At 39.0% G+C, this 122,683-nt stretch overlaps 7 protein-coding genes and 1 pseudogene across 12 annotated transcripts in view; 5 read left to right on the forward strand and 3 right to left on the reverse strand.

Moving 5' to 3' along the window:
• The first annotated feature begins 25,692 nt into the window (after positions 1 to 25,692).
• On the forward strand, positions 25,693 to 37,760 carry spopla (speckle type BTB/POZ protein like a). 3 transcript variants are annotated; one of them, XM_023424898.2, is made up of 12 exons: positions 25,693 to 25,866; positions 27,053 to 27,135; positions 29,685 to 29,805; positions 30,441 to 30,562; positions 30,970 to 31,121; positions 31,213 to 31,340; positions 32,666 to 32,843; positions 33,416 to 33,471; positions 33,644 to 33,766; positions 35,452 to 35,594; positions 35,697 to 35,750; positions 36,259 to 37,760. In XM_023424898.2, the coding sequence occupies exons 3-12, from the start codon at positions 29,728 to 29,730 to the stop codon at positions 36,401 to 36,403; spliced, it is 1,179 nt and encodes a 392-aa protein (XP_023280666.1). In that variant the 5' UTR covers positions 25,693 to 25,866; positions 27,053 to 27,135; positions 29,685 to 29,727; the 3' UTR covers positions 36,404 to 37,760. The 3 variants fall into 3 exon arrangements, with proteins under 3 accessions (XP_023280666.1, XP_023280663.1, XP_023280664.1); XM_023424895.2 differs by having other exon boundaries at positions 29,688 to 29,805; XM_023424896.2 differs by lacking the exon at positions 25,693 to 25,866 and adding an exon at positions 26,192 to 26,689 and having other exon boundaries at positions 29,688 to 29,805.
• A 1,569-nt stretch (positions 37,761 to 39,329) lies between these two features.
• Positions 39,330 to 60,371, reverse strand: nxph2a (neurexophilin 2a). The gene is made up of 3 exons (XM_023424843.2): positions 59,800 to 60,371; positions 59,508 to 59,657; positions 39,330 to 42,248 (listed from the first exon to the last, which is right to left on the reverse strand). Exons 2-3 carry the CDS (start codon positions 59,550 to 59,552, stop codon positions 41,505 to 41,507), a joined length of 789 nt encoding a protein of 262 aa, XP_023280611.1. The 5' UTR covers positions 59,553 to 59,657; positions 59,800 to 60,371; the 3' UTR covers positions 39,330 to 41,504.
• Positions 60,372 to 66,860: 6,489 nt separating this feature from the next.
• On the forward strand, positions 66,861 to 71,425 carry LOC111668760 (UDP-glucuronosyltransferase-like). The gene is made up of 5 exons (XM_023424884.2): positions 66,861 to 67,845; positions 69,205 to 69,336; positions 69,587 to 69,674; positions 69,975 to 70,194; positions 70,893 to 71,425. The coding sequence occupies exons 1-5, from the start codon at positions 66,985 to 66,987 to the stop codon at positions 71,173 to 71,175; spliced, it is 1,584 nt and encodes a 527-aa protein (XP_023280652.1). The 5' UTR covers positions 66,861 to 66,984; the 3' UTR covers positions 71,176 to 71,425.
• Positions 71,426 to 73,886: 2,461 nt separating this feature from the next.
• On the forward strand, positions 73,887 to 76,210 carry LOC111668761 (granzyme B-like). The gene is made up of 5 exons (XM_023424886.2): positions 73,887 to 74,044; positions 74,172 to 74,319; positions 74,648 to 74,783; positions 75,120 to 75,380; positions 75,563 to 76,210. The coding sequence occupies exons 1-5, from the start codon at positions 73,993 to 73,995 to the stop codon at positions 75,713 to 75,715; spliced, it is 750 nt and encodes a 249-aa protein (XP_023280654.1). The 5' UTR covers positions 73,887 to 73,992; the 3' UTR covers positions 75,716 to 76,210.
• rabl3 (RAB, member of RAS oncogene family-like 3) lies at positions 75,468 to 80,050 on the reverse strand. 2 transcript variants are annotated; one of them, XM_023424887.2, is made up of 8 exons: positions 79,966 to 80,050; positions 78,664 to 78,755; positions 78,220 to 78,349; positions 78,013 to 78,127; positions 77,719 to 77,869; positions 76,764 to 76,835; positions 76,207 to 76,245; positions 75,468 to 76,023 (listed from the first exon to the last, which is right to left on the reverse strand). In XM_023424887.2, exons 1-8 carry the CDS (start codon positions 80,009 to 80,011, stop codon positions 75,967 to 75,969), a joined length of 702 nt encoding a protein of 233 aa, XP_023280655.1. In that variant the 5' UTR covers positions 80,012 to 80,050; the 3' UTR covers positions 75,468 to 75,966. The 2 variants fall into 2 exon arrangements, with proteins under 2 accessions (XP_023280655.1, XP_087035066.1); XM_087178940.1 differs by lacking the exon at positions 76,764 to 76,835.
• Positions 80,051 to 80,228: 178 nt separating this feature from the next.
• gtf2e1 (general transcription factor IIE, polypeptide 1, alpha) lies at positions 80,229 to 93,434 on the forward strand. 2 transcript variants are annotated; one of them, XM_023424841.2, is made up of 6 exons: positions 80,229 to 80,414; positions 81,054 to 81,349; positions 81,845 to 82,002; positions 89,678 to 89,873; positions 90,167 to 90,402; positions 91,814 to 93,434. In XM_023424841.2, the coding sequence occupies exons 2-6, from the start codon at positions 81,060 to 81,062 to the stop codon at positions 92,266 to 92,268; spliced, it is 1,335 nt and encodes a 444-aa protein (XP_023280609.1). In that variant the 5' UTR covers positions 80,229 to 80,414; positions 81,054 to 81,059; the 3' UTR covers positions 92,269 to 93,434. The 2 variants fall into 2 exon arrangements, with proteins under 2 accessions (XP_023280609.1, XP_023280610.1); XM_023424842.2 differs by having other exon boundaries at positions 81,057 to 81,349.
• An 11,936-nt stretch (positions 93,435 to 105,370) lies between these two features.
• LOC147818034 (uncharacterized) lies at positions 105,371 to 107,477 on the reverse strand (annotated as a pseudogene).
• Positions 107,478 to 120,768: 13,291 nt separating this feature from the next.
• stxbp5l (syntaxin binding protein 5L) overlaps positions 120,769 to 122,683 on the forward strand; it is a 135,705-nt gene continuing 133,790 nt past the window's right edge. For both annotated transcript variants that reach the window (XM_087178941.1, XM_023424892.2), the window contains exon 1: positions 120,769 to 121,793. In XM_087178941.1, coding sequence (XP_087035067.1) covers positions 121,626 to 121,793 — 168 coding nt within the window. In that variant the 5' untranslated portion in view covers positions 120,769 to 121,625. The remainder of the gene's footprint in view (positions 121,794 to 122,683) is intronic.

Here is a 122,683-nt window from a genome sequence, read left to right on the forward strand (position 1 = left end):
TGTACAATTTTTTATAGAATTCTGAACCATTCGAAATCATTAACCTGGAGCTTGACTCAACAATTAAGTTCCTGCAATAAACAGGCGGATGATTTGCAGCAACCAAGTTATGAACATATGTCTGATGTTATTATGAGAAGATGATGGAGTTTGGATTTTGGAGTTAGGTTGCGTTCCCCTGCACTCTACACCTGCTCCATTTGTTGCAGCCGTGATCAGATATTTGTGTGTACAGCATTTTTTTTTTCACCTCTCAGTTCTCACAAGGTTCGATTCCACTCGCAAATCAATACAGGCATTGATGGGCGTCAGATAAAACCATTATGGCAACCAGCTGTAATTTTTCAGCAGAATTGATTTCATTTTAAATGATCCATGTACATCCAGCGAAGCACACCACCACTGTGAGTGTGTTTTACCTTGACTTCATGCGAGAGAGACATTATTCATCACCAGCAGAATGTCCCTTCTTCACACCCCAATAAAAAGCAGAGTAATGAAGCTTCTGTGGGCGCTGTCACCCCAACACTGCTTTATAAAGGATGACACAATTATATTTTACCAGCTCACCAAAAATGCTGACAAGCCTTGGTTCAATAAAATGCAATCTGTAGCGAGAGAAGCATGCTGGTTTCTTTGCTCAGGAGTCATAGCTCATGAACTACAAGGTGCCGTTGCCTTGGGAAGCTCCTCCAAGAACGTTTTCTCCTGACAATTAAGCCAGAAAAAAAAGTGGGTGTGTTGATATTAGGAATGAAGAGTGATATATCAGTATTTGTCATGCTCTCTCGTATCCTGTGCAACATATTTTCTCTTGCTGGGAAATAGCTTCACAGGTCTGTTAGCAGGCAAATGTGATCTCCACATTTTCCCCTCTCAGAAATGCATAAACAGGAATGACATTTGCCTCTGAGCAAACAGAGGCTAATGCTGCATTACCGTCAATCAGTCAACTTGGTAAATGTTTGTCTAAAGTATGATGGATGATGTGTCGACAACATTAAAAGGCAACCGCTTCCTAAACCTGAAATCTTGCATATTCAGAGACAGCCGGCGTGATGCTCCAGACAGCCGACCGCCGACGCCCTGCTGCTTGACGCTTACCAGCGGCAGGATGTGGCTGCTTCTTAGCGGACGGCATGTTTTTTCCTTGGAGAGAGACACATCTGGCCTTGGATAATCTCTCCTTAGTCTTCTGCTGTGTAATACATGCAAAGCTCTGCTCCATGTAATTCCCCAACTGCTCTTTTTTTTTTCCCTTGACAAGGGTAAAAAAGACCAGTAGTAAGAAGTATATTGCATGTTTTTTTAACCCACTCTCACTGTTGCCAGGGTTAGGTTTACACTATATGAATGTTAAAAAGAATATGAGTTATAAAAGTACATGTAAGGCATAATAACAGGTTTCTCTTTGTGCAGATACTTTCTTATTCCATTCCTGATTCTTAAAACCAAATAAAAAATAAATTTTAAAATGTGCATCGGTGAGCAAAATACAGTAATCACTGGAAAAGTAATGCAGCAGCAGGCAGCTGGGAATGTGGTGGTATTGTATAGTTATTCATTAGCATTCCTGCTAGCATGCAAGTAATACATAAAAACGTCATAATTATGGTTTGTGAAAGGAAATCAGGACAAAATTGAGATTGAACGTCATGCAATGTTAATGGTAATGAAATGAGCGGTGCGTGGCCAGATGCCTCGAGCCTTAGCACTATAATATGTACTAGCAGTGTCTCACTTGTTTATTTATTAACAGAGGAATTGTCTGCTTCACTTGCTATCACTGAGGCTTGACAGCTACAGAGTCCAGGTGATGCATGAGCCAATATGTGGACTGGAGAGAGCTCAACGTCGCACATCAATATGAAAATCAGTTTCTGGTAGAAATAGCCCAGGGCAGTACATCCAGCCTCAAAAAGTGACTAATCTTAGGGTCATAAACCCTGCACAAGAAGCCCAGGGTCTTTTTTAGAGAGACAGAACTCAGAAATGCCATCATTTTCCATCCCACAAGCCAAGGACCTCGCTCCTTGCATTAGCAGATTTCTTTTAATAGTGTGTGAAATAGCAGGGTTGCCAGAACTAAGCAAGAGCAAATAAAAGAGAGAGTGAAGGGGATTGTGAAAGGTGACCTTAGTCTCTGGAGCGACAGATTAAAAACTTCAAATGCTCTGCCAGAGGCTGTCCTAAAGAAACAAAAAGACCACGGCACGATGTTACAGTAGATGGAGGTGGCTGCCAAATATCATCTTCTTACAGAGAGGGATTATGAATTTCACAAGGCAATGGTGGTCCCATTGGTGAGAATATTAGTTCACATATTGTGTTCCAGATCTGCATATATTTCTGTTTATTTTTTCTTCTCCTGACTTTCAGAACTTGGTAGCAGTGGTCGGGTTCTGAAACAAACCACACTGTTCGGACTATTTTCAAATGTCCAATTTTTATATAAAATCTTTTTCATAGTACGCTGAATGTGAATCACACAAAGAACCAACTAAACTTAAGTTTTTTCAAGTTTTAATGCTAGCCAGCACAACTGTGTCTATATGACTATGACTCATTCTGTTAAACAAAACAGCAACTCACAAAATGCTTATTGTTGCAGAATTTTTTTTTAATATCTATTTTTAATTTAATAGGCACATGTAACTCCCACAAAATGAGACATTTTAACAGGATTCATGTCCTGTGGTTTGGACAATTGTAAAGATAAAATAACAACATTGCAAATGTTTGGGGGAAGGTAATGTTCAAATTGTTTTCAAGCAGGAGTTGTTGCATGCTGGTAGTATAGCAACAGCTTTCATTTGAAAGAATGGACATTGCACTTTATAGGTGACCAGGCAGCACTTCTCCAGTGGCTTGATAATAACTCCGCTCTCTTAATTACAGACTCGGCTTCCCAGAGAAATAAAAAAGAAAAGCAAGAAAATGATTTTACTCATGAGGAAAGTGAAACAATGGCTCTCCAAATCCTTGAATGGATTTCTATCTCAAAGCTCATGGTGGAGATGGTTTGAACTGTAGCATCGCCGGGTGCTTTAATTACTGTTCAATGACTTTACTCTGAGTCCTTGGCCTAGTTTAGATTCCTTATCAAAAAAACAGCCATGCACTGAGAAAAGATTACTTTTTAAACTTTGGGAAGAGGGGAGGGCAGACAGAAAACAAGCTAATGCTGTTGCACAAATACATGGAAGGGGACACAGCCCAGAGCCATTTGGAAAGCAATAGCCCTTTCCAAGATGTGGCATCGGGCTGGCATCCACACAGCTCTTAAATTCCTTTTCTCGAGCCAGATGGCTATGGAATTACACATTTTTTAATCTAAAGCATGAACCTCGCTAGGCTGGGGGAAATCTTCTTGGGATAGCCATTTTGGATTTATTTGCAGAGGAGACCGTCTCTTGCCCTGGGGGCCACATTTGATGGTAAATATGAAGTTTGACACTGAATGTCCTGAGTCCACTTGGTTCTACTCTGAGAGATAAGTCAAACCCACAAACTTTCCCAGCATGCTCTAAATGGAGCCAAGCAAACACCTTGCCTTGCTGCTTAGTTTGAAATACATTTAACAGCCTAAATATCAATATATGAATATGAGCAGGTCCTGAAGACTCATGTTTAATCGATACAGAAACAAGGGGAGGTTTTGTGAAGACTATTTCTTGGCATATCGTCTTGTCCTGAGCAAAGACAAGCTGGCACAAAACCCCCCGCAAAAATGGCAAACTGTTGCTCTTACATTACACTTTTTGTACAAATTAAACATATAATATAATAATGACATTATTCAGTGAACTTTAGAGGTGCTGGTAGGCAGATGTTGTTACTGTTAGACAGAAGCAGGTTTGCTAAGCTAAGCTAACTGGCTGCTGCTGTAGCCTAACTGTATATTAATGGATAAATAGGAGAGTGGTATCTATCATCATATCTAACTCTGGTGGAAAGCAAATAATTGTATTTCCCAAAATGCTGCACCTTTCTCTTAAGCTTGGAAACATATTTTATAATCCCTGTTCATTTTGTTAACTTGCAGATTTTATCACCACACATTACATATTCCATTGTTAATAAAAATCACTTTTCTATGAAAGTTATTTGGAGCTGATACGTGTTGAGTGGAGTCTTGTTTTCCCTCTCAAAGCTTTGAAGCACCTGTTCAGAATGAGTGTGAAACTGCTCTGACTGTTGTGGACTGGTAAAAACACTGGCATAGTGTTGATTGCTATTCTCTCAGTTACACAGACAATCTACATCCCTCAATATATATATGCTGAATCAATACTAGATTCAGCTGACATTTTGCAGTGGGCTTACAGTGTGTTCATGCACACAAACCCCTGACCTACAGTAGCTGACACATTTAGTTGAGGGGCTAGTCTTTTTTACTTGAGGAGACATTTCTAATTTTGTAAACAAAAGAAAAGTCTGAGAGGTGCTTGGCGGTCTTTCCACTCCGTGAATGCAACATAAAGCAATGCACTTAAAGGTTAATTAGAAAAATTATCTGTTGAGCCGAAAACAAATGGTACCACGGAGTCCCCCTGCTGGCAGACGAGTTAATCTATGGCAGGTCTCCTCACTGGTCCACCTGCGATCCGTCTCCGTCAGTCTGCTGACAGTCCCTGCGGCCTGCTGAGAGGATATGCTCCATCGCACTGCTGTGACTAGCCTGCTAATGAATACAGAGGAGCCCAGGACGTTCAGACGCCCACAAAATGGCTGGGAAGACTCCTCTGGCTGCTCAGATCATTCTCTGGCCGGATGTCGGCTCAAATGAAGCGGAACATGGCTACTAGACTGAGAGTGGAGAGAGGAATGCCGGTCTGTGCAGACAGTGATTGCTCTGATGTTTGAGATTTATTCAGTGAACCCCAGTAGATCCCTAAGGGTGAGAGAATAGGTTGCAGTTTATGGGAGATCTGATAGACGGGGTTTAATCTGTATGAAGACTATTCCATAAGAGGGGAATATAGAGAACGGGTAAAGAAACAACTTTCAATGGATGGTACCGTGCTCATGGCTGACTTTAATATCAGTCCGAATGAACACATTTTTATGCTACATTAAAAGTTTATATTAGGGTTTAGAAAAGATATTAAGATAGATAGAAAGACATTTACAGGAGTGCCTGATTTCACAAAGTAATGCAGGTTGCATTTTAAGCTTGTCTCAGACAATTGAATCAGCCCTGTTGGGTGCCGGCAGTGAAGCTTGCATGCAGAAACATACGCTTATGATAATGAAAAAGAACTGTCTTGTCACACGGCTCCATGGAAGACATGGATTTCTCAAGAGGACTTTGCCATGTGTTTAGTCAAGTCACAGCAAAAATGTTGCGAGATGAATATATCAATCATCAGTGAGTTAATGTGTACAAATTACAATGATCCTGTTAGATGACTTCCACCTGACTGGAAAGCGTGCGTGTTTTGGTCAGGGTGCTATGTCACTGTCTAATTTACTGTCCCCACTGACATTCACAGCGAGCCATTAGAGACCCTGCTGCATTCCTCTTTTCATTAGAAAAATAACGCCAGCATTTAAATATGACCTGACCTACTGTACCAGCAACTCAGGAAGAGCAGGGAGAGGGAAGGAAGTGCAGTTAATTGTCAAATACTTCACAGCCTCCCTCCTCTATTTTAAAGAGGCACTTCAGAAGTTCATTTCCCCCATTCTGATCTTATTTCACAATATTACAGAAGAATGAACCTGTGAAACAAGCGCAAACCAAAACTGAATAGCAGTGAGATGAAGCCTGGCCAAACGGTCTGGGAAAGTGAGAATAGACCAGAGAGACTTGTTCAGTGATTTAAGAAAGCATATTATTTACTCAGTACAAAAAAATACAGTGCAAGCTTGTCTCAACTAAACTTCACACAGCTACACTTGAAGTACACCTCCCTTAAATAGGCCTCTCGCTCTACTGAACAATCAGCTTACATCAGCTTAAAGCTCAGTCACTCACCTAAAACAGACAAATGACAGTGTGACTTACGTACCAGTAAACATTAATACAAGCAAGCCTTCAACAGCCCTCACTATTTTGCAAAGAAAACTATCATAGTTACAGTTGGTGTTTGCAATGCTACAGATTCATGGATGGATGATGGACAAAGGAAAACAGATGGCAGGCATGGTTAGAAATACAAAAAAAGTGTGAATTGGTGCAAATGGTGTGGTCCCACTTTGCCAGAAGTGTCGCACTGTTTCCTCTCAGTGTTGCTGTTGCACAGTTTACTTTAGTATGAAATGGCTTTAGATGGAATAACTTAAAATTCATGTTAGCTAACGTGACCTCACGGGAGGTGCATTTAAATAGCATGCCACTTTTACAGACATTTCGTGGCATGTCTACTACATATTTGAAGCTTTTCGTATATGATTTAATGCTGTAAGGTCCCACATGTCATTTAAGACCAATTTGGTTAGGGTTAGAGTTAGGGTTAAGGGAGGGGGATGGGCAGGGTTAGGGGTTAGTCAATACAGAAATGACACTATATGTCAAATGAAATGTCAAAAGCAAAATATATGTTATGATAATACCTGAAATTACTTAGGGGAAATTAACATGTTTTTTCATTTTTGCCATTTTCTGAGAGAAGGCTGGATATATAGGATGTAGCCATATTCAATGACAATGCAAATGCAATAATATATATCATAACCACACAATATAGTCTTCTGAAGGTCATTTTGAGTCCTGACACTGAAGAATTATGTACTTTAAGTAGCCATCACGGCCAGCATCCCACTGTCTACATTCACCCTCAACATCAAATGTTAGCTGGGCACATCCTGTTCAGCACTAAGACTAATACCTGTTCTGACAAAATCAAGGTTGATTTCCTCATCTAAACTGCTGTAGTTAGTCAGGATTGTTCACTCGCTCTCATTACCAGTTCAAGTGAGATCTGATTTCCTGGGGATGAGGCCATATGTTGGCACGGACGGTCAGTGAAGTGACTGACAGCCGACCACAGGGAGCCTGTACCTCCAGGCACTACAAGTACACTGATGCCTGTCACAGCAGAGGCACACACACCTTCACAAATACACACGATCATGGCAAGTCAACATGCAGTCATCTGCCTCCGATATGATAGATGTGACATAGATTTGCTTGATCACATACATGCTTTGTGAAACCCTTCGCTTTACTTGATGTATTCTGATCCGCTCTCAGGAATGTATATACTGTCTGTTTCCTATAATTCATCATCCGGGGTTTAAATGCTTTGTTTTTTACTGAATACTGAGCACTGAATACCATTGCCATGCCATTAATTGTTACACATGAGTATATGGTATATAATATAGACTTAGATACACAAAATAATGGCCCAAAATATATGATAATAAAAGTCTACAGTAAGGTTTCTTAATGCTGCACTTAAGCTTTATTCAATCAGTGTGGGTTTAGAAATACATTTCTACAGATTTAACAAACTAGAAACTCTGGACACTACACACCCAATAAATGTATGTATGTAATTGTGTTCGTCAGTAACAATACACACAGATAAAGGCATTTATGGGACATTGTGCAAACACTTTTCTTACATCCAGAGAAAATATAAATACTTGAATAAAAAGGAGTTAAACTCTGAGGTATTAATCCCATCTATAGTGGCTCCTACTAAAATGGGTCAGATTAGGTTGAATGCCAGTTAGCAGCATTTGTCAGCTAGCAGTAAACAGCACTTTTATATGTGAGTTTTTAAAGCAATGTATGACATCTGAAAGAAATCCAAAGAGACCAAATCATTTGTGCTCACACTGCTTCAACATCAGTCAAAGCACTGCACATTTATTTAAAGTGTAAAGGGAAAATCAACAAATGCCAAACACAGACAAACTGCACTGGGAGAAGTCAACAGCAGGTAAAGGGATGTGACACATTTCTACGGTTTTGAGTGAGATATAAATGCAACCTACTACTTTGTAGCAGTGTTTACAAAGGTGATGTACTAACTGGCCATCTTTTCATACTCGTTATGATAACATTAAACTCACCAAAGTCTATGCTGAGATGTGGCAACAACAGCTGCATATCAAAAGCATCAGGGCAATAAACACAAGGCACATAAACATATTGTAAACAGAGCAACTGTTTAGCCAGATTATTTAAATGACTTATGTGAAAGTGAGTGAATCCATGACAGTAATAATAGCTCATTAAACAGGATAACTGTGTTTGGACACTCAAATATAATCTAGTCAAAGCTGAACTGGGACGTGGGTCTGTAAATTTTACCATCCTCCTTTTGTTTTCTCCTCCAATATTCAAAGCTCCATATCAGACGTCTTCTCTTTACAAACAAGGATCAGACTTTTTTCCCTCTAAACTATGCATGTTACAGGTCAACAGATCCAGTAAAGCTGATTATTTACATTGGGCCTGGTATGTTGCAGTGCACTGAGAGGATGATACAGCCCAGTGTCATAAATCGCAGATTTCCCCTAAGGGGCTTTACAGCATACGACACCTTTTATCCTTAGAGCCTCAAGGAGTATGATCTGGGACGTCAAGTTACCGTACAACAAACCATGTCACTAACCAAATATCACATTGAGCTTTTCCCAGTAGCCTGGGTTTTTGGGGCTCATTCAACCATGCACCTACAATCACTGTCTTATGATTAGTAATATTATCGTCTGTTTTATCAGAGATATTACCCCAAAATCTTTGATACTGCAACCTGTAGTTAAAAAGTAGTGTAAATACAGCTCCTAAAATAATGCTGAGATAATATCTACACTTACTGTACAAACTCATGCCATTTTCCCAAATCACAACTTCATGAACACACCAGTTTAATACAGTTTCCAAAGCTGTTTTTCTCTCTCTCTATCTCCTCAGTCAGACGCTTTCTAGCTCCACGCTACAGTAGCATTTGCCACACAAAACTTTTTAACAGTGCATGCGGTAAGTACATGTGTTATATCAGCAGGGTTGGAATCGCAAACTGTCCCCGGAAGACCATCATAATTGTTCTATGAGTGACGACAACCACTTCATTTAGTTCTGCATTGACTATGATAGGGCTCATTCACTGTGATCCTCAAACGACATTATATTATGAGGAAGACGGCCATGTCTTGGGTGTGACAGCACGGGGGTGTAAAATCATGTCCCCTTTCATCAAAAGAGTTATGATCAGTCAAGTTGGGCTCATAACAAATAGCAGGCTTTGCGCTTTTATCAGCAACGCCGTGACCCTCAACGCTGTGACCTCATCATTAATATGGGAAGGCCGGATGATAGATCAAAGCATGGTTCAGTGGAGCATCCCTGGGCCAGAGCTGGCCTTGAATCGTTCATCACACCATCCCTATGGGGACTTTACGAGGGTCTGGGGAGAAAGGACGCTCTCGAGGCTGTCACATTTGTTTTACCGCTTTTGATAATGGCTCCCTTTTAAAAGATGATACACATAGGAATTTCTCATTAACACATATATGTGATTTTAGCTGTGATGACATCCTGTAATGTTAATAAAGGCGGACTGTCACAGAGTGGCTTCAAAAATGTGCTTCATGCTTTTGTTGGTACAGTTTGGTTCAGGCTTGAGACTGTTGTACTGTACAAAAGCAGACTAGGAAGTCGTATCAGAAATAGTGTAAAGAGCTCATAATTGGCTAATGCAGCTAACTGCTGCGTGATACCACTGTTTTGGAGGTTGTTGTTTGTTTATTTCATTAATACATCTAACACAGCTCAGCAGCTTGCCCTGTGAGTGTGTGCATAATTAAATCTTTTTCATTGGCAGAACTGTTTGTTGTTATGGATATATCAAAAATAATTACACGAAAAGCCAAAGAAACAGAGGGGGAGTGCCACCTATGAGTTGCCACCTGTGAGTTGGCAATTTGAAAGCAAACACATCATATTTGAGTGAATGCATCCAGTGCATCTGAATTGCCACACCTAAACTCACATCATGTGATAATGCCACTAAGAGCTTGGAAAATCCGGCTCTTTTTAACAGAGGGAAACCAGCAAAGGGGAAACAGTTGTGCAGGCAGGTGTCAGGTCACAAGGGTGGTTAGGTTAGGAGCTGAAGCAGGACAGTCGCCAGTCTGACCCTCTGCGTCAATCTGCATGCTCATGTGGTGCCCCATCAAGTCCAATCCAAAACCAGTTAGGGACAGGGACTGGACTATTAAACTGTTTAATACCAATAATATAATCACGTAATATAACTCTACTTCCAGAGTGAGCCAGGCATCTCTGACAGATGTTTCCTGCTAATGGGGGAGGGAGCAAGTGCTGGGTGGTTTGTGGAACAATTTGAGTTTCAGTCGTAGTTGAGTAAGACTGACCTGATTTCATACTCAGCATAGTTTTAGTTTGAGTTGGTAGAGAACTGTGAGTCATGACTGCATATAATCATTTTAAATGAAATATCTAAAGCTGACATGAACAATGAGTCATTCATGCTACCTACACCTTTTTGTGGAACCAGGAGCTGAATATCATTCTACTGTATCAGTTCAAAATTATTTCTAAAGTTGGATCAGTTCCCTCAGTTTCTCTGATATTGAAAAGGTTATGCTTAGCCAAAGGGGCAACTTGATTTAACAATTATTGAAGAGATTTTGTGTTAGATATTTAATTTGAAAACTATATTACAAAACTGAAGAAAAACATTTTCTCTGTTTTAATATAAAGTATTTTAACCTGGAGCTGGGAGACATTCTGGATCGATAAAATAAATCTTATGATATGATACATTATATTGCCAGGGATGACTTTGTGGCATATGGTAGTTTAGATGTTGTCTTGTCTTTGTCTTGGCTGCATTATTGTTATGTGACAACATTTCTGATTATATTCAGCTATATTCAACGAAAATGAATGCATTTATCTGTTTGACTTCAACAATACTCACACTGTGAGTGTTGTTACTAGCCCTCTCTGCATTTATAGGTGATCAGCAGCAGGGTCAGCTGCAGCTACAACAGCTTCCCTAACAGCCCTTTGCATTTAGATGAGACCATTTGAAGCAGCTTTTTCACTCGTTATCACTATGAAGTCCTTAACTGACCTTTGTTACTGCATCTTCTTCTATGTGTTATTGTTTGCTTGGTGGTTTCCTTGTAACCACTTCTAACCTTTTCTACATTAAAGAAAGATTACATTACATAGTCTGAAAACGTATTCATCACTAAAATGTTCATTTATAACAAGAGCAGTACTAATATATGTGTGCAACTTAGTGCTGTAAAATATTACAGTTCATATATATATATATATATATATATATATATATATATATATATCGATAACGTGCACACCCATGGTACTGTAACAATATCCTTATGAGTATATGGAGTCTGGTAACCTCATCAGCTGTAACTATCTAATCTATAACTAAAGAAAGGTTGAAGAATGTTGCGACATTACTAAACAGAAATCAAGACAGGGCAAGAAACAAGCAGACAGACAATCAAAAAGGTTTTAAATAATACTTCTGTACCTGAAATACATCAAAATACTTTTTACCTAATAGTGCAAATATATAATATGTTAGTACTTGTGTGCATCAGTCATGTCCTTTTAATTAACATTATATATAAAACCTTAGGTATACACAAATGAGCATAAGAGACTCAGAGAGTCAGTTTTGTACAGCCCAGTGTCACATATTAGCCTTAAGGGGCTTTTATGTGTCAACTATATTATACTTGAATATTACAGAGTATGTATAATGTGCTTTAGGAAGATATCTGCACATCCAGTCGCTGAGGTTAAGCTTCTTTGTTTTTGATTTTCTGTTTCTACAGTGTTTTAATCTGTCATGGACAAAGGCTTCATCTGTCTCTGACATAAGATGTTACTGTATCAGAAAGGGAAATTATTTAGGGCATTAAAAAAACATCATGTGAAAATAATGTTGGGGATATGCTGACAGATGTCAACTAAGCTGCAAGTTTAGAACATTAAAACAAATGTGAAATTTGTGGGGAGTAACAACACATTGCAAAGGATTTATCACATTGTGTTTTTGTTTGCCGAGCTGTTGTCACATCGTCTGTTCAGCCTTAGTAACTGCAGATTCCACTCAACACACAGTCAAGTGATTTAAATAAATACAACAACTTGATGAATTTCCTCTATATGGTTTAATACAGCTTTGATAAGCTCACACAGGTTTATTCTCATTTCTGATTCTGTATCTTTCTTCCAACCTTTCACTGAATCTGTGTAATCACTGCACTGACTGAAATATTCAAATCCAAGATGCATGACTTCAGCCTGAAATATTGTACTTGATGTATTCAGAAAGATCAATGTTTACCCATCTGTCATACTTTATTCTAAAATATACTCAGTGCACAAGATGCAGCTTTAGCTATTGTGAGTCATGCTTTCTCTGGGTTAAACTTTACTCACTGCTGATCGGGAGTCATTGTTAGATTTAGATCTTGTGCTTTAACAACAGCAAAATATCATTAGTACAGAACGGGGTCTCAGATATGACAGTTTGGCTGCAGTTTTGCAAAAAATAAAATAAAATGCCTTGTGGAGTTTACATGACTCAAATACTTTTTTCTTAAACTACTTTTGAAATCTATTATAAAAGTCACCCAACATTTCTCCTCATTGGCCTACACGACTTTATGTTTTGTTAAAGTCCAGCCAGCCGTATCCCTCAGGCTGCTTTTCACCTACGATAAGAGGGACAGTTTCTTTCAGCACAGACAGACATAGCTCAACTCCTACAGGTAGCAGCTGACATGACTATTAGTCTTTCTTCTGGTACTTGCAGGTGTCAGACTCGCCGGTGCTCACTTGTCAGAGCTGCTCTGTGTGCTGTCTGAGGTGATTCATCTTCTTGCCAGCATCATTAACTTCCTTGTGAAAGGACTGGCAGAAGGAGACTCACAGCACAGCTCCAAAGAGTTTATGTGCCTTGTCAGGAGCTACTTTCCCTCCTCTATAATCAGATTGAAACTTCTCTTTCTTCCATGTACTTTTTCTGCTTTTAATTGTTGTTCTCAGGCTTCTCTATCTTCGGATGGAAGACCGTGTCCTGAAAACCCTTCTCTGCGAGCTAGAAATGCAAAATTTACTTAATTGTTTAAAATGTTTCATGAGTGAATTAATCTCATCCGGACACCATTCAATAATAGAATGAGTATTGCAATTATGATAACAGAGTTAAGAAACCAACTAAAAATACAAAGATTAAATGCAGTCATATTATTAATGCAGACACATTTATCATCAGTAAAAACTAACAAAACAAACGGACAATGGCGTAAACACCCAAGGCACTATTCTATTTTGTAATTTCCCCATTAAACTAATGGGTTTCTGTGTTTTACCATTAATTGGTTCATTTCTGCTGCAGATGTTTATTTCTGCAATGGCATATATTGACTGATTGTTTGCTTTGTTTAGGCTCCTAAATGAAACCACTTAATTAGTGATTGAAACGTAAAGACCTGTCAAATTAACCCTTTTTCCAGTACATTACATTTCTGCATTAAAGCAAAATGATTTCTTACGCTGGCACAAGATGCTGGTATATAGGTCACACTTGAAACAAATGATAAGTCTGGGCTTGATGAAGCTCTCAAAGATGTCATCATGTTCTACTGTGCACAAGAGCAATGGCCTGCAGTGACGATGATATATACAAAGCATATCTCCTGCTTTATTAAATGTAGCACAACACTCAGGAGTTTATGAGAAGCACTGAACCCGAATCCACTTTATATTCTTGTATTAAGGCTGCAAATGGTCAGACGTTTTGTTGGGGTTTTTTTTATTTATTGTTTTTAAGAGATTTTCAGCCTCTTGAAACCTTTATTAAACTTTTTTTTTTGAATTAACAGCAAATGAGATGTGTTAGATCTCTGAGATTGTTTTCTTGTGGGAGAAAATAAAAGGAAGCTCACCTCCTGACCTCTTCCTCCAAAACGCACCTCTTTTTCAGGTGCTTGATAACAAGTTATTATCCAATATGGCAGCCTTTTCAGAGCCAGAGAAAAGTGGCAGAGGGTCTGTACCAGGGTGTTATTAAGCTGGAGTATGGACGCTTAAGGATCACTATAGACTGTCCTTCAACCTCAGAGTGTTTTATTATGAAACCATACGGCTTCAGATTCAGTTTGGGTCTTGTCTTCTTAGGTTATTTTGCAGAGGAAAGCTTTCACTTCCTAAGCTTGTTGTCTGAAAGGAGATATAGATCTGAATCCTATAAATGTTCTACTGTCAGATATATTCATTTCATTTTACCGCTTATTGCCTATGGCTTTACTTGTATCATTAGAATTTAATAATACTAGAAAGTACAGGCGTTCTTTTGATCTGATGCAATTGCAGACTGCTTGTTGCAGAACGAAACACACTCGGTCTTAATGGAGCTGTCACCAATAATAGCTTTAAGTTCATTCTATGCAGTACAATACAGGTGCGGCGTGGTATTATGTGTCAAGAGCAGAGGATGATGGTGAAATTGTTGTTCCCTGGGCACTGAAGATGATTCTCGCTCCTTGTTCAATAATGCAGCTCATAGAGAATACACGCCCATTTGTTTAGAATCGTTGTTTGCTCTATATATGTTGCAGACAATTGAGCCAACAAACCTCCTCCTTGAATTTACAGTGTTCGTTAATAGGGTTATAGGAGGGGAGTGAGAGAGGGAGAGTGCTAATGGGGAAAACAGCGAATACAGGGGGAGTTTCATCTCTTGTGTCTCCACTTGATTAGTTTAACAGCTCCTTTGATCTTTTGCTGTGATTGAAGTGTTTAAGTGGAACATGGGGGGCAATGGCAGAGCCAGAGAGCAGGCGCCGAGTAATGTGCCACCAAATGCCTATGAGGCACAACATCTTAATGTCAGGGGGAAATTAAAACACTTTTCCATTACCGGGGTCCTTGAATCTTAATTCATTTGTCCACACACAATACAAAGTAGGTGACAAGGTCAGTAAATACTCTTTGAATAAGATGTGAATGTTGACCTTTGAGAGAAGGTAGAATTGAGAATAATTTCAAAATATGTGAGAAGGAGAGTTCACATTTTTCATTTTGGGAAGTGAATAAAGTGTTTGCACTGAGGGGGCAGTTTCCATTGATTAAAGCCACACCCGGCAACTTTTCACATCCACAGCTACAAATGGCAGAGAGGGGTAACTTAAAATTTTTAACCTCAGATTCCAGAAATCCTGGTGACAGCACAGTCTGGGTGCTTTGTTATTCTTTAAAGGAAATCAGTTAAACAGTGGATACTGTTAGTGAGTCACATTTTCTCACCCCTTTAACTAAAGCGATATCTAATTGTGACCCACAGCAGCTGTATATGTCAATGTCTTATCGTCTGGTCGTCCAAATAGTAATTTTCTTCCTTTCATTTGTTTGATTGAATACGTTTTGAATGCTTCTCAAAATTCTTAGTCATTTTTGAGTCAGTTGGTCGTTGATTTCATACAGAGAGAAACAAAAGCAGGTTTCTCATTTGAAGCCAGCAACCGTCGATGTTTGGCAGTTGAAATGACAGCTGTTTGCTGCGGTTTAAGAACTGCAGCTTACTAGCACCATGAGTTTAATGTAAATATAATCCCCATCCATACTAACATGCCTGCCTAAGATTTCTCTTGTGATCCTTTGAACAGTCCCCGACCTCCAAGTTGGAAACTGCGGGGTTAGGATAAATCCATAGTTTGACAATAGAATTTCAGTTTTATAAACAGTTCTATGAAGTTTATTTAACTGGCTGGTGAGTCTCTCGCTGCAGTATTTTTAGACAAAAATCTTGCAAAGGTTACTTTTAAGCCAGTCAAGTATCAGAGGAAATTTTGTCATTTGTCACGCCATTATCTATTTGTCTGCTAACCAACCATCATCAACACCATCAACTCTTGAAAACCTGACACTGTCTGGAGCTGTAAGAGTCATAAGCTTGAGGTATCTTCGAGACACACTTCACAACACAAACAATTTGGTACCTGTAATGTTATGTCAATACCACCGGACACAAGACAGATGTTGTTATTACTTTGTCATTTCAACATTTTGCACCAGTTGGAGAACCTCAGAGATCCTGTTGCCCTGCACCAGAATGTCAACTAATGACCGGACAGTCGGAAAAGAGCAGCAGATTTGTTACCACTGACAGAAAGCAGTGATGGATACAAGAACTGGTGAACATCCACAAAACAACAGCCTGCAGACAGTCTTAAAGGTCTAGTGACACCGTAGCTGCACAAGGTGTTACTGCAGATATAAATAGATGCCTAATACAAGAAAGTAATAATAATCAGAGTGAAGCGCTGCTATGAAATCGTAAATGAGTTCAAACATCATCATTGATAAATCAAACCTAATATACATACAAAGAGCTTTTCATTGTTTTCTAAAATAATGCCATTCCTCACTACTGTTGCCACTGTTTGTACTTGACATTAAATACAAACACTGCCTGTTAAAAAATGTTTCTAAAATTTGAATGATTACTGATTATTTCTGTGATTGTCCAGTTCTACAACAAACTGGGATTTTCAGCTGGAAGGTAATGATCCTTCACATGATTTGCAGCGATTGTGAAATCGCCTGAATGTCTTCAAAGTTTAGTAACTTACTGCTGCTTTGACATTGCGTCAGTCTGTGGTGTTCAACTTTAATTACCAATGAATAAATATATTATAATGTGATGCAATCTTCCAACTGTTCTTAGACTTTTTCTGACCTTGCCTTTTTTATCTACATACATACAGCAATGGGAAAACCTAACCCTTAATAGCCACTCACCACTAACACTGTATTCCCTGAATGGTCTTAGTAAGTATTTTCTTGTAAACTTTTGAAAACTATGCAGTGTAAAAAGGGGACTAAGTGGTTTGCAATGCATCATCCAATGCATTAGATAGAGAACGACTCTCAGTTGTATTTTAATGGAAAGTCCTGATACATGTAGCAAATGTCTCCAAATATAAGTCAATAAAATTGATAACTGATTCGACATTCGCCTGATAAGAGCTTGTAGGATAAAAATGATAATTAAGTGAGAGCCTTGCTCATACCTTGGGGCTACAAATGCACGATACCACATTGTGCATATTAGTTCACACGGATGGTCCCAACCGTAGCCACCCTACATGTCACCTTGAAAAGAAAAACACAATACATTGTTAAATTTTGTATGTCACCTTGACCCTATACAGTATGAAGCATGAAGACTTTGGTGAATTTCTTCAATAGCGCGTGCTGCGCTGTCTGTTGTTGAGCTTGTTGTCTGCGTTAGCACAGGCTTAAATCAGTAGAGATTATCCACAGATTCTTGTTAGAAGTCCAATCACTCCAATTACATTTGCTCCAAAGTGACTTTTCCCAGTCATCCGGCCAGGGATTTCTTTAGCCATCAATTAGAAATGTCGCTTCTAATCTGAGCCTGCTTCCCAGACACTGGTCATTTCCCATTAGAGTCATTTTCCCCAGGATCCCGTGGAGCGATAGACATCTCCGCCGCTCAATAGAGGAGACGTGGAGGAGACCATAATTAAAGAGGTGGCATTTACTCTCAGTCAGGCGCTCTCAGAGATCTGAATCTGCAATTACCTTCCAGAAAATAGCATTGTCAGGACAGGACCCACGTTAATAATGGCCCCCATCTCTGGGGCAGGGTACAGAATGCAATCATTTCCACTGAAGCCGCACTTTGATTGTTTATCGCTTTACCCAGGGTTATCAGCCACTCTACTGTAGCGAATGTACACAGAAGGAAATAATCCTGCGGGCCACTAGCTGGGCCATTCAAGTATTTTGCTGAGCGGTGACTGCACTCATAAAGGGTAACTTTAACACCATGCTCATGAAGGTTGTAATATCATGGCTAGGATTCACCAACCAGCCATCACTAAGTCTCACTATCTATATACTTGTATTGCTCTCTCATTCTCTCACTCCCTATCTCTCACACACACTTTCTATCTCATACTGCAAGTGAACAGACTCCCCTAAGCCGCTACCAGCCCGTGCCTGATGCCTGACTTTCCAGATACTTTATCAAGTGCATAAGGACCATTTGCACAGAAGGCAATTAAAAGCTTTAGTGGTTCCTGCAGGCAGAGGGGTAGTTTGGGGGCCCCAGTCGACACATGAGCCAGCACCTTATTGGAGAGGGCTGGCTTTGTGCAGCAAAATGGCTTCAGTAATTTATACCAAATAGACTGCAGGTAGGGTATGAGAGCCAAGAGGAACGCATCTGCATTAATCAATATGAAATTATCCTGGACATAATTTGTGGAGGGCAGCCATGCACCTGCCTAGAAATGTGATTGGGGGAAGCCTGCACATAAACAAGTGACTAAACACTGCTGAAAATCTGGAGGCCAGAACAAGAAAAGAGATCCAAAATCAGATCCAATTGGCTGTCAAATCCCAAAGAAACAGAGCACCAAGAGAGGAGAAATGATGAATGTACAACCGTGTTGAAGGTACTGATTTATGAAACACACTGGGTGCTTCCGACACTCAGTCATTATGCTTTATTTGAGCAAAACAAATTAAATGTATAATTCTCAGTTCAGTTAATGCGAGTTTTAGACGTGCATCCAGAAACAAATGCAAATGCATTGGGGACTGATTCTCAAGGTTTGTAAGAAAATAAATCTATTAGCATGGTAAATTCTGGTGCCAGAGATAAGCGCGTCCTTAAAATGACCATATGCAAAGATAGCGATAGTGAGGATGTCCGGCGGATTATCGCTTTTGCATATCTTCTAATCAATCCACTTGTGGAGTTCACGTGTAAAGGCCAAGATCACAGTGTCATGATTTCGAATCAGTCCAGCGTTCATTCGCCTCAGACGACAGTTTTTTCTTTGTCCTCAACATACTTCTTCCTTTTACTGATACGCTCCTCCACCGCAGGCTCCCAATGTCATTAGTGTCAGTAAATAGAGGAGAAGCCGAGGGCATTCTGGACATGGTCTGCCCCTTCTTTGGCAGCTGGTGACCTTCCTGGTCTATGCGCTCCATGACTCTCTCCAGCCTCTTTTTTCAGGTTTCAGACAGCCCAGCTCTCTTTATCACTCCCCAGGATCAGCAATTGCTCACCGACAGTCTCTCAGTAATGCATCCATACTGGGTATCTCTTCAGCGCACAACTGTGTGCTTTGCAAATGCAATATACAAGGAGTGAATACAAGAGAGAGGGGTGGAGAGAGTTCAGAGGATTTCAAGTACCATCCCACACAGGAATATTTTAAGCTATAAAATGTAACTTAAGACAAGATTTAAATAGCATTTCACCATCATTGTACATATATTGGGAGAGTAACAGGAAAATACAAAGAGAGAGAGAGAGAGAGAGAGCGAGAGAGAGGTTACATGTGTCCTAGACTGCTGGGCTTCCAATCCATGATGTTCCTGATGGCAAGATCTGTATGTAATGTTACACCTGTCAGACTGATCATCAAAGTCAGGAAAGAGAATCTCCTACTAACTCTAACTATCCTATTTTTAAAAATGAAATTCTGTCAAAATTCAATTCTAACAGCGAGCCAGCATTTCTTAATCACGATAATGCAGAGTATAACCTTGAGACTACAATACAGGAGCCACATTTACACACTTTAAAACAACAGGTTGTGTTAAATTTTACTATGTAAGTTCTTGGTGACTCACAAGCGGTTTGCCAATTATGCAGAGTGAAATACTGAAAAACACAGAGCCCTTCCTGTGATACTTGGTTCATAAGCATAGTAGCACAGGCTTAATTGGTTGAATTCCTCTCTCGGCAGACAAGGAACTGTACCCCCAGGCATAGATAAAAGACTTCTAAACTCTCTTTTGTGGAGCGAGGAGATGAAAGGGCAGAGAAGACAGGAGCCTGTGAGGAAGAAGCCGGTCCCAGCAGCCAGTTAGCGTGCAGGTGTAGCAGACCAGAAGAACGACAGGTTATCGTGAGCTCCCTGCTTGAGGAATGAGACGCCTCGTCATCAAGTCATGATGTCTTATTCCTCCCTCAACTCTCGCACCCAATCACCCTCACTCCTGACATGACAGACGGCATGTTGTTTACAAATATGAGACGCTGACTGTATAACAGTGCCTGCTCAGATTTAACAGCCTCATTTTGCCACTGTTAATATTTAACAAAAAAACCCCCCAAAAAAACAAAACAAAAAAAAACAGACAGATTTTCTTGCTTTCATGCTTTGCCTCTAAAAATGATTGATTATAATCTAAATGCCAATTTCTAAATGAATACATCTAAAATATTTCAAATAGGAACATAATAGCACCAGTTCAAGCTTCCAAACCTATATTTTTTTTACAATTTATGCACAGATGAAACATACCATCTATGGATGACAGCGAATGATAACATTTAATTACATAGTACTTCATATTCACATCTGAAATGAGAGACAGAATTAAACTCATAGCATTTTATGCTCAACCATCCAAATTTAATAGAGTGATCTCATTCAGACATGGCAACCAAGGATGCTCCAAAAGCGAAAATGTCCTTGACTGGTCCACTCTGTCTGCTGCCTCCACCCAAGTGAGGATTAGACTGGACTGAAGGTAAAAACAACCAAAACAAGCAAGAGGCGAAGACTGCTGCAGTGTCAAGTGTCTGTTATGTAGTCTGTCCACTTATTTACTGCAAATGATTTGCAAGCAAATTTTTTTTTCATTCATCTTTTACATTTTGTTGTCTTATAATTGGGGGACAGAGAGGGATACAATTTACCCTTCATCTGAGTCGAATCTGAGTCTATAATTTGGCACTTTGACTTTGTCATTATTGTAAATGAAAACTGACAAAACATGTGTCATTGTGTGAATACTGTCTGCACTGCACCGTAGAAGCATAAGAATAATATGAGAGATACTGATAACGCTGAACTAATCAGTTTTTCAAATATATGTTTACCTAACAGGGTTGTGGCTCAACAGATATTGATTATATTATTATATTAAGTATATTTAGAGGATTCAATGGTTTGAGGGTTTGAATATTAAATATAAAGATTTAACGTAAAGATTTGGATGTTACATTTTCATTTAATATGAAGATTTATTATTGTCATTTAGATTTAGCATTTAGAGTACATCATATCATCTGTTGCAAGAAAAAAAAAACTATTATAAAGTTACTGCATTTCACTGTAAATCTTGCACAAAAGTTATTTACAAACAGTCAAACTACTTTTCCAGTGTTTTTGGAGGTAAAATGTGGCAAAACTGTTAATTTCCATCCGTGTTATCACTGCCCCATAAAGAGAGTGACTAACCAGATGTAGTTGTAGTCTGCCATTTGAGCAACATTCACAAACAAACATGCACAACTGGTTCAATACAAGATCGGACTGTCAAATATACAAAGAATCATGGACAAATGATCACATTAGGTTTGTTCTCTTTAATCAAGTGAAATATGAAAAGAATGTGGTTGAAATGTGTTCATCTTAAAACTAATAACTGTGATTCAATTTCTCAAGAATGTCATAGTTCATTTGATAATCAAACCAGAAAAAAAATGTGCGTTTTGGATAAATTAGTGTCTCATTTCCATACCAAGCGGCACTATTAATAACATGGAGCCAGTGTGCAATTTCTCTCACTGCTCCATGGGAAATGAGCTATGAAGAATAGCAATAATTGTCAATGGACATCTTGGCAACAGAGCATCTGCTTCATGCTGTATAATCAGCCCTGTCAAAATCCTGAAAAGGCTCAAAGATTGTTGGGAAGGAAAACAAGGAAACCACTTAATGAAGAAGAACGAAAATGGAAACAAGTGTAATTTAATCTTGTTTGGAGTTTCATTACACTCACACCCTCTTGCAGTTTACTCACAGTTAATTTTCTGCCAACTCTGGTGTTAAACTCTGGTGTTGTAACTCTGGCTCATCACACAAATGTAGTTCTGAATTGACATATTTTTAAATAGGTGTTGTTTTTTTGGCCATGTCAGACTCACTCACAGGGTATAATTAAGGGGCAGACAGAAAGTAACATTACAATGTAATTATACATGCTAAAAACAGTTTTTGGGGTCTATTACTTGTTTTATTTTACAAAGTATAATACATGAGACTGTAGGAAATCGTGTTATAGGTATAACTGTCTGCTGAACAGCTCAGTTATCTGAATCTGACCAGCTCCCTGAAGGAAGCAAAATTTCTTGTCATTTTAGGGAGTCAAGCACATAAGGGGGAAAACGTTTTTTAAAACTCTTTTCAGTGATTATATCTAAGTATAGGACTCCTGGCTCAGTGCCCAGGCTCAATGGAGCTGCACATTTTAAATATCTGTCCTTAGAGTGGTATTGTGTTCAAAATTCAAACACAGACATTCATAGATGACTGAATACATTTTTTTTATACCTCCTGTCAGACACTGGAATTGGACGTTTATTTAGAAACCTTAACTTTTTGTGTCTGAATTTTTGGATTATCAATGCTTTTCAAAAAGGTGAAGATATGAATATCCAGTGCATAACTATAGTCCTCTGTGTGACACTGCACTGCACATTTAACACAATTGATACTGTAATTGAAGAGCTGTATGTGCAGTTGATGAGGGAAAAATGGATTCCACTGGATCAAGCTCATTATGTATTATAAGGTTATTCAGAAATCTGTCCGTGGATTATGAGCACTTCAACTCTAGACTAGCAGCCCATCTGTGAAATTCATAGTCCACAGAAATTCTGCTGGACTTGAGCTGCCACTGCAACTGTACTTTGTTGTACATAACCTCAGTTTGAAGATAATAGTAGAGAGTGGGCTTCCATGAAGCAACATGATGTTTGACTTTTTTCTTGCCAGCTGAACCTTACAACAACTTCCCCCAGCTGCTTATGTTTCGCACAAACTGATAAAGATGAATATGTCACGTGTTTCAGTTTCATTAACACAGGCCAGAATGTACATGAGAGGTGTGCATATTTCAAAACAAGTGTGAACTACATCAAATTCTGATACAGGAGGTAAAGGACACCTTGGATGTTACAGAGACTAAATTTATGTTCTTAGGAGAGGGAGATACTAATTTTCCACTTTGCATATTTTTCATGAAATATTCCATACATTTTCTGACAATCACTGTGATTAGTTTGGGAAGGAGATTCAAGGTGATTCGGTAGACAAAGTTAATGACAGCCTACAGAATTATTGGCATTTCATTAAAATGGGATTAGATTCATCATGCTACTCGGCCGTATTCAAATAAAAAAATCCACAGCTAAAACATTCAGAGCTTATTTTGATGTTTGGTGGTGTGTTCATTCTTATTTTCATAGATAACACATAGATAATAATAATAATAGTAATCCCAGTAATCACATTACTACTAGTAACTCACATTTTGCTGTCAGTCCCTAAGAGTCTAACATCAAAAAATGCAATTTTGTACCAAAATTCAACCATTATCCAGTGAAATAATCACAGAAGAAACCAAAAGGATACATTTCATTTTCTGAAAGGTGCACTGAGTACATATGTGTAGAAGTAGACAAGGCAAGTAAACACATACTACTAAAACTTAAATGCCAGCACTTCACAAAATACTAATTTACTATCTCAGAAGAAAAGAAGAAGAAAAGATATATTCATCTTTCACAATAGGAAGCTATTGTTAATAAAGATTCTTTTTCAGGCATGCTGATAAGCTGATCAACTAATGGCTATTTTCCATCTTCTCAACATTTGGATATTACCATGTATTTTATTCCTTAGATTTAATCAAATTAGATGAAACTGGAATCTCTGGGCTCTATCATCTCCTTTGTTCAGTATGATGACTTGATTTCCAAGTCACTGAGAAAAAAAAGAGTGTGACCGATGTCAGACTCCATTTTTCTCTCGACATGACCATGTTCTGATAAGGTCACTGGGGCTCATCTTGTCACTGTATTTTTTTTTATTCTTCCTGCTCATAAGTTCTGTTTCTATCAGTCTTCATCACTGCGGGCATTGAATACCTGCCAGGAATAATATTGGTGGTAGCTTGAGATCTTCTTAATTAGAACAGTATTGTACATTGGAGGTGGAGGACTGTCACAGCCATTGTTTAAGGAGATATTCATGCAGAAGGCTATTCATACTTGAGGAACATATCAGATAGGACAAAGACACAGAACAGGTATTCACTGCCAATCATTCTGAAGCCAAACATGCACTAAGAATAGAAACACGACAATCAAACTGAAGTGAACCTGAAAAAAGCTTTGAATTTGTATTAAAAGGTGTCCATATGTACACATTGTGCTGCATGCACACTAATTCAGTGCTAGAAAATTAAATACAAAATAAATACAATTAGATGATCATTCCCGAGCCATCCCTTTCTTGAATTGCATGACTGTGTTGTCTGTGGACACATTCAGCAAAGCCTGTCTCCCTGCCCTTAAATTAAACTGATTTAAATTCCTGATAAGTATGCCTTTATCTCTTCAACTGTGATCTTATCATCCATCCCTTCTACTTCAAGATGGGTCACTGTATCATCACTATGGTATTAAAGACATTTGATGTGGGCCCCAGTATCAAAATGTGACATTTTGCTGCTGTGTTTACAGTATATTTTACCAAACCAAAACTGGCTTACTTAGGTGTTTTGGTGTTTGTCATCACTCTGAAGTGCAAAAATCCAAACGACTGTACCATACTTTGTCCATGAATGTGGACTGATTGGTTCTGAGGAGCCATTTATCGCTCATAGTACAGAACAATGTCCATCCATCTGAAAGGGAATTAGTTATCACCGGCCTACAGGGAGTCTTTATGGCGTATTGTTTCAGAGAATGACTTACCCCGAGCTGCTTTGTGTTTGCTAGACGAGAAACATCAGAGGCAGACAGAATAGACAGTGGCTGAGAATGAGCTGCATTTGGGGGTTTTATCTTTCAAGACTCCTTTCTTTACTTATTTTTTCTATGTCTGTAGACTATGAAGATGGGCAATTATAGGCATATAATAGGCAGATGATGAGCACACCTACTCTCAACATATGAATTGTTTGCATTCCATTCCATATGAGGACCCTCAAGTGCAATGTGAATGAATAGGCCTACATTTATAGTTTGTGTTTTGTTTTGTTTTTGTAAAAATTCAGCCTTATCATCTATTTATTTACACAGAGGAGTGAAAAAGAAGGACATCCACATACACTACATCTGACTGAGTGATGGAAAATACCAAAATATAGCAGTCTATCATTTCATATATTCTTTTTAGAAGTGTAGAGGTAAGCAGGTAACTGCACTCAAATATCAAAATAAAAGCATTTAATCCAGAGACTGGTCCCTTTCAAATTTACTGATTTTAAGGTTTATGTGGAACTAGGTCAAAATACTGCATGTATTTTTTGCTTCTTTAAAATAGCAATGTACCAGTATTTTTTAAATACAAAGTTTGGCTGAATAGAAACAAGTGCTATTGATTTAATGCACCCAATTACCTTCCATTATTATTATTATTATTATTGTTGTTATTATTATTATTGTTATTATTATTATTATTATTATTATTATTATTATTATTATTATTATTATTATTATTATTATTATTATTGTTGTTATTATTATTATTACTACAGTGGTAGTAGCAGTAATAATAGAAGTAGTTGTCTGGATCTGCTGAAAAAATGAGATGGACCAGGATGTTATCCAAATTGCGCGCATGCGCCACAGATATATTTTCTAGCCTGTTAAGATACCAGCCAGCTAGACAGATGTAAGCTAGCACAGATATAAATTAGACAAAGAAGCCTTGTGAAGAGACTGAGTGAAAAAGAGTTTAAAGTAACCGAGGGTGAAAGGAGCGAGTGTGACACAAAGCTATATGCGTTATCCGATATATACGGAAGTATGAAATTGAAAGGTACGCCGTCACCATGTCTTTTTAAACTTTTTGTGAGGATCAGTGCAGAGATTAGCTTTGGCTAGCTGCTATTTAGCCGCCGTTGTTTTCCCACCAGCAGACTGTACCAAAACGTGAGGGTTAACGTTAGCTTGGTTAGTTAGCATCCTGCCACAGGAATCAGTGAAGGCCCTTTGTTTTACACTGTGTAATGCGGGGTCTATACGGGACATTAACAGTTTAAGTTGAGGTGTCGTTAGCTACTTTATGTTGCAACAGAGGACTAACTAACGTAAGTCCGGCTGGTTGTATGTGGACGGATGTATTGTTAACAAGCTAGCTGATCAGTGTTAGCAACATTTGCGGTCCAAGGCTAAAGTGAAGTTAACATTAATCTTGCTAATGAGAACATTCATGTTAGCTTGGGTTAGCTAAATACGTATTGCACACATAATTGACAGATTCAAGAAATCTAATTGTTCTCCTTTTGGATTATTGACGCCATTCTTGGCTAACCATCATAAGCGTTTAAAAGAGGAGATATTGTGAAGCGATATTGATGGTTTGGGAATTAGTGTTGACACTTTAGCTGATGTTACGCTAACATTGAGCTGTTGCTTTCTGCTGATTTCGATTTTTTGTATTAAGCGTAGTCACATCTGCTTACATCTCGTATTGCATACAATGTTAGGCTGGAGTAAGCTGTGTAGCTCAATTAGGATACGACCATTTAACTTTCAACTAATGCAAACTAGCTAGATGCCTTTCCGGATAGCATCACTTCTGTTGTAGTTAAGGCGAGGTGGCACGACCCAGCTAACGTGTTAGCCAAACAAAGTTGCCGGTGAGTCTTGAGTTAGCTAATTTAACTGACTGGTTTATGGGCCGAGCAATCAGTTATAGGCATGTCTTTACGTTAAAGCATAAAAAAATGATTTAATATTGAACATGGCCAAGTATGCAAAGCCTACACTGCCTGTGTGAGCTAACGATCTGGTCTCTGATCACCTTATTTTTTTTAATAACGTGGCATTCTTGAATGGTTTGAAAGCTCTCTAGTGGTGTCACTTGGATGATTGATATCCCTTGGTAGATGTGACAGTTCTGGTTTATTGTGAGAAGTGAGACTTTAATGCCAGATGCTTCAGTAACGTAATAGCACTTCATCTTGATTTTCAAGGTCTAATCTTGGTTTCTTTATCTCTAGAGTGGTACATGGAGATGGGGCCATGAAGGATCCAGTGATAACTTAGAAAAACTCCTTCATTGTACATTTCAACCAATCAAGAGGTGATGAGAACGTTTTAATTTCATTGCTTATGTTACATGATCCATGCATGCATTTCACATATAACCATTATATCTGAAGGCTGCAGCAGTGTACTGTACAAACAGTTGTTGAATTTAAGGCCTGTTAGCCCAATATTTCTCTACTGCATCAATAATACTTCATGTGACTTCAAAGTCTTTAATCATGGATGGGGGGTTTTAAGTGTAAAACATATTAGCAGAAACACCAGATATCATTTTGTAGTCCCTGCTTGCTTGGTCATAAGTGCACATTGTCTCACATTCTAAATATGTTTAGCCTTGAATATAACATTAAAAAAACAAATGATAAATGAAAGAAAATTTCAATGTAAGCAAAGGAAAAAGCTAGACGTGTGGCATAGAGAATATATACACAGAAACAACCAGTCATGTTAGATGTGTGTGTGTGTGCGTGCGTGCGTGTGCACAGTTCAGTTTTACTCAGAGAAGCAGGCATTCTGTGATGTATATTGTAAATCACATTGTCAGACACTCACAGGAAAGTGAACTTCTGGGGAGAGAGCTGGTAGAAGAACAGTAGTTTCAGCAGTGTCATCCTTTCTCTTGGCTTTGATGTCTTCATGTCATCTTGCCATTGAGACATCTCTGTTGTTTGTAATTCTTGCATCAAGCAGTGTATTTGTGTACAATATGTTAAAGTTTGTGTACAGTATGTTTTTAAAGGAAGGATACTGTTGTGTTATTTGTAGGTTTTCACCTCTGTTCTCATTTGCCAGTTTTCAAAAAATATTCAACATTCTGGACCAAGTTTATATCTTTTAAGAGTAACAGGAAATACCCTTACTCTGAGATGGCTTGATCAGAGGGATGATAGGGTTATAGAGGCTTTGACTTGAAGTTCACTTTGTAGGAAAGGTGAAATGAAATGTGCAGACATTCCCCATAGTTTCAGGTGAGGAGGGAATGTAAAACACTTTCAAATGCTTTACCGAACATGTGCATTTCATATTTGGGCATGAAAGATAGCTGTTGTATGACTAAAAAACATGCTATGTTTGCTTTATCAGCATTATCTGGACGGTCTTGCTGGCCAGTTGTTAGTTAACAATGCTGTTTAGTAACTTCCCACTTCTCCTCACCACTGAGTCAAGAGCATGACATGAGAAGTTATTTTTCCACTGCATGTTTCCAGTTAAATTATCCAGAGGTAAATTGTTCAGATAACAATCCATATGTGTCATTCTTCTTTTGTTTATTTACAAAATGAATCAGAGACTAATACTCAATTCTCATTGAGGCTATACTCGAGTTATGCGAAAATCTATGCACATGATTACACAAGTGGCAACTAAAGGCAAAGTGTAACAGAATGTCTCCCCGGTGTCACAGTTAATTTGTGATTAGCAGACTGCCCCATCTGGCATGATGAGTTTAAGCTGCACAGAGCATACATACATTTAGCTGCATCGCTGTAATTGACAACAGTCCGAATTTGTACTATGTTTATTTTCATTCTTTTATGCCACCATCATTATGGTCCCTTAATGTCACTTAATTTGAAGTTGTTTTGTCTGTTGTATATGTATAATGTATCTGCAATATTATGTTGTATATTATGTTATATATTTCTCCCTCATGGAAAATGGATCATTACTAGTCGGCCAGAATTATGGCAAAAAGCTTTACAGTACAATAAATGAAGGAGATGATTTTATATTGTGCTGTAGTCAAGTATTTGTTCTGTGTTAAGTTCCAGGAATTTTTTTAAATAATTGTTGAAACTGTTAATTTAGTATTTTTCCTCAGTTGTAAATAACACATCAGTTTTTGCTTCACCTTTCAATAGTTTCAAGTGTAATAGAATATTGATTGATTTGAAATTGATTTGCAAGATATATCTGCAACTCCCCTAGTATGAAGGGGGGGGGGGGTGATGAAATTAATGACATTTTTTTTTACCTTCAAGGACATTAACATTGGATGCAGTTCTCCACTGTTGGTTTTCTTGTTGGCTTTTTTTTTATTTATTTTTTTTATGCCAACTGCCCAAACATGCTTTGTATGCAGTATGTCAGCATTGTCATTTGATTGGATGTCTTTTTTTTGCTCATTTCCTTGTTTCACATTTATTTACCTCTGATGATGTGGGGGAATAGCTGTGAGGATGTGCATTTATGTGGCCACAGACAGGGACTGCAGATTTACTGAAGCTGTGTCAGTAATGCATTTTACACTTCAGTAGGTACTGATTTTAGCACAGACCACACAATTTTCTGTGTACTATGGATACATTTGCATCACTTATCACTACACTTGTGCACTGAACTGCACTGAATTCACATTGTTTCTTTGCAGTGAGAGTGCATACTCCTTTTCGTGCATCATATTCAGAATACAAGCTGATTCCATTTCCTGCCATTTTGCCATCTTGAGAATTTATTTGCTAGGTTTATTCTGTCCAGGCACATTAAATCATTGGTTAAAAAAGTAAATTTATTTAATAACTGACATGTATGCTCTTAATTTTGTGCAAAAATAATGATATTTACTTACTGTCTTGGAACAAGTAGTGCTTTAAGGACGTGAGTGAGTGGTACTCCGAAGCCGGTGATGTCACGGGTTCCCACCCCTCCTCCTCCTGGGGAGATGTCAAGTGGACCTGTGGCAGAGAGCTGGTGTTACACACAGGTATGGGCATAATGGAACTAATTGTGTCATGTTATGTACACAGAAGTGACAGATCAGGTTTGAGATGCCGATTAGATTTTGGTGTAGCTTGGTGAATAGTTTCAAACCACGTCACAGTTTAGGGAAAACCCAGAGCACTGGTATTTCCTTGCCAACTCATAGTCCTACCTTTATTTCTCCCTCTTTTGTTAGAATGCCTTTTCACAGCAGACCGTTTGACATGAACAGGTGCTACTGATAATATTAACTGGCTCTTTTCTATCCAACTGTCCCAGCAAGTCATGACATTGTGACAGTGAGCCAGTATGAATGACACAAGGACCCTGAAACGGCTAAATGGAATTCAGCCATTAGTTTTATTATTTGCACCTAGGCTCTTCCTACTGTGACATAAGTAGGGGCTTAAGTTTCAGACCCAAAATCAGACCTGCTTTAACAGTAAAAATTCCAACTGAATCTTTTTTCATAATTTTGAGAGGTAAACTGTCCATCCTGTCTTAATACATTTTCAGACCAGACTTTGTAAACTGTGTCGTCACAAAGTAAAATGTTATCACTGTATTTGAAAATGAAAACAACAAAAAAAATAGATCTTTGTTTTGATGGTTCTGAATGTTTCTTCTTCTGGTTCCAAGGTCAAAGTTGTGAAGTTTTCCTACATGTGGACCATAAACAACTTTAGTTTTTGCAGAGAAGAAATGGGTGAGGTGTTGAAGAGCTCAACATTCTCCTCTGGTCCTAATGACAAAATGAAATGGTTAGTACTCAGATTAAACTTCTCTCTGACATTCATTTATTTGCAGGGCTTCTGTTTCTGTGAAAATCATTGATAACTTGTGAATGAATGTAGGCCTTCAGAGTTTTGGAATTTCACATCCATACTTGAATGCATTTTTGAATTTATCTCTAATGAGCATTTTGTTACATCCAGTTTCTTTTCTTGAACTTTCCCTAACACAAATATCAATGTATTCTGAGAAGTATGAATATTTTTGTTTTAGTATGAGAGCACAAAAGTGATAATTACAGTTTTTCAAAACAAGAGAAAATCATCTCTGAAGCCTCGTCAGAGTGTTGTTTTGACAAAAGTGATAAAAGCACTTATGACTGTCTTCTCTAGTTTGGAAGATTACTAATGTGCAGTGGCATGTGTTTACTTCCCAGGTGTCTGCGAGTCAATCCAAAAGGACTTGATGATGAAAGCAAAGACTATCTGTCATTGTATTTACTACTTGTTAGTTGTCCAAAAAGTGAAGTCCGGGCAAAGTTCAAGTTTTCTTTGTTGAATGCTAAAAGAGAAGAGACAAAAGCGATGGGTGAGTACAAGCAAACAGAAACATATAGCACCACTACTGTTTATTTTCAAAGGCAATAACAGCACTTTGCATTATTTTCTTGTTTTTACAGAAAGCCAAAGAGCATATAGATTTGTCCAAGGTAAAGATTGGGGCTTCAAAAAATTTATAAGGAGAGATTTCCTCCTCGATGAAGCCAATGGACTCTTACCAGATGACAAGCTCACCCTGTTCTGTGAGGTAATTATTATACTGTTGCTTTCCTGTTTACACAGAGCCACACTTCACTCAACCTTACCTGCGATGAAGGTGGAACTTTACAAAAGTGCCTTACTGACATTCTAATGGGGGAAGATTATGTTTTTTCTCTTTTTTGCCCATTGAATCAGTCGCTCATTTTGGAAGGTCGTTGATTTGGGCTGGCACACATTGCTCCCTCATCAGTCCACAGAAAACAGCAATCTCTCAATTCTGTCTCCTTTCTTCTTTTTTTTTTTTTTTTGGGGGGACACTTTCCATCCTGTAAATATGCCTGTTTCATGTTCAGTGAAATAGAAAGGATTTGGAGTTTGGAGATCAATCATTAGTAAACTGACTACAGTATCGAGGATACGTTTTTAGCTAAAAAAAAAAAAAAAAAGAAGTCATTGTGTATAATTTATGGGATGAAATGTGATTTACATCATTTACATAACAGACATAAAGATGCTGTATCGTCGGACACAGCTTGTAGCATTATTTGTTGTCTTTGCTGACTGGCTGAGTAAACATGAGTCTGGAATGGCAAACATCATAATGCCAAATGTGTCTGTTCAGCTTCTGTTAGCCTCATTTTCCTTTGTGTACCAGTGTCATGTTGCTGAGCTGCTGTTGAATGCGGCATACAAATCATTGAGTCTTTGCCATCAAGAGCAGATCATTGTGGTATTGAAGCTTTTATACTCCTAGTATTACCTTAAGTGAATCAAGGCTAAAGTCTCTTAATTCTTGTCATTGCGCATTTACCCCTGAGTATAAGCTGTAGTGCCATTTAACTACAAACACAGTGATGGCATTTGCTTTAAATTACATTTAAATCTGAGGAAGTGAAATGCTTCCTCTTTTCCCATCATTTACAATGACACTTGTTCTGGAAATAATTGAATTCAGTGTGTCAAGAAGAATAAGCGTCTCCTAAATTGCTCTCTCAAGGGACAAGTTAAATTAAGTTTCAATGAATTTTGATGTAAATTCAATTGGCCAAATACTGCCAGGACTGGACAGTGTGCAAAAGAGCAGTTCCAGAAAGATTCAGCAATTTCAGGGAAACTGACACTGAAAAATAAATGACATCTGAATTAAAGACAAATGCCTTTTCTCATCAATTAGGTGTTTCAGCAAAGTGAATTAATTTTGATCTCAACTGGTTGTGTTTTTGCAAACGAGTACCTCCCACTGTAGATTCCTTGAAAATACACTTTAAAAATAGATTTTTCTCTGATGCTGTAACTGAATTTGTTAGTATGCCTAGCCTTGATTAGTCTCCTTCAGTGTGTGATTCTCCCTGTGATGTTTCTCATGTACAGGTAAGTGTTGTCCAGGACTCTGTTAACATTTCGGGCCAGTCCAACATGAACATGCTGAAGGTACCTGAGTGCCAGCTGTCCGATGACCTGGGGAACCTATGGGAGTGTTCCCGCTTCACAGACTGCAGCCTCTATGTGGGAGGGCAGGAGTTCAAAGCCCACAAATCCATCCTTGCAGGTAAGACCGTCCTTGGCCACCAACACTTTAGCAAGCAGCAAGCAGGAGAAAAAAAAACAAACTGGCTCCAACAAGACATGTCTATGCTTCTTCTTAATGCCCTCTCGTAGAGAGCCATAAGCACCTTGAAAAGGCTACAGAGGGTCTGTGTTCAGGCTTGATTTGTGACAGCCTAGTTCTGCAGTGGGCACTAATCCACCCCACTACCCCTGCTTGGCCCTGCTTGACCCAGATGATTGTAGGATCCAGGAGATTGAGAGGCTGGCTCTCCTCTGCAGCTTGTTTCCATTTGACATGGTGGCAACTGCAGCGGTCAGGGAAATGCTGACAAAGTGGCAGCTGTACAGATTTTGCAGCATTTTAGAGCTGTAATAGTTCACTTGTAATATTTCATGTTTTGTGCACTTTTTTCTGTCAGACAGCTGTTATATACTGTTCTATTGTGGCTCCTTTCATTGTCACATGACACAATGTTGGTAGGTCTTGATAAACATTATTGATTTGGTTTGCTAACATGCTTAATATGATGTTGACTGGTTATATTTATCAGTGTCCAATTATTTCTTTGACAGCGAGGTCACCAGTCTTTAATGCTATGTTTGAACATGAAATGGAAGAAAGTAAAAAGGTAAGAATAACTGGTCATTTTATATAGTTTTTGTCACAGGTTATGTTGTATTATTCTCATTAGTTCATTAATGACCACAATGGTACAATGCCACACAAATCTTTCGTTGTGTTTTTAATGATGATCGTCCGAACTCAGTGGTAGTCAAGTAACCTTTTGTCTTTTTTTGCAGAACCGTGTTGACATCAGTGACGTGGACCCAGATGTTTTTAAGGAAATGATGGGCTTCATCTATACAGGAAAGGCCCCAAACCTGGAGAAGATGGCAGACAATTTGCTGGCAGCTGCAGATAAAGTAAGTACCCAAGAAGTTCATACTTTTGTAAACATCTACCTCCCACGTATCTTTAGAAACAGTTTCCATTATTTCTGGCTTTGTTAGGCCAAAAATCTTACCTGACAAATCCTGTGTTTAGTTAGACTTGAGATGGTTTGTATACTCCAACATCGTGTTATGGAGTTTCTGTCCGACCATTTCTGTAACTATTCGAAAACCAACAGTCTGATATTTGGCGTACACTTTCACCCCGCGGTGAGAAAAGTACAAGGATTGTGCACTTCTGTCTAGCTCTCCTTTTTCATTTGTGGCACTTTTTATGTGGGCAATCAAGTGTAACACTATCAATGTCTTCTAGGAGAGACTGTTTGAAAATGTGCGCTGTTATTCCATATTTAAACAATAAATATTTCCCCCCGGTTTATGACAGATGGTTTTTCTCTCTACCTTTTGAGTGTGGCTGCTCAGATCAGGTATAAACGCTTTTGATCTCAGCTGTGGTCAGACAGCATGTCACTGTGTTTAAAGTATTTGGTAACAAACTATTGAAACCAATGTTTCTTTGTGTTGGCTGATAATATCAGGGTACAACACTTGGACCCATCGGCTCTTATCAAAATAATTGATATGATAGTTTGAATTTTTTGCACTTTCAGTTATGTATCACCTTTTTTTATTTTATGGCAGTTTCAGACTTGTGTATCATCATGAAGTATTATGCCAAGTCAGTATTAACATCAGGCCACTTAATCACTGAAACCGTCAAGCTGAGATATGATATAGTCAGGGAGGGTCATGTTGCTTGCTGTCTCTCTGTTAGCCTACAGCTAATGTGACATCATTTCATAACTGATAAACTATAGAGAAATATATGTCTATTTCATTCCCCATTTTTAGAAGGAATTTGTGCAGGACATAAAATAATATGAAACACCTGTATCATATAATTCAGTACATATACTGCTGTATGTTTTTGATGCTTATAATCAACTTCTGTGGGGACTGTGAGATAAGAGCTAATTCTTGTTAACAGATTGAGGATGTAGTTAGTTTCTCTTCTATGCAGGTGTGTGGAATATTGGAAATATATTGTTTATTGGTATGGAAACATATTTTATGACTTAAGAAAATCTTCACTTAACTTATCATGTTGTTCTAAAATAACTTTGACATAAGACAGTTCAGTGCAACACATGAGCAAAACTTGATAAATTCCAAGAGGACGTGGATATGAAATGTTGCTGTTCAGATCGTTTTTTTAAAATGTGATATCATATTGCCAGTGGATGTGCAGCTCATGTTAGGCTGCATTTATAATTGGTACATTTTAATAGTTGATAAAGAAATATTTCCCCTCTTTAATGGTAAGTGTGCTATGAACATCGTGCTGATCATGGATTTGATGAATGTGTTTTATCTGAGTAGTGAACCAGAATATTGAGCAACAACTTTAATTCCCCCTTAACAATCACCCCAATCATTGTTAAATTGATAAATGCGCAGCATGTGGTGAAATTGTGTGATTCAGTTTTTTTATAATTGCAGTACATGTTATATGAGTAGCTTTTATTTGTTCTCATAGTAGTTGAAACAAAACCTCAAACCATGAGCATCCTCATTGAATCCAGGATGTAACTGCTGCTTTCTTTGTGTCTGTGTATGTGCGTGCGCGCGCGTGTGTGTGTGTCCCGCCGCCACCCCAGTACGCTTTGGAACGTTTAAAGGTCATGTGTGAAGAGGCCTTGTGCAACAGCCTTTCAGTGGAGAATGTGGCCGACACCCTCATCCTAGCAGACTTGCACAGTGCCGAGCAGCTCAAAGCACAAGCCATAGATTTTATCAACAGGCAAGTATTGCAAAAAAAAAAAAAAAAACTCCAGTGATAAATTCCTGCTGCCATTTCTGTTTACCAGCCCTGAATGCTTACCTTTTTATCTCCTTGCCATAGGTGCAGTGTCCTGAGACAGCTGGGCTGTAAAGATGGAAAGAACTGGAATAGCAAGTATGTAATTAGCTGATATATGTGACACAAGATTAATAACACACTCTTATCTCTTCCCCCAACCAGATGCATTAGAATTCATTGTTTTAGCCCAGGCAGACAGAGTGCTATTTGCCTTTTCAGTTTGAAGCTCCATATCTTTGTATCCATGTTATTAATAGACTCATACCTGCATAAACCCTTGAAATGGAATATTTGCAGAATTTTAAAAAGAAGGGAGGTGGTCACTACGGGAAGTTTTTCTTTCAGATGATGTAGTATGTTATTAAAGGACACTTTGAAATGTTGAACTTAAATCTGTCTCTGTTGTATTCAACATGTGAAGACGTTATAATCGTGCATTAATTTCAACCTATGCACATACATAAAGCACTAATGACCCTTTTCAAGTTTCACTGTGAAAGTCCTCTTTATTTGTTTTGTCATTACAATCTCATTTATGCTTATTGATTTTTAATGTGCACAATCTTATGTCTGAGTGTTAACTTCATTTTGCCTGTGCTTACAGTCATGCTACAGATATAATGGAGACTGCAGGCTGGAAGTCAATGATCCAGTCCCATCCTCACTTGGTAGCCGAGGCCTTTCGCGCCCTGGCTTCAGCACAGTGCCCACCCTTTGGTCTTCCCAGGAAGCGTCTAAAACAGTCGTGACTGCCCGACTGTGCCCCAGGACTTTACTGGAGGTGTGAAGCATGGGTTTACAAAGGAAGGACTAGTGAGGGTACCACTCTTATTTCCACCAAAACTGAACACACTTGAATAAAGAAGAGTGGAGCTTTCTGGCCAGGAATGTGGGGAGGCTGGCACGTGGACGACTGACATCAATGCATTGGGAAAAAATCTGTTCAGTCGATGTTGCTTGCTTGCTTTGCTTCCCCAGCTGAATTCTGTTCAACCCGGGTAGCAAGTCAAGCTGTCTGCTACTGTTTTTTTCCCGTAATTTTAAAAATGGCCTTAATATATCTGCCATTGCTCTGGAGCTGCTCTAGAGTACTTTGTCTATTTTACTCTGTGCCTGCCTTGTCACAAAGACCAGGCCTCCTCCAGGTTGCACTAGTTCCCATGAATAGTCATTTTGATATGGAGTTCTATAGGAACGTAACAAAGGTTTAACTAAATGGGAAATATTATATATATTTGTAATGTTTAGCCCGTTTTGTGACTAGACATTAAAAAGCATGAACACTTTCAGTGCAAGGTCAGTTCTTTACACTTTTTAAAAGATGTGTATGCCCCATATTGATGGCACCATTTCTATGTAAATGACAGTTGAACCATCTTCAGAAGACTAGTGTACAAGAAAGTCTGTTCTATTGCGTATTTGTGGGGAAAAATAATCTGCCATTATGAAGACCCAGTGTCAAACCTAATGATTCATGTAAGACAGAAAAGTGTCTGTACCTTGGCCCTAATATATTAGAACATTGGAAGTATATGGAAGTATTTACTCAGTCTCCCATTTGAATGACAGATCATACGTCTGTGAACTGTTATAGATTAAATTTTAAGAATTTTTTTCCTTTAGTATCACCAACTTGCAAATATATATTCTCAATATATTGTGGTTAACTAAAAGTGGAGAGACTAATGCATGGTCATGTTATTGTCAAAGAAAGTGTCCAAGTACCAATTTTGTTTTTAACAATTTATTTTCTGCAATTATCTGACATATTTGTGCAGAATTAAATGAATTGAGTATGTGCAAAAATTTCCTCTAACATGCTTGGATATTTGTAGGATGCTGAGCATCACTTCTACTGGCAATGTTATTCTGTGTTTGAATGGGGGGGTTGTCATGTTTATTCAGTCCGTCTCGTATGTAGTGTGGTGTGACAGACACTTCAGAGGATTTTGTAAATTAAAAGAGTAGCATCATTTTTACATGATATTACTCATCATTCAGCGTCATGTTGAGATGTTGAAACTACTTTTGGTTGGAAGCAAAAAAGATGAAGTTGTTGTCTGCAAGAATGCCTGCATTAACCCATTAAAACATTTTCCAGCAGTATGAAGTGCCCCAGGTTTGTTTATTTTTAACTGGAGATTGTTGAAGTCAATGCGATAAGAGATTTCAGTGAAAGGATGATTATTATCCGCACCGTCTCTTTTTAATGACCATATTAATGGATGTGGTCATCAGGCAGAGGTGATTTGTTTTCTTCTTCTACTGGTTTTCCTTTTAAATATAAGAAAACATCACCGGTGATAATCAAAAGAAAATGTGCTTCAACTGCATTAGCATAGTAACATGTTTAATGTTGAACCTTTTAGGACACATGAAAGACATTTTTTCCTCACGTTTTATGTGTGAATGTTCGGCGCAGGCTCTAATTTAAGTGAACGCGAGGCAGCTCTCTCCTGCTGGAACAGAGACGTCTTCATCAGCAGCTTGCTGATCCTCCTCCACCCCTCTCAGCACAGATCCTAGGAAAATACCTGATACCATCTCTGCTTTAGGACGCCTCTCCAACCTTCTATCTTCCTCCTCCTTCGCTTTCTGCAACCAACCGTAACACTTGAAAGTGAAGATGCCTGCAGTGGCACTCTCAAAATTGAAAATTTGTTCTTTAATTTGGATCGTTAAACAAGCGCTGAACAATGACACTGGGTCAGAAGTTTAGATGCTTGAATATGAATATGGGCTTGTTAATATGAAAACGTCTGTTTTATGAGGCTATAAAGGGGGGCTGCAGCAGGGAACAGTGTCCTGACTTACATAGAGAAGTAATGGGTTTAGACAAACTCTTACTCTATGGTGCTCACTGCATCCCTGGAGGAATTCTGAGGTAAACTCTCAAAGAGGTTTTTAACTACAACATTTTCCTCACCCTTATTCTAATAATTGCATAGTTCCCTTTGTTTCCCAGGATACATTTTGACAAACCCAGTGCGGGGTCAGAAGCTTGTCATCTATAGTTCATGAGGAATACACATCAGCTGTGGCTGGAGAGAGCGTTTGGCATTTGTGGACTGAGAGGTTTTGGAGTCGGTTAAAAAAAAAAAAGAAGAGATTTTTACATCTCTAATGAATTTTCCTTTTGTAATTGTTGTCAGTCCGGAGTGTTTAAGCAACAAAACCTGACTTTTACCACTGATGATGAAGTAAATTGTAGCTCAGCATTTGTAAATTACTGATGTTAATTGTCAACAACTAGCAAATTGAACTTGTTTATTATTTGTATAATAATTGATATTACCGCTGAAAACCAGGAAAAATGAAATGTATGTTAACATTCCTCTTAGTTTTTCAAGGATGTGGATGTGTGCAGCAGGAAAGCCTGGTGTGACTTGATGCCTAAGGAGTGGGTGCCTCACCCTGATCAGATAAGAGTAATGGAAGCGAATGAAAAGACCCCTGTCCCTGATGGCCACAGCAAAATGGATGTGCTCCCTGAGGTGTACCTCTGGTATCATCCACGCCTGTGGACACAGATTTATTGCCCATTAAAAAGCTACACTGAAATGTACCTCTTAAAATGGTGTGTTTATCCTGTTGAGAAGTCGTTGTAGGAATGAAATGAGACAAGCGTGAGCACCGACAGACTGGAGCTGACTCAGTGTGACAATATGCTGTGAGCCAAGTTCAAATAAGGTTTAATGCCATAAAAACCTAAATTGATCTTTACAATTTCATTTTAACAAAAGTAACCCCCTATGAAATCAAATATTCCAAAATGAACATTTGTACTTACACTATACACACAGCAGTGCTCTTATTCGTATTTTACAGGGGAAACCATTTAAACAAGATTAAGCTAGCAAGAAATCAAAATACAATCTGCAAGGATTACAAAAATGGAAATCAAAGCAATCTATAACTAGAAGCAATAAATATGACATCTATCTACATGATATCTCTGAACAAACACCAAAAATAAGGACCAGTATATTCATTAATATATTTCTCTGGAAAAAAATTAGAATAAATTGACATCATTTACTCTGAAGCCATAATTAAACACGTTTAGTTTTAGAGTTACACGATAATACACAGCATTTTCACAAAGGAGTAGAACTAAAACATCAACATAGATCAACTCGGATTTCGGTATTTCCTTATCATACACCTCTCCACATGTGTGACGTGACGGGATCATTTACAGCAGATGGTGAAAGACATGAGATACAGCATACAAAGGAACTGACAGAAATAACTGCCATGTGATTAGTCAATAGCACATGCCCTAGCCTAAAACCCCTGGATATGTGCTAACAACGCAGCTTATGGCATTTAATGTGCTGATGGTTTTCAACAACACCTTTTTAGAAATGTTTTTGTGATTGCTAAGTCAAAACACATTACACCATTTATTATGAGACTGGATGTTATCCACTTTTACACAAGTTATTCGTTTTAAGCCTGCTGTACAACTGGGAAATGTCTGACATTTTCAAACTTAGTAGTCCCACTTCTCATTAAAATTCCAGATGGATTCTGTACTTTTACCTTTTTTTTTTTTTTTTTTACTTTTGCTTTTGGTTCCTCCACTCTTGGTCTTAGGTAAATGAAATTTCCCAGGCTAATTAAAGCCTATTAAAGACAGGTAATGTCAGGGCTTGTGGCAGGACCATGACAAAGTGCTGATAATTGTCTGCCAGACTCACTAAATCCACCTGTCCTGCAATTATCGCTCCCACCCCCCCACCTCTCCTGACACATTAATCCACTGCGGGCGTCACGCGGCAGGCTGATGCCTCAAAGTGCATCCTGCAAACACAGATGTTGGATTTCAGGCTGGTTTAGCATACACATGCCTTATGATGATTGTAGCAGAAAACCAACACATTTTAAGGAGCAAACAAGGCAGCAGCCAGGTTATACATGGACGGGTACCTACATATTTATGTGTAATAATTTACGATCATGCTATCAGGCTGCTTTTGGATTTGATTTGTTGGATCAATTTATTACGTCTTGGGCACTTACAATTGGGTTCAATGAATCAATTCACGTTATTTCAGTCCCTACAAGAGACAGATAACAGATAAAAGATAGGTTGTAAGGCCATATTAATTATTCAGAGCTACTTGAAAAAATACCCATTAATCACACTAATCTGAAATAATAGAGGCTGTCTTGCCTGTGTTCTGTTAACAGGTACAAATGGATGTTAGCTCCACTTTGAAGACAATGAACAGACCATTTTGACTAATCAGTCAAAATGTAGTGACGTTTCAAATGGGGAATATCAAATTTATGCCCTGTTGAATAACAATTCAAATGTTTTGGTATAGTAATTATTAAAATGATTCAAAGTCTTGTCATATTTCTTCCCATAACTGACTGTTTAAATGAGGTGAAGAAATTGTTTGATAATGCTAGCATCAATGCAGCACTGGCAGAGAAGCCAGCTATACACCTCCAACTGAGAGGCTGCTTGCCTACGGTCTAGCCTCGAAGAAAACATCTGGATGACGTACTAATTATTCCTGTGGTTTACAGAGAACATGTGCTGCTGTGATGGGAAGGAGTCACTCAGGGTTGGAAGCTAGCTCTGAATCCCAAGTCAACCCCTAAAACCAAGTCCCTGGACACCTAACTATCTGAAGTGTTAGAGTTGTGTGTTTGTGCAGTACATACAAAAGTTTTGTAATAATGCGCCAAATCCCTGCGGTTTGTGTCCCATTTTAAGTTGCACCTCATGCAACATATCTCAGGTATTTAGGTATTTGGGGACAAGGAGCTTAGAAGTTGACATTTACATTATTGGAAGATAAAACAAAAAGTTGATGCATACTAATAACTGCTAGGTCATCCTGTGGAGGAGTATGGTGTGTCACTATGGTAGTTGTAGTCGGGGCATACCTTCTGCACCAGTTTATAGTCTACACTGTAAAAGGCTATATAGATGCATATGACTTTGAAGGGTTTCGAGCACAGCCAGGACACGTGGCTCTGCGTCTGCTCCTGATAGCACACCTTGGACGGGTCGAAGCCGCACAGGGCAGTCTTCTTGTTGCGGTCCGTCTTCTCATACTCAATGCGACAGTTGAATGATTTGGTGTCTTTGGTCTCCAGCGTGGACTGCTGGGCGATCTCAAACTCCACCACCTTGGAGGGCGGCACCAGGCTGACAGACACGTTCCCCAGACCCGTGGAGTTGTGGCGGAAGTAAACGCTAAAAGTGCCATTCCCGTGGTCCACAATCTTCCCTGTGATCAGCAGGTTGAGTTTGACAGTCTTGATGTTGGAGTGGAAATCCCCCCACCCGAACATCTTTTTGAACTTGCCAGTCTTCACGATGGGCCTGCGTTTAGTTCTGGCCTGTGCACCCTGAACATCTGTCTGGTTAGATAACCAGTCCCAAAAGTCCTCCATGTTCTGTAAATATGTTATTTCCCTCATGTTGCTCTTGAACCCAGGGGAGCCCCTGGCAAACAAACGCAGGGGGTTGAGGATCCGTGGACTGGCCCCCGTGGGAGAAATCCTCTGTTCATTACTGTCTCCCCACTCAATGAGCTCTGTGGCCCCTCCGTGCACCTTCCTGCATGTGACCTTCAGAGAAAACAGAGCACAGGTAGACAGAAAAAGAACATTAAGTCAGACAAAACATGTTGTGGTCTTTGCACTTACAAAGATTGGAAGTTTGTTTGGACTTTTCACAAATCCACAGATACACAGACTGCGTATCTGCGTACAGGCTGTAATACATTTGATGTTTCCAGTTTGTTCAGAAATAGTCTGAAAGGCTCAGTGTCGTTTACGGAGAGTGATACCTTTCACAGACAATACATCTGGCACAAAATACCATTAAATGCAGCAAATCACAGCACTGTTCACGCTGGCTGACTGACAATTTATTTGTGGTGATTACACTGTGAAGATTCCACAGCAACAGTTCAGCACTAAAGAGGGTGAGGTAAAAAAAACACCGTGAACATAGAACACCAGTTGTCAAACAACTAAAAAGATTAAAGATTTACTTTCGAAAATTTAAAGCTTTACAAAAAGTTCTTCAAACAGATGCTGGACTTCAAACAGATTGCTGAGGGAGTGCTCAGTCTTTGAAAATGTGACATTTTATTGAAAATACATGGAGTTCAGGACAGCCACTTGATTCCCTGGCACAATAAAATTTATTAAAGGAATCAAGTGCCTTCCTGAACTTGCTCTACCTTAGAAAAAGTAGTTGAAATAAAATTCTCTACCGACAAGCAAAGATTGCCAACTTTCATTATATGCACTGTCTCTCAGTGAGACCCATGTCCGCTAAATCCTGGACGCAGGAAGATATGACATTGAGTGATTATTCACTTAATTCAGTAATTGCAAAAACAGCATTCAGCTGTTCAATAAAATAGCTACTTGTGAATAAATAGCTATTACTGATATGATAAAGAACAAAAATACAATGTTTGACAAATACGTATATCTACAGATCATTAAAAATAATGTAACATTGGTTCCTCCCCGAACCAAAAAAATGTAAGAATTGTTATGTTGTCACTGGAGTCAAAGCAATATTTCAACCTTAGGAGAAATATGCATATCACTTTCTTGATGAGGGTTAGAAGGGAAGATCAATAGCACTCATGTCTATGTTAATGTAGCTGAAGCCAGCAGACACTTAGCTTAGCATAAAGGCTGGAGAGAGCAGGATTTGCAGGGCTTAGTCTAAAGTTAAAAAATTTCCTTGCAGCATTAAGCTCACAAATGTACATGTTATCTTTGGACAGAGCCGGGCCAGCACTCCCATTGTTTCAAGTCTTTATGCTATGCTAAGCTAACAGCCAGCTGGCTTCTGGCAACAAAGCATATTTCCCAAAACGCCAAACTACTCCTGTCAACTCAAATCTTAATATTCCTTTTTACAATCTTCACAACTTTTCACACACATTCAAAACATTTTCAACGTTCAACATTTAGATGGCAGTTGGACCACGGCACCTACACAATGAGCTTCACTTGTCCGTTTTGCCGGCTCTTTAATAATCGACACAACTTTAACAACTTTCCATTTAAACCAGACGACTTGCCACCATGCTGTCTATACAGATGACCTTTTGTTTTAAACGTTGGTGGACAACATCCTTCGATTCGTAATATTAAAGATGCTTTTGTGCGTGTGAGGTGGCTGAGGATGCCTGTGCAGTACAGTGTGAATGGCATTGACAGGTCATGTATTTCACAGCAACCAGGATGAAAGAGAAAGAAGGTGTAGTAGGTGAAACACAGAGTAACTTTAGTTAAAACAATCATTGCATTCATGACCCTAAACTGTTTGTAGTTGTAGTTCTGGTGGTTATCTGCACCGAATGGCATCAAATGTAATTGTGTAAACATACATACAGATGTAGTTAAATTGCATAAACTGAAACTACTTCTTAAAACTAGTAACCACAGATAAGTTGAGAAAACAAGACATTTGTACTGAAGTGTAAAGGAAGCTTTTCGGATGCACTGATGAACTCCCACAGAGCTCATATTTGCATAAAGTTTCTAATATTTTAAGTCAACTTGTCAGATTACATGACAATGAAAATCCCCTGAACTAAACATGTGAGCTGGTCTCAGATCAGTAATGCTATTCTTATAAAGTGTATGTGCATATGAACTTTAGCTTATAATGGTTCCCAACAATAAAATCGGCTTCTACAGTAGTGTGCTAAAGTATGTGCTAAGTGCTAATCCAGAGGCAGCAATGAACTATGATCCCTGCTTGTGCCTCAAAGCCTTTTAGCTTCAGGAGCGATTCCTGGTCCACTTCAGATAAAGCTTTAATAATTCACGGAAATAAGCTTAGCTAGTTTTATTAGTAATTAGTAGTGCCGGCTTTCCCCAGGCCCGGTTGTAGGGATCACTGAGAGAAGCAGATGTTGAAAGCACCGAGCAGAGGCTGTTTGAATTCTCACTGAGCTGCTGTGCACTACTTCCAGACTAATTATAATTTTGCTGTAAGCCTAACTGAGGCCCATGTGTACAAAGCTAACAAACCAGGTCTGTCTGCCACAGTTTGTTTTGTTATATTCCCACTTATAAACCTCAGAGCTTTTTTTTACTACGCCACTCATGTCCGAGAGAGTAGTAACACCTAAATATAGTAAGCAGAATTTAATGGCTATCTGCATATGTAATGTGGAATCAATGCGTCTCCCACGGACAGTGAGCCTGGCTGATCTATTAGCCCTCACAATGCTTAAACAAGACAGTCGCTCCCTGTAAACATGGATGAATGAGGCAACGCAGTAATAATGTCCCTCTGTGTAGCTCATCACATCCACAGTCATTTAATCAACCAGTTCCAGTGTCAGTATTCCCCACCGATACTGCCACTTAGTAATACCTTGTGTGAGCTCAGCTGTTAATTTGATTAGACTATAACAACATCACAATAACAGGCAATGCTGAACATAAAATCTGCGGCACTATGGGCTCCCAACAGGAACATTTCTATACTGCTGTGAACAAGGGAGACATGGCACTCGTCTTCCCTCCAGCCCGAGCTGTTATATCCGTTTCACATTGGGTGTCATGCTGCGCAGCTTCAGAGGTGAAACTGAATTTTGTCTTTCAGTGTAAATCTCAGGTGAGCTTTGTATAGGGTGATTATAATGGAAATGAGAAAGGAGTTTAAGTATGATGAGCAACTGGGGAAATTGCTGTGACAACAAGGGGATCAGCAGAGGGATATCTAATACTTAAATGCCCTGAGAGAGATGAAGCACTGGGAACTTGAAAGCTTGCGCTGACACGCAGGCTTTGGTTTCTTTCTTTCTCGCTGTCTCCCTGCACAAATGTAGCACCTACACACACGAACACACTTCCTTCATTTAGGCGGAAGTGGTGTCTCTTAAAAACAGACTAAAGGAATCCGAGTTTTTTTATATAACAAGACGCTTTGGGAAAAAAAAAGGAGGCAAGGTCTGATGAAGGAGAATCTACAAAAGCTTAATTAAGATTTCTTAATCGGTGCTGCTGTGCTAGAGGCATTTCAGGGCGACTTGAAACAAGACATTATTATGATAATAACTGCAGACTTATGGAGCTGAAAACACCAGACCTCATTTCAGCAGCAAAAGGGAAAGTGCTGCGGATATGTCTGTGTGGTTTCGCTTCTTCCTTTTCCTGTAAGTCCTAAACAAAAACACAGAGATGTGCATGAACCTTACACCCCCCAGCACAGATGTTACAGTTATATTCCCCTGCTGTCAGTGGTAGAACTGCCTTATTAAAGAGTGTGCTTAGTGATACAGCAGTAAGCATAAACATGGGTGAATTATAATTGCTGTTAGTAATTTTAATGGCACCTCTACCAGTATGAACAAAAATTATGACACAGGATTTAATTTTTTCTGCTGTAGCTGCTTATAGCTGATACTTCCTGCTAATATTCAGTACTGTTAAATGTCGTGTCTAAAATACATACAGTATTTCCTCCTTGACTCAGCTCATAGATCTCTCCCATTGACTATACCATACATCTTGCACTCAATAATCATCATCAGTTTGCAATCTATAACTGTAATTTATACCTCTGTAACCTCAGGAGCAAAGGCCATGCATCGCATTGTTAGATTTGTGAACACTTCTGCATTTTTTTCCTCTATTAGGGGGATTGTTGAGGCAAATGTATAATTAATGAAGTAGTTATGATTTTAGACCTGAGGTTACCTGATTCTAAAAGATACTTTCTGAAAGCAAATATAGTGGACTATTGGTCAGATGAGGAATTCTAAACTAAAGTTCAATCTATTGTTATTTTTACTTGTTATACTTATTTTGTTTAAGGGAAGCTGACCCACCTAACGCATTCAATTTAATTTGAAATATTAACCTCCTAGGACCTGGCGTCCACATATGTGGACCTCACATTTTGGGTTCTCTAGACCACAATACTAACTTTTTCTCAACAAGGGCCTGGTGACCACATATGAGGATATTATACTGCCACTCAGTAATCGAAATTTAAAACTAATGTCCTCATATGTGGACATCATTTTTCTCAGGTCCCAATCAGAATAAAGATCAAAGAGAAATTAAAAATGCACGCCATGCAAGAGTTCGGGTCCTAGGAGGTTAAATTAATTTGGAAAAAAAGTAAAAAAAAAAAAAAAGAAAAGAGAAGAGAAGAGAAAAACCTTGATTAATAAATAACAGTGTGCAATAACACTGGTTGTTATGTAGTGTTTTGGTCCAGCATTGGAATTGTCAATATTATCAGGCCACATTTACTGATCTATACCGTCTGAGCGCGGGGCCGATGTTATCTGCCAGTTTCAGCTTATCACAGATTTAACAGTATGAGAATATGTCATCTGATCGTCGGTCACAAAAACTTTCAGTAAGAAAAAGCCAAAACTATGTCTGAAGTCATTTAGAAACAGTGTCAGCGTTACATTGTTTGTCCTCCAGAGAGCACAGGAAAGTTTATTTGAATTTTTGAACTGTAAAATAACCACATTTAAAGGCTCCATATCTGAAATTCTTGTTTTTCTTATTCATTCAAGTAAAAAAAATTATATTGGCCACTCTATCATTGTCAAATATTTGTATCAATATTAGTCTACAAAAATAGTGTCTACACTGTATACCATGAATACAGTATACAAAATATAATACAAACTAGTTGTTTAGGCGTCGTGGGTAAATTATCGATTTTGTTGATTTCTGAGGTAAGAAAGACTTAAATACAACCCCTGAAGCAAAAAGACGTTCAGAAAGGAGCCTGCAAATGTTAATGCATGGCTACTTTTTATTTTATGAACTATAAAATTAAAGTGTATGTGTGGCATGTGCAAACATTTGGGCATTCTTCTACCTTTAAAACACTCAGAACTTCCTTAACTCGTTAGGCCTTCATTGACTCAGTAGGACTTGTAAGGCAGGTCATGAATTGTCATTAGGAATCTTCAGCTGATGATAAATTCATTGACTTTTCAAACTTTGTGGTAACTTAACGACCAATGGGCTCCTCTAAGAAACCGAGTGACGATCTGAAAATGAAGCCAACTGATGCTACAAAGCGTGAGAGGATATAAAAAGATATCAAAGTGCTTCGAGCTTGAAATTTTCCACTGTGCGAAATGTCATTAAGAAATTTTAGGGTACTGTGGAGATCAAGACAAAATCTGGAAGACCAAGAAAACTTTAAGATAAAACTGCACATCAGCTGGGCAGAGTGGCAAAGAAAAACCTTCATATGACTGCGAGGGAGCTACAGGAAGGTTCAGCTGACAGGGCTGATGGTGCACCGTTTCTCTGTGCAGCGCTGATGCACAAACAGAGGGAATCCTGACCTACTACCTCATCACAAACATCAACATCTGAAGTCTGCAAAGCAACATCTGGATATACCAGAGTCTTGGGAAACAAGAATTAAGTTAAATATCTGTTTGTAGAAAAACAAGATGAAAAGAAGACCTTGCCAACTTGAGGTGGAAATATTCTGCTGTGGGGTTGCGTGGCACAGGAAACATTGCACGGAAAGGAAGTGAAACAACAGGACAATGATCCAAAGCAAACCTCAAAATCCACCATCAACTACTTTAAGAAACATAAGCCGAGGCTTTTTCAACGGCCCTCTCAGTCCCTCGACCTGAACGTTGTTGAAAATCTGTTGGTGGATCTTAAACCATGCTGTGAGAGCAAAGAAGCCTAAAAATATCTCAGAACTTTAAGTGATGTGCAGGAAGAGCAGGTAAAAATCCCTAAATCAAGAACAGAGAGATTGTCAGTTGTTACAAAAAGCATTCACAAGCTGTGATATCTGCAAGAGGCCATTACCAAGTACTAAGTAGGGTGCCAAGACTTTTGCAGATGCCATCATTTTTTATTTCTAAAGTTCGTTTAATAACAGGGAACAGTGCATTGACATTTGAAGATGTCTATTTGTAATATCTTGCTGTGGGAGTTGTATTAACTTCTTTTAACTTCAAAAATCAACAAAATGTGGACTTTACCCAGGGAAGTCCACACTTTTGCACACAGCCGTGTATGTCAAAGCTGGGAAAACTTCAGGGTTTGGAAAGTTCGTCTTCCACAAGATCCGTTCAAGAACACTCACTAGTCTATCTGCCACTGACAAGCAGTTCCTTCTTATATCATCGCACTTGAGTCAGAGTTGGGTAAAATACCTTTACATCTCCGGCCTTTTATCTTATTTCACTTACAATTATCCCTCTAGATCTTTTTGTCACATTCTTATACATGTGCCAAAAGTGCATTCACAGCTGATTAAAACTCTCCGTCTGTGGACCTTGGTTGTGCGATTAACTGCAAAATATTGTTACTGCAGAAGGGCTTCCTTTACTTTTTTAAGTGTTTTCACAAGCTACCTTGAAGGAAACCTCTTAATGTTGGATGAAATTTGACTGAAGGTTTTACAGTGAGGTATTAAATTGTATTGGCTGCATGTTTCTCCTTTAAAACACTACTCTCTTGTTTCATGAGCATGTTTGTATTTCTTGTGTTTCTACAGTATGTGTTTGTGTGAAACTGATCATATTTACTTTTTAAAATTTTCAACATTTTTACTGTCGTCTCTGCACAAATGCATTGTGATCGTTTATCATTTCTAAATGCTCCATCTTTGCGACACATGTACTATATATTTGATTGAATGGCGTGTAAATCAATACTTAACCAGAGGTTATAGTGGAACTTAAATACTGACAGTGGCCTGAGCAGCAGCGAGCCACACACTGAGTCAGGATGAATCAGCCTCAACATTCATCTGTAATGAGCATTATGGAGCTGGCTGTCTGCTTGTCCCGTGGGTAGACATATCTTTTAGAGGCCTGACATAAAGGTAATTGCCACAGTGACCAGAACTAGCCTCTAGAAAGTTATTAAGAAGCCAGTGACATCTGGCTTCTGGATCATCTGAAGAGATGCCGTTAAAATGCATTTGCAGCGAGCAGCCGGCGACATTGTGCTCAGCCATGATGGGTTCTGGGCCGCAGGCAGGGCTACAGTACTGTTTTGATGGCGACGATGGAATCTGATTTGGTTTCTCTAAAACGATCGGAGTTGACTTGTGGGGGCCCCCCCACCTACGATCTGTTTCTTTCTCTCTCTTTTCTGGTTCTGTGCGAGAGCCTCTGCATCATCTTCATTACCAACTTCCTTGTATGTGTGAGCTAAAATAATTTGTTTTTCAGCTTTCCATACTTGGTTTTTTTCCAGCACATAAGGTTGGGATATGCGTCTGGGGAAAATTGGTTTCAGGCATCTTTCTCACAATAAACAAAATGGGCAATTAACCTGCTCATCAGTGCAAGCAGAGCAGTTCCAATGATGCACTCCACTGTTCTTCATGGATTTATCTGTGCAAATTGACCTCACTTTGGTGGTGCAATTCATTTCTCTGCTAATTTTCTGTGTCTGAAGCTTCATTAACTTGATGCGCTTCTACGTAGTAAAAATCTGGACTTCCCACGGAAATGACACCGGCTTCACCACCGCCTTCCCCGGCACCATTGCAACACAACACCTGCTATATTAGAGCTGCTCAGCCGGTGCTGCTAGCATTAGGCCGCAGATTGTTGCAGAGCTGGATTGACTGCAGCTTCTTGCTTTCAAGCATCTAACATGACAAGCCGCTCCACTCACATTAAAACCATTCTCACCCTGCAATCCCCTGCCCCGCGTCCTTCCCCAGCCATCCACCTGATGTTACAGGGCATATCATTTGTAATGATTCACACCCAGAGCCGGTTCCAGGAGAGAAGGCCCTGGAGGCGCATAGGCAGCACAGAGCGAGAGTCTACACGCTGCTGAAGAATAGATTGGTGCTCTGATCGCTGGAACAGCTTCACGCTCCAGAGCCATCACTTTTAATCAGAGGCTGTCCAGGGAAACACATGGCAGGCACTTCAGCACTGTGGTGGATCGCAACAGCAAATCCACACAAGGGGCACCACCAATCACAGAAGGCTATGGTTAGGGTGTGTGTGTGCATATAGCATATCTACTCCCCTCCAGTATAATCCTTTAGGCCATTACCCCCTGACCTCTGTGAGAATGAGACAGGCTACAGCGTCTAATATCTTAACACTCCTGCTCAAGATCCCATATTGAATTTGTGGCTTAATTCATCATCTACATACTTGAGAATATTTCTGGTGGACATTGAGAGCAGATCATTGGAGCCTACAATGAGTGTAATGTATTTCTTTTCTTACTTACTACATGTTTTAATGCAACCTCCAAAGGCCTAAAAGCTCCTGTCACCACCTCCCTAAATTTACACCAGACCAGACTCTGACTGCCTGAGTGTTGATGGAGACAGGAGAGGAGATGACATGCTTAAGAAAACAGGATGCTGATGATTTCATTAGTATAATCCCAGGAGCATCAACAGTTCTCTATATCCACACTACATTGCTGCATCAACTTTGGTGTTTGAGCACACACTGAATAATAATAGTGCAAATTTGGTCTCTTGCTTCACATTAAATATGCACTGGAAACTGCAAAATTATTTAATGGTAAGACAAAAGCACAATGCACGTGACTGTGAAAATTATGAAACGATGTTCTGTGGTTGCTTTTCTCATGTTGTTCAATGATGAGAACCAGATTTTCCTACAGCAACACAACAGTACAGGGATCCCGCCACTTAGGAAACGTAACGTGAACCTTCACGCTCCCTGAGCTGTGTAATGTTTGTTACTATCTAATGCAAGCATAAAAATTAAACAGGCATATGGAAATATGTTGTGTAAATTAAAAGCAGATCCTTCAGCTTTACTTTAAGTCCAGCTATTTAGTGTTTTACAAACAACAAATGCTTCATAACACAGTACAACGTAAGGACATTTTTAAATGTAAGAAATTATTGATTTCTTTCGGCAATATTACCTGGTGATGAGTTGTACATCGAGTGACATCAAGTATTCATCTTACAGTTGTGTCCTTCAGACGCTGTATCTCTACCACTTGTAGTGCTGTTGATCTGATGCTGTCCCTGACCTCTGACCTCTCACATGGAGAAATATAGAGAGACTCACTGTCCACTCAAGCCTAGATTCTTCTGACTCAACAAATCAAATTTGCTCCTATTGAGCTCTTAAAGTTCTAATAGTATCTTAATGTGTATTAGACGAGGATGAACCTGTTTTTGCACACATGTTGTGGCAAAATATTATCTGACTGCTCATGATGTCACTCGAGGCTGCTCGCATGTCATGATTAGCATAAATTATAACACAGAACATAACCCTCCTGTGGCTAGCATAAATCATATGATGTGAGTCATTAGTCATGTTTATACTGTCAGTGTTTTTCTGTTCTTGCTCAGTCACACAAGCTCCTGTTTTCTTCTGCTCCCAACAACTGACACTGACTGACACGACAGCTCACCTGACCTTTTTTGCACTTTGACGGACTTTTCTTTTTGTCCGTGTTTGTATGGGTTTCATATGAAGCATTTGGTAACATTAGAGCATTTCCCTACAGGAAGCAATACACTAAACCACCAACCAATTGTGCACAATTGGCTCTCCTGTAGTGTGGAAGCTGCCAACACCGTGCTTCAGTGTTTCCTAATTATAACACAGTTAGCTCTGACCTTGCTGACACACTTTGTTTGGATTCTTATGAGTGGCAGAATCTCATGTTAGAGCATTCAAGAGCATTCAAACAATCACATCGATGTAGTGGCCTGGGCAGCAACTAGTTTAAAGTCACCTGCAAGGCTTCATGTAATCTGTATTATTTATGTTTTATTCTGTTGATCAGGAATAAATGACAGTGGTGAACAGAAATCTGTTGGACTCCAAATTTCCATCAGTGCAAAGCAGGTGACAGAAATGCAATCTTTCAAGGAAACCACTCCATCTCTCATTAAACCAACTACAACTGACATAGAACTGTGCTGGAAGCTGATGCAGCAAACCAGTGTCATTATCACACAACACGGCACGGCTGTTTTTGTGTTATTGCTTCAGTATTGAAGCCAGATTGCCCCACTTCACTGTCAGGCAGCGGGAAGTGAAAGGTGATTGTAGTATTTCTTTAAACAGTAATTGCTACAAGCTCTTGAGTGTGTTTTGTCATGTTTATCTCCAAAAATGAATAAAAACATCAACTTGTTTTCCCTTTATTGTGGTAAAAGGATTTTTGAAGGCGGAAATCCAAATAAGAGTTTTTATCGGAGCTGCCAATAGTCACGCTGCTGAACTGCAGCATCTTTAAATTAAATTCTAAATGGGACCACTCATATGTTCCCAAGGTGTTTCCCCTATAGTTCACGTATCAGGATAAAATAAGCCTCTAAAACAGCATCTAGCCCATGGGACTCTACTGTCAGCTTATTACTGAACAGTAATGAAGTTACATGGGCGTATTCAAATCCTTTAATTAAGCAAAAGTAAAATACTACACATTAAAAAACACTTCTTGGTGAGTTTATGCCTCACAACTGCCCCTGTACATTTTCTTTACTAAAATTTATTATTAGCTCACTATTACAGGCTGATGGACATGTAAGCAGCATTTTAGGGAGCTGATTAACTGTTAGCTATGTGTTCTGTTGGGTAGTTTGATCTATAGCCATGCATCTAATTTTTATAATTCCAATTATTATTATAATTTTATATTTTTTATATAGGTATATGTAAATGTAAGTACATTCCACAGCTGTTTGCAGCTGTTTAATGTAAGGAAGGCCACAATATCTCTTTAACTGCTGCAGAAATTCTAGGATGCAATAGACCTGTAAATCAAGAATTTATTTAGACACATCAGTAACGCTGAGAAAAAAATAAATTACATAAATCACAAGATGAAGAAAGAATTTTTGTGATTATTTCCCGTTTATCCAAATCCTCTCCTTGCATGAAAATCTACCAAAATCTGAATTGTATTGCTGCGTTAACGTTGTCGCAATTTAAAAGAATGTGTCTCTTGACAGTTTGTGAATTAACAGCAGGAGATGACTGATATTTTATTTTACACCCACACTGCCGGCATGGCCATGGAGGTGAAAGTGGGAAGTTAGTGAACGTGGCTCGGTGTGGGAAATTTAAATGCAGCGATGATGTCAGGTGTTCAAAAAGTGTTAACAAAGATCCCACCAGGAGAGAGGAAGCAGAGCGGGTGGAGGCTCTGGGACGAGAGCCTCCAGGTAATCTGGATACTTGTGTTATCTCAGCACCTGCCACATGTGACAGCAGCAAAGCCCTGAACACTTCACTTTTAGGCAGGCGTTACCTTTCAACGCATCATCAGTTTCATAATCCCCTTACATGGTCAAAGCGCCATCTCTTGTGCTGGCTCCTGACACCTGCAGCGCACCTCCGAATGTCTGATAGCAGGGATTCAGGAGGATAATACCACAAAGCGCGTTGGACTCAGTGTAATTATCATTCTCTTGACTAATTTCTAACACCTTCTACTTTGTACAACAATGGCATATGTGCGTGTAAAACTCCACAGATAATACTTGAAGAGGAACGGCATGTTATTCTTAAATTAATACTTTATGGTTCTGGTTTTAGTTTTTTTCTTTCATTCCAGGACGACATAATTTAAATGTTTCTCTCACTGAGATTTTCTTTTTCCTGTATTGACAACCTATTGTCAATTTTTATGTTTTCGCCTCCTCAAATCCATGCTGAAAACGTTACGGGTTTTTTATTCAAAAATGTTTTTGCTTGATTTGCTCAAACATACGTCCACTGAATTTGACAGAGCAAATGTTTCTGTTCTGAAAGCAGATTGCGCCGCGGCTGATTTCACAGAAACAGCTCCCTTTGAAGAAGAAACAAGAGTTGGAAAGACGTTGCTTCCTTTTTCTCTGAGTAGCTCTGAAGACAGGTACTTCACAAGAAATATACAAAGACAGAGCGGAGCTGACAGTGCTTTGTTAGGGCTGAAAATGACAAGCTGAAAAGAGAGGCCTCAAAGCCCGGAGGCAGAGGAGGAAATGCAAAACTGAGAATAATCAGAAAGGAGATTTATTGTACTTATTCTAAAGCTGTCACACCTTGCCTTTTACAGGAAAGCAAGGCTGTTTTAATTAAAGAGGTCAATCATTCTCCTGCTCTCTGACATGTAGTGTGATTGCCTTCTCCAAGAACCAACCAGGTGGTAATTAAGAACTTTATATGTCAGAGTGTTTGGGAAATATGAAAGTGTTCAAAGGCAGAAACTTTGCTGCTGTGCCTGCTGGAGTGGTGGTTTTGTGTGATTACGGAGCTTATTATGAGTTTGGTAGTTCAAACATAAATGGAGAGCTCACGGCTGTGACAGCAACAAGACAACTATTGCAATATTTGATTGAATAAAAGAAAACGTGACACCACAATTCCTCAGGCGATATTCTATCATCCACGCACAATTTAGACAAAATACCTGCCAGTTTATGAGCTGATGTCCACATTATGTTTTGTTGCAGCGCAGCAGTAAAGAGCAATGCAGACAGTAAAGGAGCTGCTAAACATCGAGGTTGTGCATCAGAGAGTGCTGGATGTTTCTGACCCTGCAGAGCGGTAATGACAATGCTATAAGGTAGCCGAGCCTCTAGATCTAACAGCGCCTCGGGCTGCACATCGCCCATAAAAATTCATAGCAGTGGACCAAGATCAGGAGACTCAACATCATATTAAACATAATGTTCCCTGCACCGCAGCCACCAGAGTGGGTGCGACGTCTTCTGAGAGAGCTGCTCAGCTCTCCACTCCATTCTCAACAGTTCACATCACAAGAGAAGCTTGGGGAAAGTAATCATGCTGTTCATAACTGCTCGACTTAAATCATTAATGCTCCATCCAGCCGACGGATTAGGGTTATTGTCGATGCAAAGGGCAATTGTGTCACACCTATCAATCATTAGGAGCTTCTTTCTCTTCATTTCAGGACCTTTACCATGGATTTATTGCCAGTATGTACACAATTATGATCGATGATAAGAAAAGGAACAGGTTCCAGGGCTCAATACAGTCAACACCACCTGTAGTAGCTGCAAGTTACAATTGAGGGATTTAACCCGAAGAAACAACAACCTTTCCTTCAGAGGTCTGAGACAACACACAGGCGGAGGACTTCAAATGCCACAGACAGTATTGTTTATGAGGGATTATCTAGTCAAGCCTTCTGGCTCGAAAGATTGTGACCCCAATACGAGCCCAGATACACATCAGCACCATGTAAGCTCCAAAATGATTCCTGGAAGGCAGCACATGCATACAAGGCCCCTTCACTCTGTCAATCCATGTTTAATCACTTCCACAGAAATTTCCACTGGTCTGCCTGACATTTTCTCTCATATTTTTCTCCCTCCCTGCCCAATTTCTCTGGTGGGTTTTTGAAGACTTAAGTTCCACTCTTTTTCTCCCCCCTCTCTTTCTTACAAGGCAAATCCTGGGCGAGGTTGATGTGAAGACCAGGCAGAGCAGGGATGTGAAGAATATAAACACAATTTTTTTTTATTGTCCAGAGGAAAAGGGAGGGTGCAGGGGGTTGGGCGGTGGGGTCTGTAAAAGAGACGAGGACCTTATCACAGCCCAGCAGCTCTGTAATTCGCCGCCATGATAAAGTGGCAGCGCGGAAAACCTTACAAGGCTGGCACAATCCAAAGACGGATTAGGTTTTTCTGACATAAGCTTCCTGAAAAACTAATCAATCAGCCCATGCAGTATTATCAGAAGCGTGAGATTAAAGCGCTGCTCCTAATCCCCCCACTGTACATTTTATTACACTTCCCAGTGTTAGTTGCCTTTAAATACACAATAAATAAATAATAAAACCAAACCTAATTGAGCATGGGGAAGGGGAAAAGGGTTAAAGAGCCCTTAGAGAGGGAATTTATGTAGAATTTGTGTTTTGTTATTAAGACAGGGATAAAACTGTTGTCCTTGCCAGAGCCCTTTTTGACTTTGAATAGAGCCTCACTGTCTCACTCCAGCACTGCAGCAGACAAAACGCAAGCGGGAAAAAAAAAAATCCTCTGCCGGAACTTTACAACAATTTTAGCAGCTAAAAATGAAGCAATTCAAATTCACATTCAAACTCTCTTGTTCTAAGTATTTTCACTGATGGATGTCGAGATAAATTATGAAGTAACTAGATTTTAATAAATAAATAAATAACTTTTGAAATTAATGCCACATCCTTTGAGGAATGACTTGTAATCCCTTAAATCAGCGCACATCAAAGTTGCAGAGATGAAATGCAAGCATGTAGCGGATCCCGAGGACGAGACACGTTCAGCTTACTCGTAGCCAGCTAAGCTTTGTCTCTTTAATGCGTCACACCCTTCTGTCAGGATGCTTGCTCCTTCCTTTTCACAGTCCGACCCTGGACGGCGTTTACAGTAACAGGGAAGGTAGCTATACTTTTAATACCGAGCCCGTTGGCATGGGCCACGTAGACGTTTTGTCGTGACATAATATTACCAAAGAGCTCTTACCCCGACTATAGGATACAAAGGTGTAATAGACTTTGTCAGCGTCTTCTCACACTTAATCCCAACCAGCGTTTGAAAAACCCACTTTCACTGCATGCAATCTGTGGAACTGAGGCAGGGCAGGACAGGCAGAGAGCAGGGCTCTCAAGTCATCTACATTGTTCTGCTGTCATTGCACAGAGGATAACTGCAGCAGATGTCATGAGGAAGAATGGATTCTCCCAGGATGGCTTTGACCCTCTTATTTGTCCCTGGGGTATGGCACAGATGTTGGGGCCAGGGTTACATTTTCACCATTTGATTCATGCTCCGGGTGTCTTCTGTATGAGTGTGGATAAAGACGCAAGAGGGAGAAATGTGTTTGTGTTTTGGTTTCTTATTTTGGACAGTTGCTCCAGACACTGAAGCTCTGATTAAAACAAGAAATCAAAGCTATCCAGCTGGTTCAGCGGTCTGAGGTGGATCCTGTGATGCCAAATGATTCCCCCGGTTGAAATCTGGCCTTGAAACTTTGTCCCACGTCATCCTCAAGCATCCTTCCAGTGCCTCTTAAACTATCCTATGAAACAGACATACTAAGAAAAAACAAAGATTGTTTGAGCTCAAGGAGTTTTGGTGCGTATATTTCATGCTTTCACTGAGCGTCAGCCTGGTATTTAAGCATTCTTTACCCCAGGAAAGGTGGAGGAATATTGATAAGGGCCAATATGTCCCCAGTCAGACAGTGGTGGGTCTACTGGGAGGGAAGCCACTGAGGCATATGAAGAGAGCCTCTCCAGGGAGGCAGCCTGTCCCTCTCTCTCTCTCTCTCTCTCTCTCTCTCTCTCTCTCTCTGGAGGCAGAGCTCCCAATAGGCACAAGGCTGATTACAACAGCAGCCAGAGCAGACAGCAGTTTGCCGCTTCATCTGCACAGTTCAAGGCTATCTTTAAAGAAACCCTCTTTGAGGACAGCACAGATGTGAAGAACCTCCTCAGTCACATGGCATTTTCTCTTCAGGTCTGATCACGGCATGAGCCCGTAAAGCAAGGATGATCGTGATCAAACCCCCACTGGTTTCAACTAGAGGACAACATGAGCAGCTGCTGGAAAAAAAAAAAAAAAAAACGAAAACTTTATATTTCCCTAAACCTCATGATCTTTCTTTGGCCAGCTTATTCCCGCAATAAAAACAGAATTAGACTGCAGGAAGATTATGCCCAAAAGCTTACGACAATCAGTCTCTGGTCAATCCTAAATAATTTCTCATGTATTCACACGGACTTATGATTTCATCACATTGTATAAGTTATAAAGGAGGAAGCGCGCAGGCCTTGAAAACCTGTGAGTGCTGCAATTTTCACCTATTATTCTCAGTTGTCATTTTCATTTTATTTCATTTATATATTTAATTTTTTATACTCTGGCCTCAATTTTGGTATGGTACCAACACCTCACAGGTGCCAGGGTTCAACACAGAGGTTAATCTGGTTCACGAATGGAAGCAAAATAAATTACAATGATCCTTAACTACATATATGCCTGTGTTACAGCTGAATAGAGAAGGGCGTATATTGCTGGTTTTGTTGCGCCATAAGTGACGGGCGCAAGACACCAAGTCCAGCCTGTAAAAGATTTAAAAAAAAACACTACTGTGGAAATAAACTATAAACCTTTCAAGCTGCCACATCAGTAAATCCTGCTTTTTATCCAGTATAGTAAATTGATTGATTTAACCACATTAACTCAAGTTCTCAATTAAGATATACTGCAGAAATGTCAATTATAAATTATAATAATGCTCATTAACTAGGAATGTAACGTAAATGTGATTTACATTGTACAAAAACACATATTTCTTTTCTATATCTGAATGAGAAAGCTGAACATCCTGAGAAAAGAAACAAAACAGCCAAATAGGAATAATAAGAAAAATCCAGATGCTATTAAGGAAATTAACTGCATACTGTATAAAAGAATATATATATTGTGGCTGTTGACAAAGCTAGAACCTACTCTGAAAAATGAAATGAAAAATGTTGTGTTTGTTTCTACATTATTTGAAAAAGGCTCCAGAAATTATACACATCAGCCTAATTGTGGAGGTGCTGAGGAAAGCTGTGTTTTAGAAAGAATTCAGGTCCATTAAGATAAACAGTATTGCACTGAATACTCTGCAAGTTCAGATCATTTAAAAGCAATATGCTTACCCTGCTGTGAAACAGAGACAAGAGTACTAACAAATTTGCTGCTGATGACTGCGTCAACTAAAATTACATGCCAGGAATGTTTTTTTTTTTTTATTATTGTCCTTTGTTATGATGTGGTGATTGATAAAATCTGCTGTTGCATGAAAGCCTCCTGAACGCCTTTAGGCACACTTGTCCATGTTTTATCAGCTACCATTCAGTCATCTCAAGCCTCACCTGGTGCAGGAGGAAAAGAAACAGGAGCGTTTGCAGAGCACTCATCTTCAATGACTTCTCGACTTATTCAAGATGAGCGGCGCTTACACCCTCTCTGGAAGATTTGGGGAGAGGCAGACGCACATGTCGCTGAAACATCGCTGTGATCACCTGCGAGAAAGATTCACGATGTTAAATCACATTCAAAAAAAAAAAAACTAAAAAAAAAAAACCCGTGGTTAAATTTTGGAAGGGCTGCAAAGACGGGAGATTTAAATCTTATCGTATGAAAAATTGATGAACTTTTTCTTACCGTTTCGCAAAGGCAATACCTCACTTAGTTGAGTAAGGAGACTGGAATGAGCATTGTTCAATCCACTTTCGGCAAAGAGTCCTAAAATCCTCTCAAAACGCCTCCGCCTCTCAGGATGCTGAGTGAATTCTCCCTGAGCAGCTGGGACTCTTGGCTCAGTTGAAACAACACTCCTCTAAGTTGCGAATCAAAACCAAACCGAGATAAACTGTGGGCTTTATTTCCCCTTACTCACTCCGGAGTAAATGTTTTTAATAAGATGTCGACGCACGCGGCAAAGTGCAGCCAAGTGAGCCTGTATCCTGGTGACAGGACTGCAGCCGGTCAGACAGCTGTCCGCTCGCTGTGCGCTCTCTTCAGCTCTACTTCAGTGCGCAAAATCCTCCGCTGTGCGTCTGAAGACTCCAAGGTCGGCGCGCATCCGTGCAGAGAGTCAGACCTGAAGATCTACCTCTGAAGTCTTACTCTCTCCATCTTGAAGACAAGTAAGAGCCTCGATGTCACTGTTATCAGGTTTTGTTCAGCAACACGTCCACATGTTTAACCCTTTAAAGGTTTCGACGTGTAGCCTACAACTAGTTTTCACTGTGTTTTTTTTTTTTCGCAAGGCGATGAATAGATGAGCGAGCCTCCAAGTCCAGTCACATGAAGGGAAATGTAACCACGGCTGCTCTGCACCTTGTGACATGTTCTTAAAAGTCTGTACAATATATAAAAAAAACTTTGAAGCAACACTTTTTAATATTTGAATTTATGCATTAGTGACTTCCAGCTTGCAAACACGGTCACGTTGGCAGGGCTGTTTGAAACACGCAAGTAAAAACACAGTGGTGAGTAGTATTTATTCATCTGAGAACCGGCTGACACAGCAGTCTTGACCACACAGTGCAGACGGCTAAAAGGTCAAACGCTGACTATGGCTGTACAAAGGCAACAGGACTTTCTACTGTGGACAAGACATGTTGTTGATGGATCCACGTGACTTTGGCACCACCATGTGGTTACAGTCAAAAGTGTCACAATACAGAGAAGACAGGGCAGATACAGTTGGTGTAGCAGAGATACAAAATTTCAGTGATGAAACGTTCAAATATGTATCTATATAAACAACAATCTGATTTTATATTTAAATGCATTTAAATATCCATTCAAATCTATGATCAAATAGACAATAAGATGACAAATGATATGCTCATGAGATGAGTCTGTAATAGTTAAAAAGAGATACAGACCAAACTTCTTTTAAACCAAATTTTGGAATTGGCCTATCGGTATCAGCATGTCAAGTTTCAGTCTACTATAAGTTATTTCAGACAAATGGGGCGTGCGATATGAAGGCTGTCTTCCCAAGATTGGTATTTACTGCAGGAACATATCCTAAAGTCAGCCAGTCCTGAGAGGATGTATTAAAAGTAGAATGTCTTGGGGGAAAGGGGGTGTTCATTTTTGGAGTAGCCCTTTGTAAATTAATAGATAATAGTGTTGATCTCACCTGATAGAGAAGAAGGGCCAGCCCACTTTCTGGTAAAGACACAGTGATGGGTGCCATGTAGATCGTTACTGATAAATCGTAAAGCTGGGGTGATGGACTGCATCCAGATGTTTGAGGTTGGAAATGGGAACATGTCTATAAATAACATCTCCATAATCCAATACAGAGAGAAAGGTCGCCTCCACAACCCTTCTCCCGCTCCACGGTGGGAGACAGGACATGTTCCTAAACAGAAAGCCAAGTGGCATCCTTAATTTGTTACTCGAGTTGTCTATGTGAGTTTTAATTATTTGCCAATCCAGATGTTTAAAGCTTCAGTTTATAGGCTATCCTGCAGTTTAAACAGATGTATTTACATCATGCTGCGAATGTCTGTAAAGAGTAATCAGTGTGAACTTTCTCTTTAAGTTTGACAGAAGTATGTCAATGATGCATCACAGGCCAAGTATAAATGTGAAACAATGAAACACAAAAGAAGAGCTCAGGACAAAGTGTGGCTGAGTTAACCTCTGAGCCAGGATCAGTTTCTTTCTTTTCTCTGCCACAAGCAACACTTTACTGTTTAGCATTAACACACTACAATGTAGCTGTAAGTGTTTATCAATGTATTTGTTAACTCCTCCTATGGGGAAAAGTAACTGGATGCCAGTTTATAAAATGATAATGAATGACAATATAGTAAAAGACGACATATTTATGCACTGCTATTAATGCTTAATAGGAGGACTTAAAGTAAAGTGTTATGATTGTGGTTTATTGCAGTCTCGGCCATCTTGTCCCATATGTGGGAGTCTTTTCGATGCCAAATCAATTGAAAGTTGTTCTCTGATTCAAACCCAATCGATCAGAGATCAGCTTCTTCAGTGTCTGTCCTGTCTCATGTGCTGGGAGTTGCCATGGATTTTATTTCATTAACTGCACACACTTAATGTGGTTTATTTGAGTCACAGGCCCACTTAGTAATTTTCTGTGACCATTTAAATCTGAAGTACATTTACACACGATACATAATCAAAAAGTTACGTTATGCGTTGCTTCATTAAGTGACCCTCTCATATGACAGTGTGTGCTTTGATTGATTGTTGATGGTAGAACTACAAATACACAGAGGCAAAGTGTTTTTGTGGAATGACTCTTAACTGTACCCATCAGAGAGCCGCCCACGTTTAATCTGACATGTTTGAGGTGAAGCCGGAGGAGACAGAAAAGGGAGAATGTGCACACTGCTTGCTACGTGCACACATCAGACTCCTCAACTTATTCTTCTTCCTAGCACAAATGTAGAAAACACACCATCTGTAAACAGCAAACACTATCCCACAGTCTTTTATTTCACAGGAACATATATTTGCACAGCAGGGCTTACAACTGACAGCATGTAGAGCAACACCCACAGTCCTGAACTCTATACACTGATATGAGGCTGCCAGCGACCTTACAAACATATGAGCTGGATCTCAATCAGCAGGAGTTAAACACTGCTGTAAGGACTGATGTGATCCAATTACATGATAACATTGTAAAAACTGATTAATACACACACTGGTTGTTTGCTGTCTAATCAACCCAGATGAAAAAAGAGGTTTGTTTCTATAGTTCCTCTCACCTAATAATCAACAATACTGTAAAACAGAAGTAACTGAACTTGCTGCTTGAAATTTGAGATAAACAAGGAAAGGATTTGAGATATACATCTGTTTATGTTACAGTATTACAGTGGCTTGTTGGAGAAACAACACCCCCCTTTCTCTTTCCTTGTCACAACCCTGTTTTTGATTGAATGGCTCAGTTTTTAGTGCTCGAACATTTTAGTGATTTAGACACAGTCCTGCACAGGAAATGATAATGAATGATACAGAAAACCAACAGAGAACAATTGCTGATACCTGCTGGGGGGAGTTTTTATGGCTTTGGCACCACCGTCTGGTTGAACAGTACAACCACTTGATAGTTTTGCAGCAAAATCAAAACTACATTAGTTTTTCATTAAAATACTGTTTGTTTGTTTTTTTCATCAAAGCAGTTAAGAAGTCAGATGTTCCAACTGTTTAAACATTTTAATTAAAAATTGACTGTGAATGAAAATACTTTGGTAATAAAATTGTCAAAATATGAACACAATCCACACAAACGGTGCGAGTGAATAGACAAAATCCCTAAAAGCAGTTTGAGCTGCAGGATTTATCTGGAATTAATTATGGGCTTTTTTTTTTCAGCTGTGCAGGGCAGATATAACTGCGAGGCATCAACTTGTCTGTAAACTGACAAACAACACGCAGCGTTGTCCAAAATGGCACATTTCATCAGGTTGTCAGCATGTTGTCTGGCTGGATTCTCAGCTTCTACAAGCATGTTAGCATTTCATTCGTATTGAGATTTGTTTCATTTTTATGACAGCCTGTCTGGGAGCTACACATGATGACACCGTATGTTGTTTGAAGCTGAGAATGTTTATTACATGAGCACTCTGCCTTGTGATGATGGCATGAAGAAAAGTATCAGTCTTCACACAAGTGAAAATATATAAAAAAGTAAATAAATACATATATATATATATATATATATATATATATATATATAGACTGAGTTTATACAGGAAGCATTTCAGCCACATTTTAAACTCGTGTCTCAGAGAAGAGATACATGATGCAAGTTTAATCAAACCAGCTGTCTACACAGTTTCCACATCCAAGTGCAAACCAAACCCATACAATGTAATGATATGATTGTGTTTTGGGTTGTGAGTAATTTCAAGCTACTTTGAAGTGCTCTGAAGCACTGTGACTGAATATCTTCACATAGCTGCTGAGGTTGAGGTGTTGCTTTCTCTTTGTGGCCAACGTAGACAAGGTCATAGGCTTTAAAGAGTGATTCTCACCTACACACACAGACACCGAGGCAGGAAACAGAACTCCTCCTACACCCTGCTGCTCTAAGTGTTAGCAGAACAAATTGGTAAACACCTCACCTCACACAGGTGGCTGAGAAGTTGTCAAACGGCATTTTTCTGCATGAAAACATTTCTGTGTTAGGAAGCCCCTGTGTGTGGGTGCTGCTGCGATATTGAAAGTAGTGTTTTTCATGTTGTATTCAAATAAAGATCCACATATCAACCCCAAGCACAGCCCCTTTTCTCCTCAATGTCAGAACTGTTGAAACAGCTCCCTGCTCTGCGGGGTTCCTTTGTGGAGACACAACTGAGCCAAAGTGAGGGAACACAGGAAAACCTGATATCTATATCAATTTTTACCATAATGCATGAATTTTGCTCAGACCCACAAGTATCAATCTTCAGGTGGTGCTATCACAAAAGTCAGGAGGATTCATCCTCTGGGGACCACGAAAGTCAAAGTAATGGCAATCCATCCATTAGTTATTGAAAATTTTCAGTCTAGACCGAAGTAGTAGAGCGGCCAACAGACTGGTTGACAAATGACAGACTGACAGTCCCATCCGTAGAATATAGCACTCTGGGGGCAAAACATTTCATTTCATTTGAGCCTTCAGCTTCAGTTTTCAGCTTTGCAACGACTGCTACAATTGTTTGCATTGCAGCCTTTAGGTGTGTGCAAGGCTTCATTTGTCTCCAAGCATTATTTCATTTGTTTGCCAATCCTTCAGCTCCTTTCAAATATGTACCTTGCTTTGTTGGTAGATATTTCCCAGTACAGTCTGACCAGGTAGGCAGACCAGAACACTGAACATGACTTCAATCTGAGGAGAAAAGACACAAGGTCAAATAGACAGAGAGCAAACACACCACTTGTTTTGCTGTCTCAGACGAAGAATGAATCTGTCATTTAATTATCATTTAAAAACCACAATCAGCCAATTTTAAGTGATAGAGAAAATTCATGAGCCTAAAAACCTTTTTTTTTTGTTTGTTATTGCCCCATCTATTGTGGGGTGAAAAAATAAATCTTCCCATCCTTTTGCTGCTTAATTGCAACAATAATAATAATATTTGCAAGCATGGAACTTATTGAATCCATTCAGTAAATAAAACAATAAAGTAACAGATGTTAATAAATGAAAACACAATTTATTGCACTAAGCCTATAGGTGGCAGTAGATATTGTAGTTGCCTTAGGGGAAATATGTCTGTTTTCATGCATGGACAGGAATTTCAGAGTTTTGTGAGCAATAAATTCAAAGAAAAACAAAATTTCCATCTACCTACATATTTGGGTAGAGGCCTATAGACTTAGTGTGTTGCATTACTGGTTGTTTGGGGGATTTCACAGTATTCACCAAGGTTAATTTTTTTCCCATCTCAAATTAATTTACAGCAGTGCCACTTCACCCAAATAACCATAAAGTAAGTGAATGAATAACTAAATCAAACAATATTAACTCCCTAAGGGGATAAAAGGGATTAGTTTGTGGTTTGTTTATTAGAAAAACAACACTTCTTTCTAGCAACAGTGCTATCGTTAATCTAGGCATTCCACATCCACAGAACACAATGTGTACAATGTCTCTGGAACTACTTTCTGCAATATAGTCCTTATGAAAAACCACACCAATCACACCCTCCTAACACTCTATTTATTTGTTTTTTTTTCTTCTTCGCAAGAAAAGGTTTGTCATTCAACTAAATTTGTAAAAACGTGTGCTGACCTGAATGGATTCTAGAGATAGTTTTTGACATGATGTAGAAATGAAAACAAGGCAGCACTTTCCAGGATAAGAGAATTTGGTGATGTTGTTTGTGTTATTGCTCTACCAAGCTAAACTTGCTTTTGTCCTGATGGCTTTCTATTCTTCTTGTTCTTTACTCATTTGAATGGACAATTATTTACTCAATCTAACTACCAGTGCAACAGCTATTCTGAACAGGGGTTTACTAAGGTAAACCAAGTCGTAACAGAGGGTGAAATTCCACACATTACAAAGTAGGTTTGATGTTATCATCCCCCTCCAAGGAGGAGGGTGTCGGTTTCCTATTACAACTGGCTTCACACGCAACCGGTCTCTTTACAGTGGTTGTAGGTATACGTTTGCGTGTGAGTACAAGGGAGGGGGGTTAAAAAGAGGGCGCATGCAACAGCCCTTTGCACGCATGTGTCCTTTTTCCAGGCGTAAGAGGGAAGGACAAGCCAAGATAAACAGAGAAGACTTTGCACAAATCAGTAGGCAGTACAAGCTGCAAACATGCATGGCCACCATGACTTGCAGATCTTACCGACCGAGTTCATTGCTGAAGATAATAGATAAGAATACAAACAGAAATTAATGCGAGTAAAATTGCCTTTCATACAAAAATAAGTATGATGAATTAATTTTTACTGTTGGTATCACACAAGACACTAAACCCCTCTGGTTTCATTTTTCAATGTTGGATAAACATAATGTATTCATGAAATGTGAGAACTGTACTATGTGAATGTACATGTTTGAAGTGTAAATGATTACACTCAGACACGACAGGGAAGACTAGCGTGAGAAAGACAAAGAGAATGATTAACTGGAGACGAACTTTGAATGCTAGACTTTCACCACAAAATCCACTGGGAATCTCTGCTCTCTCCGACTTCCCTGGTTATATAATCGCCCGCCTGCAAATGCAGCCTGAACTTCCTGCAGAACTTAAACACACACACACACACACGCGCGCACACATTAAGGCACCTCTTAAAAACAGGCAGCATTAGCTCTGACAACAAGTCAGCTTTCACAACAGAGTGTAGGCAATGAGCAGCGGGGTGTGGTTTCCTGCACTGGGGCTGGTGGCCTGGATGTGCTGCCTCAGTCTGGGGCCCGTTCAGGGGGGGAAGGTGCTGGTTATGCCTGTGGATGGGAGCCACTGGCTTAGCATGAAGATACTGGTTAAGGAGCTCACCCGCAGGGGCCATGAGGTCTTGGTCCTGGTGCCTGAAACCAGCCTGTTAATCCAAGGCTCAGAGAGCTACAAGACTGAGATCTACCAAGTGTCATACACCAAATCTGAACTGGATGGAACTTTCAACCAGCTGAAGGATGGAGTGTTCCTCAAGCCACCAGGAATTTCAGATTTGTTTGTCAATGTGGAACGTTTGGTTAACTTTACTTCATTGCAGGTGAAAGGTTGCGAGAGTTTGCTTAACAACCAGCCTCTTATGAGACAACTGAGGGAAGGGGGCTTCGAACTTGTGCTAACAGACCCCTTCCTTCCCTGCGGCTCCATCCTGGCTCGTGACTTCTCCATTCCAGCTGTTTATTTCCTGCGGGGACTTCCATGTCAGCTGGATGTGAAGGCTAACCAGTGCCCCTCTCCTCCTTCCTATGTTCCTGTGTTCTTCTCTGATAATACAGACACTATGACTTTCCTACAGAGAGTAAAAAACATGGGCATGTCTTTTGTTGAGTCTTACTTATGCAAAGTAATCTATGGTCACTTTGACGATCTGGTCAGCAGGTACTTTGAAGACAGCATGACCTACAAGGATCTTCTTAGTCATGGTGCTATCTGGCTTCTCAGATATGATTTTACTTTTGAATGGCCCAGACCCGTCATGCCAAACGTGGTTTTTATTGGAGGTATCAACTGTGCAAAGAAAGCTCCTCTGCCAGCGGTGAGTAAGTAAAGAATATATACCAGAGTAAATAAGCATGCCTAACATCTGGATTCACTTATGGCCAATCACATATACATGCTTTGTGTTGAGTTGAGCTGAAGCAACCCCCTTAATCTTTGATGTAATGAAAATCACACTGAAAACCAATTAATAGTCATGTTATGAAGAATAATCCTCCAATTCAGCAGCTCTAGAAAGCATTACAGTCCCTATTGGCTCATTGTTTTTGCTTGCACAGCGTGCAAAGTCTGACCTCATCATCCCTGTTTTCAGCTGCAACAGGTAACTATTTTCAGCAAAAAAAAATTCTCCCACATTCAAAATTGGCTACTAATTAATGACAATAGCGGAGCATCTATCAGCTAAAGAGGTAGATATGTTTCACTGAAGTTGACTGAGACCAAAAACACAGCTAAAAGGAAAATCAGACTTGGATTCACCCAGTAGCCATTACTGATAATGAGTGCTAATGTTGCTGCATGTCTGCCTGGTGAATAGAAAAGTTTGCTAATATGTTGGACAAAGGTGACGATATGTCCATTAAATGTGTCATGTAGCTTGTTTTCAATTTCATCTGACCCCATGTGGCCAAAAATAAATAAATAAATAAATAAAAGAATGAATTGATAAAGGTTTAAATCTTAAATGGTGTTCAATATCATTGTCCGTGGCTTAAAAAATACTTGAGTTGCTATGTTTTTCTTGTATCTTATATCTGCCTGCAGTATGTTTTGAACCAGTCAGCATCTGTTCTGATCACATTAGATTTATATGGTCTTTATTTTGGGAACCTGCAAAATATTGCAGTAATTATTTTGTATGAAAGTAAGTTTCAAACGGAATATGGAGATACAAATGTTTCAAAAAAAATCTTAAGAACAAAACACTGGTGCTTAGATTATTATAAAGATTGCTAATCAAGGTTTACCAATCATTGGCTCATAACATTTGTTAAAGAATGCGTTTGTCTGCTCTTCCGGGAGGTTCAGTGTGTGAAATCTGAGCCAGGGAAAGCTGGTGTCTGGACTATGGCCAGTGTAATCTAAGGAAATAAGAAGGAGAGAAGGGCCCTACTTAGTTGGTATCTAACTACTCTACAAATGCAAAATATTTGTTGATATAAGCACAAATAAAATTCTAATCAAATGAATTCCATTCTGTAAATTTGAAAATAATATAGGACAGCAGATCAGAAAAGTTATATAATGGCAACACCTTACAGTAAAAAAGCTTTTGCACATTGGTCTTTGGCCAATAGATGTTATTTTAGACACACCCATACACTCTACAAACTTCTTTTTTTTTTCTTGCAAATTTCTTGAGGTCATTTTTGTGTCTTCTCTAAAATCCCTACAGGACCTGGCGGAGTTTGTGGATGGCTCAGGAGACGACGGATTTATTGTCTTTACCCTGGGCTCAATGGTGTCCAACATGCCTGAGGAGAAGGCTAAACACTTCTTTGATGCTTTTCGTCAAATTCCTCAAAGGGTAACTATTCATTCCCTTCAGATAAAACATTAGTATAATCTAAATTTCTAACTAAGCATGGCAAACAGTTACACATGAGATTACAAAGAAATTCACACTCAGCATATATGCTTAAACCCTAATCAGTTGGAACCATAGGACTTTGCCCTCTGCATTGCCTTGTTTTGAACAATGCCGTTTTATTATATCATTATAACAAATTGTTTACACAACACACATTAAAAACAAAGAGGTATTTTCTATGTTTCAGGTTGTCTGGAGGTACACTGGAGTCACACCTGAGCATGTACCTAAGAACGTCAGGCTTATGAAGTGGCTACCTCAGAACGATCTGCTAGGTGTGTTTAGTTTTATCCAGATTTGTGGTGCTGCTATCATGTCATGAATTATACTATTGAAATTTAAAAAAAAATGGTTTGAGTTATTTCAAAACTGTTAAATTGCCAAACAGTAAATGTAATGAATGAAATCATTTCCAGAGGTGACTTTTCTTCAAATGCTAACCCACTGTTATGGGTGCTACTCTATGCTTTTATGTCAATTTCAAGATAACGTTCAATAATTTTGACAGTGATTGTATTGTATTACAACTGTTGCATTTTTCTTGAACTCTAATCTAACTTTTCCTCCCCTTTCAGCCCATCCCAAGGCTAAAGTTTTCATCACTCATGGAGGTACCCATGGTATCTATGAGGGTATCTGTAATGCTGTACCCATGTTGATGTTTCCACTGTTTGGGGACCAGGGAGACAATGTACATCGCATGGTGGTCCGTGGTGTCGCAGAGAAACTCAGTATATATGATGTGACGACTGAAAAAATATTGGCTGCACTGAATAATATCATCCATGATAAGAGGTAAGACAACTAGATGTTCATTAAAGAGAACAGTCCCCCAGTTGATTATGGAAATCATAAAATTCACCATTAAAGAAAAAGTTACTATTAAGGCAGGTAAAATGAAAAATCACTAATAAGTGACAAAAACTGGAAAAATAAATATAATGATGTTTGTTATTATTTGTTAAAGAATGTCTGTCTACATATTTATTAACCCAACAGGCTGTTTTTCATGTCCAAACCGACCTGAGTCTGACACACTTTGTGTAAGCTGAAGCCCTGAGTTTGTGTTACCCTGTCACGCTTTTGTTGTTACCATGGTCTTGGTCGTGTCTCAATTTGCCTGTTTACCCTAATAACACATGTGTCAGCGCCTTTTAAATGAATGTCAAAAGCCCCACCCAAACCCAAACATCATTTCTAAATTTTTGTCCGAAACCAACCCAACCCCAGTCCCGGTGGGTCCGGTCCGGCTAGGATTCAGAGTGCAGCTTAGAACTTCATTATTCTTATTAGTTCATGGAGTTTGGTGACCTCCCAGCACAGCTCCACCCAGCATCAACCTGAGCAGAGGTAAAGCATAAATATGTGAAAAGACCTGTGAGGGTGTGAGCTTAAAAACCTAGTTATAAAAACCTTAAAAATAATAATAATATATTAATAAGTGATCAAACCAGTGATCATACTATTGACTTTTTACCTCTACTCCTCCCCAGTTACAAAGAGAAAATAGTGGAGCTGTCTCATATTCACCTGGACCGTCCCATTGAGCCTCTGGATCTGGCTGTTTTCTGGACCGAGTTCACCATGAGACACAAAGGAGCTACACACCTGAGAGTGGCTGCACATGAGTTGAACTGGATTCAGTACCACAGCCTGGATGTCATCTGCTTTTTTGTTATAATTCTCCTAACTGTTCTGTGGGTGACACTGAAATGCTGCTTGTTCTGCACCCGCAAGTGTTGCAGAAAGGGAACTGCGAAGAGAAAATCAGATTAATGTTTCTAATGCATTAAGGTTTATAAATTCTGTGATGAAGTGAATAGTGGAGGTTGAAACACTGCAGTGAGATTTCACACTGATGTAATGTATGTGTGTGTGTAATGTGTGTATATATGTGTGTTTGTAAAATCTCAGCCAAAGTGCCATCACTACATTGTCTTATACATTCACAGCATGATGCTGTCAATGATTGACTGAAGCCATCATTTGGAAAACAAACTTCCAACCAAATAAACTGTTTTAATTACTTGGTCATGGACTTGGAATATTATAGGTAATTGCTATATTTCTTATGGACAACACATGGTCTGATACATTATTCTTTTCCTGTAACAAAGCACTTCAGCCAATGCAATAGACCCTTTCACAGCCATATTAGAGCTCCACAGCTCATGGCACAATATCCTAAGAACAGCTAATAGCATTTTTGAACTTAAATCATTAATGTTGGTGTCTCACTTGTTGCAAAGACACTATGCATATCTGCTTTTAACTTGCACCTTACCATTTAAATACAAATAGCTTAACTTTAACTTCATTTAAATGCTCAACTATGTAACAACTAGCTAACACAGGTTGCTATGAGTTGGCTGTCAGCCCTAGCTGTGTAGATCATCAAACAGTTTGATATCTTGCCCTTGAATAATGGTTATTGAAGACACTCTTCACTTTTTTCAACCTCCTATAATGAAATAAAAAAAATGTATTGTAGCTTCCGTTCTACCTTCTACCCTAAGTTCCGCCTTAGTGAGGGAGGAGGAAATTATGTCATCTTGGCTCTTACTTGGTTTGTATTCCCTTCAGTAAAACTTAACCTGCACTCCAGGTTGCTAGAAAACTATAAAAATCTCACTGTTAAATGCACCGTCAGACTGCATGAAGACACATGAAAAAATGTGTCCGTAAGTTTTTCATCGTACATCAGAAATGATTATTGCTGAATGGGTGAAAATAGTGTGCAACCCAAAGTGAAATGCACTAGTCTCACTTTGAATAGTGCTCTCCTCTTACTAACTAGTGAATTCATGCCCAGCAGTGTCTGTTAATCTGTGTTATGCACATGCAATAGCAGCTGCAGCTTTTGCTGTGTTGGTTAACCTCTCCGCCTGCTTTGCAGAGGTTGGGGTCATGCTGGTAGTAACCTCATAGTTGTAGTAGTTTAATGCAAACACTTTCGGTTCTTAAGGAGGCTATTTGTGTGCAAGGTGTTAGCCTGTAAGATTTGGCACGATATAAATAAATTTGAATTGAACTTCTGTGTAGAATTTGCATTGTACATACTGCACAGGTGGCCACTGAAAAGACAGTAGTGATTTTAAAAGTTGCTGTAAATATAAGCTGGATTTCTCACCTGTTTCATTATACATTTAAATATCCTAAATCTTTCCTTTTTACCATTTGACTGAGCTACATTTATGCATTCAGTTACAAGCCTGCAGGGACAATGTAGCACCAATATGGAACTTCTTACTAACCTTGCTAGTATGCTTTCTAAGTAATGACTACTACTGGTAAAATTGGTCAAAAGTGAGTTTATATAATTCACGTCAGTTGTATTAACTTCTTCTTTTGACTCAGTGACTTTCCATCATGCCACTTGTACCTGGTAACAGAGATCTCAACACAGACCACTGCAAGGTTTAACCGTCCTCATAAACAATGATAAGATGCACATATGAGGACTAGATGAATCAACTTCTTGAGTGGATCTTATGCACACTAAAATGATTCCATCTTGTGGACAGTAGAAATAATAGACTATACTGTATGAGGCTTCTCAGCTTGCTAATAAAACCATTTCTGCTGTTTTTTGTTCTTATGTTTGATAACTTGAAAGTTGGGATAGTTTATCAAAAAAACATTGTGTGTGGCCTAGTATTTTGAGGCATGTAGTATCCCCAGTAGAATTTTGTTTTCACTAAATGCTTACTTATTAGTTGTGGAAGGTTTAAAAAAAACATTAAATTTGAAGAATAAATATTAATGGCTTAAATGGACTTTTAATCTACCCCCAGTCTCTGAGGAAAACTTAGTCCTACAAACACCTCCAGCAGACGAGTCTTTAGCTTATCAGAGTGGGTATAGTGCTTAAAAATAATCAGTGTGTTTTCAGTCTGGATTTACAGCCTGGATTTAAAAACTATACTTGACCACTAAATTAAAATGCTAAGATGCAAGTCTGTCTTTTGAAAAACAATCAAATTTTTTGTCAGGCAAAAATCGGGACGGATAGAAATTAGAACATTATTTGTGTGTGTAGTTCAGTGCTCAACAGTTGAATTCCTTTGTTCTCATTGCGGTTAATGTGGCCCTGACACAGTTTCCATTTGACAATTTATCTTTTTTTTTTTTCTTTTTTTTTTTACCTTATTTACCTTAACTCCCTTGCTTTAGAGTAAATGTATTCAACAGAGAATAAAATTGATCAATCATGAGAGTAAAAACTATGGACTTTTTTATGTAGTAGAAAACAGTCAGGACTTGAACCTCTAATCACAAATCTGACTTTTTGGTTTTTTTTGTTTTGTTTTTTTCTATTAATACGATCATTCCCAACATAACAGCACAATGAGACATATAGTGTATAAAACAGTTCATGATTATTATGATGATTATTATTATTCATGCAAATGGCACATTGACAGTTTTATCTGGTTTTGTGATGGGGTCTCACATATTTGCTGCAGAGAGCAAGATAATTTTGACACCTGCCCACACAGTTTCCGTTGTGGGAGCTGGAGGGTTGACTACAAAAAGTAGAAGGGGGATGCACAGCCCACCAGACTCTTCATCTTTTACCTCTGTACAACGACCATGATGCGCCTAGTCTGGATTATATTTGTCTTTCAGCTGTTCTCCATAAATGGTAAAATTTCCTTTCATTTCCTTTCAAAATTATAACTGGAAGAAATGACTATAAATAATTTTAAAATAATAGTAGTTTTTATTTTTTTGACAAGTGTGTATTAATTTACCTTCTCTCCTCATGTAAGGGGCCACTGAGAGTGGCATAGTAGGTGGTAAGGTTTCAAAGCCTCATTCCAGACCCTACATGGCATCACTCCAGATTCAGGGACAACACACCTGTGGTGGGATACTTATTCGGGAGGACTTTGTTCTAACTGTGGCACACTGCAAGAGGTGAGTTCATTTTATATCAGTTCAAAATCATAGAACTAATTAATTATTTACAGCTCATGTGTTATTCAAATAACAAATTATTTGTCATTTACAAAGGATTTGTTGATAATTACCTCTAATAGCGTTTAATCATTTGAAAAAAGATTAATGTTGAATCAATAATATATCAAGATATGACATATACTGTATGTAAATGTGTATAAGGCTGAATGGTATTTGCTTTCTCTATGGTAATTTGTATTTCAAGCATAGTTATACTAGACTTTTTCATCAATGTTTTTAAAGTATAACTAAATATTTTTATATTATTTATTCCTTGGTTTTTCAGTCCTCTACCGATGACAGTGGTGTTAGGGGCACATAACATAAGCAAGACAGAAAAAAGTCAGCAATGGATCCAAGTGGCTGATTACTATCCACATCCACAATATGATGAACATGATTATGACATTATGCTACTTAAGGTAAAGTAAAAATGTATAAAAGTCCATATCAAACCTGAGCTTATAACTGAAATCAGTATTTTGTACAATGTAGTTGATGCTATTATTTCAGTTTCATTTCATTGTGTGGAGCTGAAGATGCAATGTGTGATCTCACACATTTGCACTGAAGCAGGTGAAGATGTGGGGGATGAATTGTTTTACATAAAAACTAAATGTTGCTTTAAGATGGCATAAGACACACACACTGTCATGTCTGACAGATGGGTAAACTGATTCATGAAATACACTGGAAAATAACAAATGAGGTAAATATAATTGCTTTGATATCCAGTTCTACTCTGTTCTCTTTCACAGTTAAAAAACAATGCCACACTGAACAAGTATGTGAAGGCCATCGGATTACCTAAGAAAAATGGGAAAATCCCCGCCAATGTTAAATGTGTCGTTGCTGGCTGGGGCAGAATAGGAGCCAAGAAGCCTCCCTCAGACGTACTGAAAGAAGCCACTGAGAAGATTCAATTCAGCCATGAGTGCAAAAATATATGGCAAAAATACTTCAACACTGAACACATGATATGCACCAAGTTCGACAAAAAGAAGGGAGGAATTTGCCAGGTAATAAAACAGTATTTGAAGCAGACCAGCAAATAAGCAACCAACCATTAAATACAACAAAATACACCAATAATGCTGCTCACAATATACGATTTCACAAACTCTCTTCTTTTATTCATTAAAAACAAATGCAATCTTTCCACAGACAAATAAATCAAGTTTTTCTGTTGCCTTTTTCTTAGGGTGATTCCGGCGGACCACTTATCTGCAACAGCAAGCCTCAGGGTCTAACAGCTCTTACTCTGCAAGATGATTGTAATAATCCCAAGTATCCCCATATCTTCACTAAATTACATTTCTTTCTTCCCTGGATTAAGAAAATCATGCAAGCATAGTGGAATGTTACATGAGCCAATAAGCTTCATTTCTTACATTTTCTTACAAAAGTCTTGTGCAAGTTTTGTCAACTATATCAACATTTGCTTAAAACTAAAAATTCTATCTTTTACGGCATAGGTTTGAGTCTTCATAGAATACCGGTGGACAGAGGGGGGACAGATAGTGAGTGTGATGGTTGTGGTGTGAAAGCCCAGGCACATTAAGACCAAACCCCAGACCACGGCTGTAGCTCGTGGCTCGTGGCTCGTCAGTCATAGTGCAAACTTTTGAAGTTGAACCGTTTTCTGTCTGTGAAACCCGTCATCTGCAAAGAGAAAGGGAAAGAAATGTGCTGTTTTACAGGAATTGCTTCCCTTAGAATCACACTTTATTCCTCATCACTCACAAATGAATTCTGATTTTTGCTTGTAAATTAGATAATTGTGACATTCTGGTTTGTTGATCTTATTTTCATAACAGAAATAAAGCCTGGAAATGTGATACTCACCTGACTTGGATCTCTTGTGAAATATCTCTTCTCTATTACCTGTTAAGAGATTGTTTAAGATGTGAGTCTAACTTGATACAAAACTACATTAGCACATTGTTTGAAAAAGATTCCCACTTGATTTTACAAATTAGGTACAATCGTACACAGCAGTCCAGGAAATTAACGAGAACCCTTAAATGGTTATTAAGATGTCACTATGCTAAACTTTAAAATTAGGCCTACATAGTTGTTAAGTTTGGAATGTTGTACATTGCAATATTCACACTGACATTCAATTCACCAACAAAAAATATTGTTCACACACTTCCCTAAATATAACACTATAATTTGAACAATGCATTAACATCAAATTATTGTGAATTAAATAATTACTGCAATTGTCAGTTGCTATTCATAGATCAAGTGAAGCCAAATTACTTTCATGTACATGGTAAAAATCTGATGGTTTATGCTCCCCTCCCTTAATCCACACCTGTACATACAGTATTTATTGTAAAGACAATCTCTACAGAAACAGAAAATAACTGCATGTCACATTACTTTGGGCTTCTCACCTTGTCAAAGAATCTGCTAAGCTTCACTGCATTTGATGTACCTGCAGCAAGGTATCTCGGGTTAGTGCAGTCCTGAGAAAACAAAACAGCACATCAACCTCTTTTCTTTCTCAGGTGACACCTTACAGCTTTATGTGTAGAATGTGTAAATGATCAAAGCTTCTCTCAAATTGTTCTGAAGGCATGTTTTTGTTGCAGAAACATTTCTCAACATTTGTGACGAAAATGTGGCATACATTGCTGTCTCCGATGGTGTCTTCTTTAAAAATACCACTAGGTGTCACCAGTGTAAAGGATTTTCAGATTATACAAGGGGCTACAGTGTTACTATAGGTGTCTTTGATTTTCTATTTTTGTGACCAATTATAACACAGAGATTTGATTCACTGTCAGGTGACAAGCCCAAGAAGAAACTTTTTTTGCTGCACAGATGAGCTGCCACATTGTGTCACAAGCACATTAACACAAAAATAACCACCATTCTCATAACTTCATCTGTCTTCTATCCTTGACGCTTGTATGAATAGGAAAACTTTAAAAAGTACAGCAGATAAGGCTTCTTCCAGCGTATTTATAAGACATATTGATATACTGTTTTTACGACAATGCCATGTTGGGTCTTGAATTTCAGAGAAGTAATTGCTGAGTCAATAAAAACTATTTGATTATGCATCTGACACTGCAATCATTCAAACAATGACTTCACCAGTTGACCAGCAGGACGTCCACTGTGGGGAGAAGGAAAAAGAGCTTTGTGCTCTCTTTTGTGAACCAGATGCCAAATACCACTCAAGCATTGCAACTATATTTCTAATGGTCTTGTTACATTTCTGTAACAGAGACCATTGAATGCCAGAAATCTGTTTTAACACACAGATGAAGCCAGCATTACTACAGATTCCAAGATTGAAAGGGCCTTAGGTGAGAGTTTGAAGGAATGAAAAAGTTAACCTACAAGATTGATCTCCTCTGCATTGAAGTCTTCAGACAGGAAGGCTGTTCGGGTGAGGACTTCATTTCGTTTGTTCTCTGGGATCTGGTCGAACTTGGTACCAATTAGCAGCAAAGGCACCGGGTTCTCAGCAAACTGCTCTCTATCATAGTCACTGCAGGGAGAAAAAAACATGACTGAACTCCCCATTAACCAATATTTTGAGTCATTTATCAGCAAATTCATTTCTAGGAACTGTGTTAGTGTGTATAATTTTTCCATCCTTAGAAACAATACCAAAAACCAACATCTACTTACCCGTTTGAGACAATGACTCCTGTTGGAGAGGAATCCTTGTTCAAAGCTTCTAGTGACCAGCGGTAAAGATTCTGAGAGGATTTCTTGTTTGTCAAATCATGTACCAATATAATTCCTAAAATAATACAGAAAATGACAGAACATACCTGAATAACATGCCTTATGATTTCACATTTGTTTAAATAATGATATGAAATGACTATTTACCATTAACTGAATTGTAGAAGACCGCTCTGGTGCTTTTGACACTGCTGGCACTGCCCACAGATCCTCCTACATCCCAGAGTTCAATGTAGTAGGTTTTCTCCTCTGGGGTTCCCTCCTTATAGTCTTGAACCTGTAGTTGAATGACTATTTCAATCCTTCAGTCATTTTAACCTCTAAAAGATCTGCAACATGTAAGTGCTCTACTCATTTTTATCTAATATAAATGTGTTGAATCATATGACATTAAGTATATATTGTCAAGTCAGTGTAATAAGTGTCTGATATTACTATGTTTATTACTTAAACTAAGTATGGCTCCAACATTTTCAAACTTGAAACAAAATTGTTATTTAAAAGATTGTTGTATAAAGCATATTTAGTTTATCTGAAGCTAATTTAATCGCAATTAAATTTTGTAAATTAGGAGGTGTGCAGCCTGCTTACCCTTACATCCACAGAGCAACCAACAGTCCATGATGGATTACCTAAAACCTGATTTTGACATAAAAGATGGACCAAGGAAGATTTGCCCACCCCTGGAAAAAAAACAAGAAATATGGGTAGACGATTGACAATTCTTGTGGGATTAATATATACTCACACAAGGACTCATAGGTAACAAGGGCACACATTATATCTACGTCACAAGTATAGACATACACTGTGCAATACACTGATATAAATAATTATAATCTTTTGTGTCTTTATTGAACACACCTATTAAACATTAGATTAAATAACTGATCGAACCTCCTTTGGCAACAATAACCCTAAACAAGCTCTTCCAGTAGCTGCTGATCAGACCTGCACAATATTCAGGGGGAATTTTGGACCATTCTTCCAACAAAACTGTATTCATGAGAACGGCTCTGCTGCATGTTTCCCCCAATATATATATATATACATATATATATATATATATATCTAAACTGAAAACACTCTGTAACCCTTACAGCTTTAAGCAAATCAAAGGTCAATCTTGATCAACTCCAATCTGTATTAATTGATTGGACTCCAGGTTTGATATCTCTTGACCACACTTTTGTCCATGTCATTTGCTGAGGAGTCACATACTTTTTCCAAACTACATTGTGAATATTTGAATGATAAGGACAAGAACAATTAGTTAATAGTTAAAATAACACTCATTATTGATTTTTGTTCATTATTGTAACTTAGATGAAGATCTGACCATATTTGAAGATAAATTTATACATAAATGAAGACAATTCCAAAGGGTTCCTTACTTTCTCTTGCCACTGTATAAAATGATAATAAGCCTTCATTGAAATAAACATGCCAGTGTAACTTATGCTTGGTTTCCATCAAAACACATACATTGCAGAACATCCGTAAATATCTTAAATTAGCTGTTCAGTGTCAGTCTTTAATTCGGCTGACATGTTTCTAGAAAATTTCAAATTTAGGTGTTCATTCGTCTTATACTAAGGCGTCTTCTTAAGGGAAGAAGCAAAACTTAAGTCAGCAGTGACCGGTGTTAAACTATAACAGGTGCAATGATTGCACCTATAACTTATCAGTAGACATGACAGTTATGTTGCGTAAGGTATGCAGGTTTACAAGAGTCACTGAAACAGACTACTGATAACAGTTTAGGTTCCTCAATTAAAGATTAAAGGGGTTGAAACCCGGGCAAAATTCATCCATACCAAAGAAATGTTTTAATAAAATTAGCAAATATCTTTATATAAAGAGTATGAACTACGAAAATGTCACTTAACTTACCGGAATCCCCTAAAACTAATACTTTTACTCTGTCAAGAGAAGCCATTTTTGGTGACAGCAGCGTCCCGGAAGAAAACAATGTAAATCCCGCCTTCAACGTCTAATCTGATTGGTTTCAAAAAAATTATTCGTTCTGACAAACAGCAAAGCCATTGGTTTAAATGTATATCAGTCAACATTATTTTGTTTCAGTTGGCTATTGAGTAAAAATTTACAGCTCAACCAATTGGAATTCAAGAAAACCTTTCTCTGATTTTTTTGCTTTTCCTTCCGGGACTTTCTCCTAAAAAGCAGAAAGCATGCTAGTTATGATAGCAACTTAAAGATTGAGATTTGCAAATGTGCGCGTTTTAGCTGAATTTGTTTGAGACCCAGTCAGCGTGTACTCTGAAATGACTTAAGGAAAAGGTGGCTGTACGCTAGCTTATTGGGGGAACTTAAAGAATCCGGTAAGATAGGCGTTAAATGGCTAACGGTTTTTTGCAAACTAACTCAATGTTGGCTGCAAGTTTAGTCAGCGTCAGGTAACATCGACAGGCTGATGTAAGGATAATGTCAGACAGTGGCTTACCGCTAACTCAACTAACGTTAAACCGTTGCTACAGTGTCCGCAACTGTAATTACAACCAGCTTGCCGCTAGTCACTGTTTGTCTTTGTCTGAGTTAGCTAACGTTAAGCTACCGTTAAGTTACGTTAAATTGCCAGTATCTAGCAGTCAGTTTAACTGTCAGTGTAATCTGCTGGTATTGGCCACCACTCCGTATATGTTAGCACAAAGCAGCTGGACATTAATTTAAAAGTTGTCCGCCACTTCAGAGGTAGTATTGCATTTAAGTAAACTAATGATAAAGAGGAAGGAACGTCATTCGAAAAAAATGATCTTCTCTTCTTTCACATTTGCCTCAGTGTGTTAATGCTGCTCAAAATATGTTTAATTTCCATCTGAATTTTAATTGTCCCTCCCAAGCTTTTAGTGAATAAGGTTGTTTACCTATTGATTTCTGCTTACCAAAGTCTTAGTCAATCATCCTCAGCATTGTTATCCTAACGTTCCAGCCTGTTTAAGAGGTTTCATTTCTCTCCTCAGCAGAAGATGATAGAACCAGAGCTACTGACCGAAGTCCCTGCAGCACTGAAGCGGCTAGCCAAGCAGGTTGTAAGGGGTTTCTATGGAGTGGAGCATGCCTTGGCCCTGGATGTGCTGATCCGTAATCCATGTGTCCGTGAGGAGGACATGCTGGAGCTGCTCAAATTTGACCGTAAACAGCTGCGCTCAGTACTCAACACCTTGAAGGCAGACAAGTTTGTCAAGTGCCGCATGAGGGTGGAGACAGCCCCTGATGGCAAGACAACACGACACAACTACTACTTCATCAACTACAGGTTTTGTAGTTCATTTCTCATTTTTGCATTTAGTAATGAGCACAGTGTCCTAAATACTTCTTGCTCACAGGTGGTTTTATTGTAGCTGAAGCCCAGGGAATAAGAAGAGGGTAACATCAGGTATCCACCTTCCAGGCATTTGCATAATCAATCTGCACATCATGTTCACAATGTTTCGATGACCTAAACCCACAACATATCAGAAGGCTTAGTGTAGTAAATCTGGGTGGCATTGAATCTCCCCTATGAGGAAAATTAATAGCTATAGTCATCTGCCAAGAAATGTTTAAGTTTCTCAACCAATGCACCCCAAATTCATAAGTAATAGATGAAATGCACTCTTGATTAAGAAAAGTGTTTGATTTTAAATATCATAGTCCTTCATTTTAATTTTGTTTTTCTCTTCATTATTAAACACAGACACATCAAAGACAGTTTATCCTCCCATGTCCATATGCTGCCGTCAGCAACACTTTTGTCAATCTAATTTTATAGGGTACTGGTCAATGTGGTCAAGTATAAATTGGATCACATGCGACGACGCATTGAGACAGATGAGCGAGACTCGACCAACCGTGCTTCCTTCCGGTGCCCTTGCTGCTTCTCCACCTTCACTGACCTAGAAGCCAACCAGCTGTTTGACCCTATGACAGGTAAACTTTAAGAAAAATACAAACTATTTACAGTTCTATAGCACATCCACGGTGATGGTTGTCAGAATGCTTGAATGTGAGAAAGTATTCTGGCAGTTTTGAGGATATTTTGGTTTACTATTTACAGTATGGTATTATGATTAGATGTGCCTTCTGCCTTTTGTAAGGTATAACCATAGATTGTAAATAAAGATGGACATAGTCTCCGTGACGTCACCCATAGGTTCCTGAAGAGCCGTTTGGAAGCTCAGAGTGGGTCGTTCCGTCGTCACCGTCTTGCCATTACCTGATTCCGCCAAATGCCCGGCTAATACAAAAATGGGCGAAGAGGAGGGGCATTTGTTGAGCCAGTATTTCGGTGCATGCCCGCTTGTGGCAGGCATACGCTCACCCGGCTGTCACTCAAATTGGCACGCCTTCAATTCTCCATAACTTTAAGTCTTAATAAAATGTAAACAGGTGAGTTCTATAAAAATTCACCCTCTGCACAGTTGTCATGAAGGAAGAAATTAACTAAAGAGACCAAAACTGTTTTTTGTACCAGGCTGTAAACATGTTTCTTACATTTTTTTAAATTTCTGCTGTAAAGTTAGGAATTTTAACATGGAAGTCTACGGGAATTGACTTGCTTTTGGAACCATTTGAAGAATTGCAGTTTTTGGTACTTCTGGCTTAATTTTTCAGCCTCGTAGGTTGCCTCTTGGGTGTCACACTGGTGTCAAATTTGTGTTGAAATGCAGTGTGCAAAGAATTTTCTGTTTTGGCGTTTTTTTTTCAAGATGCTCTATATAACAAGGCCCCTAAATTAAGTATGACCAGTTGTGCAGTTGTCTGTTGTAGGATGTAAAATCCTGAGTCTAATTGCCAGTGAGTTGGAGATGAGTCAGTAGCCACTTAAAAGTGGTCCCAATACCTGTTAATTATTACAACATATGATACCTGGGTGTGGTAAAATTCAAAGTAGAAGGTGCTCAAAATACTTTCTATATTTATTGTGATGAAGCCTTATGAAGTTGTGGCTTCTTACAACCAGCCACAATAAACTCTGCCTCCATGGAAACTGTATGTAAAACTGAAGTCTCATTAAATTTGAAACAAGAAGTAGGAGGGAGTCCATTATTTGCCTCAAACTTTTTCACAAAAATAAATAAAATGTATTTTTAAAAAAGGAAAAAGTGAGAAAACATAAAAGAAAAAATGAAAACGAGAACACAGATAAATGGCTTTCCAAAAACTGAAAATCTACATGAACAGTGTTTGGAGTTACTTCCTATCACAGCAAAAGGCCTGAAGTAACTTGCATCTACTCATACCATACAAACTTTCTGTAGACTTGATTGCCCTTCACAAATACTACTGAGTTTTTAAGCAAGTTATTTTTTAGGTTATTAAAAGTGTTTATTCTATATGAGTAATTTTGGTAATGTGCAGCAGGTCAGATCTGCAGTGCATATATAGACACAGATGTATGTCCTCTACATTAAGGCGCCAGTCTTTCCCAAGGCAGAAATGTTACTAGGATCTCTTTCTGTGCCCTGAGATTGTTTTACAATAACATAGAAAATATAAACTGTTAGCAGTCCATGCCCTTTATGGTGTATGGGGCAGTACACCTCTAGATGGCAGTCAGTGCTCAGTTTAACTTCTGTGAAAATATGCACTCAAATAGATTCATTAATAACAGGTTCATTCAATGCATCAAGTTCATAATAGGAATTAAATTGCAGCGCTTATTAAAAAAAGATGGTTGTGCCTCCAGCCCTTCATTAAAATGTAATAATTTCAAAAGCAGACGACCTACATACATTTTGTGGTTTCTCCGGTCGATTTTATATGAACAAATTTTCTAAAGTTGCCTTGTCTCTTACTTGCATTTTCTTTTATTTCAGCTTTTAAACAAAAGTCTAAATTATTTGTGTGTCTACATTGTTTAGTTTTGTTTTAATCTGCGATTGTGTGATGGCCATTACTTGGTGATGCCAGTTTAATCACAGTTCTCCAGCCTGCTTTATGAACGTTGTTTGTAGAAATGAAAAACATCTCTGTTTGCCATGAGCTGAGAAAAGATGCAAATTGAAACCCTAATTGGGGCTAATGATGTGTAAGTGGTCCAGTGTAAACTAGCAGGCATACATGTTCTGCAAATTAACATTCTGTCATGTCAAAGTTGAGTTTAGTTTAGTGTTGGGTGTAAGGTATAAGTATAGTGTAAGGAAAATTCACTTGAAATGTCTGTTAATCCAGCTCCATGACGTGACCTGTGTAGATTAGGATCCCTCATTAGCATTACACATTCATGTACTGTGTGTGTGGTGTTTTCATTTACTATAATTTACTATGATTTAAAACTAACAAATGAAGATTACTAATTAACCTTCTGGTATAGGTTTTCAACACATGTGCTTACAAAACAATACCCTACCATGAATACATAAATATATTTATTTTTTTATTTACATTTTAAATCATCAAAACATAAATACTTTAAATTGTACATATTTTGAAATGCCATACAACAAGTAATAAGAAGTGACATTCTATCTTTAACTCCTTATTATGCATGTTTGATTAGTCTAGACTGATTTTGTTTTGAGACGGTCAACAACTCCAGAGGCCTGTACTATGAAGCAAGTTCAACGTACCCCGGATAACTTTTAGTTATTTGGCTTGACTGAACCTAACATTGATTTTCCTGAGATTATCAGCAGGTTATCAACTGGCTCAGTTAACCCTGGGTTTACCTATCCGGTTACAAGCACGTTCATGTGAAAGAGGCAAAGTTGTTAATTATAAGCAACATCGCCTGAACCATGAATGAAGTACTTTAATATGATACGATTTTGTCCCTGTCAGGATCCTGTAGGAATGATGACTCCGTTTTTCCAATGATTTGATTGGTCAGTAGTTTGGCTGTTGACAGGTTTGGATCTGATCCTCTGAGTTAACATGCGCTGGAGCAGGTTAGGAGTTCAGCGTAAGTTACCATGGTTATTTACCCTGGTAACAAGTGAACCACCGTTGTAGGAATGAAAACCCAGAGTTAAACCTGAAGTTACCTCTATAGCCTCAAATCCTGCTTTGTAGTAAAGGCCTGGCATTAGAACTGTAATTGAATTTGATGTGAGTGGGCATTGTTGGCAGACTCTTTCCTCTACCTGATGCTAAAATTGCTCAATGTAAGTTTGACACATCTAACCACAATTTACACGTTTCTCCTGAATAATGTCTATGATTTGAAAATTTACTCTTAAATAATAATTTGGTGATGCAGTTCTGCCACTACCTTGAACGAAGAAATTGTTTGTAATTGAATGGAGCAGTTTATAAGAGATATGTGGTTTCCTAAATGGCTTTCACACTACAGTACAAGAAAAAATGTTTACTCTCCATTGGGTAAATTAGGCTTCCTTATCACAGCAGAAATGAACAAACAGCCTTTGGTCCTCTTTCAGCCTGCCAAGAAATATTTTAATCAAGCTGCATGGTTCTGTTTGTGCCTTAGTTAAAAATAATAATGATACGTAAAAATATGATGGCATTGGATTGGCCAGAGTGAGATCTGAGACGTGCAGTGATGCTGACAGGTTGGCTGACCGTATCAACAGATAAAAAGGTTCATCTGCTATTACCCATCATCTCAACCTACAGTACTGAAACAGTCTTTGTTCCTCTCACCCGCCACATCTCTGCATTTATACACTTTTTTCTCTCTGTCTGTCCTTGTCACACTCCGATTCTCACCCTGTCTCAATATGGGCTGGCAGCTGTCCAAAACCTTGCTTCTAAATGGGCATCACATCGCTCACTTATCACTAGGAGTTATCCATTATGTTGTGTTAGTGCTTGTGTTTGACAGGTGAGTAACAGAAGCAACCAGAAAGTCTTAATCATCTTAGGCAGAGCGTGGGTGAGGATATGAAGAATTTAAAAGGAGGATGAAGCTAAATATAACTATGTCAGAATGGTAGACTTAGACTCCCACTTGCATTTATAAAATCATTAGTTGATTGACAAAACCAAGGAATGACCACCTCACTTGAGTCACCAGAGTTTTCACAATTGCTGCTAAAATCTGCAAGGCTACTGTTTAATCAAATAAAACTTTAGTAGGAAGATGCATGTGGTAATCATGTCATAGAAAAGCTCACCAAGATTAATTTTCAAGGCCTGAGAAATACAAGTTGCAAATGGTAACCTACACTCAGACAGCACTAAATGCATTTAGCAAAGTGTGAAGAAAGTGTAACCCTCCTAACAGCTTTCCTCTTATTTGAAATAACAGATTTCCTGATTGTGCCAAATTCCTTGTAAAGACTGCTAGCAGACCAAATAATGTATCAGATATTTAAAACAAAGACATAAACATACAACAAATGTTTACCGATACTGATTATTGTATGTGAGAGGATCTAAGACTATGGCTTATCATTGTATTTATTTTTCTGCAAGTCATACACCCAGGATTTGTAGGTATGGTGGTGCTTTTCATCTCAGTGAAGTACATCACCGAGATATGTTGTATGTAGTTTTCTAACAATGCATGAAAATGTGCATTTGAGTGGAATGATAATGCTCCAGAAGAATGTTGTGCTTGTGATGATGATGATTGCTTATGTTTGAAACGAGAGAGAGAGCCCGTCTTCTAAACTGTTCATTCATAAACTGCATTCATTCTTGAGTCCGTCAGAATGAGGCACCAGGCTTAGAACGTCTGCCAGTCCTAAGGTTGATCACTAATCAACCTGTACTGTTGCTAGGATACACTGATAGGCTGTGCTACACAAATGTTTAAAAGAAGATCTTAATGTTCATGATTTAAATTTAAATCTCTGTTTTCACTGGGTGACTAACTGTTGGAAACAGTTGGTTTGATTTGGATGGGAGTCTGAAAATTGAGGTTGTGCTTTACTACCATCTTAATGAATACAAATCCCATATTAACTTTAGATTGGAATTCTTGTAATTTATTTACTTTAAGTGTTTTGCAGTTGGGCCTACCACACATTTGTCTAACCATCGGAATTATTTTTTTCTTCATCATCATTTGAAATTGAAATAACTGTTTTCTTATTTCTCAACTCCAGCTCAGCCTGTCGGGCAAAGAAACATGTTTATGGAAACCTTTTTATAATGCACTGAAATCAATATTTGTGGTAACCTATTATACTGCAGCCAGTGTGTTACAGCCTTAATGACTTTTTCAGTCAATGTAATAAGTTGAAGTGTAAGTAAGAAAGAAAAAATCAAACTAGAGCAAGTTTTAAGCTGTAGATGACAGCTACACATTGCCTACAAACCTTATATACTGTAAAGTAGAAGAATAGAATGGACTTCCCAGATCGTCTGACAACATGCTTAAGTCTTACTGGTTATTTTGGAATAAAAATATAAGAATGTGGGTGTATCTACTTAGTCATGGATGAGTCGTAAAGACTTGTAATCCAAAATGCTGCATGTAACTACTTCAGGAAATAAAATGCACAATAATTCCACTTTGAAGAAATACATTTGAGAGCCGGTATAAGTTTCATGCTGTGAAGAATCCACATTCCCAGCTTCCTGGTACTGTTTTGCAATAATCAGCATCTTGCTGGTGATACATTAACAATCATCTTGCCAATTCCTTTGCACTTGTCTCGTTTCCACATATCTCCACTAGTATCAAATGTTGCTGTGAAGGCAGTAAGCTCGCACCCTGACAGAGGCTGACAAAATGAGTACCTGGAGCTCACACAGTGGTGGTCTGATGGACTAGTTGCTTCTGCAGGGCCAACAACACTCAGTGTGGCCTCACTGGGATGGGAAATGACATTACTGGTCTTCCAGCTCAGTCTGACCCACAAAGGAGAGCTGAACACCCTGCAGATCTGAATTTTCACAATGTGCCACGTGAATGTTGTAAGACATGCATGTTTGTACTCATTCCACCTGACATGTTGTCCACCTGGCTTTTTGTGGAAAAAGAACTGTTTTTTTTAGTTTAGCATAAAATAGTACTTTCTTTTACCAATTCTTCTTTGATGAGTTGGTGCTGTCTAAGGTTTGTTTTAGACTTGTAGGAATATAATTATTAGCATGTTGTAAGGTGGAACCCAACTTCATTGTGGTTTAGAGCACCAGTGGAAACATTGGGCCTGTCTCATTACCCAACAGGAGACTAGTTGCTGTATTTATAAATGCAGAAAGTATCCTAATATGGCACAGGTGTAGTGTTTTATTCTATCGTTCTGTGACTGTCTTTCCTCTTATCAGCACGGTACTGTGGTACCATGGACTGTTTTCCTTCTTTTTCTGTCTCACAGACACACACACACTTTGTTTTTTTCTCTCTCTCTCTGTCACACACATGGACACAAGGCAGACATGGGGTCTGTGCTAATGCTGGAACAGCTCCCATTACTGAAAACTGAAATCAGCCAAAGAAGCAGATGGCCAAACATGCCCTCCTCTTACTCGTAGGAAGCATGGTGTGCATGTGTGTTTGTGTGCATCTCGTGCAGACAAGGTCTCAAAGCACTCGCAAATATAATATAATGCTATGTTTATAAATTTATCCTCAAAAGATCATCACAATGGAATAAACTATAAATTCCGGTTACCTTTGAGAAGATGGCCTGCTGTGTCATTCCCACAACAACTAGTCTTGCCCTAGGGTCCGTATATCTCCTTAGTTATTATTAAGTTGTGGTCCACACATACAGTAGCCTAACCAATCACTCATTTAGTTTTGTGGCAAAATGAAATCAAAAGTTAACGGAGTACTATTCCAGCATAAACAGTTCTTCAAAATTCTTATTGACAAAACACTTTACTTCAAATATAGTTAGTTTCAACAAAGTTGATCCACATTCTTGTTATAGACTAATAGTGGACCTGCAGACCACTTTTGAGTGCAAACAGTATGTTTTGTGTCAGAAGTGTTGGGTGGGAGTCGAAATAACATGACCAGGTGGTATTGTTTATATATGTTGAGAGATTTGACATCTTTACAATTTTACAATTTTAAGGTGTTCCTGCATTTATTTAGTTACAAGAAAACGTCTCAGATGGATTATGAATGGAGTGTGGAACTGAGTACACGAACCACCCAAAAAGGCACAGCAGTTAGAATAGTGGTTTATAATGGCACACATTTTTACCTCCATAATGGCCAGCAGTTTCACACTGCATGCAATACTTATCTCAAAATGAATTTGGGCCCATACACAGTGAAATAGCATTCATGACTGTCAGTTAAGACCTTCAATAAACCAAGCATGCATATTTGACGAGACACGCCGCAGTCCTAGCTACTCATTTATGTAAGTGGTTTTTGAAAAGTTGGTTTATAACCTGGATTTAAAGGCAAAGACTCCATTGTGCTCAGTATAGCAGTATAGCTAATGGATGGAGGTTGTAGCTAATCAGGCTGGATTAAATGATTCTGGTTAAGATGTTTAGATGCCTTTTATTTTAATTTCTGTTTGTTGGTTTTTTTGTTTTGCCCACTGCCAACCTAGTTAATTTTTACTCATGTTTGTAGCCATGAATTATTGTAAATATATTTGTTACACACAAATTTTGCCCGTGGATACCCAACCTGGTGCAGGACTCTGTTGTGGGTAGATGGTATCTGGTGGCTTACCCGAACAACCCTTCTCACTCATTTTAAACAAAGTTCTTTCTTCACCCACAGGTACATTTCGCTGCACCTTCTGCCAGACGGAGGTAGAAGAGGACGAGTCTGTCTGTCCTGATGCCAGGACGCTGGTGGCACGCTTCAATGAGCAGATCGAACCCATCTATGCGCTGCTACGTGAAACCGAAGATGTCAACTTGTCCCATGACCTGCTTGAACCCGAGCCTGCTGAGATCCCTGCTCTCAAACAGAGGTCAGTTCTGGATAGGTCTCAGAAATGCTCTGATTTATTCCCCTCAGTCAGCATCACATGGATCCTCCTGAGTCACGTGCTGAACCACTTTCACTGATACATGGGAGTTCACCTCTGGTAACAGCAATACTTGCTGCAGTGATACTGGCTCAACTTTATAACTGCGTCACAATGGAATTCTATTCTATTCATCCACAGTAGCAGCTTTAACATTACATTCTCACAATTATTAATGTTTAATTTTACTGTTTAAGATCATTGTGTAAAGGATAGTTGCTCAATGTTTCCTCTAGCCGTGAACGTGCTGCAGCATCTGCAAACTCTGCAATCGGCCCACACCGTGAAGCCTGGTCTAATAAAGGCTCATCCTACGCTGACCTGTACACCCAGAATGTGGTTATCAGCATGGAGGAGCAGGAGGACCAACAGAAGCAGGCCAATGAGGGCAAGGCACCTAAGGAGAGGCCCGTCTGGTTGACCCAGAGCACTGTGCAGGGTGCTTACAGCGAGCCTGACATCCTCAAGAACCGTAAGTTCTCCTTGCACTACTCTCAGTTACTTTGCCACTATGTGTAGAATTTTTTTACTTTTCACATTATTCTGATGAAATACATTTTGTATCATATGCCATCATTTTGTGAATTGGAGAAAATCAGCTTCCAGAATTCATTTTGACTCTATATATACATATATTATATACACATCTCACAAAAATTAAAATGTCCTTCTTTCATAAATAATTATTTGTCCTTAAAGAAACTCTGGATTAATGCTGAACTCAAAGCATTACACCCACTTTGGTGTAATTATGTAATTTGATGCAAATTCTCTGCCACAATCTCAAGATCTCCTACTCCGTACATTAGAAGACATTAAATTCAACATTAAATTCCCTCCCACTCTTGGCTGCTGTTTTCACTGTCATTTAACGTAGATGTTATTGCCTGTACATGGCATGGCTTGCTGTACATGCAGGGTTTTTCAGTAAATAGTGAGATGATGGTAGGGATGGACCGTGACAAGTCCAATCCAGTCCCACACCTGTGGCTGCTCTTCTCTGACCTTTCATTTCAATCTCTGCTCTCTTTGTAGTTGAAAATGGCTATTACAGGTCAACCCAGGTTATCTCCTACTGTCAGAGTGGTCTTTCACCAAGCTATCTTATGCTGACATTGTTTCTGCACCCAAGGGCATGCAGCAATCAGGCCTGGCCAGACTCCCATTGAACCATAATTGCTTAATTGAAATAATCAGACTTGATTAGTGCACGGCTGAGCAAGGATTGCTCATTAATAATTCTTGTGGAAATTGCATGAATTATGCCTTCCAAATGGCTTGTGTTAGAGGTGTGTCTCTGTGCATCTGTCTGTAATGGTGCTGTTGCCCTTTGAAGCCTGGAAACAGACATGACATCCGAGGATGATGTGTTTTAAATAAAACTACTTGCAATAAGTAAGGATGTCCCAGTCAAGATTTTTGTCCTTCGGCGCTGTGAATCTGCTCACATGGAGTCTGATCTGATACTTCTATTTACCAAAATATTGATTAAATGTGTCTCTCGCACTGAAATAATAGCTGTAGAATACTAAATTTGGCACACTTAATTTTTCACAAGCTGAAATTTTTATTAAGCTGATCATCTTAAATTATGGATATTGATTGATTAAATTATTCGGAGGATGTGACTCCTGAAATGACATGACACAATCAGCTAGAGGGATGTATCCCTCTGTTAGAGTTGTTGGAACTACTGAAACATGCAGAGTAGAAGTTCTGCCCTCTCAAATGATCTTTGGAGTACAGGCCAGCTACAGAGTGATGGTTGATGAAGTTGTCAGACCACATCAAAATGTTCCAAATGTTCAAAAGCAAAAGAAGCAGAGGAAGTTATGAGATTGAGACTGAACTGAATATGTTTGTATTAATTCTTGTTTCCTCAGGTGGAGACATTTTACCTGAAGTCCAGGATGGAGCAGCTGGTCAAGGAGTTGGTCAGGCTGATGAAAATGAGGAGGTGATGCGCGCTCTGCTCATCCATGAGAAGAGGGGTGCGGCAGGAGCAGGCGGAGGCGGAGCAAGTGCTGCTGCCAGGGGACTCGCCTCGGCCACAGCTAATGCCAGCGACTCAGAGAGCGACACTAGCGAATCGGATGACGACTTTCCCTTAGGTCCTCCCCCTGCTGCGGCTGCTCAGCATCGGGCTGACGAGGAAGAGGAAGAGGACGATGATGAGTTTGAGGAGGTGGGGGATGAGCCAGTGGTGATGGTGGGAGGTCGGCCATTCTCATACCGAGAGGTGAGCCAGAGGCCAGAGCTGGTGGAGCAGATGTCTGCACAGGAAAAAGAGGCCTACATTGAAATGGGACAAAACCTATTCCAGGACATGTACTTCTGAATACACACATACACTTACATCTATACACTATTTCCTGAATATATACTTCTGCTGTTTCACACTGTCAGTGGTGTTATCAGAGGAAGTGTTTAAGGACACAACGTATCAAGAGGAAACAAGATGCTGCTCAACTAGTATTGACAGTCAGCTTCGTGCCCCTGCATTGTAAGGACAAAGAACATGCTTTGACAGTGTTGCCTAAGTGATCACACTTGAAGTATTCTGTCTGAAGTATTTTTGAAACCAAAAGGGAGCTGGTTAGCTGCAGTTGGTGCACAAAGTGTCAATTAGTTTTTTTGTTGGTCTGTTTTTTAAAAAAATTTTTTTATACAATTTCAGCTGTAAGTTTAACAGGATGTCTATGCCAGTCACATTTCTTGCAGTGTTTTTCGGTTTGGTTGTCCATCTGGAAGCGACTCAAACATATTTTTTATGCTTTACGTTTTCCATTTTCACGTGTATCGGGCTGCGAGGACTGCCGAAAGAAGTCTGAGTGCAAAGCAGAACTGTGGCTGAAGCAGCTACTGCTGACATGCTGCTTTCATTACACTGCTGGTGTAGACAAGGTGATGGCCGTATATTTTGTTTTTCTGAAGCATGTCAACAGACTGGATTTAAAAGCTCGTCTCAGGCAAATGTTGAATATAAGAGACAAAGGATATGGGTAAATTGTTGTGGTTAACAGTGAAACGGTTATTATTTAGAGCAATCTGTAATGAAAAACACTGCAGCACAGGGATATGGATCAAATTGTAATGAATGTGTTAACATAGAGTGAAGTCAGATTATAATTGGAGGAAGAATTAAAACCTTGTGGGCAGACATTTAGACTCAGAATATAAGTGTGAGAATATCTCTTGTCAGACAGTGAACTGATTCTAGTGAGAGTGCAACATTATGTCCCAACACGGTTTACTGGTGAACCTCATACTCCACACTATGCTTATGTGTCTGGGTATGACTTCGTCCTACAACCTGTTTCCATGTTAAGACCTGTTGTGTTTGCTAAAAAGGCAGATTTGTGACCATTTGAAATGATCATTAATATTCAGAAGATATGAAACTATGATGGAACAAGGTGTGGATAAAATTTTGAATTCAGCTTCTGATGATGTTTTTTTTTTTTAATTTGTATTCACTTTGTACAAATAAACCTTTTTCTTTTAGTTTTCTCTTTATCTTCCACAAAATATCTGTTTGCTTGTATTCTCTACACAGTGTAATGACTCCTGCTAATGTGTGTCAGGAGGCCAGTGGTCCATCCACATTTCTCCCTCTAATGCACAAGTTAAACTAATGTGATGCTGTCATTACAGTCTGGCACCAAATCCACTTCTGCTCAGTGCTGTAAAGAACTTTCAAACTATTTTTGCACTATTTCTTATAAGTAAAAATGTACATATCTCATAAAATACATTTTAAATAAATGTGAAGTATGTGCATAAATGCATCTATATAAATGGGACCTACTGCTATCACTTACAAATCTTTATTACCTACATGATTTGATTTACAATTCAAGACTGATTAGTAGGTTAAACTGTTAAAAGTGAGAACATTCAGTATTCATTCAGTTTCATTCAGTACTAATGGATTGGTGGATGGCAAATGGAGTCAAATTTAAAATTGAAGCCTAGCTAATTCACTATAGATTTAAACTAAGTCTTACATTCTAAGATCTACAACAACTTTAACTATTTAGATGAAACTGATGTCAGTTTCTTAAAGGTTTTGTAAATTAGATTTTAAATAATAAGATACCAGCAAACAACTATTTTCTTGTAAAGATATAGTGGAGTAATGGTGTACTGAGCAGAGAATGAAGTCACACCCTGTTTTTATTTGTTATAATCTCAGCTTCTCTGTTCTTTGTGTTGGTATCTGGTCTGGCAACTCATGCGTGTTAGTATATGTACATATGCACATGAGTCCCTCCTGTTAAACAGTTGGCCCTATGCACACATAGGGCGTTCAGGTAGAGTGACCCTCCAGAATTTCCCCCATTGATGAAATCACATTTTCATCTAAAAACGCCTCCGACAAAGAAAGATAAAACCACAGCACAGGCAGACTGGATATGGGGACTATGGGCTCAAATCCTGGTTGGCCAGCAGTCCGTCAACACATCCACAGGGTTTTTACTGACTGCGTCTGCAATTTTTGCTCATCCCAGCAGATAAGTACAAGGCTGAATTCCTTTTCCAGTCCAAGTGTGGAGCCAGGCCAGGGATTTCGTCATTTTAGGGGCGAGGCCTTTTGGCCCTCAGAGACACAAATTTTTAGGGCACAAAGGCCATTGACTAATTTCATGTCTAAATAAATAACTTGACTTTCTAATAACAAAAAAAATTAAATAACACAAATGACATAGTAATCATAAATTATTCACTTTTTAACCTCCTAAGACCCGAACTCTTGCATGGCGTGCATTTTTAATTTCTCTTTGCTATTTAGGCTGATTGGGACCTGAGAAAAATGATGTCCACATATGAGGACATTAGTTTTAAATTTCCATTACTGAGTGGCAGTATAATATCCTCATATGTGGTCACCAGGCCCTTGATGAGAAAAAGTTAGTATTGTGGTCTAGAGAACCCAAAATGTGAGGTCCACATATGTGGACGCCAGGTCCTAGGAGGTTAATATATATTTTCTGATGCAATCAGTTATCATATATAAAAGATGCATCATGTTATCATGTGTCAATTTACCAGATAATATAAATAGCCTATATAAATATATTTAATTTCAGAGAAACGTATCACTTTGACTCAGGTTCTACTGTTCAGATCACTTATAATATTGCAGCATTACAGCACTCAGACCTAACAGTGGAAAGTAAAGGTGCAAATTACAATGATTTATCATCTCTGTATAAGACCCGCAGTAACTTTGATGAGTTTGAGATAGAATACTGTTACAGGAGTAGAGCTGGTTCCTTCAGGCATAGTTCAGTATGTAGGTTGAGTGCGTAGAGGGCGAGAGTTAACTAGTTAGTTAGAAGTTAGCTGTACAAATTGTGCGCACAACCAAACCACGGTGCAAGCACTGCTTCAGTGACGCTTTCAAGGCAACCCCGAGATTTCGACAGCGTGGGCACAAACGCCATGGTGGTCGTAGGGCGAACAATTTTTTTCGAAGCAAGATGGCCGTGCAATTCCTACCCTGGTCTGGCTTAAGATCGAGAGACCTACAAGCAGGCTAAAGGGCTCCAGCTGGACTTGGAACTGGCTTCTCTTCTCTTCATTGTGTAAGTAACTTGATGTCTACATAATGTTCCATGTCTGTTTTCATTATTGACTTAAAACAGTAGCATGATAATGTCTAGCTAATTTGCAGTTACCCATACTGTGAGTGTGTTCGGCAAACGTTGCTAAGTTAGCATGGGTTAATAGTCGTAACTCGATTGTTTGTTTTTTGTTTAGCTGGATTGTTTTTTGTTGGCTCTATTGTACAAAGGCTAACATTATTCAGTTGCGCTTTTTGTGTATTTAGTGTCATTTCCGCTTGGCTTCCTAACACCTTGCTGCCTGAGCACATGTAGGGGGAGGGGTGGGGGCTGATCAGAGACGACGATTTGCCGATTTATTTTGGTCTGAGATGCTGATGGACTCGTGCGATATCTAGTGGCAGTGAGGATCACTTACAGAACCTTTTAAAATATATTTTCGAAAGGTGACAAACGTAATATTTTAAAAACTCATTGCAGTAATTGCTCACTTTACCATACCTAAATATTACCCATTATTAGAAATGCATATCCACTTTTAATAGTCTGTCTTGTCATTGTCTTTGTAGTCCGGCATTATCAGGATAGTACAAAAACTTAAAATTAAATAGAAATACAAGAGGACCTTGTATTATTCTTTGACAAAGAATAACATGTTGGCTATTTCACGTCATTCCACCCCAAGGTCATATGGTCCGAATGAGACCTTTCCTGTCTTGCCAGGTCACATCCAGGTGACAATTATTTAATGAGGCATTCCCTGCCAGGCAAACTCACTCCCAATACTCCTCTGGATGTGTTCCAGTAGGATGTAGGGGGTTTTGTAATGTGGTTTTGTAAATAATGACTGCTTTGATGTAACCACGGTAACCTACAGCACTGGGTCACCTACTCATAATAGGGGCAATTTCACCTCAAAGCAGAAGTCTGAATACTGATATGGGTCTGGCATTTACAGAAAACAGGCCTTTTCAAATAAAATGTTAAATGTTAAATCTGCCAGGGTGCCTGCTGTATTGACAGGTGAAAATTCCCATCTCTGTATCTTTTGGAGCAATATTTACTGGTGTGAAAAAATAATTGTTTTTTTTTGCACTACAATTCTCCAGGGTATGATTTTATCAAATTATTGTTTTACCTCCATATGGGGAAAATGTCTTTTATGCTTGTTGTAAACAGCCCCTGTCAATTTTTAAAAATGTCGTGAAACATCACATGAGGAAAATGTAAAAATCTATAGTTCACCCTTTGCATTGGAGCCATCTGCTTGAGTGAGACAAACACTAAAGGGTTGCACTAAAAGAAAACCAATGCAGTGTTTGTACAATGGCTTTTCTGGAATGTTAATGTCAGCATCTCAGATAAGTAGGGATCAGTCATAAGAACTATAATGTGTTGGAGGTCCATACCATTATCACAGCAGGTCTGCACCGACGCTTGTCTGTGAGGAAATGGAACAGGCTATGAGATGTCAGTCATTGCCATAGATGCAACCAATGCTGAGATCTCACAGAGCATTTTTCTGAACAGTAGACCTCTCCAGACTAGAAACTTCATAAGGACATGTGAAAAGCATCCCTTTTTCGATATATAATAGATGATAATAACGCACAGCAAAAATGTTGATAAATTGGAATAATAATTATTGAAACTGCTAGCATTATGAAAGTATGTGTGTGTTGATGGACTGTTGTGTGATTTCTTGTACCATATTGCATGTGAGTCCAATCAACTTTTTCTACTGGCAAGTAGCAACCTAATTTCAAGAGACCTAACATGACAACAAATGGAGGCTGTTCTTTCCTTTGTTTTACCTATAGCATATAACAGCAATTCTATTGTGTATGAAGCTGGTTGTTATTGGTGAAGTTGGTATTCAAAAAGAATCCTAATGTTGCTCTGTGTCTACTGTGTGAGTAGTGTGTAATTGTAATTACTTAACTGTTTGCCACCAAGTGAGCCATAACTCTCTTGTTTGCTCTGCCAGAGATAAAAGCAGCTTCAAAGAGATTGGTACTAGAGGAACGCCTGCTGGCTGAGTGTTTAAAAGGTCTTCAAAACCTTTTGTTTAGGTTTTAATCTTTACATTTCCCACTCACTCATGTATTGCCCAAGCTATTGATGTTACTCTTTCACATACTTGGCATTATTCTTCTTTGAAATGTATTTTGTTAAATATCTTTTAATCTTATGGCCTTCATACATTATACATAAAACAAATGCAATAATGTGTTCGCACTTGACAGAAAGACATTCCAATATAACATTTACACAAATCTCAACACAGCTAAACATTAGTAGAGTCAAACAGACCAATGCATTTTGAGCCCCAAAAGTTACATACAATGGGAACTTGTTTTGGATTAATGTTTCATACACTGTACATCATATACTCTTGCCGTATTGGATTCACTTTAAAATGTCAACCTCTGCAGAGGAACTTGGTGAGGTCTGACACCTCTCGGGTAGCCCTACAAGCCCATACATTCCTTTTAAGTTAGAGGATGGACACCTGTAGGGCAGAGCATAAAGGTCAGGATGAAAACAGGACCTGGCCTCATTAAAACACCATCCACCCTTCAGGATAGCTCAATTAAAAAGCCAACCTCATACTGTTCCATTGATCTGCCAAGGCAAGCCTGAGAGTGGGGAAGTAGGCTGGGTTATGGGGAGGGTGAACACAACTCAGCAGGGATTCCACATAACTGTAAAAAAAATCAGGGGACCTTGGAGATCAGGTCTAGCATCGTGATATGGTTGTTGATTAGTTGAATCGTAGATATTACAGTTTGAGCACTCTCTACTGATGACATCTTTTAGCTTTTCCTCCCTGTATTTTGTCTGATGATTGGGACATAAATATTTATACATGCACATGAGCTCATTTTATGAAAGACAGAGAATAAGAAAGGGAATTAAGGTTGACATCCACGGATCAAGTGGTATTTCATTGGGAGGGAGTTGGATAGGCTTTGTGTATAGCTGTTTCTTCTGTGTATGTGTGTGAGTGGGTGGAGACTCACAAAGGCAGGTTGTAATGACTCATGCTTCGCGAGATTTGCCTGAGAAGATTACATAAGGTTTGATTGATTGGGGGTGTCGCTGTCACTCTTCAACAAATAAAGCCTGAAGAGTAATGACTTAATGATTGACGCAGTTTCTCCGTCATTCAGCCTGCAATTCTCTTTCACCACCTGCTTTGAAATCTGAGAGCTCTTAAGGAGACTCTTAATATATCTATTTATTCATCCTTTTATCTTAATGTTGAGGTGGGGAGAAGGGAATGTGATGACAGATTAAATCATATGCAATCTGAAATTTCTCTTTAACGCTTTCAATTTCTTGACACCACTTTATTAGAATAGTTACAGCACTATTTGAGCTAGAAAGCACTGCCTCTAGTAGTGCAAAATTCAACATGGCTGAAACACTAGAAGTATTACAAAGCCCACTACCTTTTGAACTGAGGTAGTCTGCACACTTTACAGGCTCTCTGGCCAACAGAGGGAGTCTTCAGCATCAGCAACTGCAGTGTGGAGAAATACCCATTCCAAATTGGGGCATCTGGGACAAATGTTCTCACTTGCATTTGAACTTTTGTGCAATCTTCAGTGTGTTTGCATTTTTGGCCCGGCCAACTTAAATTCCTGCCCCCTGAGCCTGGTCTTCGACTGGATAGTGGCAGTTTTGTAGTTAGATTGACTATCTGACCATGCTTTTGTCAAAACAAGACAGCAAAACTAAGAGCTCTATGATGTCAGCAATTGTGTTCACCATAGTTCACTTAGTTTAGTGTTTTAGCAGATGAGGCTGGAAATGTGACGGGAATGTCATTTGTTTCGCAGATATTAAGTATTGGACAAACTGAAATTAATCCTTAATAGCTATCCAGAAGTCAAGATATTGAGCTCAACCCGGGACATTTGTTGTATGTCATTCATCGTCCCTCTCTCCTTATATCCTGACATCTCTTTGTTGTCAGACCTTCTAATAAAGCCATAAAAATGTCAAAAAATTGAAAATGCACAAATATCAACTTCATAGTGGCGCCAGAGGAAATGTCAGGGGATCATCAAAGTTTCCTGATATTTCATCAGAGTTGTTAGGATTCGTCCTTTAGGCACGATGGATACCTGTACCTCATTTAATCATTATTCATTGAATAGGTGTTGAGATATTTCATTCTGGACCACAGTGGTGGACCAACAGTCTGAATGACATTGTCTTCTCTAGACTTTCATCTTAGCATGGCTAAAACTGTATGCAACAGATCAGACAAAGATCAAAGATATTAATTCTGCGAATCAGTTTACCACAAAAAACATGACATCCACGGCTGCTTTTGTTAAATTCAGTGTTTGAGTTGTGGACACAAATGTAGAACTCAAAGGCAGAGACTTCAGACTTCATGGCAGTGGTGGAAGTGCATCTGTACTGAGGGAACGACAATCTCACTCTCTTGGGAGAGACAAAGAGGAGTTAAGTAATCCAGGAAAGACTCAAATGGTGACAAACCTATAGCCGCACTGGTGAAAGAGTTGAGAGCATATTCATTCCAGCGTATTCCAGGCAATGGGATTCGTGGCGATGACACAACTAAGTGCAGTTTCAGGGTCCTTCTTTCCTGTCTCAGCTTGTCCATTGGTCTGTGGGGGAAAACCAGAGGTTAAACTGACTGTAGCCCATAAGGCTTGACAAAACGCTCTCCAAATATGAAACAAGAGCCTCAATCAGAGACTGTAACAGCAGGGATAATATGCAGACAAAACACATGATTAACCAGAAGATCAGCCGTCTCCTTGGCTGTGCTGCCTTGGAGAAGTCGTTCCACTGGGAACTGGAAGTGGTTCTGAGGACAGTTGGGAAAACTGTGGGTGGATTCATGAGTCCAAAAGTCATGACCAAATATTCAAAATGGCAGAGGTGTGTGTTGAACGCGCTCGTCACCTCCTCACTAAGTCTTGCGTCCAATTTGGTAAAGATGGTGGCTCCCTTGAGTGGCTGAAAGGCAGAGGTTATCAAAGGCAAAGGATATGTGTGCAAAGATGAAGGGATTTGTCTTTCTTGGACACAAAAAAGAACCCAGCACTAAGAGGAGAGGAAGATGGAGGGATAATAATTGCATCCAACAAGTCATATAGTTTTCGCGTCTATCTCAGGACGGAAAAAGTTGTAAAGTCAGCTAGTGAGTCCTGGGAATAGCACAGTCAATACCACAGCTGTAGGGCCTGCGAGGAGGTAATGACATGGGCAAGTTGTTGCTGAAGACTTTACTTAGGTCATGATACTGGACAGTAATAGAGGGAAGATTGGGTTGCTCGGGAGTGGATGGAGCTGCATGACCGTCCGTTAACAAGGTTAACTACATACAACAAGAGTGACAATGCTGACTCCAACCAACCAGTCTAGCCAGTCAGTGTGTGGGTTATATTGAGTTAACCAGGAGTGACCAAAAACAAGTGGGGTTTTAGGGGTGGACATGATAATGAATTGAAGGTTCTGTCTGTAATTTCCAGACAGGACAAGGAACTGTGCAGTGAGAAACATGGGCAACTAACATCAGGGATGAGGGAGACATCCTTGTCTAACCATGACAGCTTTTTTTAGGGAAATAAAAGATCTATCCATCTGTCTTGTGTGAAAGGGAAGCTGGAAATGAGTGGTTGCTCTGCTTCTGCTGCTGGCCACATCGACCTACCATCGTTGCAACCATGACAAATGTCTGTCCTTCTTTAGAAGCTGTTAACCTTTTGTGGAACCATTTCATATCCACTTTGAAAAGAACAACCATTATTCAAGTTATTTATTCATGAGAGTCCCCACATTTTTCCACTGCATCTTCCTAATGCATCTGAGGAGGTGCATTCATTTTGGCCTTACATACAGTATGCACCTCTTTACACATGGTATAAACAGTAGCTCTAATGTGACTAAATGGCAATTCCATTGCACCTGTGTTGTATGAACATTTCAGTGGTGGAGTCAGAGCCATGGGAACCCTTTTTCTTTTGTCTTTGTTGAGGGATGGGCTTATCTTCATAATGACACATTGATATAATAATTAACTGGCTTGAAATCACCTAAATAACTGCAGAATATTCAACAGAATTTGTCATCATCATCATCACCGATGTGGAGCATTTACAGTATAAATTAGCTTAACTCAGGGCAATATTAAAGCCAACTACATGTGTAGGTAATCTTACTGTAAACAAATGCATTTTTACCCATTAGAGATGTGTTTTGTTTCCAGTCAGCTGCTCTCAGAAGGTCAAAGGATTCTCCTGTGAAAAGTTGAGACATACAGTACATTGTAAAATAAAACAAAAAACAATATACAGCACACAACACACAGATGTGTTAAAATATTTAATACAGACATGAAGACCAAATAAAAAGTTGCCCCGTGGTAGCTGCACAGAACCAATTGCCTGTGCACACATAAAGGTGTATTACTAAAACCAATACAAGTAATATTGTGAATTATTCACAATATTACTTTGTGTAATAATACTGATGATATCCCAGATGTTCTTGTAGCCTGAGGAATGTGGAGGAGCCTAATCAATGAGCACTGATGAAACAGCTGTCTCTAGACCTTCACATGCCTTTGTTTGTGGCAATGTGTCACTGCCCCTCCTTCAAGTGGAGGGACCCCTGAGAATTGATTTGAGTGGACTATTGACCTCTGATCATTCCCTGCTCCATAGGGAGCTGGGACTATCACTCAGTCTTCTCAAGGCTGATTGGCTTCTGAGTGATTTTCGCTCCTGCTCTGTTGTTCTATACATTAGAAATGAGGATACACATTCAGTGCTGTGCTGTGATATCAACAGGTGTTGTTAGACAGCATCCATGACTTATTGTGTGAGGAGAAAATAAAATGCAGATCTGCATCTTGTTTCCATAACAGTAGACCTTATATTTCAGCATACCTATCGCTTTCTTGTATCAAGGGTGGCCAGACGTCACCATTAAATCAGGAGTTTCCGTTTACAAACATTAGTCCCAGTGTCACAGCAGGGGCAGTCTTTGTCCTGATAATTAGACTGAATTTATGTTTTGTTTTGAAAATATTTCTACAGAAGCAGGATAGAGGCTAGAGCACAGCCATTAACAGCTTAGATTAGTGTTTTGAATGGAAACTCATTCTCTGTCTGTTCCCCTCCCTCTCATTGATGCGGATGACAAACAGAGATGTTGTCCATAAAATAAACTTAAAAGGATATTCATTGTATTTGTTTTTGTTTTGACCAATTTTTCAAATGAATTGTTTTGCTTTTATCATCTGATCAGCCTACTTACATCAGATCCCAAAGTGTAGTCTGCTGAGGATACAGAGTATGTGTCCCCCTCCTCCTCTGTTATAGATGGTTTGTTAGAAATAACAGGTTCATATTTGGACTATAGAAGGTAAACAAATTATCTTCTTAAATAAGTATCAATTAGATAAGGATTAAACTGTATTCTTTCACGGAAACAGGCTTGTTATTTAGATGGAACACAAAATGTATGCGTCAGCTGAATGCCAGCTCAATGGACCAAACACCAGTCAGTCGTACACTTCAACCATGCTTTTTGTTTAACCTGTCATCTCCTTGTAAATCATATTGATGTACTGTACTCCTAACAGTCTAACAAGTGCATGTGTTACCAGTTCTCACCTTATTTCATATATATTATAGTTAGAACATGAAACTAATAATAATGTATTTACAGTTCTGAGGTACTGAAGGTATAATCAACCAATCAATATATATATATACTGATATTTTTCGGTGTAAGAGCATGCGTAAACATACAGTGTCACTCACATTCAAAGTCATAACACTTTTGAGTAGCATTAATTATCCTGAAAATACAGTGCGTATAGATGCATGCAGTGCAGGTGTAGTGCATTGAACATGCCATGAGTCTAGAAATAAAGGTTTTAACAAAGCAGTTCATGTACAGCAGAGTCTTTCTCAATTACTTGCACCATCTCCTCTTTCACCTCTTCAGCCTCACACTCGCTCTTTCTATTAACCACAGAACCTTCCAGAATCCTGTGTCATGCTACAGCTCTCCACTAGTTGCCCTTACCGAGTTTCCTGCTCCAGCCAGTTACCTGATCCACTCAGCCACCTGCTCTACTGTTCCTCATTCTCTTATCAGCCTCCCAGTTTGTAGCAAACAGAGGCCAGGTTTCAGTACCTATTTGCCAGATTGTCTGGTGCCACAGCCTGTGATCTGTCTGACTCCTGTCTGTTGTCTGTGTCCGGACGCTGCTGTCTGCCCTGCTTTATCACCTGCCTGTTGATCTTTGATTTAGTAAACTGTCTTTTCCTAACTGCAGATTCTTTTGTGTCTGCCTTTTGGTCACACTTTTCGCCCAACAGAAATGTTTCAGTGTCCTTTTTTTATTGGGTGTATATAGCTCTGATTTCCTGTCATAGCCTTATTGGTAGTCAAAAATGGTTTGAATTATTAGAAGCTGTGGTCAAACTTCTTGTCTTGAATTCTTGATGTGATTGAACTGGTCAGTTTAATATATCAGAGCCCCTAGACCTTGATCTTGATGTCCCATTCAGGCAAAGGATACATGTATTTTCATGATAACTATTTAAACACATCACAGCATTATAGTGATGTAACGGGTATTCATTTTCATTCAACACCAAAATTCACCATGGAAACCGTATAAAATACAATTTTAATGATTAATAAAAGAACACACTGTAACTTGTCCAGTGAAAATTGGTTTATGAAAGACATTTTCATAATGAGATTACACACATAGAACAATGTTATTGTTCTCTTCAAAGGGGTTGAACAACAAAAGAAAAAGTAATCTAGCCAAAGTGGTTGTAATTTACCCAAGTAAAATGACATTACAATTAACTGAGTGGTGACATTAACAGTAATAATAACTTTAGTTTATTACTCATTTCTGTCTTCTTTGATCAGTCTGTAGTATTTAGAAGGAGCTAATACACCATCAACACAACACTGTAAAGGACTGATTACCAGTCTGTTCCTTCTTGGTGTTGTTTCAAAGCAAAGTTTAGTTTCATTTAAAAGTTAACACATCTTGGTTCAAAGGTTTCCATCTTTCACAACCAGATCAGTGTTTATCACTTCGTCGACTGTTGGCTGCTCCAGTTAGCAGCTGGTGTTAATATCATCACTGGCCTCTAGCTCTAGCTGTTTTTGTCCTCTCCCTCTTCTACAGTGACTCTGTTCATCCTTCTCCTCCTGCCCGTCACTGGTGGATCAGCAGTGTTGTAGCTCTTACTCTGTCCCTGCAGCTGGATGTTCCCTGTTGTGATTTTCATTCCTCACAGACTGAAATTTTCTTAAGTTTGATCTGAACTGATGAGGGGTCAGTAACTTTAAAAAAGTTGTAAGTGTTTGTAGCTCAAGAACACATTCAACCTTATTTGTTGCTGAGGAGAGGGAAGACAGCTGCTTCTTTCAAGAGAACTCATATCTCATGAGTGGAGTTCTGTCAGTTTCCACCATGTCAGACACACAGGCCAGCTCTGAGAAATAAAGAAAGGTGCAGGAAGTACCATTGCAAGATGCACAGAAAACACTGACCTGTGTACCACAACTGTGATGAACAGACTATTTAAAAATATATACTATGTACTCCTCAGCAAACCATATATTTTGATATGGTGCAGCATGTTTACATGGGCCCTGGTGCAAGACGCTACCTGGGGCATGACATGCTCCGGCTAGCTCTCAGGAGTATGTATAATCATTTTGTTAACCTGCCAGATGCAGGACACAAACATGGACAGACACATTTACAAGGTGTCACTTCAGGCCTGCAAGTCCAAAATTGACTGTTGATCCATGTAAAAGGGACAGAGCAAAAGCTGCAGTAGGTCAAATGTCATCAAAGCACCAAGAGTGGCTTAGAGTCCTCCAGGGACTGCTGCATGTCCTAGTTTTTTCATGAGAACTATCAGACAGACTGCTGCTGCTGCTCTCCTCCTCAGTGTCCTTCCTCTTCTTTCGCTGTATCATTGCGCACTGTGTAGAATCTTCACTAAATTTACAGAGGACGGACATGAGACCTTGTCGGTTTGCTCTGTAGTCACTCTCCAGCGGTTTATCAGATCGGTGCTTTCTGAGCAGAACACGGGGAGATCACTCTAATGACAGTCCTGCCATCGAACTCCATGCGTGAGACACAGTTTCTGTGGTCGGCCATCAGTCCTCCCAGCTCTGTCTTCAGCTTATAGTCTGTGGAGAGGAGCTGGAGCCTGTGGCGGGCACCATCGTACCAGCTGGTCCTTTCATTAGAAGAGATGGTCTGGTTTTGTCCCTCTGCTCCTGCTCCACATGGACGAAGGGTGTGGCCATCTGAAGAGAGCAGAAGGATGCTTTGTAAGGAATAATAGGGAAGTCCTTGGACCCTGTGATTAGGTTGTGATACAGGCTCAGGATAGACTCCCTTGTGGACTCGATGTTTGTGCTACTTAGAGGACGCTTCCTCAGGTTGGGTATTATCAGCTGAAGGATTCATCCTGGCTGAGGCAGACCAGCTAAATGAGAAAAATAAAGGAAAGAAAAGGAAGGAAAGGAAAATAGTATTCAGGATGACATGATCAGACTGATAAAAGCCTGGATTGATAAGTCAACATAGTTACATTTACATTACATCCTCTCCAGACATGTTTTAAACTATGTGAAATACTCAGCTATGATTGATATTTTTGAACATGTTTTTTTCTGTATAAAAGGTGTCAAAACATCAAAAACTGGGGCTGTAAGCACATATATTCTTCTACATTTTCTCATTGAAAAATCTAGATCAGGCCTTGTGCCCCGCCCACCACCGCTGCTTGCTCTAGGTTGACAGGTGAAACAGCAGAGAGTATCAATATGATTAGCAGATGAAACATTGGAGAGACTCAGCCACATGTTTATGCTTCAGTCAGACTCAGACTCTGCCACTTTATTTTTTGAGGAGTCTGTTGTGCACCCAAATCTGAGACTAGAAGAGGTATCAGAATGGTGAGTGTAGTTATTTGTTTGTTTGTTAGCCTGTAGCTGGCAGTGGCTGACACAGTGTTGGTGGCTGTGGAAATGCAAACTCTCGCTTTCTGTACTAACAAGGTTTCGGTGAAAGATCAGAGAGCATCAAGAGGGTTAGTGAAACATCAGAGAGGCTCAGCTACACGTTTGAGCCTCAGTCAGACCCAGACTCGGGCGAGAAGTCTGTTGTGATCAAAATGGGCGACTAGCAGACATATCAGAACGGTTAGCGTGCTTAGCATATTTTATTTGTTTGCCTTGTTTGTTAGCTTGTAACTGGCAGTGGCTGACACAGTGTTAGTGGTTGTGCTAATGCAAACTCTCGCTCTCAGTACTGACAAGGTTTCAGGTTTATTTGGCTCCGTTATATGACGTATGAATCCCCGGCTGTCTGAATTCAAGATTATTCAGGTGGTTCAAGCTCAGTATGAATCGTATTCTCTGTATCACACAATCTAAAAATACATTAACACAGTGTACATTTACAAAACAGATTGTTTACAGAAAGATTTAGGCTCTTAGTATGTGTGATATATGAATAAAACCGGATTTAAATGTTTTTTTAGATTGACTGCCTGCCTCTATTACACCAAAATGTAATAGATGGTGTTTGTTTCATCATGACGATGCTTCTTTCACAGTGAGACCACAATCATTGTGCAGACATATTTTAGAATTAATAAGCAGCTAAAAGCAAAAACGTATTTTCCTATCTATTTAAAATTATTAATACTCCATGTTTTATGCTATAACTACATAAATTGTGATAAATGAATACAAATCATTATATTTATTTTATACCTTCATCTGATATGAACACAACACGGCAGTAACCAGGGAAATGAGGGACTTCAGTGATCAATATCTATCAGCATTTACATTCACTCCCTAAAATGTTGAGGAAACAGTTGTCTGTTTTAGGCAAGGTTGCATCAAACTCTCTGTTTCCCATATTCTGTTTTCATATTGATACCATATTACAATGAAGTGCATTATAAATATTTAATAATATATCATGTAATAAATGAAACGAGGTTGGGATGTGAGTCATAACTAAACAGAACTGCAAGTGTCATTACTATAACTTCATTACAATATATCCCACACACAAACATCAGGAGTTCTCTGCGTATTGCCTGCACAGCTGTCTTAACATCTGTCCTACATTACTACAAAGACGCCTAAGTCTAGAAAGATGGTATTTTTATCTTGTTGATTATAATCCTCTCAGAGTCTGTGCAGTTTATTGTGTAACATTTCTTAAAAGACTGCCTCTAACTTCAACACCTCTGATCTCGCATTCACATGTGCTTTAAAAGGCTGCAAATGATCCCACTGTGGTTTGAACAGGTCTGAGCTTGGACTTGTTGCTCTAACAGTGCAGTAGGATAAAATGTCAGAGAGGATGAAGTATATATCAGTCCAGTATCAACAGTAAAAACATGCTGACTCAGTCATCCTCATACAAACACTAGGCCCAGGTTGACCACAGTGCAACATACACAAATTTTAGTATTTTATGAAAAGAAGTTTTTCTGCTTTTTCACCTGTCAGTCAGCAGATGGAGGATGCCGATAGTCAGCAGGTGTTTCTCACAGAGGAGGCCATGTTCTCCTCACTGCAACAGCTACTTTCTCACTTACAGATGTCAGCGTTTCACAGCTGAATTCTTAACTCGGGCTTTTCACCTTTCAACAAATCAACACTTGGTCACAGTTGAAGATTCTCACTTGTCACAGGTTCAGCTCCCGTCAGTCAGCGCTCAGCTGCAGAATGAAGTCAGAATTTTGGGATCTGCTTTTGTAGGAGCAGCTGAACATGTCCGTCCTCATCACCATGACTACCTGGGGCACTTCAGTGATATCAGCTTGAATTAGGAAATTATTATCATCAACATTATTATCATTATTATTGTTGTTGTTGTTATTTACCTGTATGCTTGGCGTTATTTTAGAAAACAGGATTATGTCTAGAACATGCACATATACATGTGCACAACAATATCACTGCTGTAAATACTGCCAGCAGGGGCCTTTGACTGACAGGTGCCCTAAAGAATATTAGAACATTTAGTCATTCTTTTTTCAATATAAAATTATTAACCTATCGTAATTAATAGAATATTTTATCTGCAACTGACATTTAATCATTGCAGACAAGTTTTTTTTTTTTAACCTGGTGCAGGGCCACAGGCAACAGATGCAGCAGTGACTATGAACTGTTGACTTGTGCAAACTGGTTTTAGCCATCTAGGAAGAAAGCAGTGGAAAAAACTTTCACTGCTTGCAGAGTGGCTTAGGTAGATGTAGTCAGTCTGTCCATGCTTCTGTCTCAGGACATCTCCGTATATCTCAGTATATCCTATGACATGATACGTTGTGCACATACATGTGTCCCACAGCATGAATCCTAATGTTTTTTGGTGACCTTGCTGACCGTTTGTTTTCGTGCCACTACGGGCCAAAATATGTGTGCACAGAGTTTGAAATGTTTGACACTTTCAATTCTACAGATACATGACAGTATGAGTTAATCATTGAGAACGGTCCAATCAAAGCAAGACAGTTTATTTATGAGACAAGACAAAAGGTTCATTCTCCGTCTTTCTCCGTCTTGTGACACAGAATTTGAAATATTATGTCAGCGTGTTCACCGTGATATGAAGGATGTGACGGCGTAAAAGAACACCAGACACCAATGACACCATATACTTTGCTGGGAATTTTTTGTTTCTCTCTCACTTCACTTTGTTATTTCCTCTTCATTGTCTGATGTCGCTCTGGCTTCACACCTCATATTCCACCCACCCCCGGGCCCTACGGGATAAGTCCCATGAGTCTGTGGTGTTGACGTCACCACCTCATTATGTCAGTGGTTGTCCAACAGAGGGACTTGTTTCTGTGCCACCAAACAAAAGCCTCGTCTCTGTCTCCTGGCAAAACGAACCTTTCAGGCCACCCAGGAATCTATTCATAAATGTGTGACTCATCCATCACTATAGTGTATTCACATTAACCCAGGCTTCCATCCTGTTGGAGGTGATTAGAGAGTTTTACTCCATTTAATGGCACAGTGATTCAACAATCAAAACACCCCGGCATTCATGAAGGGTGAATCATGATATGAGTAATATTAAGATATGCTCTTACTCAGAAAGATAAGTGTTTTATTTTGATCCCCAAGTCAAATCATTCTTCTTGACTTAAGAGTAGGGGAGACTGGTTGCAACCAGCCGACCCGCCTCCCACCAGGAAGACAAGACATGCAACATCTGCTGCTGCATTTGAAAAAAATCAGTGTTTTTGTCAAACTGTCCTGACATTTTGTTTGTCATAATCAAAACTTACTTAGTGTGAATTGTTATTTTGTTGACTTCCAAGTGAGATGGTTAGCATATGTCAACCATATTTGCCTGTTCTGTTCATCATAAGCAATAAAATAGATTATGCCCAATTTTATGTTCAATGCAAAACAAAACTCACTGTTCTTTGATAAATATGACTATAAACAAATAAATTATACTATATTACTAAATAAATAAATAATACTACAATATTATTGTAAGGCAATGCATATTTCCGGAATACTATGAGGCTACAACACAAAAAGCAAAAGTTAAGAAGTGAAATTTAATGTATTTTCAGTGCCTGGTCCGTGTTGCGTTCAAATACAATTTTTGCATGATATGTCATATGTAATCTACTTTAAATGCTATGGGTAAATAGCAGACAGATGTAAGTTTAATATGTTAGAGTTTGGTTGATCTATTCCGAACAGTCTCTGAGTTACTGAAAGAAATGCAAAGTTGCAACCATCCCCAGTCTCTCCTGGATAAACAGGCTGCTTCCTTCCTCAACACATATACTAACTGATGTGTTATTAACCATCAGCTTTTGATTAGCCTCTCTATACACTAATTATCAGGAGATGGTTATTTTTCAATAAAATTTAAAGAGATCACAAAATTTACAATTGATGATGTGCATAGAGAGACCAGTGGTTTGGTGTCACATCTTGTCAGTGACCAAATTAAATGTTTCTCACACAATTTATACTTTTCCAGTTTGATGTCATCCTCTCTGACATCTTATTCTACTAGAACAACCCTCTGTTAGGCACCTTCGAAAAATATAGCATCCACCAAAATTGAAAACACATGGTTTTACACTGCTCTCATTCCCCGAATCAGTTTGCGAGATAATTGGATACTGAAGTGTTTTATTTTTTATTTTTTTGTAATTCAGCTGTGATCAGTTAGAAACACAAAACACATCTGTAACTCTTTAATTATGTGTGTAAATATACCTGCAATTCATATTAATGAATGGACATCTTAGTTATACACTATCTGTGCTCGGCGAGATCTCCAACAGAGATCCATCAAAACACAACAAATGATGTCTTGGAGATTTGTGATGTTACTCTCTGTCAGCAGCTTACGTAACATGACAAAAATCCCCCAACCATTATTGAGCCATTATTGAACTGACTGTTGTGAAGGGCTGATCTGACTGGAGACAGACTCTCCCCACCAGGCGGCCATATGGCTGCTCCAGCAGATCACTCTTGGACAGCTGTTCACCCAGCCATTGTCAATCAACAACAAGAGACCTCACGCTCAGACGTGTTAGTGCTCAGTGGTGAGATGTTCTCTTTGAATAATTAGGTTTCTTGGTCATCGCTGTGAAATGTAACTCAAATGTTTGGTCATTACTGGCCACCGTAGTCTTGTTGCTGTTGCATCCCCATTGGTCAGTAGAAGTCGATACAGACTTCTATAAATCAATACAATCTCTCATTGAGCATTTCTTTTATTTGTCTTTCTGAAAAGTCGTCCTGGGATTTACCATCCATATTTAAAGATAAATGAGCATCTAACACAGCATTAGGCAACTTTTGTTGCACTATTATGTCTGAACTAGCTGCAGTCACTCAACTCATTATTAAACTCATCTCATTCTGTCCAGCTCACAGCAAGTGGTGTTTGTTATATGCCATTAAAACTGAAATTTTAATAAACGATGATATTAAATGATTTGAAAAATATTACCACTTCTTTCCTGACAAATTGTGATAAACCGCTCAACTGCTGAGAATGGTTATGTTTCAAGGCTGAGATTTATGATATTAGCATTACTATGAATGTCGATGTGATTTTCCTCCTTGTGGAACAGAACTTGAAAGCTCCAGTTTCATCCCAGGTGTCTATATGCACTCTCGCGAATAAGATAACACATTGAGAAGGCTGAGGAGCTGAAGTGAATGTAACTATAATAAAAGCATCAGTGTTTCAGTGGTTTCCGCTGTCTCTGCTGCCCCTTGATGTTGGTGTTTTATACCAATTGGCAGACAGCAGGGAAAACTTTGGCAGCCACGGCTGTTAATACTATCTGTGTCAAACCATTTTTTTAAGTGCACAACAGGTCACTTCTCGGCTACTCCATCATCATTCTCATCAAGTCATATTTTTAATTGGAGCTTAAAGTGGAAGAATTTCAGTGCTTGAATTGTAATAAGAAAGAGCAGTGCTCTAAAGTCTGCACAGCATACACATGCAGTTTTATATTTATACTAGCTGATTGTTTTCAAGGACTTAATTATTTCAAATGAGGTCTTGCCGTCTTATAAACCCCCAAAATTACAGGAAAAAAACAAAATGCTGAAAGTTGAAAGGTGAGTCATCCTGTCTGAGAGAAGTGTTGTCCTTTCCTGCCTCGCTTTGCCCTGAAAGTTTGTCATGTACTTGACTCTGTGTCACGTAACATTACATTTACAATCCGTTACCTGATTTATAAAGGATGCTTGAGAGGTGACGGGGTAATATACTGTGATGGTGACACTGGATCAAGGTCACAGTTGGCTACTGCCTCCTCACTGTGTCCCCTACTGGTTCCTGCAGGTGCTGTTTGCAGCATGAGCTGTTTGTGGTGAGTCTAGTCAAGGTCACAGCTGTAAAAATCCAACCTGTAATCCAAAATGTGCCGTACGGCAGGCAATGAACTGTTTGAGATAAAAGTGAAAAGATGGAGCCATCGATTTAGAGAAACAGACATACTAAGAATTTTTCTATAGGCATTGACATGTTGTATTTCTAAACAATAGGAGGCTGGTGGACGAGATTTATGGAAGATTTAATGTAATTTATAAAACCTTTAAATGTCCTTGATACCAAGATCAAATCAGGTTTTACCTCTAGACTGCTAAACAAGATCAAGGGATTGTGGGATTGTTTTACGCACTCATCTTAAAGAAAATAATCTCTAGTTGTCTGGATGCCATTTATTTACAATAGGGGAATTAAAAGATTTTATATTGTATGCTACACTGTGGGTTTATTCTGTCTGTTTTCTTCTTCTCTGACCAGCAATGGCATTTTGGATGACATCTTGTTTACTGTCATGCCCACACTCATAAAAAACGAGGAAAGAAAAAAGAAAGAAAAAAAGAGAAAACAATACAATGAAAAGGTATTAATGTTATCCATTTTAACATCATATTCTGCAGATAGTGCCTCCCTGCAGGGGTAGATGAGCACAGTGGGGACGATCCTCAGCAGACAAAGAAAGAGAAAAGGACCAGATCAATGGATCTGGTCCTTTTTTGTCCTTGCAGTCTGGCTTTCTCAGTAAGTGATTGGATGTCGATTTCTCCTAATAGCATATCTGACTCTATTTTAAAAGTCTGCATTTATAATTGTGATAAGAAGAAAGAGACAATGAAAAGGCTTTTATTCGCAGAAGCGTCAATACGTCCAGGAGTTATTGAAGGGGTTATGTAATGTCTTCCAAATTCATTTCTAAATATTCCACTCAGGTATATCCCTGAGACCATGGTCAATGCATTTCAAAACTACTTTTTCTTTATATTCTGGCCTTTCAATGAGATGGTGTTTTCCACCACAAAAAATAAGTCCCAACACTTGAAAAAGGGGGTTCATATGGGGAAATAAAGCTTTCTAAAGACAAAACTCAATAGTCCTCACTCATGAAATAAATTTTGTTTGTCAACCTTTTACAGATACAGCTAGTACTTCAAAACTGAAAAAACAGCTCCCTCTTTCCTTCAAATGAGCTATCCTTTACACAACAGGCTACAGACATTTTCTTTGACAATCCGTTATGATCATGGTGTCAGATAATTGCAAAAATTACTTGAGAATGTCAACATTGCAATCCTAGGAAGTACAGTAAGAAAGTGGCTCTGTAGACCTACTACATCTATTTTAAATTTGCAATTCTTTCAACAACAGCAAGATGTTAATGAGACCTCCTGTTGTTTTTGATTGGCTGCACTCAAAAACAAAATGGAAAGGAAGTTTCCCTTAGATTTCCAATTCATGTGAAATGTGCAATAAAATGAGCATATCTGTTTTCTAAGATCTGTAGGTGAAATACTGAGCTGTTGCTTTGGTAGCTGTGATGGCAGTGTGTTGTGTTTTGTGAACACACTGTACATGTGCTGTCTATATAGTAAAGAGAAAATGGCTCAATACCAGTAGATACCAGTATATTGAAGTCAGTATCAAATACAGTATCATTGAATATTTAATGAAGGAATATTTAACATATTTCTGCCGTAATTCATGAAATGAGGGTTCTGTTGTTATACTGTTTCCTTAACAGGCACAGAGACAAGGAAATGAGAAAGTGTCTTTCTTTTACGAGTATTGACTCTCATTTAAGTGGATAGTTACCATGAGGAAATGCCACTGGTTCCTCAACGTGACTCTCACTATCTCTTCCACTAAAGGTTTCTGTTTTCTTGGGGGTATTGAGTAACTGAAACGTACCATCTGCACTCTCTCTAAGAGAAATATCAAACATGGTCTTATCTGATTTGAAATAAGAAATAAATATTGACCCTGAAGTAAAATGGAAAAGTGGTCATTACATGTCTTCGTCTTTCGGTCAATAATGAACCTCGAAAATCTAGCGTGCATTTACCAGCTCATTTATATGGAAATGAACAGTCCCTTAAGGATTAGCCCCGCCTCTCAGGCCCTTACTTCCTCCACCTTGACTCAATTACCAGGGATCCTACGGACAGCAATGAATTCTTAATTGGAAATTGATTAAAAAACAACTTTTTGTGGCTTCACTTTGCTTCTAAACTCTGCTCCTGTGCACTTTTATCAAATCACGCAGCAAGTATTAATTGGGCCAAAGTGACTTACAGATTGGTGGGTGGTCTGAGTCAGTGTTAATCAGCTCAGTTGGTGGTGGTGGTGGTGGTGGGTGTCCATAGGGTGCTTGGAAGTAATTATAAAAGAGTTAAAGCCGGAATGTGTCTGAATCAGGAATCAGGAGGTGTGGGATTTTCATCTGTTCATTTCCAACTGGTTTACATGTTTCCCTTTTTCATGAAAATCCATTGTATTTCATTTACAGTCTACAAACTGGATATTCATTTTCAAATAACTTCACTTAGACTTCCACTTGGAATGGCCTCTCTGCTAAAAATTAGCATGCAACCTTCAGCATGATGCACCTGATCTCCCTGCACCTGCTCAACTACTCCCACAGACACCTCCTCCAATCAATTAAATTGTAAATTAAATTCAGAAATGATGAAAGATTTTAAAAGTATGAGTGAATAAAAGCAGAGTTTAAAAGTATGAGAGAATGTGCGAGAAATTTTGAAACTGATTGATCGCATTTATTTGATACATTTTGTTTCATTTGCAACAAAATGACCATAGAATAATTCAAAGCGACTTGTAGAAGATTGAAGACTGTCCTGTTCACTTTCTGACACACTCCATTTCCTACCTGTCTGTCCTTGTTTTTGTTGATGTTTGATCTCTCTTTAATTAAGTGAGAATCCTTTGAAGGCTTTGCTTACTATCTTAAAATCTTAGAGAACGATGTGTTACCAGGCTGAAAAAAAGTGTTTTGCTGCCCTTCAATGAGGTTTGCTCTGTTGGACCAGTAACCACACCCAACTATAAAGTTTTTCCTTTTTTTTTAATCTAAAGATAGTCAGATGTATCACAGTATAACATTTTTTTAAATGCTCTGCACCTGCTGTGCTGGTCAAACAGACCCGAGCCACGATCAAATATATTCACATCCAAGATGACAGGTGGATAAACAGCCATAACTTGAACTGAACTTAAACCATCCTGTCAGAGGTGGATAAAGTATTGATTACCCACCTAATGTAGGCCTACTGTTTGTTTTCCTTATCAACAGATGGTGGATAGTCATTATATTGGCTATGAGAGCATTTGATGCTGAGCTGTCCATTTCTGAGACCAACAATGAGATACTGTTACCTTACAGAGTAATTTCCATTTCATGCTACGTTATTCTACTTTTTACAGTCATCTGAAGCTTGTAGGTACTGGTTACTTTGTAGATAAAGATGTTGCATGCAAAGCATACAAAATTGCTATAGTAACAAACTACCCGTTGAGGTACTTTGACTGTAGCACCACCCAGACAACATTAAAATGCTGCACACAGGTTAAGACATCAATAATTTAAAGCCACAATCTGTGATCCAAATGTAAACCAAAGGTCAGCCCTGCCCACCATCAAAAATTTAAAACAGAACTGGAATATGCTCCCAAAGTGATTGACAAGTCTTTTGATACAGCAAAGAACACTCAACAATGATTTTATGATGCTGTTCAAGTTTTTTGTATAAGTTATGTTCATAAATGCAACAGGATAACAGGGGTGTGTCTCTTGAGGTAGAATTAACCAGCCGTGGTCTATGATTGTAAATGTTGTAAGTAGGTCATGATATTAATGCCATATTCCATTTACTCAGTTTGTACTGTACTCACACTTGACCCACAAGGAACAAAGAGGTGTCTCATTTCAGATCTTTAAGCCCTCTCTTTCTCCATCCATCCATCCATCAACTTGGGCTAAAACAGCTAGAAAACAACAGCAGAGGACAGTAACACGGATCTGATCTGCCATTAACCCTTAAACAAGACTCATGCTAGCTTAACCATGTCAACATGCTAACAATGACAATGCTAAAATACTGATGTTTAGCTGGCATAATTTTTACCATTTTCACCATCAGTTTATCATGTTAGTGTTTACAAAGTAGTACTAAACACAAAAATGTGCCTTGGTGCACCAGGGAACAAAGGGTTACAGGCAGCCCTTGCTATCTGTCATTTACAATCACCTAACAACGTGGTCTTAATCAATAGTCACTTCAGCACTGCACTTGGCCTTGGTGTGTGCGTGGGGGAGGGGTTTGCATAGATTCATTCTGAGCTAAACTCATTCTGAGCTCAGTGTGGACGGGTTTTTAATTACATCTGTTCTTAAAAATTAATCAACCTTGGCAAATCATCTCTGAGATGAAGCTGACTGAACACTGGGTCAGTATTCCCATGATACAGAGGTCAAGCATGGGGCCATTGTTCAAACTTGCCATTTATCCTCAGTCAGTGGTGAATTATAATTATCATTGTGACCTTTGAAATAATCTTAAATTGTTCTTGATTGCAGCCACACATCTTGTTATAAAAGGAAAATAACAAGGATCAGTGTAGGATACCTTTTTTAAGTGATTAGTGACAATTAAACTGCCAACAACAGTTTTGAGTAATATCTGTCTCCTCCTTCACAAAATACTGAATATTCCAATGTTTTGTTTTTATATCTGTTGTTTTTTATTTCTCCAATGAAAGCCACACATTTTCTCTGGCCATAAATTAGCTAGCAGCAAAATTACCATGTGCTATCCAAAACAAAGCTTTCTGTGGGAGCATGTTTGTGTTGAGCACCATTGTCTTTGAACAAAACACAATAACAAGTTCATTTTCTGCATTTGTGTCTATTCTCCATCATTCCAGGTGTACACAAACATGGTGCGCACACAGACACAAACGCAAACCTTTATGTCTTTGTACCTCTTCAGCACAAAACATTAAACGGTAATGATAGAACTGCTTTCAAGCGCAGCTTAGTGTTGCAGTAAGTGGACAGCTCTGAACATCCTATGTGAAAAGCCCCCTGAGGTTGAGTCCCTGTGTATCGAGAAACGGTAAGTAACACAGCTAATGGGCTGGTGTGTTTTTTGTGTAGTTGTACAATCCCATTAATAGACACTTTGTTGATAAATTCAGCCATTCCCTTGCCTCGTCACCGGCAAGGAAAGCTGTACCATGTATCTGAACAGAACATGTCAGCTACAAACCTAATGGACAGTTAATTGTCTGCACATCATGGTTGAAGGTCAACATTTTTTTCAAACACTGTCCTAGCTCTGTTTAATTTCCCTAGCTCTTGATCTTGCATAGTAATGAAATGGTTGTAATGTTTTGCAAGGAGGCATATCATTTTTGGTGATCTAAGAGCTGATGCTTTCAGGATCTTGTGATGAAGCTCATTCTCTCTCTGAATTAAACCATACAAAACTGACTGCAAGGATCATAAATTAGGTCATAGAGTAAACAATCATATTAATGGGATTCAAAATACAAATATTCACAGCAATGCAGAATTGTAGATCTTTTATGGTTTCGTGTGATACTGCCACTTTTCAGTCGCAGATTTCTTCGGAACAAACAACAGGTTTTTTGAAGGAGAAGTTATAACTGCAAAATGAGTTTTTGAAGAACTCAATAAACAAGTCTGTAGTCATGCTAGCAGCTCTGTCAGGCTATGGTTAGACTTTACCATGTTATTTTAGCCTGTTAGCATGCATAGCGTCCAATAATTTTCAATTTCAGTTTAGTATTTTTAGTGGTACTTTTTGTGCTAGTAAAAATGAACCATCAGATTCTTGCTTCACAGCTAGAACACTTTTGATCATTGGATTTTTAAAACCCATATTCATAGTTAATTTTTTCTGTTTTCACTGTTATTCTTTGTTCCACTGTACCTGCCCAGCATGGATCTGTTAGCTCACTGAAATGACGACATTTTGAGCAAAGAGAACCTCTGTAGAGTTTGATGCTTTAAATACTGCGTGACTCAGTCTCAATGGAGTCATGGTGTGCTCCATATGCAAATATAACCCGATATGTTTTAAAGTTTGAAGCATACCTTGCATTTGCTGTGATTTTGTCATTTTTACATGTGCAGGTCCCATGTTGGTACTCATCATCAATCATGTTGTGGATCTTTTCACTGGATTGCATACACTATGAAAGGTCACTTATCAGGTACTCATCTTTTTAAATCCATAGTTTTATATTTTTAATTTTTGGAAAAGTTTGGAAGGTAGAAAAACTTAACCAATGATGAAAGACCCTAAAGTCTCAACACTCAAACAGATCTCGAAGCCAGTACATGTCTTGGGTGTATTGACATTTTCCAGAGCATGCAGTCTTGTCAGCACTCTGGATAGTACCAGTGACACAAACCACAAAGTGTAGTCTTTTTTATCATCTTATCTTAGATTGGAGGATAGGACAGACAGACCATGTGTGCTGTGCTCTGGCTCCGTAACATCAAGTATCGCCTGGGGACAGAGGCTGGTGATGTAAGTGGTTATGCAATATCACTGGTCCTGAACATTCAAATAAGGCAATTATGGCCAAGATTTCTTAGAATGTGATAAATATTCCAATAGGCATACGTAGAATTTTTGTTTTTTTTCTATGTACTTAATTTTCTCTTTTAATTGTGATATTTTCTAACATTGTTTCCACTATCAGGTGTGGCCTCATTAATGATAGAGTTCTGTATTACCGGCTTTATTTATTTATTTATTTAATTGAAAATTATATAATTTTCATCTTCAGTCTTTTTGTTGGTACTTTCAGGGATGCTGTGACTTCTGAGACTTGCCATCTGAGTCGTCCTCGTTGGAAACTGCATCGCCAGTCAAAAATAATTTAACTTTAATAATTAAAGTAACAGTGGATGGAGTACCTAAAAAGCCAGCTTCAAGTCTTTTCCAGATGATTTTCATAGTGCTCTGAAATGAAGAGAAACCAGTGGCTGTCTGGAAGGTAAAACAATTGACACACTTACAGTAGACTTTGTAAAATGGTTTGTGGTCATGTAAAGTATACTGTCTTGGTGGTTAATGGACTAAAACGTGAAACCATGTTTTAGTCCACTAATGTATTGTTAAGAACTACTCAAAATGTATGCTAATATATGATTAGCAAGACATTTTAAGAACCACACTGGGATTCTCTTTGTCATTGAAAATGTGTATAGAACCATCAGCAAAGATTATTTCCCCCAAAATTAAATTTCATTGAGTGCTTGGTGCTCTCACTTGATCAGTACTTAAAATGTAAAAATGTCAATTGCTTTTCAATGATTGTCTTTTTATTTTTGAAGTTAGCTTTAATTTCATGCAAACAAACGATTTCCATCATATTTCTCTAAACAAAGGTGGTAAGTAGCTGGGGTTAAGTTTGAAAACTATGGGAGCTGGGACCTAAACAAAGCCTAACCTACATATGTCAGTGGCTTACTAACAAACATGGAGGCAATTACATAAATATATTGTAGCATCTCTGGAGATGGCAGTCATTTGTTTGTTACAAAATGAGAGAGAATTGATTTAAAAAAAAAAAAAAAAAAAAAACAGGATACAACCAAACCATACAGAATGTAAATAAAGATCAAATGTGTTTTAATCGGACATGCAAGCACGGCCATGCTTTCAGGACAGCTGGTAGCTGGAGAGCTTTTTTGACTGTAGACTTTGGAGCAGTCAACAGTCCCTGCTCTCACAGTGGTGTGGAGGTTAAATAGCTGCACTAAATTCAAAGGGCCTGACCATGCAGTTCATTGTATGTTCAGAATAAAATGTTAAAACCCTGTAAAGCTGGAGACAACATGATGTGGGATCTGTATCTTGTTGTTTATTTAAAGAAGTTCAGACTCTGGCTGATTGTGATACTGATGCATGGACTCACTCTTCAGATCCTGTTGATGGAAACTTTCAAGCAAACTGGCAGGAAATTTAACAGCTACGAATGGAGCCAGTTCACAAAAACCACAACACAGCAGTCATAAAAGCCTTTAACCATTCACAGCAGGATGCAACTAAGGTATTTCCACTGCTTGATTATTATCTCAGAACTCTCTTCACACTGTGTTATTTGATGCATTGCTTCATATAGTTATAATGATGAGGCATTTTAAGGTGAACTGCTCCTTTATTGCCGTTCCCCAGTTTTTGTCTTCTTCTTCTTCATTCTGTTTTTTTTTTATTTAGACCTTTCACCCAATCGTTGGTTAGGGAGGGCGGGGAGGAGAGAAAGAGAAAAAGAGCGAGAGGGGGGTGGTGCGGGGGGCGGGGCTGGCTGGTTATGGTTTTTCAGCACCGCGGATAGCTCCTGTCTCCTGTCTCTGGACTGCAGGGAAGCGACGCTGACACACAGCTGGATAGTAAGCTTTAAAAAAAAAAACGACTCACATCGATCCATAGGGTAACCTCCAGCTCACACCGCCAATGCACCGCGTTTCTTTCTTCTCTCCCCCTTTCTACTCCTCGATGCTTGAAGTCTCTCCTTGTTTTTTCGGCCTGACTGTGGACTGCATTGCCTCTGCGTCTCCAGTCTGTTTCCTCTTCCTGCTCTTCCTGTTTCTGGCAACCACGGTGCAGTGAAAGTACTTTTTTGGGAGGGGGAGTGGATTGACCTGTTCCAAGTTTTTTTTTTTTTTTTTCTTTTTTCTTTTTTTCCCGATCTGTCCACTTCAGTCTGAGTCTGAACGTCGCTGTTCGGTCTTTTGATTATGTTCAGGTGTGGGATTTTTCTCAGAGCCCAGGCGTGGATGTTACTTTAGGATGCAGAAGGAAGATGAAGTTGATAATTTCAGTAGCCGTCGGTGCACACTCTGAGAAGAGATAGGCGACCTGCATCTGCAACATTGGCTGTAATCCTCCGATCGGAGTGGATCAGACGCATTCATTTTTGTGGACAACAGCCAGAGAGCAAGATGAGGTGCCTGTATGACTTTTTAAATTGCACATAAGACAGATAAAGAGAGAGTGGGTCTTTTCAGCCTGCTGCTGCTGCAGGAAGTGACGGTTTCTATCTTTAGCTGCCTAAACGAGTTGCATCTGAGAGGAGACCGGGAACTCTGGGAAAACAAAGACAGCAGAGTGGTCTTTTTCCTCTCCATCCTTAACGTGACACAGTAAAAACAGAGGTAGAAAAATGAAGAAGTTTCGCAAGGTGTTGGACGGTTTGACCACGTCCTCTCCTGGAGGGACTATCGGATCCCCATCGTGCGGCAGCGCGGCAGGAACTCCCACCGCGGCGCCAACTCCCAAGGAAATCGACATCCAGGAGACGCTGGTGTCGGAAAACTTTCAGCTGTGCAAGGTGGGTAGATAGAGTGGCTTATTCAGTTTTAGACTCCCAACATCCCACGAAGGCGGGAGGTGAACAGTCCACAGTCAGTAACAGCATGTAACACCTTGGATTGTGGCTTCACCGCGTCTTTTTTCCACATATACAGACAGCGCTTGTAGACAAAACGATGTGTGCAGGCGTTTATAGAGACATTAATGAAGAACGCAGGGGCTGTAAAAGTTGGATGTGAAGTGAGTTGAGCTGCTTCGCTAGATTTGGTGGCCTGCTGTTCTCTGTTTGTGTTGAAAGTTCAGCACCATGGGCAGCTCCGTGTGTCCAGTCTGCTAAAGATGAAAGCAGTTTTAGGCAAAGCAGCAGAGAAAAACCCCAAACCCTCACCAGACAAAATCCTGTTCTTATCAGTGGCTTTTTGTTTTAGGGCCTTAACTGCAAAGAATTGTGGTTATTCCATTAGTCACCCATTGTTCACCTACATAGAGCTCTGCCCCCGCTGACATGTGTGCACAGCTGGTGAAACTGCTGTGTGTGTGTGTGTGTGTGTGTGTGTGTGTGTGTGTGTGTGTGTGCCCGTGTGTGCCTGTAGTTTTTGGATACACTCCAGTATAGCTACAGTATATGCGCCCCGTCATCAGCATGCTGTATAGGCTGCAGCAGCCTACACACATGTGATGCAAACAATCCAAAGGAAGTCAATGAATAGCAGCCTCCCCATTGCATCAGCAAGCAGGCACAAATGATGTAGGAGCGATGACATAACTAGTATCCCTCCCTTGCATAAAAAAAAAAGTGCACAGCAAGCCAGCAGAGGGACCCTGCAGTCCTGTCCTAGCTGATGTGCTTTTTACTGAGAAGGAGGGAGAGAATGAAAGAGGGATGTGGATGGGTGTTGGGGGTGGAGG

The sequence above is a fragment of the Seriola lalandi genome, unplaced genomic scaffold (assembly GCF_002814215.2).
Source record: "Seriola lalandi dorsalis isolate HSWRI2012SDOR001 ecotype SW California unplaced genomic scaffold, Sedor1 jcf7180002054758, whole genome shotgun sequence".
Classification (NCBI taxonomy): Eukaryota; Metazoa; Chordata; class Actinopteri; order Carangiformes; family Carangidae; genus Seriola; species Seriola lalandi.

What these genes read in the sequence shown, in the direction of transcription:
- LOC111668761 (XM_023424886.2), top strand. Translation starts at nt 73,993, where the DNA reads ATGATGCGCCTAGTCTGGATTATATTTGTCTTTCAGCTGTTCTCCATA. An exon ending in ATGACATTATGCTACTTAAG is followed by an intron (nt 74,784 to 75,119) that starts GTAAAGTAAAAA and finishes TCTCTTTCACAG; the next exon opens with TTAAAAAACAATGCCACACT. An exon ending in AGAAGGGAGGAATTTGCCAG is followed by an intron (nt 75,381 to 75,562) that starts GTAATAAAACAG and finishes CCTTTTTCTTAG; the next exon opens with GGTGATTCCGGCGGACCACT.
- nxph2a (XM_023424843.2), bottom strand. Translation starts at nt 59,552, where the DNA reads ATGAGTGCTCTGCAAACGCTCCTGTTTCTTTTCCTCCTGCACCAG. An exon ending in TTCTTTTCCTCCTGCACCAG is followed by an intron (nt 42,249 to 59,507) that starts GTGAGGCTTGAG and finishes TTTTCTCTGAAG; the next exon opens with GTCACATGCAGGAAGGTGCA.
- LOC111668760 (XM_023424884.2), top strand. Translation starts at nt 66,985, where the DNA reads ATGAGCAGCGGGGTGTGGTTTCCTGCACTGGGGCTGGTGGCCTGGATG. An exon ending in AGAAAGCTCCTCTGCCAGCG is followed by an intron (nt 67,846 to 69,204) that starts GTGAGTAAGTAA and finishes AAATCCCTACAG; the next exon opens with GACCTGGCGGAGTTTGTGGA. An exon ending in ACCTCAGAACGATCTGCTAG is followed by an intron (nt 69,675 to 69,974) that starts GTGTGTTTAGTT and finishes CTCCCCTTTCAG; the next exon opens with CCCATCCCAAGGCTAAAGTT.
- gtf2e1 (XM_023424841.2), top strand. Translation starts at nt 81,060, where the DNA reads ATGATAGAACCAGAGCTACTGACCGAAGTCCCTGCAGCACTGAAGCGG. An exon ending in GCTGTTTGACCCTATGACAG is followed by an intron (nt 82,003 to 89,677) that starts GTAAACTTTAAG and finishes CTTCACCCACAG; the next exon opens with GTACATTTCGCTGCACCTTC. An exon ending in GCCTGACATCCTCAAGAACC is followed by an intron (nt 90,403 to 91,813) that starts GTAAGTTCTCCT and finishes TTGTTTCCTCAG; the next exon opens with GTGGAGACATTTTACCTGAA.
- spopla (XM_023424898.2), top strand. Translation starts at nt 29,728, where the DNA reads ATGTCACGGGTTCCCACCCCTCCTCCTCCTGGGGAGATGTCAAGTGGA. An exon ending in CCACAAATCCATCCTTGCAG is followed by an intron (nt 32,844 to 33,415) that starts GTAAGACCGTCC and finishes TTTCTTTGACAG; the next exon opens with CGAGGTCACCAGTCTTTAAT. An exon ending in GCCATAGATTTTATCAACAG is followed by an intron (nt 35,595 to 35,696) that starts GCAAGTATTGCA and finishes TCCTTGCCATAG; the next exon opens with GTGCAGTGTCCTGAGACAGC.
- rabl3 (XM_023424887.2), bottom strand. Translation starts at nt 80,011, where the DNA reads ATGGCTTCTCTTGACAGAGTAAAAGTATTAGTTTTAGGGGATTCCG. An exon ending in CTTCTACAATTCAGTTAATG is followed by an intron (nt 78,128 to 78,219) that starts GTAAATAGTCAT and finishes GTATTATTTTAG; the next exon opens with GAATTATATTGGTACATGAT. An exon ending in TTAGCAGATTCTTTGACAAG is followed by an intron (nt 76,246 to 76,763) that starts GTGAGAAGCCCA and finishes ATCTCTTAACAG; the next exon opens with GTAATAGAGAAGAGATATTT.